This window comes from Miniopterus schreibersii (assembly GCF_964146895.1).
Source record: "Miniopterus schreibersii genome assembly, chromosome: 1".
Classification (NCBI taxonomy): domain Eukaryota; kingdom Metazoa; phylum Chordata; class Mammalia; order Chiroptera; family Miniopteridae; genus Miniopterus; species Miniopterus schreibersii.
In genome coordinates, this window is record NC_138101.1 from 168,349,038 (window position 1) to 168,493,216 (window position 144,179).

The 144,179-nt window shown below is 38.9% G+C and overlaps 3 protein-coding genes and 3 pseudogenes across 11 annotated transcripts; 3 read left to right on the top strand and 3 right to left on the bottom strand.

Annotated features, from left to right (window-relative positions):
- Nucleotides 1–298: 298 nt before the first annotated feature.
- On the bottom strand, nucleotides 299–56,454 carry WDHD1 (WD repeat and HMG-box DNA binding protein 1). 2 transcript variants are annotated; one of them, XM_081148345.1, is made up of 26 exons: nucleotides 56,367–56,454; nucleotides 56,059–56,147; nucleotides 46,554–46,665; nucleotides 43,133–43,284; nucleotides 42,329–42,440; nucleotides 42,107–42,157; nucleotides 40,232–40,327; nucleotides 37,391–37,483; nucleotides 36,495–36,601; nucleotides 35,763–35,904; nucleotides 31,308–31,515; nucleotides 28,768–28,955; nucleotides 27,245–27,429; nucleotides 24,803–25,044; nucleotides 22,329–22,466; nucleotides 20,998–21,154; nucleotides 15,366–15,480; nucleotides 14,611–14,742; nucleotides 11,735–11,955; nucleotides 11,520–11,638; nucleotides 10,358–10,414; nucleotides 8,369–8,412; nucleotides 7,808–7,975; nucleotides 5,569–5,699; nucleotides 2,856–2,994; nucleotides 299–1,082 (listed from the first exon to the last, which is right to left on the bottom strand). In XM_081148345.1, the coding sequence occupies exons 2-26, from the start codon at nucleotides 56,133–56,135 to the stop codon at nucleotides 882–884; spliced, it is 3,387 nt and encodes a 1,128-aa protein (XP_081004471.1). In that variant the 5' UTR covers nucleotides 56,136–56,147; nucleotides 56,367–56,454; the 3' UTR covers nucleotides 299–881. The 2 variants fall into 2 exon arrangements, with proteins under 2 accessions (XP_081004471.1, XP_081004472.1); XM_081148346.1 differs by having other exon boundaries at nucleotides 8,369–8,406; nucleotides 56,367–56,443.
- LOC308564595 (upstream-binding factor 1-like protein 1 pseudogene) lies at nucleotides 32,268–33,467 on the bottom strand (annotated as a pseudogene). Its single transcript has one exon. The product of its transcript is annotated as an upstream-binding factor 1-like protein 1 pseudogene (transcript).
- Nucleotides 56,455–56,513: 59 nt separating the features above from the next.
- SOCS4 (suppressor of cytokine signaling 4) lies at nucleotides 56,514–86,021 on the top strand. Of its 5 annotated transcripts, none has more exons than XR_013998387.1 (3): nucleotides 56,548–56,821; nucleotides 64,331–64,584; nucleotides 64,858–66,222. XR_013998387.1 is itself a non-coding variant. In XM_081131429.1 (3 exons), exon 3 carries the CDS (start codon nucleotides 78,470–78,472, stop codon nucleotides 79,790–79,792), a length of 1,323 nt encoding a protein of 440 aa, XP_080987555.1. In that variant the 5' UTR covers nucleotides 56,550–56,821; nucleotides 64,331–64,584; nucleotides 78,378–78,469; the 3' UTR covers nucleotides 79,793–86,021. The 5 variants fall into 5 exon arrangements, 2 of the variants coding, with proteins under 2 accessions (XP_080987555.1, XP_080987556.1); XR_013998388.1 differs by having other exon boundaries at nucleotides 65,157–66,222; XM_081131429.1 differs by lacking the exon at nucleotides 64,858–66,222 and adding an exon at nucleotides 78,378–86,021 and having other exon boundaries at nucleotides 56,550–56,821.
- LOC308554317 (ubiquitin-conjugating enzyme E2 L3 pseudogene) lies at nucleotides 72,606–73,217 on the bottom strand (annotated as a pseudogene). Its single transcript has one exon. The product of its transcript is annotated as a ubiquitin-conjugating enzyme E2 L3 pseudogene (transcript).
- A 1,189-nt stretch (nucleotides 86,022–87,210) lies between the features above and the next one.
- On the top strand, nucleotides 87,211–98,424 carry MAPK1IP1L (mitogen-activated protein kinase 1 interacting protein 1 like). The gene is made up of 4 exons (XM_081147052.1): nucleotides 87,211–87,401; nucleotides 94,580–94,601; nucleotides 95,264–95,971; nucleotides 97,116–98,424. Exons 2-4 carry the CDS (start codon nucleotides 94,584–94,586, stop codon nucleotides 97,125–97,127), a joined length of 738 nt encoding a protein of 245 aa, XP_081003178.1. The 5' UTR covers nucleotides 87,211–87,401; nucleotides 94,580–94,583; the 3' UTR covers nucleotides 97,128–98,424.
- A 17,195-nt stretch (nucleotides 98,425–115,619) lies between these two features.
- Nucleotides 115,620–127,862, top strand: LOC308552140 (large ribosomal subunit protein bL9m pseudogene; annotated as a pseudogene). The gene is made up of 3 exons: nucleotides 115,620–115,702; nucleotides 127,118–127,632; nucleotides 127,716–127,862. The product of its transcript is annotated as a large ribosomal subunit protein bL9m pseudogene (transcript).
- The last annotated feature ends 16,317 nt before the right edge of the window (nucleotides 127,863–144,179 follow it).

The window sequence follows — 144,179 nt, forward strand, 5'->3', positions numbered from 1 at the left end:
ATCTTGTTCCTCAAAATAAAAAAATTAAACATTTTCCCTAATTCTTTAACTACTCTCTTATCAAGGCTTCAAAGACTTGCTCAGAAAAGTACCACTGATGTTCATAACCAGGGTACCTTACCATGAACACATTATGCCAGGGGCAGACTATCAAAACACTGCCTTCAATTATTCTCTCCTGTGTGTATAATGTATAGCAGGATGGGAGTGGTGGAGGAAATTATGGTAATAAATATAAAATATATATTTTAAAAACATTTCGAACCCATGGAAATACAATGTTAAGGCCATATCAAGCTAAACATGAAAATGTGAGTTTTATTTTTTAAAAACTAGGCTATGCAGACAATTAAAAGCCACATAAGAAATTTCCAAAACAAACAAAAAGTCTCATCTACAAAATTATTTACATGTTTACGACCCATATTAAAAAAACATGGCCCCCTAGGTCCAGTATAAACAGAGAGTAGTCTACGGTAACACGCTTGGGAATCGAGCTACTGTGGTACTTCTGAGCACATGACATAAATCGAAAGAGGAAATCCCTACACAGTATTTCAATGCTGAGAGGTTTTAAGATCTTGGCTTTGGTGGTTTTGAAGAAACAAACTGGGACATGCTAGTGGCCTCAAGTCAGTGACCACAACCATAAGCTTCTGAATGGCCCTCCATTTGGAGAGAGAGCAATCTGCAGAAATAATAGTTTTTATACATTCCCTGCTACCTTCACCAGTATAATTACTAAGTTATCTTACAAAGACAAACAATTGTCTTTAACTTCTTTTAAAAACATAGCGTTTCCTAAAGATTTTTTTAAAAGTCCAGATTCATCAAAAATGAGTAAAAAAAATCCATCACTTTCCTAAGGCCACTTCCTTACTCTATTCCTGCTTAAATGCAAAAGCTGACAGTTTCTGATTCGTAGAAAGATCTAAAGGTTTTTGCTTTTTAGGCAAATTCAGATTCTCCTTTGCTTTTTCTTTCTGGTATTCAGTTTCTTCACTTTTGTCAGCCACATGTTTTCGCTTCTTTGCTTCAGCTCCATCACTTGCAGTTCCGCCTTTGGCCTTGGTAGTCCATGCCTTTGTAAAAATATAGGAGGAGAAAAGATTTTTACTCAGTAACAAAAAAAATAGGAAGAAAATAATTAAAAAAAAAATTTTCCAATTAACATTCTTGTATATAAAGTAGCATAATTAGCACTTGAATTGGCAAACTAATCATTAAGAATTCTCATTAAGAATTTCTTATTACTTAACTGCAGAGCACATTTAAAAAATTTACATTCTACCTCTATAATATTTCAATCTAAACTCTGCTTGCATTTAACCATATTAAGTGCAAAATACTTTTTAAAATGAAACTTTTCATTTTGAGATTGTAGATCTACATGAAGGAAGTAAGACAGAAAGATCCTGTGTACCCTTTACGCAGTTTCCCTAATGGTAAAAACTTGCAAAACTGCAGTGCTAGATATTAACATCGACAATCTCCTTTTACTTCTACCTGGATGTGTGTGTGTGTTTGATTCTATTGTAGGTTCATGTGTTTAAACCACATTCAAGATACAAAACGGTGTCGTCACCACAAGGATTCGTCATGTTGCCCCTACTCCTCAGCCAGGCCCCAACTCCTGGCAATCAGTACTGTTCTCATCCCTGACTCATTTCATCTGTCTCTTAAATCTCTTTCAATTTATAACAGTTCCTCCTCCTCCTACTCTATATTCTTCCCCACTCATTTATTGTAGAAAAGGGACCCTTTGAGCTGTAGAATTTCTCACATGAACAGACTGGATGTAAGTAAATGTTTAAGATTTATCTTTAAAATACTGACTACAATTCTAAGAATTCAAAAACAATTACAACTTTGCCAACTTGCTTTCAGAGGCCATTTTACCTAATTCATTAGAATTTTTATCCTTTTATAAATACTTGTAAAAGAGTGAGAAACACAAAATTGCTGACAAGATTATGAATGAGGTTAGAGTTGGTTAGACCAGTTTCTAGCTTCCTCATTTTGCAATACCTTTACTCATAAAGCCAGTTTATCAAGGCAAGAATCTATGTCACTAGGTGCAATCCCTGGGAAAGCGAAGTCTCAGGATTTACTTGATACACCACACACACTCCTTCCCACAGCAACAGAAAGCTGCTTCTAGCCTTCCATCACATAGCAGAAATTTACATGAGTAATAGGTACACGCCACCTGTTCTAATTTCCATCTGAAAGGCCAGAAAAGAACACCAGAAGTAGTATTCTCAGTTAGAATTCTAAGTAAATAGCATTGATAAAAATTCTGCTTACAAGACCCCAAAGTCTAGTCTAAAAATGTGAATTAACTTCATTTTTACTATTAATTTTATTTGCTTTTAACATATGACTAATGTACTTTTTCTTGGGATATTCCCCTAACTTATAATATGCAGCAACTTATAACTTATACAGATGTATAAACGATATACCTGCCCCCAAATTAACCATTAGCACTAAGTAATAACTACTATATATCCTTGTGTTCCGGGCTGACATTTCAGTTAATTTCCCCTCCACCCATAGTTCATTGAAATGTATTCAATTTTCAAAAACAGAAAAGGGTATTTTCTATATGAATCTTTAAAACTTGTGAATTCATGGGGAGAGATTAACCTAAGAACTTATATGCATATATGCATAACCCATGGACACAGACAATAATGTGGTGAAGGCTGGGGAGAGGGGTATAGGGTGGAGGGAATCAATGGGGGAAAAAGGAGGACATTTGTAATACTTTCAACAATAAAGATAAATTAAAAAAACAACAGAAAAAACATTGTGAATTCACTAAGATTCAATCTCAGCACAATTATCCTTACCTTCCTTTCTTCAGTTGATAATACTCTAAATCGAAGCATTCCTTCTTTTATTATGTCTGCTTCATCTGAAAAGTCAGGATTGTCAGACAAAATATTACTTCTGTTTTCTTCCAGCCACATCTGGAACCCAGTCTTTGGCCTAATATAGCAAAATCATGTGAGAAAATTTTATACTTGAGACACAGTTTAAAGTGCTTTATGATTTTTCAGGTTAGTAATCAACCATTACTCTTTACATAGCTATATAAAGTAAGAGAGATACAATTAAGTTACACTTGTTAATACTCATATTACATATTACTTAAAACTACCTGGAATAATGAACTAAAAAAAATTTTTTTTTAAATCCTCACCCAAGGGTATTTTTTCTCATTGATTTCAGAGACAATGGAAGAGCAGGAGGGAGGGAGACAGAGAAACACTGATTGGTTGTGTCCCGAATGCACCCTGACCTGGGCTGGGGAACAAACCTCCAACCCAGGTAATAAGCACTGACCAGGAATCTAACCTGAGGCCTTCTGGTGCATGGGATGATGCTCTAACTCACTGAGCCACACCAGCTGGGCAAACTAAAAATTTCTTTGTAAGGTCAATTCAAAGGGATTACTTACACCTTCCAATTACTTGTACCTTCCAATTGCAGCAACCATGAATTCTGCATTTTCTACTTTTTTTTTTAAATCCTCATCCGAGGATATTTTTCCATTGCTTTTTCAGAGAGAGTAGAGTGGAGAGAGAGAGAAACATTGATGTGAGAGAGACACATTGATTGGTTGCCTCCCGCACTCAGAGTCTGCAACCGAGGTACATGTCCTTGGCTGGAATCGAACCCGGGACTCTTCAATCCATGGGCCAATGCTCTAACCACTGGGCAAAACTGGATAGGGCTCAACTCTTTTTTATTATTACATTTTTTAAATATATCTTTATTGATTTCAAAGAGAAGAAGAGAGAGGGAGAGAGAGAAACAGAAACATCAATGATAAGACAGTCACTGATAGGTTGCCTCCTATATGCCCCCTGCTGGGGATCAAGCACAAAACCCGGGCATAAGCCCTGACCGGGAATCAAACCATGATTTTCTGGATCATAGGTTGATGTTCAGCTGCTGAGTCACGCCAGCCAAGCCCAACTCTTTTTTAATGTTGACAGGCTCAAGTGCTCTAATCTCACTTAGGTTTCTCTGGCCCAGAAAATTCTTCCATGTAGCCTTGGCAAGCTCTTTCTCCATTTCCCAAACCAGCTATTTAAAATCTTCAGGATTTCTAACAAGCTCCTTAGCCATCCTCTAACCCTGGCTCTCACAGCTGACTTGGGAGTGTGGGTCCTTTCTTGTACCATCATTATGTAAAACATGGACACAGCAACTTGTCAATTCACTTCTGACACAATTGTCTTTAGGTCACAAGTGAGGGTTTAATGCAAACATTTAATATTTACTGAGTACTTTTTTTCTGTATATCCAGTTATTAGTATAAAAAACTGAATCTTAAAATATTCACTATTTAATATCAAAATTGAATTCAGAACAAAATAGGAAAAATAAAAACCATAGCTACCCCCTCAAATTATACTGGTTAACATAAGGTGCTGGTTAAATGAAACACAATAGTAAAAATAAAACTATGACTTTTCAATTTAACTGATGCATTTCAAATAAATCTAGCATAATAGAGATGAAGAAATTTGGTAAAATGTTGCAATGGTGGACAAACAGGACGTGGACAAACAGGAACTCCCATATTGTTAGGGTGTATAAAATGATAACAACATCAGCACAGAATAATCTGGCAATATCTATCAGAATTACAAGTGCACATTAACTTGAACCATATAGGAATCCATAGCTATATGTTTATGTGAGAACATTCATATAAAGTTATTCACTGCAGTACTACTTGTACTAGCAAAAGATCTTTTTCTACCAGTAGAGAACTAAGTAAATTACAGTATATCTATTCAATGAGAATAAAAAGATGAAAGAAACTGTAGTAATCTGAAATGACCAGCAAAAGCTGCTAAGTGAAAAAGAGCAATGTACAAAACAATGTGTGTGCTACCATTTCTGTAAAATTAAAAAAAAAAAAAAATAGACCAATGTGAGTGTTTGTACATGAATAGATTAATTCTGGAAGGCTATATAAGAAACTTGTTGCAGAGAGGAACTGGGTAGATAGGAAAGAGATTTACTCTTCATCACACCTCTTTTGACTATGTTTATCTCATGTAACTATATCATCTATTAAAAAAAGAATAAATTTATAGTCTGTGGCCAGGTAGTTCACTGGGTTAGAGTGTGATCCCAATACACAAAGGTTGTGATTTCGATCCCCAGTCAGGGTACATACAGGAATCAACCAATGAATGCATAAATAAGTGGAACAAGTTAATGTCTGTCTGTCTCTCTCTTTCCCCTCCCTCCCTCTCTAAAAACAATAAAATTAAAAATTAAAAAAGAACTAATTATATAGTGTCCTAATAAAATGTATCTACAATTTAAAACACATCCAATTTATCAAAGCATACTTTAATAAGTAATGTACATCAGCATTTGTGACTTCCTTAACGTTATAAGTATTCAGAATGCCCACTACCAGTGTCAATGTGTGATTTATAATAATGAATAACAGCTGCATAATTTTGTATTGCTGCTTCTGTGTGCCTTTTACAGGAAAATTGCATCTGAAAATACTAAATTTCTCTATGTACTGACCTTTGGTTTTCAGTGTTTTGGGGACACATAGCTGGGGTTTCAGATGATGAATTTTTTGGATTTTCTTCTTTCACTTCCTCAGTCTTATCATCTTGGAAAGTTCTTTTCTGGAAATAGGATGCTGCAGATGCCTATAAAAACAAACATAATAATACTGCAACAAAATCTAGTATGGTTCTATATGTTACAAACAAGTTTTGGAAAATGTGGAAAAAGGTTTATAATTATTTAGAATTCTTATACCAACATGTTAAGTCCTGAAGTTCTCAGTTGAAAATAAGCATGCATACACACAAAACCCAAAAAAACTGTATTTCAAGTTCCATGTTTTCTAAATGAATAAAATTATATGAAATGCAAAAGATAAATAACAGATCTATTTTACTGATGACAAATATAGAAGGAAATCTGGGAGGCAAAATCAGAATACAGAACAAAGAAAGATTAGAGCAAGGTACTACACCAGTCGTCATTAAATAGAGATATGCATCAGAACCACCTGGGAAATTTTTTAAAAAAGTACACACAGATGCCTGAGTCCCCAGAGTCGGAGTATATGTTTTTAAAAAGCGACTCTGAAGCAAAACCGGAATTGAGAAATTTTGCCTTTACTAGACAATCAATTATAAACAACTGAGGAGAAATTTCCAGAAAAAGAACTAAATGAAATGGAGGGAAACTACCAGATACAGAGTTCAAAACAATGGATATAAAGATGTTCAAGAAACTTAGTGAGAACTTCAAAACCATGAAAAAGGACTTAGAAACCATAAAAAAAAGAAACAGCCAGAAATGAAGAATACACTAGCTGAAATGAAGAATAATTTACAGGGAATCAACAGTAGAGTAGATGAAGTTGAGAAACAAAGCAGCAATTTAGAATATAAATAAACAAAACCCACCCAATCAAAACAGAAAAAAAAAAAAGGAATAAAAAAAAGGTGAAGATAGTGTAAGGAGCCTTTGGGACAACTTCAAGTACACCAACATTTACATCATGGGGGTGCCAGAAGGAGAAGAAAGAGAGCAAGAAATTGAAAACCTATTTGAAAAAATAAATACAGAAAACTTACCTAACCTGGTGAAGAAAACAAGCATATAAGTCCAGGAAGTACAGAGTCCCAAACAAGATGAACCCAAAGAGACCCACCAAGACACATCATAATTAAAATGCAAAAGGTTAAAGACAAAGAGAGAATCTTAAAAGCAGCAAGAGAGACAGTTAGTTACCTACAAGGGAGCTCCCATAAGACGGTCAGCCGATTTCTCAACAGAAACTTTGCAGGCCAGAAGGGATTGGCAAGAAATATTCAAAGTGATGAAAAGCAAAAGCCTGTCTCACCGAGCATAGCTCAGCTATTAAGCATCAACCTAAGATCCAGGAAATCACAGTTGGATTCCTGGTCAGGGCACATGCCCAGGTTGCGGGCTCGATCCCCAGCTGGGGTTATGCAGGAGGCAGCCGATTAATGACAACTCTCTCATCATTGATGTTTCTAGCTCTCTCTCCCTCTCCCTTCCTCTCTCTAAATCAATAAAGATATATTAAAAAAGAAAGAAAGAAAAGCAAGAACCTACAACCAAAATTACTCTACCCAGCAAAGCTATCATTAAGAACTGAAGGACAGATAAAGAGCTTCCCAGACAAGAAAAAGCTAAAGGAGTTCATCACCACCAAACCAGTATTATATGAAATATTAAAGGGTCTTCTTTAAGAAGAAAAAAAGATAAAAAATATGAACAATAAAATGGCAATAAATACATATCTATCAACAATTGAATCTAAAAAAACAAACAAGCAGAACAGAAACAGACTCACAGATACAGAGGACATTTTGACAGCTACTAGATGACAGAGAGGCTGGGGGGATGGATGAAAAGGTAAAGGTATTAAGAAGCACAAACTGATAGTTGCAAAATAGTCATGGGGCTGTAAAGTACAGCATAGGGAATATAGTCAATGATATTCTAATAACAATGTGTGGTGTCAGATGGGTACAAGAATTATCGGGATGATCACTTAGTAAGTTATATAATGTCTAATCACTGGAATGTATACCTGAAACTAACATAATATTGTATGTCAACTTGGGTTGAAAAATAAAAAAATGATTAAATGGCAAAAAATGTATATATAAACAACTGGAGCCTCCTGTCCCACACCTGAAACAGTGAACAAAACTAAAGTAAGACAAACAGATCTCATGCTTTCTGCAGATGTGGGTAGTTGAAACAGTACCTGCTTAGACTTTGGCTTTGGAACTAGCGGCTTTATTACTGGAGACTTTTCATCATTTGCAGCTCGATTAAGTACAGATTTCTTATATGATTTGTTCATATTGTCTAAAATATTAGCAGAACGTGCTGAATTCACTGAAATGGTTGGCTCTTTAGAACTGGCTGATACCTAAAGAGTGAACTTGTATTAGCATTTTGTTTAAAGAAGAAAAAGAATCCCAATAAATTTATTTTTCCTTAAAATTTTTGTTAAGTTTGTATTGTAGTCTCATTTTTGGAACTGAGTACATTTGGTACAATCCAAATTAAGACTTATCCACATATTCCCAAATACCACATCCCCTAGAAAAATAGGGAGTATCTTTCAAAACCACAGGTACTTAGAAGTAAGAAATATAACTTATAGCCCAAGTGTGAACCTGTGCTGCTTTTATCTTTGTTTTCACAAATATCTGCTGCAGTCTTTAATGCCTTCAATCTGGGGAGGATCATCAGGTGGTTTGAAAATATTTCTCTGCATGGAAATGTATTTAAATAGAAAATATCACTGGAAAGAGTTTACCTTGAAGGGGTTTACACGTCCTTGGTTGCTAGAAGTAACTGCACCTTGCATAAGGAAAAAACCCTCACTTAATAGTGGTAAAGCACAGAAGACGTCTGACTTCTGTAATAATAGATGGAATATTTAAATCTGTAGTATATAAAAATAAATGTATTTTGAAACTTTAAAACTATTAACAACTATATATGACCTCCTTCCTATTTCCAAGACAAAATAAAAGCTTTTAGATGGGAACCACTGCACCTTGCCACTATAAAATACACCGACACAATACAGACAGGTCTACCCTTTTCTCCTCTTACCATGTAAGAATGATGTTTATTTGAGCTAAGGTTAGTAATTCTTCTCCTTGTGCTCTCCATCCCACCCCCTCCTGTTTTGTCGAGAAACCTGTCCTATCAATGGCTACACCACCTTTGACTTTTCCCTTTTTATTGGCTGTTCAAGTTTCCCAACTTAAACAAACAAAAAACAAACCCTCTCTACCCCACATCCCCTCCAGCCACCACTGTCTCTCACCTCCCCACATACAGCCAAACTTCTCAAGAGCTATCTACATGGCTATTCCTATTTCCTCACTGCTCATATGTTCCAACATCCAATATAATATGGCTTCCAACCCTACTGCCCACCCTACAGAATTTGCTCTTGCTAAGAACTCAATAAAACTCTAAATAGCCAAGTCTACTGGGTATTTTTCAGTCGTCATCTTATTTGCCCTCTCAATAGCATTCCACATAGCTGAGTGTTCCTTTCTTCTTGATGCGGTCTCCTTCCTTGACTTCTCAGATTACTGCATCACCTTGGCTTACCTCCTTCCTCTCTGGTCTTATTCTTTTTTGATGGTTCCCCTCCCTCCTTCTCCTTCCTCCTCCTCTACCTCATGTTTAAATGTTGGGAATTCCCTAGGCCTAAGCTCATTTTCCCCTCACTTTACATCCCCCCTAATGGCCCATGCCCATGGTTTAAACTGCTATACTTAGGTCAACGATTTTCACTTTATAGCTCCATCCCAGAAACGCTACCTTCCTGACCTCCTGACCAAATATCCAGTAGTAATTCATCACCTTCCTATACAAAACTGCATCTCCCTGGTGTATCCTGACTCAGTAAATGGCATCATCATCCACTCAAGTACTACTGAAGCCAAGAAACTGAGTCATTCTTCACACCTGCACTTCCACACTCTCTACATCATCTTCTGAACTACCTCTTCAATTCTTCCCTTCTTTCTACCATCCCCACTATCCCAGTCCAAGCTACTATTCAATGTCACTTGGACTGCATTCCTCCTCTGTAGTGTGCCATGCCATGCCCCTGCTTAAAACCTACAGCCTCCCAGCAACCTTAGAATAAAGATCAAAATCCTTACAATAGACCATGTGAATCTCCATGATTTGGCTCCTGCCCACTGCTCCAAAACCATTCAGCACTACTGTTTCTTTGCTCTCTGTGCTCTTCACACCACTCTTTTATAGTCTTCGCACATGTTCCTCAAGCCCACATATTTTGTCCCTGCTTCTACTCCCACCCACCTTTGTCTACCTTACTCTTATTGTTCAGTATCTATTTTCAACACTCCATTAAGCCTTCCTTGGAACCTCAACCCACTTCCTACTACTGAATAAATTACAGCCAGCTGTTATATGCTCTTTAAATACTCTGTATACATTTTTAAAGATACTTTGTTTACTCAAAGTAATATATGTACATAGTTTACAAAGCCAATTAGTACTATAAGCTTCATACAGGGATCAACCATGCACATTTGGCTGATTCTGTCTCCATCTAGTCAAATACCTGACACACAATAGGCATTTAATAAATATTTGTTAAATGACCATAATTTCACAAACATCTCCGATAAACAACAAAACCCAAATAAACAAAACAAAAACCAAGACCTAAAGGGTAAAGTGTATTTGAATACCACTTTAGAGACTACTTGCAACATTTTCTTGATATTACAAAACTACAAATATTTCTTACCTGACTTAACAGCTGGCACATCAGAGGAATCTGCACTTTTGGAAAATGGGTTCTGTCCTATGGAATAATTAAGGTAATACAACATAAATGGAAAGATAAAGCCATCCTCTGTAATCAACAGTTAGATGTCTTGAAAAAGTATGGGTACAGCAGTTTCCCCTTATCCATGAGGGATATGTTACAAGACCCCTCGCAGATGCCTAGAACCAAGAATAGTACTGAACCCTATACATACTATGTTTTTTCCTATACATACAGGGTAGGGCAAAAATAGGTTTACAGTTGTTTGTATGGAAAATAAGATAATAATTAACAAATAATAATGTACGAATAAACTGTATTTTGTGTACTCACAACTGTAAACCTACTTTGGCCCCATCCTGTCTATACCTATAATAAAATTTAATTTATAAACTTATAAATTAGGCACAGTATGAGATTAGCAACAAAAACAATAAAACATAACAATTATAACAATATACTATACTAAAAGTTATGTGGACGTGGTCACTCATTTCAGGCGATCCTTGCTGAAGTCTTCCACAGGCTCAGTGCTTTCTGGTACAACACGCTACCATCAACCAGAACACTTTCTGTTCATGTCTTCCACCACGTCTTAACAGCACTTACCACACACTGTGGCCATTAATTTTTGTAGTTTGAGGTGTCACAGCAAAACTAGCACAAATTTCTTTTTTGTTCTTACCATAGATCTTATTAGCAAGCTCAGCACACAATTTTTTCTTTCCTTATGAAGTTGAGAACTTTTACCTTTTCACTTAAAGGAAGAACTTTATAGCTTCTCTTTAGCATATATGAATTGCCAGCATCACTACTCTCATGTTTTGGGGCTATTAGTAAGTAAAATGAGAGTTATTTGAACAGGGATAATTCACATCCCAGTTGGGATGAATCAGACAGTGCAAGATTTCATCATGCTACGCAGAATGACACAATTTAAAATTTATGAACTGTATATTTATGGAATTTTCCATTTAATATTTGAGACTGCAGTTGATTGTAGGTAACTGAAACCACGAAAAGCAAAACAAACCATGGATAAGGGGGATCTACTGTATTCAATTTTCCTAGCTAAGTAAATTAGGGAAAGCCCCACACATGATATTTCTCATCTTTAAATTGCCTTAAAAATGTATCTTACCATGCCTAAGTACTTCTGATTTTTCTTCTGTATCATCAGCTTCTCCAATATCTTCTGTTTCTTCTTCAACTTGATTTCTGAGCCTTGGCTTGCTCCACTCTGTAGGAGTATTACAGTAACTAAAAGACAATATTATTCAATAAAGACCTATATGCAAAGACCACATTAATATTCAGAATGGTAAAGAAAAATTCAAACAACTGAATATTCCTTACCCAGCATTCAGCTTTTTTCTGAAATCTTCTTCCTCTTCCTCCTCTTCCACCTGTGTTGCTGCCAATTCTGCTGCCTTCTCTACAGCCAGTTCGCTAAGTTTTTGGGCCAATATTAATCTCCGAGAACGAGAAGCATACTTAATGGCTAAATTCACAGCATTTTGAGTCATGAGATCAGCAAGTTCCACACAACGAAATTCCCGCTCCAGTTTACAGGAAAGCTAGCCCAAAAAGGAAAGCAAAACAAAACCAAAAAAGAAAAAAAAGAAAAAAATCAGATCACATTAAGTTAAACTTTTAAAAAATAAATAAAACGAATAAAACTGAGAAAAAAGCTTTCTAGATAACATATCTCATTGATACTAAGATGCACATTTCTACACATTTTAACATCTCTGAAATTGGGAAGCATGTACTAGGTCAGTTTAATTGGCAATATTTTTTTTTCTGCCTCAATGGCTTAAATGAATAAAATAATAGTGCATTTTACAATCAACAGCCTAGATTCAATGAGCTATGACATATCATTTTAAGCTATTCATTGCAAGGCAAGTAAGAGATTCATTTAAAATTCAAATGTGGTTCTCCTAAATTTGTTTTTCCACCCTTGCCAAATAGGGTAGCAAATTCAAAGGAGGAATAAATTGTAAATTAATTCTTTGTTACTACTATTGCCCAGAAGTGGAGTACAAATGCTACTAAGTGAATCTGGGAGGGGGCAAGCAGATTTACCCAAAAGTTTTAAAGTGTGATTATGATCTCCAATTACCAGAAACAGTTATTCGACCTCCCAAATTAACAACTTCCTTTACCTTGCTTTATTTTTTATATTTAACAATATAAAACAAAGGACAGTCATTTAACATCTCTTAGAAAACACTGACTAGTTTTCTTTTGGTATAAATTTTGACAACTCAAAGTGAGACAACTCAAGTACAATGTGGGAAAAATTAATACTTCAAAGACTACTAAGAGTCTCATAATTCATAGGGTAGAAGGACTATTTTGTTACTTGGACATCCCATGTCTAACTCATCAGACAGAAACTTTAGATAGTCACCTGCAAGTCCTTCTCAAATTTTCTAGTATCACTTATCTATAAGCAGTACTTCTCAATCAGGGTGGTACTCTTGCCACAGCGGGCATTTAGAAATAAAAGGGAGTATAGTAAGTCCTCATTTAACATGGTTGATGGGCTCCTGGAAACTGTGACAGTAAGCTGAAGAATGTATAACAAACCAATTTTACCATATACTAACTGATATAAACAAGAGTTGAGTTCCTACCGTATTATTTCTGGGCACAAAACATCACCAAAACATCTTCTAAATAAAGCCCCAAAACAGTTCTAATATTAAACACTGAAATAAATGTGTGCTATATATATATGCAAGAAAGATTAATAAAAATGAGTGAGATAATTATTTGCTAACCCGCTATTCCAGTTCAGGGTCACGGGTGGCCAGAGCCTATCCCAGTAGCTCAGGGCACAAGGTGGGAACCCACTCTTGAAAGGATGCCCTTCCATCGCAGGATGCACTCACCCACACACCCACATTCACTCACTGTGGGACAATATAGACACACAATTCACCTCATGTGCATATCTCTGGGATGTGGGAGGAAACCAGAGTACCTGGAGAATACCCACCCAGACATGGGGAGAACATGCAAACTCCACAGACAGCAAGCAGCTCCTGTTGGGAGTTGACTTTTATTTTTTTCTCATCAGCTATAACTTACTGACATTGAATGAAATATTATTCAAGGACCTGCTATAGTAAGATTCTCTCAGTAACTAGGTTGAACAGGCATTTGCCAGGCGTTCAGGAATGCCAAAAACCTCAGGTATCCTCCTGAGAAATACTGTTCCAAAGGAAACACTCCTGTAAGACTAAATGGTAAACAAATTAAATGTTTCCTTGAATGTGTTATAGGAAGTAAAAAGGTTACTAGTACCTAGACCACAAATGACACTTGATAAAAAGAATAAAACTTACTCTACAATAAATGAATTAAATTTCTTTAGTACTACACTCAAGGCAGTGTCACAGAGAGGTGACAGCAGTGAATACACTTTTTAGAGACTGTAGTTACAATGAGCTCTGCGGTCTTAGATATCACTTTTCCCTCAGAAGTCTTTTCCCTCAACTTTCAAATGAAAAGTCTAGACCATTTACTCTTTCAAGAAATACTGAGGACTACTGTATATTAGATAACATTAGATGGCCACTGCCCTCAAGGGGCTTACAGCCCAGTGCAAGATGAGCGAAGAGGAAATGGTATTGTACTCCTCTCCATAAACCAATCTGTGGTGAGGACACTAGCATGAACCTTATGTTTCAAAAGTTCATTTATCTCCAAAAGTAAAAGTACTTAAACATCCCAGGAACCAAACATGGCCACTGGCTATAGATAAACTTTTACTATACACAGTTATCTAAGGATGACAAAAAATAGGCCTATCTAAAAACTTTATGAAAGTTCTTAAGACTGCCCACCCTTGGTTTAAAAGTCTAGGAACTTTGTTGCACAGGATAAGAGCAAGAGCTAGACTCCTGGTTCTCGTATTTTATTAAGCATCAAAATTGCCCAGGACCCGTTAAAATAGTGCAGTGGGTAAAAACAAAAAGGGAGGTTGAACTATAACAGTTTATTACTGCCTATGATCTTAGATACAAGGTAATGTTTTAACTATTTTAAATGTAATGTCAACTGGAAAACAGAACTTTTTTAAGGGGGAAAAAACACCACCAGATAAAACTTAAGAATTCTAGGCTGTGGAACTCAGGTATGTGGAATTCACATACCTTTAAGAGATTCAAACTTAGAAAAACATTTAACTTTAGTTTTTTTCAGTATATTTATTTACTTACTGCAAGCATTTTCAGTAAAAGTTCCTGTTGTTCTTTTATTGCTTGATTTTTAGTGCTCTCTTCATATTCGTAACCATTTTCAGCTAAATAATCAAGGTAGTTGTGAAACATAACTGAACGCCAAAACTGTTCCTATAAAAGTGGAAAAAATTGCTGAGAGTCAACTATTACTTAATAACAGGTATTAAATATTTATCTTAACATGCCCATTTCTGAATATTTTCTGAAATACTCATCTCTATAGCATCAAATTGTAATTAATGTGATACTACAACTTGACTTCATATCCTATCCTTAAAAGGGGGAGAGGGCAGGGAGAATATAGCATTTTAAACAGTTTCCTAGCTATTATAGTTAATGCTCAGCGAACTTGGGAAACTAGTTTTTAGAAGCCAATTTGCTTCTTGTTTCAAATGACTTTTGATGACACAGGGCTAGGACTAGGATGAATCAAGCCAGGTGCCTATAGCACAATTTATGGAGGCATGCCTTCTCAGGACTTGCCCGACCCTGGCGGTGAGTGCCTTACACGCGTGAGGCACTAAGGACACTACCCATTTACCTCACAAAGTCCCTGGCAGCAGTGATGGCAATCACGTGCCTGCTGATCATAGGTGTCTCCTTCTCTGCTACCTCCATCTATTTAATTATAAGGTAATGAATACTCAACACTGGTCATCAGGACATTTTTAAGCGGTTGTGTCACAGGCAGTGTGTTATCAAACTTAGAGTGCCAAGGCAAGACTTCCACATACCTCCATTTGTCCTTTCTCCGTTGCACTCTGACAGTAAGGAAGCTTAAAGGATAATATAGCCACAGCAGGGCGTGGGAGGGTGGGAGGAAACCGAGAGCCTTTACAAGGAATGCATCTGTCAGTAAAGAAGAAGTCTCACCGTAAAACTCTTATTTATAACATTAAGTTAAATATGCCTCTTTAATATAATGACATTCACTAACAAAATGAATCATCTTACTTGAATAAGCATAAGATGGAATAGTAAAAATCCTTATAGGTTCAAACTTAACCCTGTAAGATAAAAAATGTGAATTCTTTCATTCAAATTACTAAATAACTTGACTTCTGGGAATAACATTCAAGATATTCCTGAGAACAACCTATACCCTAAGAACTGCTAAAAACAGTTAACTAATATACTCCATTTGACACTAAAAATGTCCATAATGGAATATTTGGGGATTCTGAAAAGATACAGAAATATTACCCAGCAATTCCTCTACAACTCTCTACTAGGTCTGATTTTGCATTTTCTAAGAAGACCATGTTCTCTCAATCATCCCACTCTGCCACCCACTGCCTTCAAAAACACCCCTGACATTGTTTCATAATCTGCCAACACAACAGAATTCACTAGACATGAATTCCTGTCACCTTACAACTACCAAATGTATCTGCAACTGTCTATCTTCTTCCCTTTCACAACTGATAAAATGTCTTACCTTCCTATTTTAAACAGGTGGTCTAAGATCACTTTTTTTTTGAGGATTTCATTCCTTCGATTATCTCCTTTTCTTACATTGTCAATCTCACCCTCTTTACTGAATTTATTGCTGAAAGATTATAAAATTGGTATAGAATCACCCAAACTAAGTAATCCCTTCCTTAACAGCCTTCTTTCTTTCTTTCAATTATTTATTTATTAAATCCTCATCAGAGGACATTTTTTCATTGATTTCAAAGAGGATACAGAAACACTGATGTGAGAAACATCAACTAGTTGCCTTCCATAGGCATCCCAAACAGGGATCACACCTGCAACTCAGGTATGTGCCCCAACAGGGAATCAAACCCACCACCTTCTGGTGTATGAGACATTCCAACCAACTGGGCCACACTGGCCAGGGCTTAGCAGCCTTCTTTGGATTCCACCCCCATCTCTTCTTTGCACCTGAACTTCTTGAAAAGAGTTATCTATATATTATGCTTTTATTTCTTTACTTCCCATGCTCTCAGCTCACCCCAATCTGGAATTTAACATTTTATCATGTCATTAAAAGCACTTTTATAAGGGTCACCAATAACTTCCATGTATACAACTTAAAAAGTCTTCTTGAACTTCTATTCTTATTTGACTCAGGTTTTTGAATTACCTTTCATTTTTAAAAAAAATCCAACTTATTTAATTTTTGAATAAGAAATACATTTTACATGCACAAAGTGTAAAAAAAGAATACAGAGAAGTCTCCTACACTACCCACTGAGTTTCTTTCTACCAGGTAACTTGTTAAGTTTCCTCTTTACTCTTCCAGGAATTCTTTGGCATATAAAAACAAATACAATTATGTATTCTTATTCTCTCTCCCCGTTTATACAAATGATACTCATTTCACTTACCACATCTTACAGATCTTTCCACATTACATATAGCGTCCTTACACTTTTTTAAAATGTCTTTACTGATTTCAGAGAGAAGACGGGAGAGGGAGAGAGAGATAGAAACATCAATGATGAGAGTCATTGATTGGCTGCTTCCTGCACGGCCCCCACTGGGGATCGAGCCCACAACTCAGGCATGTGCCCTGACCAGGAATTGAACCTGTGACCACCTGGATCATAGGTCGATGCTCAACCGCTGAGCCACACTGGCCGGACCTTACCCTTTTTAAGTAATAGCTTTATTAAGATATTAGAAGCCCTGGATGGTGTGGCTCAGTGGTTAGGGCATCAGCCTGCGCACCAGTGTTGCATGTTCGATTCCCGGTCAAGGGTGTGTACCTGGGTTGCAGGTTTATTCTCCACCCTGGTCAGGGCATGTGGAGGAGGCAACCAATCGATGTGTCTCACATTGATGTCCCCTCTTCCTCCCTCTCCCTCTCTCTCTCCTCCCCCTCTCCCCCCCCTTTCCACTCTCTCTAAAAATCAATGGAAAAAATATCCTCAGGTGAGGATTAACAGCAACAAAAAAGATATAATTCGTATACCAAAGTTCACATAGAAAGTACCACAACCATAAGATATCAGTGTATAATTCAGTTTTTAGTATATTCAGAGGTGTGTATCTATCACCACTATCTAATTCCAAAACATTTTCATCACCCCAAAGAGAAACCTCACACCCATCAACAGTCAATCCCTATTCTCCACTGCTTTCTCCCCAAAAGCCCCTGGCAACCACTAATCTACTTTCTGTCTCTACAGATTTGCCTATTCTGAAGATTTTCATATAAATGGAATCATAATATGTGGCCTTTTGTGTCTGGCTTCATTCACGTAGCATGTTTTCAAGGTTCATCCATGTTGTAGCATGTATCAGTACTTTATCCCTTTTTATAGTCCAATAATAGTCCATTGTATGGACATATACCACATTTAACTTATTCACTCATCAGCTGGTGAACATTTGCATTGTTTCCACTTTTTAGATACTATGAATAACTCTATGATGAACATTCAAGTACAAATTTTTGTATGGATGTGTTTTCAATTCTCTTGGGTACATACCTAGGAGAGGAACAGCTGGTTCATATGATAACTCTGTGTTTAACCTTTTCAGGAACTGCCAAAATCTACCATCTTACATCCCGGCCCAGCAATGGCTGAGGGTTCCAATTTCTCTGCATCCTCACCAAGACTTGTTAGTGTCTGTTTTTTTGATTATAGCATCCTATTGTGTTTGAAGTGGTATCTCTTTGGTTTTGATTTGCATTTCCCTAATGACTAATGATGCTGAATATCTTTTCATATGCTTACTAGCCATCCACATATATGATTTGCTCCACCCTTTAAAAAAATTACATAGTACTCTAGTGTATAAATGTACAGAATTTATTTCTCTATTCTTCCAAAGGAAATTTAGGTTTCCAATCTTTTGCTAATATTAACAATCCTTCCATGTAGGATATCTTTTACGTTTTATTTCCCACATTTGCTAACAGCAGTATTTCTTAAACTTTAATGTGCACACAAATCACCTAAAGATCTTGTTAAAATGGAGGTTCTCATTCAGTAGGTCTGATGTAAGATTCAGCATTTCTAATAATCTCTCTAGTGATGCTGATGCTGTCCATGGATCATACGCTAAATAGCAAGTACTAGTATATCTGTAGGAGAAATCCTAAAAGCAGAATTATTGGGTCAAAGGGCATATGCATTACTAATTCTGGTAGCTCTTGACAATTTGCCTTCCATAGGGATTTTAACCAATGTGTACTCCCATCAGCAATATATAAACTTAATACTTCACTATAGCTTCACCAACACTATGAGTGTTATCAAATTTTTAGATTTTTCCAGTTTGATAGGTAAAAAGAGAATTCTCTTTTTGGCTTTGACTTGTATTTATCTTTTTAGTGACATCAATTTTCTTTTCATATATCTGAGGGCCATTTTTATTTCCCAGTCTCACTATTGCCTATTTCTTGAAATAGTCTCCACTGAGAGCATCTGTTACATGGCTCTCTTCAGATAACTTTTTCTTACTTCCTTAGTTAATGCTCTTTTCTTCTCATGCAAAAGTTCCTACTCTAATACCTAACCTCTAAATGTTGGAATTTCTTAGGGTTGGGTTCTGAGACCTTTCCCCCTCTCTCTTTAAGTCATCGAATTTATTACTATGACTTTAAATACCTTCTATATTCTGGTGACTCCCAAATTTATATCTCCAGCCAAAATTTTTCCTCTGAATTCGAATTATATATCCAATATCTTTTTTTTTTTTTTAAATAAATCTTTATTGATTACAGAGAGATGAAAGGAGAGGGAGAGAGAGATAGAAACATCAATGATGAGAGAGTCATTGATCAGCTGCCTCCTGCACACCCCCGACTGGGGATCGAGCCCGCAACCCGGGCATGTGCCCTGACCGGGAATCGAACCCTGATCGCCTGGATCCTAGGACGACGCTCAACCGCTGAGCCACACCCGGCTGGGCTCCAATACCTTTTGATTGCTCCTTTGGATACTTTGCATTTCAAACTTAACACACCCAAGAGAGAATTCACTTTCATCTCCCTTATCTATAAATGGTTCCACAATCCACCTAGTTGCTTTTAACTAGAAAGACGGATGTCATTATTGATTCTTCTCTTTCACTCCCAATTCCCAATCTAACAGCAAATTCTATCTTGCATCTGCTTTTCTTCATTTCCACTGCCTCCACACTAGTTCCAACTATTGTTTTAATTCAGTTATGACTACATTTTCCTCAGTGTTTCTCAATGAAGACACTGAAAGCATTTGGGATAATCTGTAGTTGAGAAAAACCATCCTACACACTATAAGATGTTTAACAACCCTGACCCCAGCTCTCTAAATGCCAGAGTAATCCCTATCATTGTAACAACTGAAAATAATACCCCACATTTACAAACATCCCCAGAAGGGATAAATCCCCCTGCTGAAAACTGGTCTTCCTACTTCTGGCCTTAGCCCTGCCAATCCATTTCCATCATACTTTTCTTTTTATGACATAAATCAGATTACACCATTTCCCTAGATAAAACTCTTGAATGGCTTCCTGATACACTTCAAATAAAATCCGAACTTCTCTATCAAGGACGATAATGTAACATGTGTCTAACTTTCTGATATCATCTTGGATTTAGGCCCCCCCCACCCCTTGATTCTTATATGCTAGCCACATTTAGATCCTTTCAATTCCTCAAATACATCATGTTCTTTCTGACCTCAGGGCCTTTGTACATGCTATTCACTCTACATGGACTGCTTTTCACCCCATTCTTTCATAACAGATTCCTTTGTCTCATTAAATGCTACCTCCATTAAAAGTCTTTTGTGATCACTACACCTAAAACATGCCCCTCTGTTATTCTTTATCATGGATCTGGCTGAGATTAATTAATGGCATTTATCCCAAGTAGTAATTAATATTTAGTTGTTTCTGTTATCTGTCTCCTCAGACTATAAGCTCCAGGAAAGCAGAGACCTCTTTGTTCACCAAGTACCTACATGTCATTGACAATCTCTTAGACCAAGAAGTTATCAGGTGTCAAAATAGAGGAAACTCTTCAACATGATGCTGAATGAAGACTATATGGGCTGAGAATTCTACACTTGTAGTAAACTATTAAATTACACAGCTCTGTTACAATAATTAGGCTAAAAATCTCAAAAAGCAGCTAAATTATATACATTCAATTCTAAATCATATGTAAAAATAAGAGGTTGTAATAAAAGATGAAATGCCATGTCTAACCTGAACTCCCCTCCCTATCAGGCTGAAGTGATGTTATAGTCACACTAATAAACTTAAGTCCTATTTTGTTCAATAAGCTCCAAGTCAAGCAATTGGTTGAAAACTTCACAGTGAATATAAACAAATTCTTAATTTAGTGAATATAGAAAGTAAGTAAATGAACTAAAGTGAAAGACAAAGATACACTTTAAAAAGCATTTTCTAATAGCCCACCTCAGTTGCTGGGGATTTTCATGGATACCAACCACCCAGTAGTGATCAGATTTTCCTTTGCAGTGTTCTTTTGTATTACATACAGGAGTCCATGTATTACCAAGCCCTCTGTTAAGCATTCGAACAATGCCTTCTGAATCCACAAAACAGGGGGTACCTATACATCAAGAGAAAAACAAACCACTTGGGAGATGTAGCTACGTATTTGTTAAATAAATACTATTTTAAATATACATACCAATGATTCAACTTTCAATTTGAAAGTAAACAGAGAAAACAAAAACAAAAGGCAAATAATCCAAGTTTATTTTCTCACAAAAGTTCATTAACCACATCAAGCAAGACCTCACAGAAAAAGGAAAAAAATGCCTAACATGACTGAAATTTACCCAAATAAAGAGAAAAAAGGAATAGTTTCAGTCGAAACTATGCCATCTACTGGAACACAGCAATATTTTCAAAAGCCAATTTCAGTAAAAAAATTAAACTTAAATCTGAAGCCTCCCTGGTTAAGAGAGAATTGGAAAAATACCAAAACCTGATATAAGCTAAAGATGCAGAGAATCTGTCTTCAGTACTCTTCTTTCTCCCTCTTTCCTTGCCTTATTACTGTTCTGTCCCCCAAATCCAAGGTAAGCATCCCTGTTTCCCACCTAGTCTGCATCCGTCTCAGGAAGTGCACCGTAAATTCCCTAATTACCCATTTTCTTTTCTTTAAATTTATCTTTATTGTTCAAAGTATTATAAATGTCCTCTTTTTCCCATTGATCCCCTCCACCCTGCACCCCACTGAACTATTGTCTGTGTCCACGGGTTATGCATATACACATATAAATTCTTAATCTCTCCCCACCCACCCACCCCTGCCTTCCCTCTGAGATTTGTCAGTCTGTTTCATGCTTCTATGTCTCTGGATCTACTTTGTGTAGTTTATTTTATTAGATTTCACATATAAGTAAGATCATGTGATACTTGTCTTTCTCTGACTGGCTTATTTTACTTAGCACAAAACTCTCTAGGTCCCACCATGCTGTCTCAAAGGGTAAAGGATCCTTCTTTTTTACAGCGGCATAGTGTTCCCTGGTGTAAATGTCCAAGAAGATGCTTGATATGATTTCAGTCTTCTTGAACTTGTAGAGACTTGTTTTGTGTCCTAACATGTGGTCTATCTTTGAGAATGTCCCATGAGCACTTAAGAAAGTATATTCTGCAGCTTTGGGGTGAAATGTTCTATAAATGTCAATTAAATCCATCTAATCTTGTGTGTCATTTAGAGTCACAACTTTCTTCTTGAAAAATGTCTTTAATATAAATAAATGAATTTGTCTTGCCTTCAGCTGAAAATCCAACCCATGCAAGGTAGGATTTCCTTGTAAGAGGGAGAGGATCACCGTGCAAAATCTGTTTTTTCTTTTTCCCCATCTCTAGCAGATGAACTCCAAGGCACTGATCCCCATCAAATCCTGTTCCTAGTGAAAAAATATAAATACAAATCAGATATCAAAGGTTATTTTCCTATAATGCAGTCTAAATTATATTCTGTGAATTGAAGTGATTTTCTTTCTTAGATTAACTAGCACTACTTTTTCGAATAACCCAACTAACTGAGGCACCATTCAGGTATTAGAGGCAGAATACTATGTTATATGGACTATTTATATAAAGTGGTTATAAGTGGTAAATCATTTACTCAAGAAATATTTACAGAGAGCTTATAATGTGCCAGGCACTGGGGCTACAATGGTAAACAAGACAAAGTCACTGTTCTCGTGAAATTCATACTTGGGTAGGAGAATACAAACAAATGAATTAAAAAACGAACAAACAAAAGAACAAAAAAATGCTAAGTGCTATCAAAGAGTTAAAGTAATAATGTGATACAGAGTGACAGACTGAGTGGTCAGTTTAGACTGGCTAGTCAGAGGTGGCCACTGAGAAAGTGAAATTTAAGCTGAGATATGAACTGAAAGTTGGAGCCAGCCCTCAAGTGTTAGGAAGAGGAGCTCTATAGTAGACCAAGGGGACACCTCATGAAAACATCCTAAGGTGGGAAAAAACTTGGTGAGTTTGAAGAACACAAAGAAGCCAGTATGGCCAGAATGAGTAACAACAGAAAAGGTGGCAGGAGATGAAATGGAAGAGGCAGGCAAAGGTCAGACCCTGTCAGCTGTGATAAGAAATTTGACTATTGCCCAGCCGGGCATGGCTCAGGGGTTGAGCGTCGACCTAGGATCCAGGCGATCAGGGTTCGATTCCCGGTCAGGGCACATGCCCGGGTTGTGGGCTCGATCAATGGATCTCTCATCATTGATGTTTCTGTCTCTCTCTCTCTCCCTCTCCTTTCCTCTGTCCGAAATCAATAAAGATATATATTTTTTAAAAAAGAAAAAAGAAATTTGACTATTATTCTAAAGCACAGGAAGTCATCAGAGGAATCTAAGCGAAGAGGTTACTGTTTTTAACAGATTACCCAAGCTGCTATATGGAGAATGAATTTTAGGATGCAAAAATTGAAGCTGAAAGACTGGTTAGAAGACTGTTGAAACAGCTGAAGAGATGACATCTGGGCTGGACTGGAATTTTAGTGGAGGAGATAAAGAGAGAGATTTTAAGTATGTTGTTCCAAAGAATTGACATGATGATATATTATTGACAGTTGACTTGGGGGTGAGGGAAAGAAAAAAATCAAGGATAACTCTTACATTCCTGGCTTGAGCAGCTGGATTGATCATATGCTGTTTACCGATATGCGGTAACTAAGTAAGAAGCAAGTTTGAAGGAAAAAAATATATCAAAGGTTTTATTATGACCAAGTTAAGTTTGACATGTGTATCAAACCTATATAGGGATTTCAAGTGGGCAAGTCTGAAAACACAAGAAGAGAGTAGGGCTGGTGATATTAATTTAGAAGTCATGGACACAAGGCTGTATTTAAAGACATGGGTCATAATAAGATTTCCTAGGATAGTTTCTCAAACTACATTTTTTGAGTTATGAATCATGAAATCAATTTAGAGTTGCGACCATCATTTAAAGAAACATAAAATCAAAGAGTAAATACTGTCCATGAGATTTTTATTTCAGTTACATTTGCAGGTATGTTCAGAGTAGCAATGTAGAATGTAGTTCTTATTAAGGCTAAGCAGTCAAAACACTGAAAGATTCTGTCCTAAAGAGTACTAAAGAAGAGGGGCTGTGACTAAGTCCTAGAGCATTTCAGGGGTCCACATAGAAGGAGGCACCAGCAAAAGAGCCAAAAGAGCTATCAGTGAGGAAAAAAAAAATCAGGAGAGGAATGTCACAGGAGTCAAGACAAGAAAGTATTTCTGACAGAATTATTCTTAAAAAATAAGCATAATGAAATCATTGGTAACCTTGATAAAACCTGTCTGAACATAGTGGTGGAGACTGAAGAGAGAATATGAGGAGAGGAAAAGAAAACAGTAACTTTAAAAAGTCACATTCAAAGCTGTTTTGGGCCTTCAGACCAGAGTTGGTTTCGTTTTTAGGGCATTTAAACTCTGAAAATTCCTTTAAGATATAGACATGGAAGCAATTAACCAAATTCTACTGTGAAATTCTTTCCCTAATATAGTTCTTCTATAAATAAAATGTTTTCATTTTCATTGCTATTAGTAAATACAATAAAATTCTATACATTTAAAAATTACACTGATTCCAAATGCTAAAAAAAAAATGCAAACGGAGGTAATAATCTAAAACAAAAAGAAAAGAAAAAAAAAGCTCAAGTTCTATTTACTTTAGATTATGGTAAAATTATAAAAGACTGAAAAAAAAAATCTACCTCTTTGATAAACAATGAAAAGCTGTTCTCCATGTCCTGCCATGGACACCACAGGCCCAGGAAGACTGAAGATCTCTTTCTGAACGCCTCCAATGGAAAACAATCGGAGGAGCAAGGCACTAGTAGCAGCAGCAGCCCATCCCTGACCAAGGCATATGGCTTCAATATCCTCATTCTGAGGCATGTCTACTATCCACTCTTTGCTTGAATCCCAAGAACTAAAGTGTAGGCAGTGAAGCTTGCTAAAAATGAAAAGAAGATAGAAACAAACTTTCATATTTGATATTGTATATAACTAATCATGATACCCAGTAACAAAACCAAATGCATGGTTTATTTTTCTGGTATATATAAATAGTACAGGAAATGTCTTTAAGAAAGTAATTATGAAATATACTTAAAATAAACTATATTAAAACAATTAACATCAAGTTATTGAAGAATATTTAAACATACAGAAAAATGCTCACATGTTAAATGAAGAAAAAAAAGACGGCTAAAATCTGCAGAGTATGATCCTAGGTGGTAAATGCATACAAAAATCACAACCAATTTTTAAAAAAGGAAGAAAGCTTCAAAATGTTAGGCAACATTTCTCTCACTGACAAAAATAATAATAATAATATGGGAGAACAAAAAGAGAAAAAGAAAGAAAAATCACATATTATCCCACTAGTGAGATTACCAAACATTGCCAATAATTTGTTTCGTTTTTTTTTTCTCCTTTGCATATATATATAAAGTTTACATGTATGTGTGTATGTGTGTGTGTGTGTGTGTGTGTGTGTGTGTGTGTATATATATATACATACATATGTATCTACACACACACACAGGTAAATTATTAAACTTGGGCTTCAGAATGCAATACCACAGTATTGGTAATCTGAGGCAGTACTGACTTTCTGAACCATAATTTAAAAATTCAATATTAAAATGAAAAGGTAATATTATACATGGCTATGAAATAATATACCTAGGAAAACAAAGAGAAGAGTATCTGAAATCAAAATTACACATGAAAATAAAAGTTCTAATTATGTAAGGTATTCTGAGTTAGAGGCACTAAGTCAACAGTGATTTATTATAATAAACTTATTTAATTCAATAATGAAGTGCTGAATTGATTTTACAATGTGTAAATTAGGAAACCAATTAAAATTTTTAAATGACCTAACATATACCTGAAACTAATATAATATTATATGTCAACTGTAATTGAACAAAATTTTTAATTATTTTAAGAAATGATCTAATATAGTGAGTGTCTCTCAGACTTTAATACATATTCAATCATCTGAGGATCTTGTTAAAATACAGATTCTGATTCAGGTCTGGAGTGGGGTCTGAGATTCTGTGTTTTCAACAAGCTCTCAGGTGGCCCATGTCCCTTAGTTTGTGGACCATACTTTGAGCAGCAAGGAGCTAATATATCTAATCAGAAGAATTTGAATTTCAAATCACTTGGGAGTTAGTAAAATCTATGATTAAGTATATAAAATATTATAATCAGCTGAAAAAGAGATCAGGAGAGAGCAAACTGGCTGAAATAAAAGGTTAGTAAAATACTTGTTCCTCTTTAAAAAAATATGGACTCTGTATCCACTGCTTTTCCATCATAACTTTTTGTCTGTCAATCTACCTACCTACCTATCAAAATATCTAAGAAGTCCAAAACATGTTAAATTAAAAAAAAAAAAAATCAAACAGATAAATAGTACTAATAATAGTTTTTGGTGTGATTTTCTTTTTTTAAGAAAAGTTTCAAATCTAATTTATATTGACAAAAACCAACAACAACAACAACAAAAATACCCAGATCAGTAACTTTCCAAGCTTGGGACTAGATTAGCTGCAAAGAAATATTAGGGAACATTTTGGGGTGATAAAAAATATTTTGATTGTGATAATGGTTATCCGAGTACATACACATTTGTCAAACTTATCAAACTATAAATAAAAAATGGGTGCATTTTATTGTATATAAATTATACCTCAATAAGTAAATTTAAAAGTGGGATTCATACAAAAAGAAATCTGGAAGGATACATATTATAGTGTTAACAGTAGTTATATCTAAGTAGAATTCTGGGGGAAACTTTCATTTTCTAAAAATTCTGTACTTAAGTTTGTTTACAATTAATATATATTATTCTTAAACTAATAAAAAACAACAACAAAGTAGTCCCACTTGTCTTGTATTATAATTCAGGTCATGTTATTTTGTCACATAGTTAGAGAATGTAACACAGGGACAACTAGGCAAAAACACACATGTTCTGGGGTATTATGGGTGCGCTGGTATTTATACTAAACTCTTTGTTCTGAAATTCCACACTATAAAAGGTATAGTTTTGTTTTATTAAGTTTTTGTATTGAATTTCAACAACTGTATCTAATAATTCAAAAGTGACAAATTCTTTCTAATAATGTCAAATTTACCTTGCTAGTTCATCAGTGCTTTCACATGCCAACAAAATAGCTTCATGGGAAAGATCTGCTACTGTATAATTCAAAGTGTTTGATAAATGTGTTGCATGGTGTATGGAGGTATCATGGAACTCCACATCTATGGCATTGTCTTGCTCATCATTATAGCAGCGAATAATTCCAACAGAGTTCCACACCTACAAACACGTAAGGTTAAATACAAGTCTGAGAAAAACCAAAGCTCTGAGAATCAGTAGGCCAAAGTGGTACAAAATAACAAATATTACAATTCAGTCTACATCAAAGTTTAAGCTATAGGTGCGACCACAGCTCATCTACCTCTAAACAGTTTCAGGAAACAGTAGTAACAGCAGAGCTACAATAACTAATTATGCCTATCTTCATGAGCAGAAAGTACATGTAACACAAATTTACTAGGAAATGGAATATTTCTCATTTAATTACATTACTATCATTTAAAAACCACTTTATAACTGGCTTTGAACAACCAAACAATTATATTCTTCAAAAAAATTTCCCCCCAAATTTAAAGTATGGTTATAAATGACAGCATATTTTTCTGTTCCAAATAACTGGTGTATATTATGGTAATAAGTATATACATTTTAAAGCAACACAAATTGATACTATTTAGGAAAATTTCTCTTCCACTGGTATACACTATAGGCTCACAAAAGGCCCTAGTGTTTCCTTTCCTCTACCACAAATATAACTTTATGTAAATAAAACAGTTGACAATAAAAAATTAAGATTTATTACTTGATGATTACTCACGCAAAGTTTTATTGAAATAAAACATCACTTTCACTATTTACGTATAAATTTCTGATAGGCCTATACCTTTCAAAACGGACAATAAGCAAAGTCCTCAGTGGAAAACCTCAAATAATGAACAAATCAAAATATTAAACTTTTTTAGTTTTCAAAGTTAAGACAAAAAGTTAGTATTCTTTCATCCATCCAGGAAATATATATTTAATGCCTATTGTGCCATGCACTGTTCTAAGTGCTATCAGTAAACAAAATAGAAAAAGCTTTATCTTTGGGGTGCTTACATTCCGGGGGGGGGGGGGGGGGCAGATAGTTCTTTTTCATAGATGTACCAGATAATATACTATAAGAGATGCCTTCCAAAACATATCTTCCACCTAGCATTTTTGGAGTCAGTATAATCTCCTATATAAAAACTAATACAATATGAGAAATAAGGTTTAGAAGTATAGCCAGATATATTACAAGATACAGTCACATTTACTTAGGTTCATTATATATCATTATGCAGAGCAAAATTTATTTAACACCATTTTCAATAATAAAGCTGAAATAAGACTAATAAGTCTTGTGAGTTAACCATAAAACAACCACAAAATTAAAATCAACCAAAGTGCTCCAGGCCAGTTTTTAAAAAATCATGTTTTTAAAAATTTTTTTACCAAACTAATTAGCTATAGTGAGATAAAACGCTTAAAAGTAGGTAAAACTATTTCAAAGTTATGTGTAGATCCAAGGCTTACCATGAATCTGTGAGTGAGATGCAAGGGCGTAGAACCTGGCTGAAACGGCTTTTGCCGGGGGGTTGGCACAGGCCCATCATACAATGGCCTGTGGGATGGTACGAGAGGCGGATTATAAATGCTGTCTGCTGGATCATCTTCCTCCTTCTCTTTGAGAAGACTAGAACCAGTTTTTAGCATTGTAATATCTAAAATACAAAGGATTATAATTAGAGAATCATAAATACCAATGACCTGGAAAAAGAAAAACATTATGAACTAACTCTAATAATCTTTTTACTCACACTTAGTAATATAACATGCTATTTGCCTCTTTCATTTTGTTAACATTTGCGGTGATGGTGCAAAAGCGATGGAGGGCAAAACTACTGGTGCTTTAGCATTAATCAAGGCACAGGCACCAATCTACTAGTGGCCAATGCATTAACCACCACTCAATTGCAGTAAGAATATAATTTTATTAAATCTTGATGCTTTCGCAGGTTTTTTTTTAATGTTCTCTGTGCTAAAATGGAAGTGTATATAAATAAGTATAATGGCTGGGGGGGAAAAAGCATTTGAGCAATTGAGTTGTAAGCTGAACTGATTTTTTTCATGAAACACCATTTTTACTTGAAAGAATGCCATATAAACTATGGGTATACCGATCTGGGTACCTGACAAACATTTTCTTGAAAATGAATAACTGACAGAATTTGTTGCCAATGATAAAATTTGAGCTTACAAACAAAAATCAGAATACTGAAAAACTTATATCTACCACCATGAGCTTGATTGCTTCCCAATATTTAAAAACTTCTGATGAGACTGGTGATGATACTAACAAATATATTTTGGATAATGCATCCATATTAGGAAGGTCCACAAACCTCAGTGAACCAGTATTTACCAAATTACCAATGCATACGGTACAAAATCAAAGATAGTAAAAGATCCATTCAATGTTCAAGTTAGACCAATGGATTTAATGTAACAGAGTTGAAAAGTTTTCAAGCCCTGGCCAGGTAGCTCAGTTGGTTAGAGTCATCATTCCAATACACCAAGGTTGTGGGTTCAATCCCTGGTAAGGGCACATACAAGAAGCAACCAACGAATGCGTAAATAAGTAGAACAACAAATCAATGTTTCTTTCTCTCTAAAATCAATAGATTTTTTAAAAAAAGAAAGAAAAGTTTTCATATTTCACATTGCAAGTAATATTTAAGAAGCTTTCATGTGCTGAGTTTTCTGGTACAGTATCAAAGAAGTATATCCACAATTATTTGAATAGGCTATTAAAATACTTCTTCCTTTTCAAACTACATTTTTGTGTGGGACTGATTTTTCTTCATATACTTCCAGCAAAAACAATATATAGCAGTACAACGAGCTCTTGAGACCAAATCATTTGAGGATTACTGTTCTATAAACCCAGTATGATTTAAATGCAGCACAATTTACCACTGTACATTGTTGAAGGTTTTTAATTACAATCTCAATCTCTTTAACAGATATAGTACTATTCAGGTTATTTTTTTTTTAAAAATATATCTTTACTGATTTCAGAGAGAGGAAAGGAGAGGGAGAGAGAGAGGTAGAAACATCAATGATGAGTCATTGATCGGGCCCACAACCCGGGCACGTGCCCTGACCGGGAATCGAACCCTTATCACCTGGATCCTAGGTCGACACTCAACTGCTGAGCCACACCTGGCCGGGCTCTATTTCTTCTTGAGTTAGCTTGGGAGCTTGTACCTTTCAAAGAATATGTCCACTTCATTTAAGCTGAATTTATGACTACAAAGTTGCTAATAATACAACATTATCCTTATGATATTAATAGTAGTGGTGTCTTACAGAAACATAATGCAAACTACATGTGTAATTTTCAATTTCTAGTATCCATATTTTAAAAAGTAAAAGCCGATAATTTTAATAATATATTGCATTTAAAATAGAATTTCAGCATGTACTCAATGGAAAAACTGACTAAGGTATTTTACGTTCTTTTTTTAGTACCATTTTTGAAATTTTGGTTGCATTATATACTTACCATCACTTCTTAATTTGAATTAGCCACATTTCTACTGCACAATAACCACATGTGGCTACCAGCTACCATACTGGATAGTGTAGGTCTATAGGATCTATGGTGATGACCCCTTTTTCATACTTATATCAGTAATATGTGTTTTTCTTTCTTGATCAATCAAGATAGAGGTTTATCAATTTTATTTACCTTTTCAAAGAGATTTTCATTTCAATGACTTTTTAAATAGTTTTATTACTGTCAATTTCATTGATCTGCTATTTATTATTTCCTTTCTTTTGCTTGCTTGGGGTTAATTTCCTCTTCTCTTTCTATTTTGCTAAAGCAAAAATTTAGCTCATTGATCTGAAACTTTTTCTAACATAAGTATATAATGCTATAAATTTCCCTCTACATACTGCTTTAGCTACATTCTACAAAAATCAATAATGACTTTAAATAATAGTTTTAATAAAAAATTGAAAAGATTAATCAACAGAATGGATCATCATATCCACAAGTCAATTCATACCAACTGAGTTTTCATCATCTTCTAGGAAGTGACTTCGCTGTCTAGGGCGACCTGAAGCCAGCATGACGTCATCATCCTCATCATCATTCATAATCCCTTTTGAAAAAGAGGGGGTTTCGACTGCATTGTCATTTAGAAAATCACCAGCATTACTCGTATCATCTCCATCAAAAAGATCATTATAATCCTTTTCCATTCTGCTAGATACCTTGAACAAATAGATTAGAAAGTATTAGTGAGCTATTTTGATAAACTCAATTACTCAAAAGGCAATCTTTTAATATGCATCTATAAACTCTATTAAGCAATGCTCTGATAAGAATTAATTAGTAAGTATATTTATGAGGATTATATTTATATAAGACTTAGTCTTTACTTTAAATGCCTTATAGTCTACGAATGGGGTAGGAGTATAGGATAGAGAAGTAAAGAAATACTGTACATACCCAAATACAAGGCAAGATTTTATGCCCTGAAAAGTCACTTCCCAGAAAAGAAGTCACCTACAAGTCCTTAATTATAAGATATTCTCTTATTTACTTTTATTTGAACAAAATACTACTTAGGTAAGACATATTTGCTTTCAATGATCTCAGTTAAAGCTAGTTTGTTTTTTGATGTTTATAGAAGCAAATAGAATAGAACCAATAGAAAAACAAAGGAGGCAAAGAAATTCAACAGAATTAATCATTGATTCAGTCAATCCAGTGTACGCTCCATAGCCAATCATCTCATTGTTTATTCCAAGAACCTTAACTGCATGGAGTTTCTCTGGGGGGTGGATTTGGTGTATAGAGGAGAGTCAGAAGGTCCTGTACAAGATCTCTTCTTTCCAACAAATCCTATTTTCTTTTGAGGAAGGAAGGAAAGAAGGAAGAAAATGAAAGAGGAAAGGGAGAAGAACCCTTTAATGTGATGGCAATGCCAAGGAGTTTTGCTGGAAAGTTCTCTGTCCACCATTTAACTGGAGTTTGAGGTGGAGGTGTCTCCTGAGGAAGATGAGTTGGAGCTGCTGCCCTCACATTCTTCATCTTCATCACCACTGCTGGAGTCTGAGGAGCTACTGCTCTCTGCCTTTCCCCATCTTCCTTATTTTTTTCTGTTCCCTGTGAGACATGAGAATGGCCCCCAATAGTCTCTGATGATTCTGTCTCTGGAGCCTGAAGCCCCTACTCCTGTCAAAGCCCTTCTTACAGAATCCTTGCTGATGGAGATTACAGATCTGTACTGACGATCTTGGGGTCTGGGCCTCCATTCATGTTCATGTTCTTATGCTTAGTATGGGTTCTCTCTCTGTAAGCAGTGTATTCTTCAGGAGACAGACTCTTGAGCCAGTGATCCAGGCTCACCATGTACAGTTTCTGTAGCTCCTCAGCCTGCTTCTTATACTGCTCCTTCTTGGCTCTGCAGGATGTGCTGCCAGCATCTGCCAATTTCCACCATGTACTCCCTCAGGGGGAGATCTTGCAGCCCCCTACTTGACCACAAATCCTGATAAAACTTCTGGTATGTATTCACTGGGGGGATTCTTGGGCCCTCCAGGAAATTTTAACTTCTTGGAAAAATAGTTTTCAGGGAAGACTTCACCTTCACATTTTCCTGAAACTTCTTTTGGGCTTTGGTTGGACTCTTTTTGGGGGACAACAGATTTCTTGGAATTCTGGACTAGATCAGGGTGGTCCTTCCTACACGGAGCCGGTTTCTCCTCAAACTCTTCTTTTTCCTTCTGGAAATCTTGAATACATTCAGTTTCACCTGCCCTGGGAGAGCTTTGTACTTTTCAGACAGGACCTTGGTCAGCTCCTGAGTTTTGGGTGCATACGGGAGTGCAGGAGCCACTTAGGCAAGCAGTCAGGGCTTCCTGGGTAAGTTGGAATGTTTCTTGGGTTTTTTGCTTTTGTAGGAATTTTTAACACGTTCTTTAGCTTCCAGGATTAATTATGTCAAAGTGAGAATCTTTCTCAAGTTATAAGAAATTTCTATTTGAGTTTGCACATTTCTCCAGAAAAAATCATTACAAGCTATTTTTCCCCAGTCCATCTGTGACTGGATTGTTTTGAACATGTGGTTGTCACTGGGTGGTAGGTTATTCTCCATGCATCTCTATAGCCTTACAATGTCTTCTTTACACCAATTGTCTTGGCTATTAGGCAATGCCATCTTTAGTCTTTGGACTACTTACATGGTCCTAGAAATATAGAGCCCTCAGCAGGATCTCAAACTACTTCACTCTCAACAATCACCTGGTGAATTATTTCTGGATGTCTTGCAGGGTGTATGATTCTAAGTTTCTGATGTTTGAAGAATGATGTTATTACAAATTTACTGAGAAAAGATGTAGGATTAATCAGATCTTTTAATGTGGCAATGTTTCCTTCACTCCATAAAAGTTTCCTTGGACCACTCTAGCTCTCTAAAAACTGTGTTGATCTTCCAACCACAAGGCTACAAAATTCACATGAATTTTTCTTCATCACCCCGTTTTGATCTCTAATTCTTTGAACAAAATTTATTTAATCCTCACAATAACTCTAGGTACTGACATTACTCTGATTCTCACTTTACAGATGTGGTATATTATGATCATATTTCCTTTCTTTTACAACTTTTTGTTTTTTCTGGAGTTAAGAATCTTCTCTCTCTTTAGGTCTTTTTTCTTGAACAAATTTCCCTAAGATGATTCTTCCAGTCTCCGGCCTGAAAAGCATAAGACTGGCTGACAAAGATCTGGGAGCCAAGTATAAAACGTGAACTGGGAATTTCAACATTTAAGCATATACACTTTTATTTAATTCTCTTCAGTAAAGTATTCCCCTTTCACCCAATGCCACTAAATTATTAAGTATGCCTGGATCAAAGACCATCTCTATTTTTTTAAAAATAAAGGCAGGCTTAGTAATCTTTTTTTAAAATTGATTTGAGAGAGCAAGAGGAAGGGAGGGAGACAAAGACAAACATTGATTTGTTGTTCCACCTACTTATGCATTCATTGGTTGATTCTTGTATGTACCTGACTGGGGACCAAACTGGCAACCTTGTTGTATTGGGACAATGCTTAACCAACTGTGCTATCCAGCCAGGGCAACTTTCTCTACTTTACCTTTACTAAAGAATAAATCTCCAGCATTCTAGCAGAATGTGTATGGTGGTGAGGGAGGGGAGTTACCCAGCTGTGCACACTGATGTTGAGACCAGAGGGATCTACTTGCTTATGTCTTCAGCTCTACTTTTAGAACTACCTAGTGCTATCAAATTCTCAGTCTTTGGGGAGTCATCCAAGCAAACTGAACTGCACCTCAGTTTTCCTCCAATGAGGTCTTAGGATTCAACTTTTTGAGAAAGTAAAAGTTTCTAATCATCTTTCTATTTTCCAGCTTCCAAAACTGTGTTACCATATTCACTTCAACTGTCTTCCTTAACCTTGTGGGATTGTGCATTAAAAAAAATTCCTTTAGTGCAGTTCTAATGAGGGTTTCAGGTAGCAGGTATCTGAGCAGAAATATAAAGTCTGCAATCTTTAACTGTAAGTCTAAACCAAGACATGAAATATGAATGGGTGTATCTGCCAGGCAGGGAGAATAATGAACAAAAACAAGGAGGTATAAACAAGAGAGACTATTTTGCTTTTCTTTTTTTGTCTCTTCTTTTTATAATTTGTCTTCAATGTGGACTGCTGAAAGCAAGCCTTCGGTAAGGCTGCTTGGCTAAGCATCACAGGTATATGGGGAGCTCTAAAAGTTAAGGCTAATTCAGAGCAGAAAAAGGTTACAGGCTAAAACTAAGTTATAACTATTAACTAATTTTTAAGTATAAAACATTTATGGGTATACCTCATTTTATTGTGCTTCACAGATAAATGCATTTTTTTAACAAACTGAAGGTAAAGACCCTCCATTAGCAAAAACATTACAACACACTGAAGGCTCAGGAGAAGATTAACATTTTTTAGCAATAAAGTATTTTTAAGTGAGGTATATAGGTTTTTTTAGACATAATGCTATTGTACACTTAATGGACTACAGTATAATGTGAACATAACCTTATACACACTGGGGAACCAAAAAATGTGTGAGACTCACTTTATGCAATATTTGCTTTATTGCAGTGATCTGGAACTGAACCCACAATATGTCCAAGGTATGCCTGTATTTAACTAACAATCCCCAGAACACCAGGAGAGGAAAACAGTATTTCACAAAGGTATTCCTTGGGAAGTCAAGGGATATAAATAGGTATTATATGGAGGAAAAAACAGTCTCTTAGGAAAATATATTTGGGAAACATTAGGTTAAACAAGTTTAAACAGTTTTGTTTACTATAGGATCATTACTGATCATCTAATATAATCATATGAATTGTAATTTTCCAAGAAAGTAATGTAGTTGGTGGTGCTTTCCAAACGCATATAACAACAGAAAGACTTTGAAGAAACTGTTCTACCATATTACTTATTACCTTACTGCTTGATAGCTTTCCACTGGGGTTACAAACATTCTCCAGGAGCCCTAGATTTCCTTCTGCATCAGTATAAGCTATTCGACCACAAGTAGGATGCCAGGCTAGGCCACAAACTGCATAACCTTTCTCATGTTTCACCCTAAAAATTAAAAAGTAAGTTCTTAAAACACTGTCAAGAAAAATATAAACTATATATTTCTTTAGGTAAATTTTAGTAAGAAAAAGTTAAGTGGTAATGACTATATATGATGCCAGATGGGTACTTAAGTTATCAAGGGAATCAGTTTGTAAATTATATAATTGTCTAACCACTATGCTATAAGCCTGAAACTAATAGAAAATAATATCGAATGTCAACTGTAATTAAAAAATATTAAAAAAAAATAAAATGGTCAAATAAAACAATCAATAAATATCTATTGATTTTGGAGAGAAACACCGATTTCTTGTTCCACTTATTTTTGCATTCATTGGTTGATTCTTGCATATGTCCTAACCAGAGATTGAACCCACAACCTTGGCTATCGGGATGATGCTCTAGCTGACTGAGCTACCTGGCCAGGGCCAAAACAATCAATAAATAAAATGGTTAAATGACTTTTGACACACTAATAGGTTTTTGTTTACATTTTGACAATTTAATAATTACAAATTTGAAATGTTTTATAAGACAAATAAAAGTCTAATTGAAATAAGCAAGAAAGAGACAAAAGATATACTGAATCATACCTTTCCACGCAATCTTTGGTTTCCACATTCCAAATGATAATTAAACCATTAATACTCCCTGCAGCTAAATATTGCCCACAAGGAGACCAGGTTACTATATTGAGGGTCTATAAAGAAAAATAATCAATAACAATTTTGTATAATTTGAAACTAAACACTCACCAAACTCTAATTTTTATAACACTTATTTCATGTATTCCATTAACTTCTAATTAGCGCTGATATATAAATGGTAAGACAAAGTTTGCTTATTTCTTTCTTTTTCAGTAATTTTCAACTACCACAAACAGTTTTAATTTATCATGTGAAAATTATACTGGCACAATTTTAAAAGCAAAATCTAGAAAATGTTATCCTGGGAAGAGAGATAACACAAGGTAGCCTTTGCAATCAAAATCAAGATAAAGAGAACTAGTAAGTGAAGTGAACTTTAGTAAGCCACTGCTCACCCACTGGGCCTCTGTTTCCTTAACTTCAAAATGGGTGTGTGTGAGAGTGAGAGAGAGAGAGAGAGAGAAAGAGAATATAGACCAACAACTCTTCCTGCTCTAAAAATCCAGAGTCTATGATCACAAGTTTCAGTAAAACTCATTAAAAAATAAAGGTCAATTACTGATAAGGTGAGAAAAACTTGTTCTAATACTATGCTAGGGTTAAATTTATTAGACTTCTTATAAATTAAATTTCACAAAGAAGAAAGGTCAGACAGGACCTAGCAAAGTCCTACCTACTTCCAGTTATTAGCTAAAAGAAGAAAGGCTGAGGGGCAGAAGGTGGACACATGCACAAGTCTAGAATTCTCCATTTCTAACAATATTTAACTGCAACTGTATTTAGGCAAAATATGCATTAAATACTCCCTTTAACCTACTCAAAGTGTCACTTACAAAACCTACCTGAGAGATGAAATTATCTGAAAGATCAAATTGATTACTCCATGTTTCTCTTCTATAGAGCTTAACAGATTTTTCCACAGGAACTGCTAGTAACTATTAGATAAGATAAACAGTTTAAACAAAAGTTTACATTAAATTGAAAAGAAAAAGGCAGAAAATTAATCCAAATAAACTTACAAAACATAAGAGCAAATTTATATTTTAACTGGCAACTCAGAAAATAACTTAAAATTTGATAAGCAAAGATTGAGTGATAGTCACTCTGCTGCCTGCATTGAAAAACAGAATATTTGTAGTTACTAGTATTTTTAATACGACTTCTTACGGTATCTAAGCCCCTTGAATCTAAAAATTCATCTCATTTACTAGAAGGAAAAAAATAGAGCCAGAATACTTTGAAAATCTTAAGAAAAAGAAATTTATCTTCCTATGTATTCTTCCAAAGAAACAGACTAGTAGAAAAATAAAAACAGTATATTCTTTCCATGTTTATAAAAAAAAAGTATTATTTACAAACAGGAAAACTTAATTTTATTATTTTTAAATTAATCTGATTAATGTTCTGTAAGCAAAGAAAAATACATTCAGGATTCCCCAACTATTTATTATTTTAATGCAAAATGTACACTTTTTAATGCAAAAAGTTCATATGACACAAAAGAGATTATATTGAAAAGCAAGTCTCCCTCCCATACCTAAATTCTGTTTCTACTTCCCGAAGGCAGATATAAGTATAGGCTATACAAGAATGTTTATGTATGTATAAACAAGTACACACACACACAATTAATAAACAGCAGCACTTTTCTGTATGTACTATTTTACAGCTTGATTTTTTTACTTAATGTCTCTGAAGACTATTCCATGTGAGGACATACAGGAATACCACAATTTATTTCACTAATTCCCTATTAATGAATATTTTGGATGTCTCCAATCTTTTCTTACTATAAGCAATGGTATAACATTTATACATATGGTAGTACATATGTATAAATATGCTTATAGGATATAAGCCTGAAAGCAGTACTGTTGGTCTTTAATTCTGATAAAAACCACCATACCCTCTTCCACAAAGCATATAATCAAACTTTTGACCTTTGACCATCTGATAAATAAAAAATAGACTACCACTATAGCTTCAATTTTCAGTATGAAAGGTTGCATATATTTTCAAGTTAAAAGCCATCTATATATCATTTTCTATACATTACCTGCTCATGTCCTTGTCCATCTCTCTTTCTTTTTTTAAGACCTAATTAGGTTTATTAAGTGATTCATACATCTCATGAATTGGGCAGCATCCTATTCAATAATTAGGAGGGTGTTCCTCCCATCTTTCTATTTGGATCCTATTGATTTGTAAGAACTCTTTATATATTAATGAAATTAGCTTTTTGTCATATTGTTTCAAACTTTTCCCCCCAGTTTGTCATTTGTCCTTTGACTCTGAAGTATTTTTTATCATCCAAACATATTTACTTATTATATTGTTAAATTTATTAATCTTTTCTGAAAAAATTCACACACAAAAAAGTTGAAAGAATAGAGCAGATTCACCAGGTGATAGGAAGTCTCCAAGATGGTCCTCAATGACTCTCACTTCCTGATATTTATGCCCTTTGCCAATGCAGTTATTAATCTCCTTTTCCCACCTTTACCATACACTAAATTCCCATATATACTGGATCCATTTCTCTGTTTAATAGGTATCTGTTTATTCATTCAGTAGCAAACTTTTAATTCCCATAGCATCATAATGTTATATTGACTGGGTTAGACTCCATCACTTTTCTGAGACTTTAGTTTTCTTTCTTTCTTTCTTTTTTTAAAATATATCTTTATTGATTTCAGAGAGAGGAAGGGAGAGGGGGAGAGAGAGATAGAAACATCAATGATGAGTCATTGATCAGCTGCCTCCTGCATGCCCCAAACTGGGGATTGAGCCCGCACCCCAGGCATGTGCCCTGACCAGGAATCGAACCTCGATCTCCTGGATCCTAGGTCAATGCTCAACCACTTAGCCACGCCTGCCGGGCAAGACTTTAGTTTTCAATATGGACTATATAATCAGCACTATCTGATTTTCCAAAACATCTTACTGATATTTTATATTTGAGTGTTGTCTAAACTACAGAATAATTTAGGGAAGAACTAACTCTTTATTTATATGAAAAATTTCCTTTCTAAGAATGGGATATATTTTTCTATTTAACAAGTCTTCTTTAACTCTTCTTGCTAAGCATGTTAAAGTTCTCCTTAATTTCTTATTAAGTTATCCCTAGTTATTTTATCTTTTTTGATATAAATTTTTTTTAAAAATAAGTGTTTTATTTTCTCCAACTGTATTTTCTAAATGGCTATTATTTGTATATAGATTGTTACTGGTCCTGAATATTAATTTTGCTTACAGCTACCTTACTCAATTTTCCCCCAGTTCACTTTGGAATTTCCTTATATACAAGCATTTCATTTGCAGATAAGCATTCTCCTTCCTCCATCCAAACCTCTCATATCTTTCTAGTGTCTAACTGTATCTGCTAGGATACCTCCAAAATCTTAAATACTGGTGGTAAGAGTGGGTATAACAAGACTGTTTCCAGAGTCATTCCATTAAACATGAATGTAAAGAAGAATATAAAATTCATTCATTCATGCAAAATGTACTCTTTAAAAAGCTTAAATGTTTCTTAAAACATTTCAATATTAATTAGTTGGCTGGGCTCAAAAATTTATAATCCAAATAAAATAGTTATGATTTTAAAACTATTCTCACTTTCAAATTTGATAAGAACTGAAACAAATAATTTTTTAAAAGGTGGAAAAATAAGAGTCACTTACCTTCCCACTCTTTGGCTGCCAAGCAAGTCTACAAATTGATTTTGCATTTATCACATCATTGACCTTTTGTAGCAGTGGCCAACTAATAGCACATGTCTGATTAAAAAGAAAAAAAAAATTACTTCCCTTTATAAAAATTCTCCCCAAAAGATATGCAGAACTGAACATATTTAATAGGTGGATTCTTCAAATTGATATATAGCTCAGAAAAAAGGCAATTTAATTCACTTTAATCTAATTATGACAATGTTTGACTTATCTAAATTATTTTAAGTCCTTCAGAGATATAAAGAGCACAAGTCTTAAATAATTAAATTAAAAAAAAAAATTCCTATGTAGAATAAGTAAACACTATACTCATTGAATAAACAAACATATACACACACACACAAAAACCATTATATTAAAATCTTTAAGTTTCTACAAAAATAAACTTTAGCCCTGGCTGGTACTATTCAGTGGTTAGTGTCGGCCTGTATACCAAAAAGGGGTTTGATTCCGGGTCAAGGCATGTACCTGGGTTGCAAGTTTGATCCCCAGCCCTGGTCAGATGCGTGCTGGAGGCAACCAATCGATGTGTCTCTCTCACACTGATGTTTCTCTATCTCTTTCCTCTCTCTCTCTCCCCCCCATTCTCTCCCTTCCTCCCTCTCTCCCTTCTACTATCTCTAAAAACTCAAAGGAAAAAATATCCTTGGGCAAGTATTAACAAAAAATAAAAATAAACTTTAGAGATCTACTATAAAATGTTATGGTGTCAAAGTCAATCCCTCTAATTTTTTTTTCAATCCTCACCCAAGAATATTTTTCCATTGCTTTTCAGAAAGGAGGGAAAGGGAAAGAGAAACATTGATGTAAGAGAGACACGTCCATTGGTTGCCTCCCACACACGCCCCAACAGGGCAGGCATGTGCCCTTAACCAAAATTGAGCTTGGGATCCTTCAGTCCATGGGCCAACACTAACCACTGAGCCAAACAGGCTGGGGCCAAAGTCAATCCTTTTAAATAGTTCAAGAATGAGGAGAAGGAAGTGTGGCCGTTGAGGCATATTTGTGGGAGATACTTTTTCATCAGCCACATCTCTACAAATGCCAAGGTCTCTATGATTGCCTGAGGAAGAATAAACTTTCCTCTGCCAATCCAGAGAGTACTTTCTTCATACCTCCTTTAAAACTTTTATCGAGAACAAACAAAAACACAAGCAAAAAATAAAAAAAACAAAAAGAAACAAAAACTTTTATCAGGCGGGTTAGAATAATTGTTATGTGACTCTCCAAATCAAGTGAGCCCATGCTTTATTTTATTTTTGTATCCCCAACATCTAGGGCCCAAAAGATGGCAGTTAGTTTATAAATATATAATGACTGAATTTCCCACATTGATTTATAAAACTTAAAAGTAAAATATAGCCTGGCCAGGCATGGATGAGTGGTTGAGCATCGACCTAGGATCCAGGAGATCATGGTTCGATTCCCGATCAGGGCATGTGCCCAGGGTGCGGGCTCAATCCCATGTCAGGAGCGTGCAGGAGGCAACCAATCAATGACAACTCTCTCATTATTGATGTTTCTATCTCTCTCTCCCCCTCTCCCTTCCTCTCTCTGAAATCAATAAAGATATATTTTAAAAGAAGTAAAATATAAATCTATCATTTCCCTGTGATTGAGTACAAAAGCAATCAGGCTTTTACATACTTACTTTTGCATTAAATTATTACGGAATTTGATCACAAAAACAGTTTCTAATGCTACTCAAAAGAAACAAACTATATTTTTAAAAAAAGAATTATTAATTTGACCAAATAATACAATATATAACACTCAGTATATTATAGAAATGGTCAAAAATTTTTAAATTCAAACTGATGAGTTTACCTGATCTGAAATTTGCCACACTCTGATAGACCCATCACAACTAGCTGATGCCTGCAGAAATAAAACAATAGATTTCTCTAGTTACAGCCATATACTATATGGAAACTCGTTCAATTAATAAATCAAACTGTCTTTTATCAACTGTGTGAAACTTTTTGGTAATTCTCTTACAATTTTAAACATAACCCAGAAAAATTCAAAAAGAGGGGGAAAAATTTTTACCAGAAAGACATCCTTAGGATCAAAGGAAAGACTTAAAACAGGGGCTTCATGTCCTCGAAATGTCTTCTGCTGGCTGCAATCCATCACATCTACAACTTTGACTAAAAAGTCACTATGAACAATAAGAGTAATGTACATAAATAAATGCCAACACAAAAGACTCTCCTAAAAGCTCTGACCCAAATATTTCAAAAATCACAAGAATGCCATAATTTCTTTAAAGCAACTTGTGAAATCTGACAGCTAAATTTAATGACTGACCTTTTAGTTTTGTTCTATAAAGATGCTACAAGTCAAGTCAAGATTTCCCATTATGTTAAAATACAAATACTTTCTAAGTGGCTTTCATAATTACAGTTTAGGTTTCTATTATCTGCTAATACAATTAGTCATAACCATTTTTAAAAGGACTATACCTTTTACTCCAGCTTGGCAACTCATCAATTACATAGTTTTCCTATGACAAATAAACACCAAGGGAAACCACAAAAATCCTGACTGTACAGGCCTGGTTCCACCTGAAATAATTTTTTAAATTTTGTATCAAACTATCATCTTTCCCCAGTCTTTTTCATCATTTAATAAATAGACTATCTGCAAAGCAATATACATATCTCAGTTCACAAGAAGCTCGTTTGTCCTCAAAAACCTTTACTAGTTAAAAAGACTTTACTATAAAAATTAAGTGAACAAAAAAAAAAAAAAAAAGAGAGTACTGAAAATGTGAAATCTGACAGCTGAAAGCAATGAATGAGACCATTCTGTTCTAACATTATTTCCTTTTCTGATATCAAAGAGCCTTACCCAGATCCAGCAGCGACTTTTGTACCATCACTATTAAAGACAACATGGTTTGCATTTGTGGTGAAGCGAGTCAATATACCATCTGGAACTCCTTCAGGAAATGTATGGACTTGAATAGTATTGTTAGATACTGCAGTGACCAATTTTCCACTCTAAAAGAAAAACAAAAATAGGAAATTCTGGCAAGACAAATCTAAATTGATTGGGAATCTCTCCATAGTTAAAAATCCTTAAAAAAACAAACAAAAACACGCTTTATATAGTTCATGTCAAGAAAAAAATTATCAATGTACAACTTTCCTGAAATGTTTATTAGCAAGCAAAACTTATTTGTTACCTTTGGAAAACTTATTTCCCCCTTCACCAGCCAAACATTTAGCCTCTGATTTGTATTTTACTTCTGGTTAAGAAAAGTACTTAATTAGTATTTTTATGGATTTCCAAGTATCATAAAAAAAAGGCATAGGAGAACTTTTCGGGAAAACATAGCTAGTCTCAGTGAGGAATGAGCACATTAGAAGACATGGCCACAATGGCCACACTACAGTTTCCACAATAAAATCATTATATTACATGTGTTTCTGGAATAGGAAAAAATCTAAATGCAGAATCCACAGCACCTTCTTAAAAACAGTAAAAAGCTCTGGCCAGTGTGCCTCAGTTGGTTGAGTGTTGTCCCATATACCAAAAGGTCACCAGTTCGATTCCTGGTCAGGGAACATACCCAGGTTGCAGGTTCGATCCCCAGTTGGGGCGCATGCAGGAGGCAGCTGATCAATGTTTCTCTCTCACATTTATGTTTCTCTCTCTCCCTCCCTTCCACTCTCTCTGAAAAGCAATGGAAAAAATATCCTCAGATGAGGATAAAACAATAAGAAGAGAATCAACAAAAAACTACAGTGGCACCTCGGTTTTCAAACATCTCCACTGACGAACATTTCAGTTTATGAATGCTGTAAACCCGGAAGTAAATGCTTTGGTTTTCGAACATACCTCAGAAGTGAAACATGCCACACGGCTTCCGCTGAGTGCAAGATCCTGAGGCCTACCTGTCAGCTGTAGATCCCTCGGTTTTCAAACGTTTCACAACTCGATCTTCCGGAACAGAGTACATTCGAAAACCGAGGTACCACTGTATAACCAATTCAAGGCAACACTGATGATGCTAAGTGTTCTTTGGCAAAACTACAGATACACCAACTATTCACATGTGCACATCTATAGGAATTTTGTAACCTGGCAGTGCTTTTCTTGCAGACAGATTTCTTAACAGAATACTGATTAAGCATCCTCAGCTCTAATAAAGAATATTGGTAATTCTTTAATAACATGTTAACTAGCCCTCTATTAATATTAAAGAATATAACTGTAGTCATTCACTGGAAGACCTGAATAAAGAATGGAAGTCATTTTCCAACAAATCTACTAGGAAACCAAATCACTATCAGTAATCTGTCAACTAGTAAAAGTTTGAAAAGAAAACCATTTAAAGGATCAGACCTCTGGTCAGGATCTGGTCAGACCACTGTTCTCCCAGGTGAGTTGGGACAAATGGAACTCAGCAGAGGATGACCCGAGCTTTAGCCCATTATGTTCCTTACTATGTCATTGGAACTTCCTCTGAGTTTTGGTTTTCCCAATTATAAAATGGAGATAATTCCACATACCTCTCCATATCTTGGTTAAAAGGCCCTGACAATGTAAAATACTATGCAAACATTAAGTATTACTATCCACAAACATGTTGATTCATCCAGTTTCACTATTTTGGAGGGTGATATTTTCTCCACTTTGTTCTCAAATAACTGCTCCCTGTTTCTGGAACAGAGCTAAAACCCTTGTAATTTTCTAAGTGATAACACTAGTAACATCTTTTGTTCTAATATTTGGTCTTTGACCGTAGTTCCTAACAGAGAGCTCCTAAATCCCTTGGAATTTCCTGGGTAAAAGGAGTGTCTTTTGTTCCACTGAGGGACACTTCCACGGCACCTGGACAGCTTCGAGATAAGGGGGGGACTGGTCACCAGAGATAAAGCCATGATTGGAAGCTTGGAAGCCCCACCTGCCACCCTAGGGGAAGGGGAAAGCAGGAAATGGAGTTAATAATCAGTCATGCCCATGTGATAAAGCCTCCATAAAAATCCCAATAGTACAGGGTTTGAGGACCTTCCAGGTTGGTGAGCACATCCATGTACTGGGGGGCTGGTGCAGCCCAACTCCAAGGGGACGAAAGCTCCTGCACTAGGGACCCTCCCAGTCAGTGCCCTATATACCTCTTTATCTGGCTACTCATCTGTATCTTTTATCATAACTTTATTGTATAATAAACTGATAAACATGTTTCCCTGAGTTCTGTGAACTGCTGTAGCAAATGACACCAAGGAGGTCATGGGAACCTGCAATTTATAGCCAAGTTGAACAGAAGTTGTGGGTAACCTGGAGGCTACTACTTGTGATTGGTATTTGAAGTGGGGGACAGCTGCAGTGACTGAGCCCTTAACCTGTGGGGTCTGCACTAACTCTGGTTCATGTTGGAGTTTAACTGAATTATAGGACACCCTGCTGGTGTTTCAGAGAATTGCTTGGTGTGCTAAAAAATCAACACATCTGGTATCAGAAACGTTGTGAGTCCACATGGTAGCAGTGAGAGTTTCAAAAACACACACACACGAGTGTTTTTCCTTTACTTTTCCAAGCCCTCACTATTACTGGGATTAGCAATATTTTTCATTTTGCCAATCTTATAGGGGGAAAAAAACCCAATTGTTTAATTTGCCCTTCTTTTCTTATTAGTGAGATTTAGCTTGAATTTAATGCATGCAGTCATATATACTTCGGGTCATTTTTTCTTCTGAGAATGTGTTTCCCATTTCCCTAACCACTTGAAAAGGAGTACCTAGCCCTGAGACCACCCCATCTGCCTGAATTAGCCTGCCCTTTAAAACCTGGTTCTGTGGAGAGATTTCATCCTCCCCATACCACTCGCCCAACTTAAGGTTATTCACAAGTAAAAAGCCTAGCGGTTTTTAGAGTCTTTTTTTGCAAAGTCCTTCTGAAAACACGTCCTCACTCTCCAAGTAACCTACATTTCAAAACTTCAAAATGCTACTGAGTTGTGTGACAAAGGAGAAAAAAGGAACACTTAAACTTCTTTTTAAAAAGGTACATTTTCTTGCATATACATCAATTGGTTCACCATTAATATCTATTAATCACCTTTAACAGGCCATTCAGATTTTACCTGTAAAAATTTGGGGCACGTTACAGCATTATTACACATTTTTAAATGCTACTTAATAAGAGAAATAAACAAAATGGAATATCTATATTCAAAACTTATAAAAAAATACTTTTCATTCAAGCATAAAAAGATCACATGGCAGTACAAATTTATATCAGTTGCTATAATTGTTTTTACTACCTTCAAAGCACATGAATATGCCTTTTCTCCAACATTAATGGACTTAGGATCATCATCATCTAAGTCTTCCCAAATCCTCACATCACCATCACTTCCACAAGTCACAATACAACTGTGAAGGAAACACACTCATTAAAAAGTCACCCTGTTTTCAGGCCTATTTTTTTTAGATTGCTACTTAGTTGTCGTTTTTTAATAAAATCAAGGTATTAGAGAATAAATTTTCTCACTTTACACTCATAAGCCTCAATAACAAAGACTGCTAATCTTCTATGCTATAAAATAAAAGGTAAGTTTAATGTTCTCTTCAGTTCCTCCTTGGCATAAAAGTCTTTATTTGTAAGGTAAGTATGTAATCTCTGTAACAGCAGGGACCAGGTCTCCCTTGCTCACCATTGTGTCTCTAGCACAAAGCAGTCTCTATTATATAGAAACTTTGATAAATGTTTGTTGAATGAATAAATGGATGCAAGATCTCAATTATCCAAAGCTGATTATGCAAATGGTACCTAAAGAGCTCAAATCTTATTTTACCTTGTCTTTCAAGTGTATATTCATTCAGTATATGTCCTATCTAGACACATACAAAAGCAAATGAAATATAAAAATAACATAAAAAATGGCAAAGACGAGACATAAAAAAACTGTGGATGTTCAGAAAAAAAAGATTAACCCCACTCAGAAAATCAGAAGGGTGGTATTTACACTGGGAAGTCAAAGGATAAGTAGGATACGCTGACATTGGTGAAAAGAGCAGCTTCAAACAGACAAAACACATGAGCCAAAATATGTAGTAAAGCTTGGGGGAGTTTACCTAGAGCAGACAGTCCAGGAAATCGAGAAAGAAAATGTAAATTATGATAACCTTAATGCCAGAGTGAGGAGCTAAGGCTCCCTTGTATAGGAAATAAAATAAGAACCTTCTTGTTTTATGCATCCAGCTAGTTTAGCATTTATCCTCGATTAGTATTAGTTGCATTAAAATTGGTCAGGGAGGGGCCTGGCTGGGTGTGACTTATCGGTTGAGCATCAACCTATGATCCAGGAGATACCAGTTTGATTCCCAGTCAGGGCACATGGCTAGGTTTCAGCCCGATCCTCAATGGGGGGCCTGCTGGAGGCAGCCAATCAATGACTCCCTTATCATTGATGTTTCCATCTCTCTCTCTCCCTTCCTCTCTCTGAAATCAATAAAAATATATATATATTTTTAAAAAATGGTTGGGGTGGGTTTGACAGACCTTTTCTTTGCACTTCCAGCTTCTGTCAGGATGTCGTTTAGTAGTGTAACCAGTGCAATGAATAGAGTTCTCACTTTAACACATAGGTAAATCAGAAAGACAACCAGTGATAATTCATCTTCCTTCTCCTTCCCCTTCCCCTTCCCTTTCCTTTCCTTTCTTGATATAAATTAGCACGGCCTTTCAAGAACAACAGGTGTTAACTGATAAAGACCAAAGCGAAGTCAAACATGAATTCTTAGGGAAAGTGATTTCTTTCAGTATTCAGTGGTGATGGGAGAAGTATTTAATACTGCTATCTCTACCAACTATTTGGTCTATCAGCCATGGGAGATATAAAGTTGCAGATGCCAGTTGGTGGGGCCAGTGGGAAATAATAGTGAAATACAGTGGCATTAATGAGACAGTGGGAAAGTGAAATATAGTGGAATTAAAGAGCCAGTGGAAAATAATAGTGAAATACATTGGCATTAATGAGAAATATATGCAGGAAATAGTTAAGTAGTCCCTTGAAGAGCTTTTAGAGTAGTCTGAATTTCTTCCTACAGTATTTTTGTCATTTATTGTAGGAATAAAACTATTAATTTTATTATTGGCTATGCTTTTTAAATTTTGCAAAAACAAAAAAAAATTTTCAGTAGCAATGAAATGGAGAAATATACATCAAGTACATGTTTAATTAAAAATTAAATACTAAATTTCTGCTTCGCAAGAACTTGATAATAAAACTGTAACTTGGACAAAATCTTAGTTGATATTTACCATGGGGCCTACAGTGACACCACCAACCACAGGAAAATCAGAAGACAACTGCTGAAGAAGCATCAGCATCTACTTCATAAGTTGTAATTATCTTGAGACTGTCTGAAAACCATGCTTGTCTAGCTACCCAGTGAGTCTGCATCTTGTCAATCATGACTTTGCTGTCCAACAGAACTTTCTGATGATGGAAATGCTCTACATCTGGCTACTGAGCCATTGAAATGTGGCTAGTGGGACTGAGAAACTGAATTTTTAACTTAATTTTAATTAACTTAAATCTAAATAGCTACAAGTGGCTAGTAACTACTGTATTAGGCAGTGCAACACTAAAACAAATGACAGTTGTTCTAAATTAATTTTGTTGATTTTTCATTCTAAGTTTTCTAGTGCAAGTATGAAAAGTGAAGTGAAAGCTGTTAATGTGTTGTTTCCATTAGTAAAAGAAATCTTCAAACAGTTAAATGATATTGGTTTTATATCAATGTCTTCAGAGGTTTGAAACAGAAAGTGAATCAGATTAATTCCAATAATGGTTTGGTTTTCCCTTCAGTTCATGGAAACAAAGTACAGCTTCTGTAAATTCATCCTGTTGAAAGTGAAACACCTGATATTGGGAATTGTATCTAACTTCATTTAAAAAGTTCAATGCTAAAGATAAAATTCTTAATTTTTACAGTAATAATATACATTCTCATAGAGCACAACACTTGTAAAAACAATGCGCTTACTAATCTATAAAACATATATGTACTTGGAACTGAAATTATAATTCATAATTGTGTCCAAATGAGCTGTGACAATATACCAATCAAAACTGAAGTCATACTTGTCAGATTTTTAGGTAATTTTACTTGAATAAACAAATATTTTGTAACAAACTGATATTAAATATACAAAAATACTTCAACATTGCATGTGCTTTCTCTGCCACCTATCATCAATTACATTTTTAAGCCCTGACTGGTGTGGCTCAGTTGGTTGAGCGTCCCATGCACTGAAAGGTCGCCGGTTCGATTTCAGGTTGGGGCACATACCCAGGTTGTGGGTTTGATCCCTGGACAGAGTGTTTGCTAGAGGCAACTGATCAATATTTCTCTGTCACTCCCCCTACCCTTCTCTCTCTAAAAAAAGAAGAAAATCAATCAATCAGTGAACATGTTCTCAGTGAGGGCTCAAACAAACAAAAATTTTCAAATTAGATCTTTAATATATCTGAGCCTTTGAAAAGTGACTTTATAAAACCTGTGCCATATAATGATGGTATTATTATTGGAAACAGTCCTTTAAATCTTAGTTGCATTTTGTTCAAAATCAGAAATCTTTCATCAAAGCACTCAACTTAAGCCTTTGAAGCTTTTAGTGCCATGCAATTAATGAAAACAAAGCTATGTACAGGAAGACACTGAAATTTATCCCTATAAAAGCAAATACAAACTGAACAAATTGTGCATTAAAAGCTGAAACAGTGAATGATTTAATTTTGAAATTCTGTAATTGCACTTTGGAATATGTTGACTTGTGAAAAGAATGTTCTGATGAACCCTTTTTAACAGTATAAATTTATGTTCTATGCCAGAATGAAGTGAAATTAAGTAGGCTTAACATCTGTGAAATATTCAAAGGAATCACAGAGACAACTTACTTGATGAGTTTTGTCTTTAAAAATATTGAAAACTTTATTATTGGAAAAGGGTGCTCTGAATGCAGGTAAAAAGAACCTAAACAAATACTGAAGTGAAAATATTTATACATTTCAATTAAAATAAAGTTTTAAAAATTGAGACTCTTGCCCAGCTGGGCGTGGATCAGCGGTTGAACACTGACCTAGGATCCAGGAGATCGGGGTTCGATTTCCGGTCAGGGCACATGCCCGGGTTATGGGCTGCAGCCAACCAATGACTCTCATCATTGATGTTTCTGTATCTCTCTTTCCATCTCCTTTCCTCTCTCTGAAATCAATAAAGATATATTTTAAAAAAATAAAAATAAAAAAATTTGAGACTCTTGCCCTGCCGGTGTGCTCAATTGGTTGGGTGTTGGCCCATCCACTGGAAGGTTCCCAGTTCGATTCCTGGTCAGGGCACATGCCTGGGTTGCAGGCTTGATCCCCAGTAGGGGGCGTGGAGGAAGCAGCTGATCAATGTTTCACTCTCACATCAATATTTCTCTCTCCCTTCCTCTTTAAAAAAAATAAAAAAATAAAAAAATTTGAGACTCTTCAATTTAGCAGAATTTGCTCTGAACTTCCTAGGTACATGAGAACCTAAACAGAGTATTTTCTTACTGAAAAATACTGTGATCTAAAGAAAAGAATTAACTGAAGGTCTCACTTCAAATTTATTAACCATATAATGCAACTCTGAAAATGACTGCAGCCAATTCTTTAAGAATAAAAGACCACATTGAAAAAAATTTTTTTTTCCAAAAAATATCAGCAACATGTTAGAGACAGACTGAAAAAATTGATTAAAGTACATGAATATGTATGAAGAATGACTATTCTACTTATGTTAGTGTTTAGATTATATGTTTAGTGTTGTGGGGGGTTTTTAAGGGTTTTTTAAAATTGAATTTTAGAGAGAGAGGAAGAGAGTGGGGGGAGAGAGAAAAGCATGGATGTGAGAGAGAAACATCGATCAGCTGCGCCCTGCACACTCGGGCATATGCCCTGGCCTGGATCCACTCAACCCACTGAGCCACACCGATCAGGGGTATGTTTAATGTTTAGATTATTAATGTAAAAAGATTTTTTAAATATTTAATGTCACAAATGTTTTTTAGAAAAAAATGTTGAAATAGTTTTTAAATAAAAATGTTATAGACCTACCAAAACTAGTTTTTGAATAGAAATGTTATAGACCTACCAAAACAGGATAATTTGCCAATCAATAAATAATTCAAAATATTATCATTTTAATTGTAATATTCTTGAAATCCTTCTCCCCATTCTCAAAGATGTCCTAATTTAAATGATAAATTAAGAAATCCCCTGTAAGTTTCTGAGCATCAGGACTAATTCTAATAATGCCTTTATCTTCTTTAGTACATAACTACAAAAAGCCAATGATTATGAAGGCATTTCTCACCATCTGGATTCTCTATCCTCACAGAGCAATGTTCTTCCCTCATGGAACCACCCCTTCCTAACCCTTCCACTGGGCCTCATGAGATTCATGGTCAGGCACCAGCAAAATTTCTATTTCAACTCTTTTTCTGAACATTCCTCTAAGGACCTTGCTTCCTCTTAAGCCCTCTTAAGTGGTGTGATTTCTTTTCTACATCCTTCTGGGACCTAGAGGTGGGCCTTCCTTGCATTTCATTCATTACCACTTGCATTCTATCGCCACACCTTCTCTTTAATAATTTAAAAAAAAAAAAAAAGCTTGAAACTGCCATCAGACCACCTATAGATTCTTAAAGAGAAATCCCCCTAGTTCCCTAACAAGTTTTAGCACAAGGCTCACTGTTATTTTCTAACACTATTTGTATCATAATTCTTAAGTGTTTTCAATATCCATATAGGTGAATATAAGTCTTCTGATACTCAATTTTGTCTTCTGCCCCCTCTCAGAGTCCCACAGTCATAGACTAGATTTTGTCTTTACCAATATAGCTACTGCTCCATAATCTCAATTTCAATCATCCTAATAACTTATGTTATCACCTGATACCCTTAATACCCTAGACATCTTTAATATCCTAACTCTAACAATTTTCTTAAAAATATGTCTTTACTGATTTCAGAGAGAGGAAGGGAGAGGGAGAGACAGAAACATCAATGATGAGAGAGTCACTGATTGGCGGCCTCCTGCACCTCCCCCCCACTGGGGATCGAGCCTGCAACCTGGGCATGTGCCCTGACAGGGAATCAAACCTTGACCTCCTGATCATACATAGGTCAATGTTCAACTGCTGAGCCACGCCGGCTGGGCCTAACTCTAACAATTTTTTAAATTCTATTAGGATCTACATTCTACTGAAACTACCTTTTCACCATCTCTCCCTTCAAGTTCTCACATCCCTCCTAAACTGGCTTAAATTCCACAGTCTGTTACTAATATCACTCCTCTGCATCACCCTCAAACCCCTTGGCTCTCTTTGACTTTGTAATACTTACCAGGCAAAATCCCAGCCCTGGTTAAATCCAACTCTCTGCCTATTATTAAATTTGCACTCACAGAACTAAATACGGCTGAAGAAAAACATATAACCAGGTTATATGTCTCACTTTAAATTTATGATTACTAACCTGAAGTAGGCCTTTAGTGATGCACAGCAATCCAACTAGATTCCCTGGATCATTCAGTTTTCCATCTCTTCTATCTATCTATCTATTCTTTTTTCAAACCTCCGCCTCCTCCCCACTTTCAACTAATGCTTTTACGTCCTATTCACTGAGAAAACAGAAACAATCTATAGAAACTGTCCACATGTTCTCCCCATCCCTTCTAGATGCTCCTTTGCTCCACATATGAATTTGACCATGCTCCTCCTACCTTTGGCCAATCTCCCTCTTATACACAATATACTAGCCCCTCATACCTAATCAGGACATCACTACAGCAATTCAACCCCCTTCCGCTACAAAATCAATTTATCCCTCTCTATTGGATCATCTCCAGTCATATATATGGTGTAACCTTGCTCCCCTTCAAATAAAACAAAAATCTTTCCTGATCCCACATTCCTATCCAACTACCCTCATTCTTTGAGTGTCATACTCACTAACTCCAATTTCTGCCTTCTCTTGAATCCACTGAAACAAGGTTTTCATCTTTAAAAAGTGATTTTAGAGAGAGGGGAGGAGGAATGGAGGAAGAGGGAAAAAAGGAGAGAGAGAGAAGGGGACAAGGGAGAGAGAGACAGACAGACATCGATTTTGTTGTTCCACTTACTTATGCATTCATTATTTGCTTCTGGTATGTACCCTGACAGGAGATCAAAGCCACAACCTTGGTATATCTGGACAACACTCTAACCAACTAAGCTATCCGCCTAGGGCAAGGTTTTCATTCTTACCTCTCCATTAAAAGGACTCAAAATCATCCATGTCCACCATCACTAAAGCTAATGGTGAATTCTCAGTCCTCAATTTGACCACCAGCAGTATTTGACACAGTTTATAAATGTCCTCCTCAAAATGCTTACTTCATTTGGCTTCTAGACCTCATTCTTATATCCTGGTTTTCTATTTTTCTAGCCACCCCCTTAGTTTGCTTAAATGGATCCTCCTCCTCTAATTTCATCTTTAAATATTTTGAATTGTTTCAGGGCATACCCCTTGAATCTTTTTTCTTAACTACATTCATTCCCTCCCTAGGTGATTTCATCCAAGTTCATAGCATTAAATATCATCTCGATATTGACAACTCCCACATTTAACTTTCTAGCCAAGACCTCAATCCTGAATTCCAGGAGGCATCAGCTAAAGATAGAGATTTCTATCTCTAGTTCACATTTCTTCTCTGAGCTTTACACCCATTTATTCAGTTGTCTACTTCTCTAGTCAAATAGCTCAAAGAAATCCTACACTAATCATGTCTAAAAGCAAACTCATAATCTCCACCCTCATTCTACCTCTGAATATGCTCCTCTCCAAGTGTTTTAAACATCTGTGAATGGCACTATCACTTCCCCAAATGTAACATCCAGAATTGCATAGTATCCTAGACACCTCCCTCTCCTTCATCCTTAGTATCTGATCCATCCTGTTGATTTTACCTGTTAAATGTTTCCCGAATGTATCCTTTTCTACATTCCCATGTCTACTCTAGTCCGAGCTTCCATCACATGAACCAGACTAATACAGATACCTTCTAATAGTCTCTCTGCATCCACTTCTGCTCCTTTTCCTCCATGCATCTTCTCAAAAACAAGAGTCTGATCATATCTCCTCTCAGCTTCAAATCTTTAATACCCTCCTACTACTTTTATTATAAAATTAAGATTCCTTAATAAAGCCCAAAGGCCTTGGATAGGACGTCCACTGTCTACCTTCACAAATTCACCTCATGTCAATCTCTGCAACACTGTCCACATTTTAGCATCACTAGGTTTCTTTCAGTCCCTTGAGTGTACCACAGTCTCTACTCCCACTGGGCCTTTGCACATGGTATTCCCTCTTTCTCGAATACCAACACCACCACCCCACTACCACCACTTATTTCTTTATACTTCTTAATGAGTATTCGATCTTCAGATCTCATCTCAAGAAATACTTCCTCATGGATCTGGCCAGATAGTTCAGCTGTGTAGAGCATCATCCTGATACACCAAGGATGCAGGTTTGATACCTGGTCAGGGCACATATAAGTATCAACCAATGAATGTATAAATAAGTGTAACAACAAATCTCTCTCTCAAAAATCAATTAAAATAAGTAAATAAAAAGAAACACTTCCTTGGAGAAGCCTTCCTTGCCTCTTAAAACTAGATCAACTTCCTCTCATTTAGGCTTATCACTGCACATATCGTTTAATATTTCCAAGTGCATTTCTAAGTGTAGATTTATTTTATGTGGTTTATTGTGCTCAATGTCAATCTAAAAAGACCTTAAAGTCAATGAAGGAACAGATTGTGCTTTGTTTACACTATTGTATTTTTAGCCTTCAGTGGAATAGACATGTAAATATTTTTTTCAACGAAAATATCAACACAGAAGTGACAGAGTTGGACAGTGCTGCATAGGAATGGGATTTAGGAACTTTTAATAAAAGGGACCAAAATAGTCCTGGCCAAGTGGCTCAATTTGTTGAAGTGTCCTCTTGTACACCGAAAGGTTTCAAGTTTGATTCCTGGTCAGGGCAGATACCTAGGTTGAGGGTTCAATCCCAGGTCAGGGCTCATATGGGAGGCCACTTATGGGAGGCAACCGATCAATGCTTCTCTCTCACATCAACATTCCTTTCTCTCTCCCCCCCTCTCTCCCCCTTACTCTCTCTCTCAAAATCAATGAAAACATATCGGGTGAGGATTTGGGGAAAAAAGGGGGGAGGGCTGGTGGGATCTGGTCCCCTGGGAAAAATATCATCATAGGACTCACACAAAGAAAATAAATTGGGGGTGGGGTGGGGTGGTAAAGCCATCAGAAAGTTAAAAACAACAAAAAAGGAAATAGCATCATGAAAGGTAAGGGCAGATAAAATACAAAAAAGAAAGGGCCACTGAATTTGACAAGTAGGCACCTAGCAATCTGACAAAAAAACTAATAATGTGAGATGTGGTAAGGAAGTGAACAAAGGTAAAATACAGAAGAAAGCTCACATCTTTCCAACTCCCTTGGAAGTAAGGTTATAGACTGGTTAACTATTTTGATATCCTTAAACTACCATGACGGTCCGTATAGAACAATAAATCTAAGGAAAATGTATGTGCCATTTTATATTTCAACCTTATTTCTATTTGTACGAGTTGTTTTGGGCCGACTGCTTATATAAACATGTAAAAATGAATGTTCTAATATTTACACCCGAAACGGCTTTTTGCTTCTCAAAGTACTTTACCTCCCAGAATCATCAAAACAGACATCTGTGTGTCCCTCCGTATGTCCGTATCTCATCGGCTTCTGTGTGGCAGGCATCTTTTCCTTCACCTACGTGAAAGACTTTTATAAAACCCGGTATTCTTTTAAAAGAGAAAAAGCCGGGGGCTGGAAAAGAAAGGTGGTTAGCCGCCCTACGGGCACGCTCTCGACAGCCCCTTTTCCCCCACCCGAGTGGCACAAAGAGAAAAAAACGGAGGGCCTGTCAGGCAAAACGCCGGGAAGAAAACACGTCTCTCTCCGGCACGAGAAGCGAGAGGAAAGACTCACCAAGGTGCCGGAGCCTCCGCGACTGAAGAACCGAGAGGCAACCACCGGCGCCGAGACTCTTCCCGCGCTCCGGCGCGCTCGCCACACTGCGCCTGCGCGGGCCCGCCCCGGCCCAGCGCTAATTCAGACCCAAGGTCGCGGGCTGGTGACGTCACTGCTCTTCGCTGCAAAGAATAAAAGCTGGCTGCTGGGGGAGTGAGAAAGAAAGGGAGGGAGCCGAACACGGAAGTGGTGGTAGCGCCGGGGGAGCAAGTGGAGGCGGCGACAGCGACGTCACAGACAGGAACCCAGCGCAGAGAGGTGGGAGCTTGCAGAAAGGCAGCCGCCTGGTAGGACCTACATGAGGTGCCGGAGCGGCTGGGCCTCCCTTCTCCACCTCAGCGAGCACCCAGACTGATGGCGGTGGTGATGGCGGCTGTTACTCGGCCGGCCCCAGTGAAACTGAGCTCGGAGAGGTGAGTGGGGGAAGGGTGGTTGCTGCCTGGCCTTGCTGATTGGGGTCCGCTCCTACCTTTCAGGCTCCTCACGTGCAACCATTTCCGGGACCCAGTACGGGTCCAGCCCCTCCTTGACGTCCGGTGGAGAATGTGATCTTTGGGCATCTTCTCTAGAAAAGGCGGCGAGACCCTTCTCAAGACTTTAATCTTGGCATCCTTCGCACCCTCACCTTGTCATTTTTATAAAGATAATATAGAGGGAAAACTTAATCACAATTTGTGGTCCTTGGAAGTTTGGCGAGTACATTAACGCGTAATCCTGGGGACTCTACATATATCCCTGAAAAAGAAAGTTGGGTTTCCCTGTTCAGACCCCACTTAAAGTTCGCTGAAGTGCGTATTTGGATCTAAAAGAGGAGCTAGAACTAAACTGTGTTGTTGGATACTTCTTTCGGTCTCTTATGCTTTGCTTGTGTCTTCACGTTCTTCATGTTAGTAGACCGGTCTCCGATGAAAACCTTCACAAAGATGTGTGTGTGTGTGTGTGTGTGTGTGTGTGAGTGACCCAACACTTAGCCTCAGTCATACATTGTTCATGACATAAGTGAGACGTTTTTCTGTTTTTCGATCTGGTTCCAGTTTGAAAGGTTGCAAACGCATAGTTAAGACAAGCCGTGGTATTGTTCTTACCGTGGTGGCATAGTGTCAGGGGTTGTTTTGAGTACCGGGGCTTCAAATAGGCTTGCTAGACACTGAGGTTTGGTATATGAATGAAGAGGAAGAGTGATTGGCTGAAAAAGAACTTGGGGATCTGTGGGAAAATAACCAACCTATTGTTGAATTCCCTCTAGAGAGAATTCATCTCTGAGTGACTTAATATTATTTATAGATCATTCGTTTTTTAGATATACTGATTTATAACATTTTTTATCCAAGTAAATATCACTGGATAGACAATAGGGTTCAAGCTGAACTCTGACATTGTTCATCTCTATATTGAATAAATCATGATGAGATTTCAGTGGTAGTGTTATTCAGAGCTCAGCATAAGAAGAATTTGCAAACTGAAACAAGAGTTATAGCTATAAAATGCCCTAACTATAGTATCTATGGTACCGTTTGACTTTAAAATTATGAGTACTGTGCACATTTCTGTCCATTTGCTTTGCTTAGCAGTCAAGCCATTTGACTCATAGGGTAAAGAAAATTTTCCTTTACAAATTTCACATATATGAAAAGAGCTTGGGCTTTAGAGTCAAACAGCCCTAGGTTTTACTTTTGACTTTGACAGTTACTCGTTGTGTGACGCTGAATATGCTCCTTTAGTTTTTCAGAATGTCAGGTTCCTCATCCCTAAAATGTAAATGATACCTACCTCTATCATGTTGCTAAAGTATATAGGAGATATTCGTGGATGTATAAAACTAATTATTATTAATGTGTCTTGTTAACAGGACACTTTGGGTGAGCATTTAGTGGTCTCACTTAAAATGGAGTCTGGCCTGGCCGGCGAGGCTCCGTGGTTGAACACCCACCTATGATCCAGGCTAATGAGGTTGGATTCCTGGTCAGGGCACATGCCCCGGTTGTGACTTCAATGCCCAGCTGGGGGCGTGCAGGAGGCAGTGGATCTATGACTATCTCATTGATGTTTTTCTCTCTCACCCTCTTCCTTCTTCTCTCTCTGAAATCAATAAAAATATATATTTTTTAAAAAGTAAAAGATGTAATCTTGTTTTTGCTAGTATATTTTTACAATTCTGTTTCAGTTTCAGTCAAATGCCTGCAAATTTTAATGTCTCCAATGAGTTCATGGTCTTTTTGAGGAAAACAGACATTCAAATAAAATGTACAAGATGATAGTGCAGTAATGAAATGTGTGACGTAAATGTTAGCAAAATTTCTGGTTAAGATCATATAGCTTTTTTTAGAAAAATAATTTTTTATTTTTTGTTTTTAAAGAGAGAGAAACAATGTGACAGAACATTGATCTGTGGTCTCCTGCATGCCCCCTACTAGAGATTGTACCCCAGACCTGGGCATGTATCCTGACTGGGAATCTAACCAGTGACCTCTTGGTGTATGGGACGATGCTCAATCCACTGAGCCACACCAACCTGGCAAGATCACATAGCTTTTTAAAAAGAAACCAATGTAGTTGTCTGTCACTGATATGGCTGTCAAAATTTTACAAATGGGTGTATTTATCATTAACAGTGCATGTCTTGCAGAAGTGGGTAGCTGAATGAACTCACTAAAAATGATGCCAAGGTCACAGACTCAACTGCAGTGAAGTTAGTTAGCTTTGCTCTGTTGTGACCACTCATAGTACCCTTAGGCTCACAAATATTGTTGGTCTCAGGGTAATGGGATGAGGAAACATGAATATATTACCATTCCACTGATGGTAATATCTACATAAATAATAATTATCACAATGTTACAATCAGTTTATCTAAGATGCATATCAGTATTTCCTTATGGAAGGAGTTTTAAATATACCTTTTCTATAAAATATGTACTTTATATAAAATCATTAATCCTGTGAAAGTGAGTGTAACGATAACAGGAAAACAGAGTATTGGAAAAATAACACTGAAGGGAGTAGAAATCCGAAGGTTTTTATCTCTGAAAGTATCCTAAAACTTGCCAGCCTTTTAAATTTATTTTTGGAGGAATTAATTCTTGCACATGTATAAACCTCCTAGGATATAAAAGGAAATACAGTAAAAGTCCTACTCCTAGCTAACTAGTTCTCCCTAAAAACAGCCAGTATTTGAGTCTTATGTTGTTACATTAACACTGGATCCTTAACTATAGCATGACAGATATAATCACTGTTTATCAATGAAAAAAACTGAGACTCAGAAAGTTTGCAATTGGTACAAGGTCACACTCCTACCGGATGTCAGAGCTACAAATAGAACCCAGGACTTTTACCTTCTAATCCAAGATAGTCTTAAACTACACTGCTTCTCCAAATCATACCTGTTGCCATAAAACTTAGACTTTAGTGAAACATACCAGAGTGTGAAAACAATTTTATTAAAGTCTAGAGTCACCTTACACTAGTTTGTAGGTAAAACTTGTTTCCTACAAAGCTTAAATGTAAGCATATGTAATTATTATAAAGCAAGGAAAAGAATAATCTATAATCAGTTAAAACATTTTTTTGCCTTCTGTTTCTGTTGAAATCTATTAAGTTAGCTTGCAAAAACTACAAAACTTATATAATTAAAGTTTGGTTGTATACACCCATAATATTTTTAAAGAATTTAAAATGTTAAGACTTTTTAAAAGTAGCATGTTTATACCCTGGCCAGTGTTGCTCAGTGGTTCAGTTGTTGGCCCTGCACTGAGTCTCAGGTTTGATTCCCAGTCAAGGGCTCATAACCTGGGTTGCAGGCTCGATCCCCGGCCCAGGTCAGGGCACATGCAGGAGGCAACCAATTGATGTGTTTCTTTCACATCGATGTTTCTTTCCCTCTCTCTCTCTCTCTCCTCCTCCCTCCCACTCTCTCAAAAAATCAATGGAAAAAATATCCTCAGATGAGGATTAACAATAAATAAATAAAATAGCATGTTTATTATCAGAAGTAATATAAAGTGCTTTATCGTATTTCAGAAATGCTGAAGCACCTTCATCCTCAGTTTTTTGATGTGCAGATTTTCTAGCCTTATATATAAGTATCCTTTGTTTCACCTCTTTCCTTTTTTAATCTTAATTTTGCTACTTTCCCACCTTTCATTTTTACAAATTAGCTTCTACATGAAAAGTTATGAGTAGTAATTGAAAGCAGTGAATATGTCTTTTCATTAATCTTGATGTATGCTGTTTTCATACATTTTAATCCTGGCAGTAAAAACACGAGGCAGCTGGCATTATTCAGACTTTACAGGGGGACATTGAAGCTAAATGAGGTTTTTTAAATTAGTTGACTAGTGAAAAAGTCTTAATTTTAGCCTGTGTTTGATGATTTTGCAGCTCATGCTATTTCATCTGTACCATGATCATTTTAAACATAGTATAGTAAAAACTGCAGATTTTGTATGAAGCTTTAAAACTTTAAAATTTTCTCTTAAACTGAATTGCTCTTATAGGGAAAATAGACTTCAAGGAAACAAGCCAAAATGTCTAAATTGACTGCCTAATTGAATTACAGTTGACCCTTGAACAACTCAGGAGTTAGGGGCCACAATCACCTGCCCCCACACTCAGTCAAAAATCTGAGTATGACTTTTGACTCCCCCAAAACTTAACTAATAGTCTACTGAAAGGTTAATGTCGGTGGTGCGCGGGCAGGCTAAATGGCCATCTCAGACAGCTGAATAAAGAAAAATTTATTTAAATAAAAGGGGGTGGGGATAACGTAAGGGAAGGGCTACACAGCATTAAGCCAAAGGGTATTGGGTCCATGATGGCAGCAAAAATATACTTGGGATAGTGAAACAAGGAAGAGCATAGAAGAGGTAACAGGAGAGCCTAGACTGGGCTGCTTTGGCTCACTGAGGAGTCAGAGAGAGAAGGGGGCCTTGGAGACAGGTTCAGGAGGTAAGCCCGGGATGAGCTGCCGCTGCCCATTGCTCCCCTGGTTGCAAGTCTCCTGGGGTCCCCTCGGAGGGAAAAAGGGGAATGGAGATGGTATTGGTATGCTCCCCTCATGGGGAGCTCACTCATGAATCTTTTGTCCTGAGTGTGTGTATCTTTCTTGCAGGTGGAAATCTTAAGGGAGGTCTCAGGGGAGTGTCTCAAAAGAATATTTATCAGCTTTCCAGGTGTGCTCTTTCAGGGTCATGGTCTCCACTGATTGGTGGGTGCCAGGGCAGGGAGGGGGTCATTAGTCAATGTGTCTGGTCCTGAGGCGGCCATTGGGGAGCCACTTGTCCGGTTTTGCCTGATTTTCTGGGCCTGGAGCTAAAATACAGCTGAGGCCTAGATGTTATCTTTAGGGAGGAAACACTAAGGGGGCCTAAACTGCATGACCAGGGATATGCTGGGGTAGGATAGGTTGCCCTGGGGACAAGGTTCTTGTTTTGCCCCTTACTAGGCATCTGGGGCTTCCTGCCCTGGTAAGCTTCTGTACCTGGGTTTCTATACCTGGCCCATCTAACACCTACTGTTGACCATAAGCCTATCTATTAACACATATTTCTTATTTTATATATACATATATGTTTTTACAATAAAGTAAGCTAGAGAAAAGAATATTGTTAAGAAAGTCATGAGGAAGAGAAATATATTTATAGTAGTGTATGTATTTATTGGGAAAAAAATCTACATATAACTGGACCCATGCAGTTCAAACATGTGTTCCTCAAGGGTCAACTGTATAGTATTTTTCCCTTTTTATTGATTGATTGATTGATTCTTTGAGAGAGTGAAAGAGAGGCCGATTTGTTGTTCCACCCATCTATGCATTCATTGGTTGATACTTGTATGTGCCCTGACTGGGGATCAAACCTGAAACCTTGCTTAGCCTGGCATGGCACAACGGTTGAGCATCGACTTAGGATCCAGGAGATTTTGGTTCGATTCCCGGTGAGGGCACATGTGTGGGTGCAGGCTCGATCCCCAGTCAGGGGCATGCAGGAGGCAGCCAATCAATGATACTCTCATCATTGATGTTTCTCTCGCTCCCTCTCTCTTCCTCTATCTGAAATCAGTAAAGATATATTTAAAAAAACAGAAAAACCCTGAAACCTTAGTGCTCTAACCAACTGAGCTACCTGGACAGGGTTGTTTTTCCTCTTTTTAAAACTTTTCTGAATGTTTCATTTATTTTATAATGAGCATGTATTGTTTTTATAGTTAAAAAATTATAAATTACAAGTAAAAATATATCTGTACAATCCGATTTATTCTCTAAAGTACTATAATAGTATATCTTAAATATTGTGGTTTCTAAGAGTCTGTTAAGGTTCTTCCACTTTTAGAAGTCCATGTACTGCCAGCTTTTAGTTTTCTGCTCTCTCTTAACTCTAGATCAATGATTTTCAACCTTTTTCATCTCGTGGCACACATAAACTAATTACTAAAATTCTGTGGCACACCAAAAAATATATTTTTGCCAATCTGACCAAAAATTAGGTATAATTTTTTTTATAGTTTGTTGATTTTTAGAAAGAGAGGAAGGGAGGGGGAGAGAGAGAGAAACATCAGTGAGAGAGTACAACACTGATCTGTTGCCTCCTGCACACCCCCTCCTGGGGATTGAGCCTGCAACCTGGGCATGTGCCCTTGACTGTAAGTGGAACCGGCAATCTCCTGGAGCATGGGATGAAACCCAACCAACTGAGCTAGGGTAGGTATAATTTTGATTCATTCACACGCATGGCTATTGTGTTGGCTGTTGTCATTTTTTTATTTGACATTCTAAGGAAAAAGAGGTCAGTGCCCCTAACAGCCAAGTATTGCATGTTTTAAATATTCTTGTGGTACACTGGTTGAAAATCACTGCTCTAGATTATCTTCCTTCAGTTACAGGTTACTAGACATTTCTCTTTAGCTAGCATGTTCAGGAAATGTACACTCATTTTAATATTAGCCCAAGTTAAGTGGTTCCCCAAAATTTATTCCCCCAAAAAAGTTTGTGGCAAGTTAAATATGGAAAACTATGACTTAAGCAGGTTTCTTAACCTAAGGACCTCTTGGAACCTTGCATAAGCAAACTATTATTAGGAAAGTAAGTGGAGAAGAGGAGAGTACAGTAGTACTAATCAATGATTCCCTTTTTTTTTTTTAAATACAGTTAAGCCCCACCCTGACCAGTTAGTTCAATTGGTTAGAACATCATCCTGATACACCAAAGTTGTGGATTTGATCCCTGGTCAGGGCACATACAGAAAGCAACCAGTTAATGCGTGGATGAGTGGAACAACAAATTAATAGTTCTCCCTTCCTCTCTCTCTAAAATCAATAATAAATAAGTTAAGACCCATGAGCCCTGGCTTAGTAGCATGAAAAAAAGGAGACACAGTTGACCCTTGAACAACACGAGTTTGAACTGCACAGGTCCACTTCTACGTGGATTTTTTTCAATAAATATATTGGAAAATTTTTGGAGATTTTTAATAATTTGGAAGAACTCACAGATGAACCACGTAGAAAAATGGAAAAATTAAGAAAAAGGGATGTCATAAATGCATAAAATGTATGTAGATACTAGTCTATTTTAACATTTACTACCATAAAATATACACACATCCACAATAAAAAGTTAAAACTAATTAAAACTTACACAAACATTTACAGACCATACATGATGCCGTTCATAGTGGAGAGAAATGTAAACAAACATAAAGATGTAGTATTAAGTCATAACTGCATAAAATTAACTGTGGTATGTACTGTAATAATTTCATAGCCACTTTCTGTTGCTATTGTGGTGAGCTCAGTTGTTGTGAATATCTGCTTAAAAGGCCGTGTGACACTAGTCATCTCATTGTGAACAGTTTGTCTCTCCAATAAATTGTGTATCATAGTTAAAAGTGATCTCATGGTTCTCACATATTTTTCATCATATTTAGCGCAATACCATAAACCTTGAATAACAACATGGGACCTATATGAAGCGCCACTAGTGATCCTGGAAATGCTCCCAACAAGTAGAGAAAAGTCATGACATTACAAGAAAAAGTTGAATTGCTTGATATGTATTTTAGACTGAGATCTACAGCTGTGGTTGCCCACCATTTCAAGATAGATGAATCCAGTGTACGGACCATTGTAAAAAGGAAGTAAAGGAAATTTGTGAAGCTATCGCCAGTGCTTACGCCAGCAGGTATGAAAACCTTGCATTTTTTGCGAGATACCTTTTTATCTCGTATTGAAAGTGCAGCTTTTATGGGGGTGCCTGATTGCTATAAGAAAGGCATACTTGCCTGGCTGGGAGTGTCTCAGCGGTTGAACATCGACCTAGGATCCAGGCGATCGGGGTTCGATTCCCGGTCAGGGCACATGCCCGGGTTGCAGGCTCGATCGATGACTCTCTCATCATTGATGTTTCTATCTCTCTCTCTCCCCCTCTCCCTTCCTCTCTCTGAAATCAATAAAGATGTATTGTAAAAAAAAAAAAAAAAATTTAAAAAATAAAGAAAGGCATACTTATATACTAATATGATTCGAGAAAAAGTAAGGTCATTATATGACAACTTAAAGCAAAAGGAAGGTGAAGGATCTAAAGCTAGAGAATTTCATGCCTGCAAAGGATGATTTGATAATTTTAGAAAGAGATTTGGCTTAATAAATGTCATGATAACAGGAGAGACAGCTTCTGCCAACCAAGAGACAGCAGACAAGTTTCCAGACGCCATTAAGAAAATCATTGAGGAGAAATACTATCTGCCTGAACAGGTTTTTAATGCAAAGCTAATAGACACCACACCAGAGAAATTAACAGAAGAGGACTTGATGGAGATGAGTGTTTCCAAACCAGAGCCAGATGATGAGGAAGACGACGTAAAAGAAACAGCACCAGAAAACAAATTGACATTAGACAATCTGGCAGAAGAGTTTCAGTTATTTAGGGTGGCTTTTGACTTCTTTTATGACATAGACCCTTCTATGATATGGGCACTGAAACTAAAGCAAATGGTGAAAAAAGGGTTGGTCCTTTATAGAAGTATTTTTAGAGAAATGAAAAAGCAAAACTGTCCGACAGAATTTACAGCGTATTTTCATAAACTTACACCGAATGTGCCTGTGTCATCTCCCCTTCTACCTCCTCTTCTGCCTCTACCACCCCTGAGATAGCAAGACCAACCCCTCCTCTTTTTCTGCCTCCTCAGCCTACTCAGCCTAAAAACAAGGACGGAGACCTTTATGATGTTCCATTTCCGCTTAATGAATAGTAAATAATCATGTTGTACAGTTAATACACTTATCTGTTGTGTATGCATGTGAAACTCTACTGTATGCCTAGAACTGTACTGTATGAGATGTTTTCGTGTCATCATCGTCTAAATATTCATCATGTAGAACATCGTGCAAAATTTGTATTGTAAAGTGGATAGCCTATCCTTACATAGGCATAGGTGAGTGATACTTAATATAAAATTAATAATGTGTTAGTTTTCTTACTGTTTTATAACTTTGCTTTCTAAGAATTACATTACTGCACATCATGACTCTCTCATAATTGGAGAAACTGCTTATCAGCCTATCATAAGTGATTTTAAATAAATATATAACAATGTTTCCGATACTGTATTATGAATATGACTGTAATACTGTGTGCCCATAAAAATTCTTTAACAATTCATTCATTAGTGTATAGGCTGAGGTACCATGAAGCAGTGGTATCATTTACAGAAGGCTACCCTGAAGTGATCCTATTGCTGCTGCTTCATTATCAGTGCATGAATCATTATACCTGTAAATAAATAAGAATTTCTTTTACACATTATCTTTTCATTATTGATGTCTGGTGTTAGTAATATATATATATATATATATATATATATATATATATATATATATATCATTGTTTTGTATTATATAACACAATATTGATGTAGGTACTGACAGATTATTCATTTTGTAAATGGATGATGTAAACTTAATGATATTCATAAATAAGCACAGTACTGTAAATGTATTTTCTCTTCCTTATGATTTTTTAAAAATTTCACTTATTGCTTTTAGAGAGAGAGGGATGGGGAAAGAGAGAGAGACAGAGAGACAGAGAGAGGGAGAGAAACATCGATTTGTTGTCCCACTGATGCATTCATTGGTTGCTTCTTGTATGTGTTCCTACCAGAAATTGAATCCACAACCTTGGCGTATCAGGACAACGCTCTAACCAACCAAGCTACCTGGCCAGGGATCCTCATGACTTCCTTAATTACATTTTCTTTCCTCTAGCTAACTTTATTGTAAGAATACAGTATATGATGCATATATGGTATACATAATACCATATCATATAATATATATGTTATGATACATATATAACATACAAAATATGTGTTAATTGACTGTGTTATCTATAAGGCTGCTGGTCAACAGTAGATTATTAGAAGTTAAGCTTTTGAGGAGCCAAAGGTTATACACAGATTTTCAACTGCATGGGGGGATCAATGCCCCTAACCCCCATATTGTTCAAGGGTGAACTAACTGTACTTTAAAATATATAGTGGAAAATGAATCTGTGTTGCTTTTGTAATGAAAAAAAAAATTTTTAATTCAGAGATTTTTCTCATGAACAAATCCATTTTTCATAATTGTTTTCTTTACCATTCCAAGGAATTCATTTGTTTTTTACTATTCAACATATTCCTAAGTGTTTCTATAAACTCCCAACACAAATGGAGCCTAAATGTTTCTATAGTCTCCAACACAAATATCAGACTATAATCAAATATCAACAACTGTGACCCACAGAATCTAATTCAAATTTCACTGACTGTGATCAGAATGCTTTCAAGGAGGCACGTAATGGTAGGTAAACTTTGGAATCGTGGATTTGGTAAGGAAGTTCCCAGGGTGCATTACTATTAGAATAATAATTTGTCCACGAATTCTTTATGTAATATAGTAAAGTGTTCTTTATAGGATGAAATATATTTTAATTTAGTATTAACATGAATTTTGTTCTTGGATGTACATTACCATTATATATCTAGTAGTTGTTCAATGAATAACTAATATATATGATAATGATCCCTTATCCAACATCATAGAGAATATAAATGAATTTTCCAGATAAATGAAGTTTAACCTTTTAATTATGGGATTTTTAACAGTTTCTATAGAAATCTTGAATTTAAATCACCTTCCAGGCCTCAGTAGAACTAACTAAATATTATTTAAATCTTTTATTAGTGTACAGTGGCCATGTCGGGTATTCATTCTATTATCACTGTCATTGCAGTTGGTGCCAGAACCAGGGACCAAATGACTACTGAATCTGAGAAAAAGTATTTGCTTTTTCGAAAAAGTATTTTCTATAAACTTGCTTTTTAGACATTTGCCTCTGGCTCATTAAGAAATAATATGTTTTAAAAAGATGTCATTGTGTACTCTGCAGAGAAATGTAACTTAGCTGCCTTCATAAAAAATTAATTATTGAATCAAGAGCCAAAGTAACCTTCTCCCAAGTGATTCTTTCACCCTCTTTTTTTTTTTAAAAAAAAGCTCTTTGCAGTTACCAACAAAGATCTGATTTGTCAGCATCTTTCAAAGTGTCTTTGAATTCTGTACTACATAAAAATGGCAGTAAAGCCATCTTCTTATCATTTTTTATGTTTTCTTCTCCCTCACACAAAGTTTATATAAAATTTCAAGAATACCTGAAACTAATACTGTTGTATGTCAGTTATACCTCAATTTAAGAAAAAAAAAGAATGAACATAGGCTGTTTTTGAAAGGACTCGTTCAGATTCGGGGTCCTACACTTTTTTTACATTAAGATTTTACATGTATAGGTAAGACACCAGTGCACTTTTTTTAAACTCATCTTTAGTCTTTAAAAGTGTGACAATAAAAATAGTTTTGTTCTTACTAAAAATTAATATTATTTTTATTTAGAACAGTGTGATTGGATTTTTTATTTTAAGAATTTTGGGGTCCTGGCTGAGTAGCTCATTTGGTTAGAACATTGTCCCGATATGCGAAGGGTTGCAGGGTTTGATCCCCAGTCAGGACACATACAAGAATTAACCAACGAATGCACAAATAAGTGGAACAACAAATTGGTGTTTCTCTCTCTCCCTCAATCAATAAAAAGAATTGTTTATTTTTTTTAAAAAAAAAAAGAATTTTGGTTTAATTAAACTTCTGGAAGAAATTAGAAAATTCTTTCTCCATGTATTTAAATGTAAAGATATGAGATTTATATACATGATGTTTATCCTCTTATAACAAAATTATGTAATAATAAATTCTGAATATATTTTTATCTAAAATGATCTCCATAGCAAAAGTTTTTGTGTGTGTTTTTTAATGTTTTGTTTGTTTATTTATTTATTTATTTATTTATTTTAGAGAGAGAGGAAAAGAGAGGGAGAGAGAGAAACATCAATGTGAGAGCACATCAATGGGCTGCCTCCTGCAGGCCCCCTATTAAGGATCGAGCCTGCAACCAGGGCATGTGCCCCTGATCTGGAATTGAACCAGCAGCCTCCTGGTGCATGGGGGATGCCCAACCGAGTCACACCGGCCGGTTACTATCTTAGTAATTGCTAAGATGTTTCCTATACCATAAAGTGATCAGTTTTGTCTCCCTCCCTCCCTTCCTTCTTTTTTTTGAAAAGCACTTGTGAGCACTTGAATTATCCTCAGTATGGTTTCAAGGTACTAGGACACAGCTTCCCCATCGCCTCACCCCCAACGCCTTTAGTCGTCTTCTCAGCTCTTCTGCTGAAAAATTTGGCCTTCACAATGACAGCCTGCTTTGGGAACTTCCTCTTCCCCAGAACTTTGTAGTAGCCCAGTCACACCACATCAACGATAGGAGCAGCTCCAGTCTTGTTTTAGGTAGCATTTACCCACGTTCTACTCACTGACCAAGGTCCACATTTTATCAAGGTAGACAGTTGGGGAGAAGCTCTGGTTCTTCTTTAAGTGCTAATGCCTCATACCAACTTTCCCACAGTAACCTGGATGATATTTGTCAAAGTTGATCCTGTGATGATGCATGCCACCAGCATTACCTTAGCCTCCTGGGTGCTTCCAATTCAGCCATGGCCATGGCTCACAGGGCCCAGAAGTTTCTAGGTTTTCCTGTCTGGATAACACATTGGTGGTCGAGACACAAGAGGAAGGCCTCTTCGAAGTTTTGCACTTGCCTTTCTTTCTTAATATATCTGCTAAGTCGCTTCTAAGAGCCACCTGTTATCCCAGTAAAGTTAATCAAATTTAGAACACTTGTCATTTTGTAAAAGAAAAATGCGTAACTTGTCTTAAAAGTTTAAAATGTATTCAAATATTTTGCTCTGAGATAATTAGCAAACCTTGTGTGTTATAAAATTTCCATGATCATGTCTATTTACACAGTATTGTAAAGATTCTCTTATTTAAGATGATATATTCCACAAATCTCTTTCAACAACATGCAAGCAGTTGTGATACACTGAAAGTGAATAAAGAAATGGAGATGGCACAATCAAGTCCTCAGCTTTTTGGAACTCCAACTCTTCCCTCAGGAACAGCACACCTTCAGACAAGTAACCCATCTAACAGTCAGTGATTGGAACATTGTCAACCACCTATTCAATATTTATAAATTTTAATTTTCTAACTTTTAGACAAATATAAATGGAAGAGAAATTTTACTCCTACTTGGGACACTACAACATTATGTGACATTTTGGCCCATATAGTGATATGCTGTGTTTTGTCAAATCACTTTTTGCCATAACAGTTTTAAAAAGTAGGACTTTTGAAGCATCAACTCAGTTTTCTAGCAAAGGAATAGCTATGTAAAATTTATATAAGGCTATAATTTGTAGATACAATTAGATAATCAGAAGATTTTCTGAGTATTAATTCTTTAAGTACAGGTAAATGTATAGAAAATTTATCTCAGGTAATGATATTTTTCACTTTATTTTATGGACACCTGTAGCAGTAGCACATGTAAGAACTGTTAACCTAAAATCCAGAGATACTTGATTGATTGGTACCTACTATATACAAGTTGATAAGCCTTGCCAGAGTAAACCTATTATGTTATCATGTAAACTTATATAGAGAAAGGCTGGATATTAGTTATCTGGGGGAAAATATCAGATTGTTCTGTAGCTTCACGATCTGTTGAGTTTCAGTATCTGGCATATTGATTCTTTTTGACTTTGAAGAATAAGTCATCCTTCCAAAAATGGTATTTGCTCATAAACTATGGTCTGTGTTGGGCTAGAGAGAGATATTTTGTGATTCCTTCATTATGAGCTATTTGTGTAAAACTGGCTTAGGTGCTTTAATATGTTAACATTTACTGAGTACATAATACATTTAGAATCTGAGCTGAGTACTTTACATACATTATTTCATTTAATCCGCAACAGCCCAATGAAATAGATAACATCAGTACCTCCTCTTTACAAAGAAACTGAGGTTTCAAGGTCATATGGCTAGTTTAAAATAAATTGTACCCAAGCCGAATGTTTAATGCCTGCTGTCACTGTTGTAGAACTGCATCCTTGTCATATACAGGTATAGAGATACTGAAAATGTTAAAAATTTTTACTGGGTGGTAGGATGATGGATAGTTTTTACATTTTTATTTTTCTTCTTTTTTTTTATCCTCACCCGGGAATATTTTTTCCATTGCTTTTCAGAGCGAGTAGAAAGGGGAGAGAAAGAAACATCAATGTGAGAGAGACCCATCAATTGGTTGCCTCCCACACTCACCCTGACTGGGGCTGCGGACTAGCCTGCAGCTGAGGTATGTACCCTCGGTTGGAATCGAACCCGGGACCATTCAGTCCGTGGGCTGACGCTCTAACCACTGAGCCAACCTGGCCAGGGGAGTTTTTACATTTTTCTTTACAACTTTGTCTACTTTGAATTTTTCACAGTATGAATTACTTTAAATTTATTCATCAAAATGATATATGCATCTAGGTTAAAAATTAAATTAAGCTGAAAAGCTTAGATAATCTAAGAAACACTACACTTCTCTCCTGCCCATCCCAAAGGCATCTACTTTCTAATTTTTTAACTGTTTTTGTGATAATTACCTTCATGTTTCTAAATAATATGTTTATACTTTGCTGTCTTGATTCATCAATTATTAGACATTATCAGTTGAGTTCTTATGATACATGAGGATTTACCTCTATTTTAGACTCCTCTTACCATTCTTTTCTAACAGTTATATCACAGTTCGGTTACTATGTAAATATCATTCACTGCCGAGCCATGTATTTCATACTATTTTCTTTCTTGTATAATGTTTTAATTTTTCTGTAATTCAATAATTACCCAATTCTTTTTCCATTGCTTTCTTATCTTCTCAATTGAATTTTCCAAAAATCAGTTGTATTTTTTCCTTTAAGATCGTCCTCCTTGGGTGGAGCTTTATGTCTTTGTGTGGTTGTATGAATGACTTGCTCTCCCGCAGCTCTGAATACCTTCCTCTCTCCTATGTTAAATGTCTTGTTTCCTGTGTTGCTTCCTTTGTTTTGGCTTTATACCCTAATTTTAGAAGAGCATATTATCCAATATGAGATAAAATTGTTGATACTTTGCACATCTGAAAATTTTTTTATTTTATCCTCATCTTTGATTGATTGGTTATCTCTTCAAGGTAAGAAACTAGCCTCTAGCTTCCAGTGGTACTGTTGAGAAGCTAAATGCCATTTTATTTAGCCCTTTGATTGTGACTTTTTTCCCTCATGAAGACTTATTGGGGGGAGAGGGGCTACTTTTATTTAGTTGTTTACTTATTTTATTTTATTGTGGTAAGAACACTTAACATGAGATTTATCCTCTTAACAGATGTGTAAGCAACAGTACAGTATTGTTGCCCATACGGTAGGAAGACTTATCTCCTTATCTCAAGAGTTCTAACACTTTAGAGTAATGTAACTTAATGAGTATTTTTCCCCAGCATTGCTGGGTGCTCAGTGGGCTTTTTCATTATAGAGGCTTATGTCCTTCAGTTCTGGAAAATTTTCTAACGTAGTTTCTTTGATAATTTTCCCCCTACATTTTATTTTCTGTGAAATGTCTGTATTGATCCTCTAATTTTCTTTCTTTTTTAGATTAAAGTAGTGATTTTTAAACAAAGAAAGCAGAACTAGAACATCTTAAATAAATTTTAATCCTTTCTTTACAGGTTACCTAGACCACTTTGGATTAAGAAAACTGTAGAAAGTTAATAACTGCCCCCAGCGAACGTCAGGCGGTGGCGCGTGTCCATTTTCCACAGAGTCCTGCTATGCCGGGTGTCTGAGTGCACTGCTCGGGGTCTCTGCTCACGCTCCCTGGAATCAATGGCAGCCGATTTTAGTCCGCAGGTCGCTTTTCTCCATATTTCTTTGTAAACTCTTCAGCATTCTTACAGAATTTTTTACGATCCTTAGAGTATTCTTCAGCTAGGTCAGCCCGAAGGGGGTGCTCGGTCTGGGGGTCGTTCACCAGTGCTATGAGGGACTGGATGACTTGGTCGGTTTTGGTTGCTGGCTTCCAGTTTTCAGCACTAATTACTGGCAGACAGACCTGCCCCTTTTCATCGATGTTGGGGTGATAGATCTTTGTCTTAAATGTTATCGTCGGTGGTTTGAAGGGGTACTCCGCTGGAAAGCTTATTTCGATTCTGAAGGCCCCCTTATCATATGGAGGGTTGTCAGGAACAATAAGCCCATGCCAAGTCAGTAAATTAGCTTCATCAACCTGGATGTTACGGAAGTTTTTCATTCCACATTTGCGGATTTCTTCAAGCTCCTTCATCAGCCGCCTGCTGGCCGCCATCTTGGGTCCGGCGCTGTTGCTTTCCCAGCGTGCATCGCGGGGGGCGGCAGCCCCTGCGCTTCCTCGGTCGTCTGAATTTCTTAGCTTTTGTCTAGTTAACCATTTTTTTCTTATTTTCCGCTATTTCCTCAACTCATTCTCTCACTTCCCTATTGAATATTTTATTTCTGCAAATGAACTTTCTTAGTCTCTGATTATCCCACACCTCCTTTTAGTCATTCTTAGGTGTAAAATCTTAATTTGGAATAAACCGATTTTATTTTATTCTCCGTTTATGGTTACCGTTTTCTACAGATTCCTCATGTTTTAGTCTCCGTTGTTTATGTTAGAGGCTTTCTTCAAAACAGCCCGCGAGCACCCCTGTCCTAGAGGGAACGAGGCAGGTCCGTGCCGCCGAGAGGCTGCGCGGGCGCGGGGCTCGCGCCGGGGCCGCCCTGCGGGCTCGGCAGGCGCATCCCGCCGAGCAACTGGGTCTTCTCTCCTTGGCCATTCTTTTTCTCCGGCGAAGTAGCTTTCAGTCTTTTGTTAGGAGGTATGGGTCCGGCTGCTCAGGGAGCAGGGAACTTTTCATTCTAAGTTGAGTCCGAAGCCTGCGCTCTGCCTTTGCTGCGTGTGGTGTCCACGGTGCGGGGAGGTGAGGACCAGCGGGACCTAGCTGCTCCTGCGGATTTTCAGCCTCCCTCCCCAGTTTCCACCCTGTTCTCTGCCCACACTTTCGGCAGCGCCTGGTGCCTCTGGGGCTTGGGCTTTCCCTGCTCTCCCTTGTTCCTCACTCATGTTGCCCTGTGCCTGGTATTCCCTGCCTCTCCTCTGCTGAGTCAGTTACTGCTCCTCCTTTCACTTAATATCCTCGTCTGTTGTGACTCAGGTTATAGATATCTTCCAGTTTGTTTGAAGATGAGATTTGTATTTTTATTTCTCATTTTTTCTTGTTTTGGGCTGACTTCTGAGAAAAGGATGGAGCTAAAAGATTTTTAAGCCATTTTCAAACCGGATAATTATTTCTTTTTTAATCAGAAGAAAACACACAGCTGTTTTCATTTCGAGGGGAAATCAAGTTACACTACTCATTAAGAAATTTAGTATTGGAAAGCAGCAGTTATAACTAAAGGAAGCATTAGAATCAGTAAAAGATTTTATAGGGGACTTTGTTGTGTTTGAAGGCAGAGAAAAATTGAAGTAGGCCCTGGTAAAGGTGGGAAATGTTATCAAGAATAAAGGTTAGCCCTGGCGAGTGTGGTTCAGTTGGTTGGAGCATCGACCTGTACATCAAAACGTGGAAGGTTCGATTCCCGGTTAGGGCACATATGCAGGTTGTGGGTTCGATCCCAGGTTGGGGGTGCATGCGGTAGGCAACCAGTTGGTGTTTCTCTTTCTTTGTCTCAAAAAAAAAGAAAGAATAGAGGTTAGAGGAGATTACCTGTGATGTCGAACTGACAATTTAGAGGTAGCAATGGAGACAAGATGGAGCTCAAACTCAGTGGAATAAAGGTGGTCATATATCTAATACACTATTATTTTGGTACTTTTTTAGTAAGTAAAAGCAGGCATTTCAAACCTTGATAGTATGTTTTTTACATTATCTTGCTGAGTAAAAAAGTTGAAATTACGTAATAACAAAACATATCTGCTTGGAACTCCTTTATTATTTTTTATCTTGAAAAATATATTAACCCTAGCCAATTTGGCTCAGTGGTTAGAGCATTTGCCTGTGGACTGAAGGATCCTGGGTTTGATTCCAGTCAGAGGCACATACCTCTGTTGCAGGCTTAAGCCCTGGCCCTGGCCCATGCAGGAGGCAACAATCGATGTGTCTCTCTCACATCGATATTTCGTCTCTCTCTCCCCCACTGTCTCTGAAAAGCAATAGAAAAAATATCCTCAGGTGAGGATTAAAAAAAAATAAAAAATAAAAAAATAAAAAGTAAATATTAAAGTATAAACTCTTAAACGGTAACAAGTAAGTGTGTCTTCTTATCAGTGACTTCATTTTCTTCAGCCTACTTTGAGGCTTCTGCTTATTTATTTTTGTTCAGTGGAATCTAGTCTGTGAATAACCAAAGCATACTGCTGAGTATAATTTTGGCGTACCAAGTAGGCATGTTTCTTTCAAAATTAGATTTTAAAATATCTTTCCCTGTGGACTTTAAATAATTATATATCTGTGAGCTCACTAAATCAAAATAATAAGTATAATCACTAGATGCTATTCAATGTTTAGAAATGGAGTACTTTATATGGCCAATCTGTATCATTAGTTCACACTTTTAAGCACATGACAATCATATTTGTCACTGCAGATGCTTGTTTCAAACCCTACTGCTTTAAAATGATTCAGGTGGCTCTAAATATTTACCTGACTGCTGGGATTGTTAATGTTCCTCTGACGTGCCCGGCCGGCGTGGCTCAGTGGTTGAGCATCGACCTATGATCCAGGAGATGGCGATTCATTCCTGGTCAGGGCGCATACCTGGGTTTCGGGCTGGATCCCCAGTCGGGTGTGCAGGAGGCAGCCTATCAGTGACTCTAGCCATTGATGTTTCTCTCTCTCTCTCTCCCCTCTCCCTTCCTCTCTCTGCAGTCAATAAAAAATATATTTAAAAAAAAGAAACTTGATCATAATCAGAATGTTGAGTGTGATAGATTTTCTTTTTTTTAATATATCTTTATTGATTTCAGAGAGAGGAAGGGAGAGAAAGAGTTGAAACATCAATCATGAGAGAGTTGTCATTGATCGGCTACCTCCTGCATGCCCCTAACTGGGGATCGAGCCCACAACCCAGGCATGTGCCCTGACCGGGAATCGAACCACGATCTCCTGGATCCTAGGTTGATGCTCAACCGCTGAGCCACACCCAGCCAAGCTGTGATTGATCTTCTTAGTCACAAAATTCAACTTTAATTTCAAAACATTTGAAATTTTAGAACCCTTCCCCCCAATTCTGGACTTAAGTCTTATTCCACCTAAGAATAGTTAATTCCATCTATGACCAATCATTAGTCTTAATAAAACTCAGTATTTTATATTGTAAATTTTAGAATAGCCAATTTCATAGGAAAGGCATTGCCCGATAGAAACTTATCTGCTTGTCAGAATTATCAAGAAGAATACAAGAATGTGTGTGTGTGCATATGAAATACCAAATTTTTGTCCAACTCTGTATTTTCCAAAAACTGCCTAGATTGATAGTGAAGTTGGCCAGTTATTGAAATCAGCTGACAAAACTGCACTGGGATTCTCTGAGTTTTGTCAGCTGTTAAAGTGTTAACTGGAACATGAAACATGAATCATATATCTAAATCATGAATGTATAGTACGTTGCCCATTTCCACATGTACCTTAGGAGTCATAAATTAAAGAATCGATGCTTTTTTTCACTAGGTGTCTTACAATACTTCGTGGTTTTTAACACATTATCAATCTATTTATACTGTGTGCTAACCTCTGTAGTGATATTGGAAAAAAGAGTGACATAGAGCCGAGTCCCTGGCTTCAAGCAGATTACAACCTTGTCAGGGTGATTAACTTCATTTTGCCTCAGGTTGGCCTGATGTCTCCTCCCCAGAAGCTTGTGGCACCAAAATGTGAGTAGACTCTGAAATTCAGCTGATGCCAAATATCACCACCCCAGCTCCAAAAAATTCATCATTGGCCGAGAACTTGTGGTTAGGAGCTTGCCTGAGCTAAAATATTTCTTCAGCACGTATTTAGTCCTTTCCCAACAAAAGGATAGATTAAGAAGCTCTACAGAAGGACATGGGCCTGCTCTACTTTGAGAAGGAAAGTAACTCTCCTACTCTGAGAAGATAGTCTCCTCTGACTAAAATTGGTGTTTCTCAAAACCAGTGCCGATGACTGAATCCCAAGGGAACTAGGAAGTCATAATGGGTCTCAGACTTCCTCCTTCTCTTCCCCTCCCTCCCGTAGCTTCTTTTTCTCTCCTATTTCTTTTCTTCCCTCCCTTTTCCCCTCCCTGTTGCCTTTCCTTCTTCAGTCCTTTTTTCTTTATCATACCCAAGGGTATTTTCCCATTGCTTTTCAGAGAGTGGAAGGCGGAGAGAGAGACATCAATTGGTTGCCTTTCACACACACCCAGACTGGGACCAGGGATCGAGCCTGCAACTGGGGTACATGCCCTTGACCTGAATCAAACCAAAACCCTTAAGTCTGCGGGCCAATGCTCTAACCACTGAGCATTTCAACATTTTAAAACTTCAGTGGATATTTTACATTTCCCTATGAGAAAAATAGCAAAAGAAAAATATTTTGAGGGTGCTGAAATTTGATAATGCTGATTATTTCAGAGTGATCTGAAACATATGATGGCTATTATTTGTGTCTTTTGTAAATAAAAATTAGCAATGTGCCTCCCCCCCAAAAAAAAACCTGCATTGGAAATGCTTGTGTGGCGTTTGTACTATTCAGTGGTGATTATTTATTTAATAAATTCTTTTTTTTTCTTTTTTTTAAATATATCTTTATTGATTTCAGAGAGAGGAAAGACGAGGGGGAGAGAGAGATAAATGATGAGAGAGTCATTGATCGGCTGCCTCCTGCATGTCCCCGACCTGGGATGGAGCCCGCAACCTGGGCATGTGCCCTGACCGGGAATCGAACCCTGATCGCCAGGATCCTAGGTCGATGCTCAGCCACTGAGCCACGCCCAGCTGGGCTTATTTAATAAATTCTTAATAGCTTTATAACTTAAAACTTCTTATTTTCAATGAATAGGAATAAAAACAAGGGAAGGGAAGTGAAAGAACTATATAGGATAGTGGACTTCAAATACTAGCTCATAGATTTCTCTCTGTCTCTTAAAACAAATTCACTGGTCTGCTATGAAATTAAAAAGGGGTAGGGGAAGAGAGTGGCATAAGATCTCAAGACTAGAAATTATTCACATTTTGAGCATATATTTTGGCTAATAGAGGCAGCTTGGCTTTTATCAATCCACACTGAAAATTAGCTATGAGAAAGTAACTCAAATTCTTGACTCTATGGCACTATGAGGTTGTTAGTATATGGTAAAGCTGTTTATTTAATTATCCCATCTTTTCCATGTACTATTTATGCTTTTTCATCTTGGTTCTAATTGGGGCTTAATATATAAACTGTACAGTGTGAATGACAAATTATTAATGATTTTTTTCTTCCCTTAGGTACATCCAGAAAGTGCCCAGAAGAAACTTCCTGCCAGAAAAACTGAAAAAGCTGTATTTGTAACACTGGAATCTTTGGATAATTTATTAAAATGGCAGAAAACAGTGAAAGTAATAGTAAAAATTTAGATGTCAGGCCCAAAACTAGTCGGAGTAGAAGTGCTGACAGAAAGGACGGTTATGTGTGGAGTGGAAAGAAGTTATCTTGGTCAAAAAAGAGTGAAAGTTGTTCAGATGCTGAAACAATAAATGCTATAGAGAAAACTGAAGTTCCTTTACGGAGCCAAGAAAGAAAGCACAGCTGTTCATCCATCGAGTTGGATTTGGATCATTCCTGTGGGCATAGATTTTTAGGCCGATCTCTTAAACAGAAACTGCAAGATGCTGTGGGGCAGTGTTTCCCAATAAAGAATTGTAGTCGGCACTCTTCAGGGCTTCCATCTAAAAGAAAAATTCATATCAGTGAACTCATGTTAGATAAGTGTCCTTTCCCACCTCGATCAGATTTAGCCTTTAGGTGGCATTTTATTAAACGACACACTGCTCCTATAAATCCGAAACCAGATGAATTGATAAGCACAGATTTGTCTCAGAGTGAATTGAGGGATGGTCAGCTAAAACAAAGAAGAAACATGGAAGAAGAGGTGAACTGTTTCTCACATCCCAATGTTCAGCCCTGTGTCATTACCACCAACAACGATTCATGTAGAGGTGGTCCTATGACTGGCTCTGTGATGAACCTGGTTTCAAATAACAGCATAGAAGACAGTGATATGGATTCAGATGATGAAATTATAACACTTTGCACAAGTTCCCGGAAAAGAAACAAACCCAAATGGGAAATGGATGAAGAATTCCTTCAGTTGGAAACAACTCCTAAGTACCACACCCAGATTGATTATGTCCACTGTCTTGTTCCAGACCTCCTCCAGATCAATAACAATCCTTGTTACTGGGGAGTTATGGATAAATATGCAGCTGAAGCTCTACTAGAAGGAAAACCAGAGGGTACCTTTTTACTCCGAGACTCAGCACAGGAAGACTATTTATTCTCAGTTAGTTTTAGACGCTATAGTCGTTCTCTTCATGCTAGAATTGAACAGTGGAATCACAACTTTAGCTTTGATGCACATGATCCTTGTGTCTTCCATTCTCCTGATATTACTGGGCTCCTAGAACATTATAAGGACCCAAGTGCCTGTATGTTCTTTGAACCACTTTTATCCACTCCTTTAATTCGGACTTTCCCCTTTTCCCTGCAGCATATATGCAGAACAGTTATTTGTAACTGTACAACTTATGATGGCATTGATGCCCTTCCAATTCCTTCTTCTATGAAATTATATCTGAAGGAATATCACTATAAATCGAAAGTTAGAGTACTCAGGATTGATGCACCAGAACAACAGTGCTAGGCAAAGGGTAGGAATATGGGAATTTAATATTTTATTCTTAATGCTACTTTGAATTATTCGACAAGGGCAGTTAGAGTCCAAAATAAACCTCTACCCTAAATTTTGCTTCCAGATCAGTTTTTTTCTTACGATGCACTAATTGTTTAAGGTTACACACCAAGGGTTAATGGATATTTTTGACCAAGTGTTTGGTTTTGTTTTAATCATATAGAGTGTATACTTATTTTTTTTCTTAATTTTACTTTGCATATGATCCAGGGATATTTGAAAATTTGTAGATGTTGTAAACACAGTTAATCTATTAGTTTTTTTAAAAATAATCCTATGTCCTTTCCTACACGTAAAATGCTTTGTTAACCTATGCCATTGTCATTCCTATACATAAAATATGGTTTCCCTGTGCCCCTTTTCAGAGGTGTTTTAAAATTCTTCAGTAAAGCTGAGTGTTTCACAATCCATACTAATGTAATTGACTTTTGTAATTTACTAATAGAGATGTTAAAGGTAACAAAATGGCTTAAAATCAAATGATGTGTGTTTACAGTATTTTAAATATTAACTCTAAAGCAGGATTACTAACTATGATTAAATCCATAAGAATCAAATGAGAACATAACATTTTTGGAGATGAATTTATTCTACAGTGTGGCATAGCCATTTGTTATTCCTTGACTAGGTCCCTCTTGAAACCTGGAAGAGTTAACCATCTTCAGAAGATAAATATTGTTTCTTTCTCACTGGGAGCTTTAAAAATAATAACACTATTAGTAATTTGTGGTTACTAAAGTACTAAACCAACTGTGGGTTTTTTCTGCATTTACTTATGAACTGTTGCTTCTACTTAGCTCTTTTATAGAAACTCAGCCTGTTATTTGGGGAGATGGCCACAGTTTCTAAACAGCCACAAATTTTCATTGGTCCCTAAGTAGTTTTTCATTAGTTTAAATTGAGCTTGAATAAAGATTCAAGAAGTGAACATAGAGCTTAGTATTCAGAAAGCATAATATTCTTTTTGATCTTCAGGTTTTAAGTAACTATTCTTATCTTCAGAATTAACATGTCTTTATTGTGGCTTCAAAAAAAGAAAAACATTTTGAGAGCTACATGGCTTATGCCATACTGAACAGTACTGGACAACAGGTGTAATATTTTAAATTTACTGTCCCAAGAACAGGAAAGCGTTTTTAGAAACACCATTATCCCTATATAAGATAAATGAAGCGACATCCCATCTAGCCCCTCTTTTTAAAAGAATGAATAATAAATTTCCTAGACATTTGTTTCTTCTGATGAGCTCTTTACCCCTTGGTAAATTGCCATTTTTAAAAAATATGTTTTTGTTGATTTCAGAAAGCGGAAGGGAGAGGGCGAGAGAGAGAGAAAGAACAGTGATGAGAGAGTTGTTGATCGGCTGCCTCCTGCACGCCCCCGACTGGGGCTGGAGCCCACAACCCAGGCATGTACCCTGACCGGGAATCAAACCTTCATCTCCTGGGTCCTAGGTTGATGCTCAACCTCTGGGCCACACTGGCTGGGCAAATTACCATTTTTAGTATCATAGTAATTAATTTCTTGATGCCAGTTTAGCTCTAGTAGGAAACTGCTTCTACCTGGGTTGAAAGAAATTTTACTAAAATTTCCAAGTTAGAACAGATGTTTCTTAAGTATCATTGCTTTTATGTTGAAGTGGCATTTCTCTTTCCTGCAGTTCTGTTGCCATTATAAAGAAGGCATTTTTCAATAATAGTGTTAAAATAAAATTTTAGCAATTACCACAAAATTAAACCAACAAAATCTGTTCCCATTATCTTCTATCATTTTTTTTTCTCGGTGATCTCAAGATTGTCTTGATTCCAGTGAAGGGTAGCTATTAGAATAGCACCTCTCTTAGCAGTGATGTGACTCAGGATCTCAACATCAATGTCAGGATAAATATCTCTTCTGAAGATGATATTTCCCTTTTACAAAAGAAAAGTCTCATACTACCTCATCTTTATTGTGGCACTTTTTTAGATCACTGAGAAGCTTATCTTATTTACCAATATTACACTTGCTAAATACTCATCTTTGGTGAAAGAAAATTAATAGTATGGTAAGACTCTACCCATGATTATAATTTTTTTATCAGAATTTGATGAGACTTTCTGTTTCTATGAAACAATTATTTTAAATATTTTTCTTTAAAAAAAACTTTTTATCAGTACAGAAAACCTAAGGGATGACAAATTAACAAATATTCTGTTAAAGGTAATTTTATAAAGAAAAATGAAGCATAATTATGTTGTCTTTTATAATGGTAAAAATTGGTGTTTATATAAAAATCAAAATCCAAGTAGCTTTTCATAGTCAAACTCGTTCTTTGTGATATATATTCTCTGGCTTTCTTATTTTCTCAAGGTATTAATAGCTGTTAACATTTTCAAAATACTGCCATATATATAGCCTTGAAATAGATGATCTAATAAATGAGAGCAGGGAAAAAACTCATTTACTCTGAAATGGTTTGTATTTTTCCTTTGGTATTTGCTACAGTAAAAAGAAACCTGGAAAGTAGAAATATAAAGACTTGAGAAGGAAGTTGTTTACCATGAAGGAAAATGAAAAAATTAATTTTTTTAAAGCAGTAAGAGATTAGAATTTAGAAAGGTTAACTCCTTTCTCAGTTACTTTGTGAGAACATATTTGTAAGAGCATCCAATATTCAGAAATGAACTCATTTTAAAATGTAATTATGCAATATATAAGTAAAATGAGTATGTTTTGAGAGAAACTGTGTGGGAAGATACCAATATATCTAAATGTAAATTTTGTAGCTCTAAGACATTGTGACGATTGGAAAAGTGAAATCTAGAGTTGAGAAAGCATTCGGCATGGTGGAAATGTATAGGGCTTATTGTTTAGAGAGAATGAGGCCAAAAGAAACAAGATAAAATATTAAACTTAAGAATTTAGGCATTACCTCAGGGAACAGCCTTGACAGTGAAAGGGAACTACTTAATCGCTAATAGCCAGTCTGGACCACACACTTAACTGCGCTTTGGGAATCACCCTGCACTAATCAGGAAATAAACTTGACTTTTCTATTTCTCTCTGAAGCTTTTTAGGACATTAACTCCCTTTTTTAAAGCTACAGCATCTTGATTCATACTATAATTCCTAAAATATGGTGATTGATTTTTTTAGGTTTCTTGAGCATTTTTGTATGCTCAAGAATCATGTGATGTTTCTGTAACCATACCATTCACTTAAATAATTCATAATAGGAATGGTTTAATTTAAAGGAAGACTTAATAGGAAGAAGATTAAAGGAAGCTTTTAGTCAGCCTGTGGCTAGATTTATTGATTTGGTGATCAGAGCTGTGTTCTTTCCTGAATTTCAGCTGATGGTAAACTGTGGTCAAAGAATGGCTTTCAGTTAAAGTTTTGACTTCTTACTATAAATAATAATACAAAAAATGTCTTACAAATTAGAAATCCTTTAAAAAGTAGAACAAATGTGGCAATTAGGACTCAGATCATTATACAAATTCCATTTCTTTTTATAAGAAAAACACAAACCATTATCATTTATTCATGAGCCAAAGCCATTAAGATAAATCAAGTTATCAGCTTCCTGTCTCTGAAGTTTGGGTCATTTTATAGATCCACATAATAGAGAGCTTCCTTTTTATGAAACAAAAACCTTGAGACCTAACTCATGAAAAATACGCTTAGTTTCCATTAAAAATATTTTTGTCACTTTTAGCTATAATTAGTCAAATCAGTTATGTATTGATTTTGGTAGAGCAAATTTCATAGGAAAGTAGACATAAGCGGAGACAACAGAAAAAAAATAATGCTGAAATTTAAAATAGCCTGTGTCTTAGGTAATTTAATGCCCAAATTAATAAAAGATTTTAAGTCAAGCAGATTGTTTCTATTTTAGGGGGGAAAATTTACAATTTTGGTTTTAATATAATCTGTTTTGCAATCATTTTTATTTCTAAAGAATGAACAGAAAGCACAAAGGGTTTACTTTTTTAATGGCCTACTATGAATGAGCAACACTACAAGCATCTGTCTATACTATTCTAACAAATTAAGATGTACACAAAATGGTAACTTTTTGAAATGCATTGGTTTCTAAGTAGAAATGTAGATGAATGGCTATAACCCAATGGAAAGGGATTTGGGGCACAAGAATCTTATTTCAAATAAAGCCAGAATCTTTTTTATTTTTAATAGGTTACTCAATCCTAAATCTGCCTTCATTTCCTACCATATAAAATGTAGATAATCCTTGTCACTTTTCTGAATGTTAATTCTTCAGTTAAGAAGTGACCCTTGGAGCATACTTGAAAATAATTTCTTTACAGCTGTTAAGTGCTGATGTGATAATAGATTTTCAAAGTGTCCCCTTAGTGGACCCTGCAGATTCACATTCACGTCTTTTAGTCTGTAATAGATTTTCTTGGCTTGCTATGATAATAGAGATAACAGTACAATTTGAATTTATGGTGTAGACTCTGCAATTAGATGAAGAGTTGCAATTTCCTCCTACTCTTAATAAGGTTTATGTAAAATTGATGTTTGCCTAAGTTATTTTAAAAGTTGATTACATTTGCAGGAAGTAAAGATACAGGCATACCTCATTTTATTGTGCTTCACTTTATTACACGTCACAGATACTGGGGCTTTTTAATTGAAAGTTCGTGGCAGCCCTGTGTCAAGCAAGTCTATTGGCACATTTTTTAAACAGTATTTGCTTCATGCCTCTGTGTCACATCTTGGTAATTCAATATTTCAAACTTTCATTATTACATTTGTTATGATCTGTCAGCAATGACCTTCGTCAAGTCTCAGCTGATAGTATTTTTAGTCATAGAGTATTTTTTAATTAAGGTGTATACTTTTTAGACCTAATGCTATTGCACACGTAATACAGTATAGTATTAAACCTAACTTTTATATGACTGGGAACCAAAAAAATTCATGTGACTGGCTTTATTTCAGTACTCACTTTATTGCAGTGGTCTGGAATTGAACCTGCAATCTCTCCAAGGTATGCCTGTAATCATTCTGCAGAGGTTATCAAACCTAAGCTTTCAGTCTTAAGAGAGTGTAAAACTCAAGGAAGGTTACTTACATTATGCTAACTTTGCTAGAATTGGATAAATTCTGTATAAACCAATTATGAACTTGATGTATACTTGAATATACAGGGTTTAAGTAGTAACTTCACGAAGCTATTAGTACCCTTGTCAATTAGGCTTGTGTGACCCACCCCTTACCCAAAAAGAAGACTGTTGCCATTTTTATTTCAAATCCTGAAGTTGGTTGTTTCTTCTTGGATGTGAGTTCAAATAAATTGATCTGAATAAATTTTCATTTCTTCTTAATTAAAACTTCATATATAAAATCCAAAGGCTTTGTATTTTGCTTTAAAAATGTATATTCTGCCGGGCCGGCGTGGCTCAACAGCTGAGCATCGACCTATGATCCAGGAGATCCCGGTGGGGGCGCATGCCTAGGCTGCAGGCTCAATCCCCAGTCAGGGGTGTGCAGGGGCAGCCAATCGATGACTCTCTCACTGATGTTTCTCTCTCTCTCTCTCTCCCTATGTTTCTATCTCTCTCTCCCTCTCCCTTCCTCTCTCTGAGATCAATAAAAATATATTTTAAAAAATTGTATGTCCTTATCTCACATTCAACTAAGAATCTGAAAAAGAAAATTTTAAATCTATATTTTTACACATTTTCTAATTTAATACACTCCTTTCAGTTTTTAGTGTGTCAGTTTGGGTCTTCCAAAAGCCGATGTCAAGATGTGATTAAATGTGCAAGAGATTTATTGGGGCAGGCAGGGGGGTTTCTATGAAGGATAAAAGTGAAGGGAGCAGGAGAAGGTGAAGTCTTCATACCATATTGCATGTCTGACATCTATGAAAGAAATAGAAGGATTGGATTGGGTGAGCTTCAGAGTTCAGTGCAGTTTTAAAAAATCTAGATGGCGCTTTAGTTCCCAAGCAAAGGTGTGTCGGAGCCCGCATGGGACAGGAATGACAGTGATAGAATTCCCACCCTGCTCAGTTATTGTCTGGGAGCTTGGGAGAAGCTGGAAGCTGTCAGTAACTGATAACCACGGTCAGGATTAGGGTGATGTGAGAGAGGCACTCAACTTGGACACAATTTATTTTGGCCAAAAAACTCAGTAATGGAAAGTAATATTTTGGTGCAACATTTTAAAATCAGAGTGCAAAAAAAAAAAAAAAAAAAAGCCTATGGTGAAGAAAACAAAATTGTAAGTAAAGATAACACTTTCACTGGCTGTATTACTGCCTCAGGCTTCCTTATGGCTCCACAAGACACTGCTGTTTCACTGCCTCCTATGAGGGTAGGTTAGGTTGTTCACACTAGTATCATTTTTCATAGACCACTGCCCCTATCCAAAAATCTGCTTTCCCAGATTTAGGTATTTGAAGTTCCTCTATAGTTCATTTTTTTTGGCATGAGAATTATGTGTGTTGAGCTGCATATCCGGAGATAAGTCTGCATTTAAGAAGTTTATAGTAGCCTTGGCCAGATAGCTCTGTTGGTTAGAGCATTGTCCAGATATGCCAAGGTTGCAGGTTGGATCCCAGGTCAGGTCACATACAAAAATCAATGCATAAATAAGGAACAACAAATCGATGTTTCTCTAAAATCAATAAAAAAAGTTCATAGTAAAATGTCCTTCGATTGACCCACTAACAGCTTACACAAAGACAAAATGCTATAAGAATATAGCATACTTTTATATATAAAATATGCGTGCGTATTATATGCGTGTATTTTGCACACCATATAATTATGGCACTATTCCTAGCTAGCAGGTTCCTTGATGTCTGGGGCCATGTGTCAGTCTTTCAGGTCTAACACACTCGTACTTAAAAGTGTTACTCAAAAGTGAACTTGGGGAGAAGAGGTATTGATCAGGAAAAACCTGCAGACAGTCGTTTCTTCAGTTAACCTCAACTTGCCAAGCCATTCGCAACGCCTTCCTATAGTTCCTTCCGCTCTCCGCAGTTTGGGCGGGAGGGCTCCAGGCCTCCAGCTGGGCCGCACGCGCAGCGCGCTTCCAGGCCTGCGCCGTAAAAACCGCGCGGCGTCGGGAATGCAGGCTCTGCCCTTGAGCCATTCCAGGAAACAATTTAGCAATTTCCGCCGGGCTGCTATAACGTCACTAGCCACAGGCGTTTCCTCCGAGCGCTCTGAATTCCGGAAAACTGGGGCGCTTTCCGGTCGCCCACGGGAGAAAACAGCCCCCCGCCCGGGAGCGAGCGCGAGCAGTGCGCCAGCCGGGCGGCCGGGCCGCAGCGCCGCCGAGGGCCTGCGCGGGGCGCGCGCGCGGGGCCGCCCGAGGGGAGGGCGGAGCGCTCGCAGGGGCGGTGCCACGGCTCCGCGCTGCTGCTTCCTGTTCCGGCGTCAGGAGGAGCCGCGCGCTGCTGGTGCTGCTGCTGGTGCTGCTCCCTCCGCTGTTGGGTGTCGTCGTCGCCGCCGCTGTCAGTCGGGCTGCGCTTGGTTCTTCAGATCTCGCTTTCCCCGGACCCATCGCCGCTCCTAGACCTTGCTGCGGGCTCGGATCTTGCCGGGTGAGGCTGCTTCGGCGCTAATAGGGGTCGTGGAGGGGGCCGAGGGAACGCGCTCGAGCGGGAGGCGGGCGCGGTAACGGAGGTGCCTTGAGTCGCTCTTCTGGGGATAAGCATTTTATCCCCGTCATCTTCCTTGGGGCTGCGGGCTGTCCCCAGACCTCTCCCTCGCCCCCGGGGGAAGACGTCGGAGACGGGTGAGGTCGCGCCCGACGGGTTTCTCCGCGCTTGACGTCAGGCCTGGCGGGGGGGCGGGGCGGGGAGCGGGCCCGGCCCTTCCCCCACCCCTTGCCGAGCGGGCATGACCCGCTCCGAGGCCGGTTCGCTCCGGTTGATCCGGGCTCCCTTTGTTCATTTGGCCCGAAAGGGCGGCCGGCCGCGCGCCCCTTGGCCCCAGCTTCCCCCATTCATTAATTTCTAATAAAAGGGAAGACCTAGGCCTGATAGATTCTTCGAGGAATCTTTGACCCTTGTTTAAGATTATCCGCAGTATGACAACGTTCCGGTCATTCCTTACTGGAGGAGTTGCTAGCAAATACATTGTATTAGATAAGCACCCACTAGGAACTATTGAGTTGTGTAATATTTTGTTTTTTAGGATTTAGGAGCACATATTATCCATGGTAGCTTGTAGACAGTTGAACCATTTTCCTCTTTGAAAACCAAGAGTAGTGCTTTTAATATATATAAAGATTCTAATGTTGAAGCATCAAACCATACTCACCAGAGCGAGAAAAATTTTTTATAGCATTACTACTAAAGAAATGCTCGTACACCTGGTGATTTTCGAGGTCCGTTTTGAAAACAAACCCTCATTACAGGCGAAGGTAGTCTTCAGAAATTTTGTCAGAAGTTCTTTGTTCAGTACTGTTCATTGCGCAGGAAAACCAGAAATTTTTCTTGCTGCTGGCGTCTCTGAACCTCCTATTCAAACCTAGTTTGTCTCAGGAACTTGAGTTGAGCTGCGAATATTGGCGTGTTCTTTTCCTCTCTCCAGGAGGAACAGAGATCCATATCTTAACCGAAATCCTGGGGCCCGGTGTGTTTTGAAATTCAGAAATCTTTGAATTTTATCTTTAGATTTTAGAAAGACGATAACGTGCACAGACATAACACCCCCAGCCAGCAGTGTTGGTTGGGGCCGTATCCCCTAATCCAACATTAATATTTGTGCAGCGATAGGTGTGAATTAATGGAAACTATAAATAGCCTCAGGTCAGGTTTTGCCACCAAATCAGTTTTATGCCAAACTTGAGAACCATTTCTTTCAGTTTCAGAGGTTTCTGAGTTGAGAACTGCATATAAAGGTTTATGGATCTATCATAGCGATTGTAAAAGCTAACATTTGTTGAGTTTTTGCTATATGCCAGGCAGTGCCCAAGAGATTTGTTTACAAATCTGTGAGGTGGATACTATTTCTGCCTTTTACCTCTGAGGTTTGGAGAGTTCAGCTTGTCCAGAGCCAGCCAGTGAAGAGCTGCATTTTATCTAGTCAGTCATACTTTTAGCATTCACTCTTTTAACCATTTGCGTATGCCCACATACAGAAGACAAAAGGATATATCTGTTGCCCACCCACTGTTTTCCTAGTACTATTATTATAGGCACTTGATTTATTAGTCCCATTTAGTCTCTCACGTTACTAGCCGGTTCTTTACAGTTAAAGGAACTGACATTCAGGTGAGCTGAGACATTCAAACCTTGGTCTAAGGGCTCTCTGCTAAGACTTTCATATCCCTCCCCTTTCTATATTCCAACCCATCTGACCTAACACTGCCCACAGATCCTTTTTTGCCTCCCTCAGCTTTTGCACAAACTGCACTCCTTTCCCTAAGGCCTGTCCCACCATCCCCTACTCATTGTTCTTTCAGATGGCGATGGCGGGAGGTAGCACTTCTCAGGATTCTTCCCCATCCTCCCTCCCTTAATTCCTTTAGAAGCTCTTTGAAATATTCCCATAGTGCCCTGTGCTTACCCCAAGTAATGTTTAAACACCAGACTGAATTCCTGAAGCATTTATTCTATACAATACTTTTCATTTCTTCAAAGCCCAACACAGTGCTTAGCACATATGTTCCAAGAAGTAGCTGAATAATTGTAGACAATATGGCTGACAAGAAGTTATTGGAAAAATGACTTTTTAAAATTATATTTCAAAGAAATTTAAAATGTTCAAATCCTCAATTTCTTGAGTTGCCCAAATGTAGGCTACATAAAAGCCAATACTAAAAACTGTCATATATTTTAACTCAAGTTTATATTTTCAATACAATATATTACCATCATCCCCCTTAACTAAACAAATCAAAGCAAAAATTCTGATTTCTCTTAATAAACATCTTACATGTCTGTAGTACCTTATAGATTATTAAATGTTATTTTTAATTGTGAAGTAGTAGGAATTATTATAACTGTTTGGCAGATAAAAACATAGTCTCTGGTTAAGCTTGCCTTGTCAAAAGACTCAGTTAAAAGGATTGATGTACAGCCCTGGCTAGTGTGGCTTGGTTGGTTGGAGCATCATCCCGTGCTCTGGAGGGTCATGGGTTCGATTATGGGTCAGGGCACATGCCTAGGTTGCGAGTTCGATCACAGTCTGGTTGCCCGCTGGAGGCAACCAATCAATGTTTCTCTCCCCCCCCTTCCTCCTTCTCTAAAATCAATAATTTTTAAAAAAGAAATTGATAAGCAACCTCTTTAAAAAATATAAATTAAAGCATTGATGTTCAGTTTTTATAACTGAGTAGTCGTAGACTGTTTCTCTCCACCACAGTTTGGTGGCCTTTTGAAATATTTCTTGTCCAGTAGTCAATAGTAATTTATGGAGTTCAACTTCCTTAAACCTTCCTGTGATTGAATTACCATTTTTTACTCTAAAGGCCATAGAAATTACAGAAATGTTTACTTTTCTATTGTATGTTAAAAGAAATTTTGTACTCTTTTAAAATTACTATTCTTGCTGCTCATAAAATTATTTTTCAGTTGATGCATAGATTATGCCATAAAGTGGTAGTGAAAGTTTTGGAAGGAATAGCTTTAGATTATTCCAAGAAGAGAAAAAAATGAAAATCTTTCTTGATTATAAACCTTTTTTTTTCCAGTTCAAGGTTACATTGGCCTCATCTTAATAATTAGCATAACCCAGGTGTTTTGGAATAGTTGTTTAGAAAAATCTAATTTTTTTAAACATTCTGCAACTCTTGTCATATTGAGACACTGGTGTCTTGCTTGATTTTTTCTTTTTTTCTTTTTTTTGGCCTTTTTATGATGAAAGTATTCCCCAAAATGTAAGTTGGAATGTTTCTATTTAACATGAACACTGTTCATTCTAGGCATCGAGGGCAGGTCACTTTCCTGTGCAGTGATGTAGAACAAGAAGTGACCTATTTCCAATTCTTTTGGTCAGGGCTTCATTATTTTAATGACAAGATTCTAGTGCTTCGTCTGACTTCCAGGATTTGATTTTGATTTTAAAATTTTGAAAGACAGAATTGTGAATCTGTTCAATACTATTAACTTAGGGAATAACTTATACTTTGATGTAATTCTATAACTAGTTAACTTTATATTATGTATATATGTTTTTCAAAAACTAAGAGGGAAAAGAATAATTGTGAAAATTTGAACAGCAAGACCAGATGAAATTGAATTGGTTGTTTTGTTAGTTCTTTGCTCTAGGATTAATGTGAACTTTGATACAGAACCATTTGTTTCAGCAAGGCTTACCCTGTTTGAAAAGCATGTTATGTGTACTTTAAACTTTTCATTCACTGATAAAAGTTTCTTCAGGTGTTAGCCCTAAGAATCTACTATTGTGCGATGACTTTTAGTATAAAACAAGCCTTAACTTGGAAATGAATGGATAATTATATTTGCTATACATTCAAGATGTGTTTTTTCACATTCTGAATAAAAAGCAAGGTTACTGCAGTTGTGAATTAGTAGGCCTCATGTTCTGTTTCTTCATCATTCCTTCTGATAACCAAATCATACTTAATAAAACTCTTTAAGAATGCAAGGATGGCTCAGTATTAAGCAATCTACGTGTATAAAATTAACTGTTGATAGGGTCAGAGGAGAAGAACTGAGATCAACTCATTAAATGCCAAAAGATCTTCTGAAGGAATGTAGTGTCGTCTTTATTTTTTAAATAACAAAATAAGAATAAATAAATATAGCAATATAGACATAAACAGAAACTTCTTTGATGTAATTTTTTAAGTCTCAAACTAAAAATGAGAATTAACTTAAACATTAGCAGCATTCTCAGGAAATTTGGGAACAAGACTTCTGTGCTTTCACTATTTAACATTTCTTTGTTGTTTAAGTCCTAGTTGATGCAAAAGAGAAAAGAGCTATAAATATGGAAAAGAGAAGGCAAAATTATTTTTTGCAAATGCCATAATTCTTTACCTGGAAATCCAGGGAATTAACTGAGAAACTTTTAAGAATAAAATAATTCAGTAATTCCCTGCTTACTAAAGTGGTACACTAAAATTTTAAAAAGCTTTTCCCATATGTGAACAACCAAGTAGAAAACACCGTGAAATAAAAGAGACAATTTTATAACCACAAGAAAAAGTTTACCAGCCCAGCCAGGCATGGCTCAGCGGTTGAGCATCAACCTAGGATCCAGGAGATCAAGGTTTGATTCCCAGTCAGGGCACATGCCAGGGTTGTGGGCTTGATTCCCCAGTAGGGGACATGCAGGAGGCAGCTGATCAATGACTCTCATCATTGATGTTTCTATCTCTCTCTCCCTCTCCCTTCCTCTCTCTGAAATCAATAAAGATGCATTTAAAAAAAGAAAAGAAAAAGTTTACCAGTTAGAAATCTAATTCACAAGAAATGTGTAGGAGACATGATTTTATAAAACTACTGAGTGATAATAAATGACAGTTATGGAAACTAGAAAGGCATATCTTGTTCTTTAATGAGAAGATTTGATATTTTAAATATATCACATGTCCCCTAAATTAATCTGTAAATTTAGTGCAATTCCAACCACTTTTTTAATCCTCAAAAGGATATTTTTTCCATTGCTTTTCAAAGAGAGTGGAAGGGGGAGAAAGAGGAACATCAATGTGAGAGAGACACATCAGTTGGTTACCTTCTGCATGCACCCCGACTGGGGCCAGGGATCAAGCCTACAACCAAAGTACATGCCCTTGACTGGAATCAAACCCAAGACCCTTCAGCCCGAGGCCTGACCCTCTAATCACTGAGCCAAATCAGCTAGAGTACACCCAACATATTTTTTAGATTTTTTTTTTTTTTTACAAAAGGATCTGGAAAAGGTAAACATGAAAATATTCAGGAAAATCTGAACAAAGAGCAGTAATAGTAGGGCAACTAACGTTAAAATTTATTAAAAGTTAAAGCTTCCATAATTAAGATAGAATTTTATGGTGCAGATTAGTAAAATAGAGTCCAAAATACCTGTGGGAAATGATGGAGGCCTGGTGGAAAAGAGGCTTGATTCTTGAATCAGACTCTACCTGGAATTGAACCCCTTCTCTATTGGTCACTATCTTTGTGACCTTAAGCAGTTAACTTGATAAGCCTCCTTCTCGTCAGCTGTAAACTGGGGGTGGTATAGAATTTGCATTTGTAGGGCTCTGAGGCTATTAAATGAGATTATGCACTTAGCATGGCACCTGTACCATGGATGTTCAATAAATATTAGTTGTTTTTATTGATTGATTGATTAGGGTGGGATATCAATTTGTTGTTTCACTTATTTATGCAATCATTGGTTGATTCTTGTGTGTGCCCTGACCAGGGATCGAACTCGCAGCCTTGGAATATCAGGATGATGCTCTAACCGACTGAGCTGCCTGACCAGGGCTAATATTAGTTGTAAATAACAGTAGAATGTGTTAAAGATAGTTTGTCAGATCAGCTGAGAAAAGATAGATTATTCTATAATTATTGTTTGGAAGAACAGAAAGAGTGTAAACAAGTTAAACCATAAAAATTCTGAAAGAAAGCATAGGCGACTTTTGGGGGGGGGGGGGTGAGGGATGTGAGAGAGTTGCTCCCCGTATGGCCCCTGACTGGGAACTGAACCCGCTACCTTTCAGTGCACAGGACAACTCTCCATCCAACTGAGCCACCTGGCCAGGACTGGTGAATATTTTTTTTAACTTGGATTAGGCAAGGCCTTTGTATGACAGAAGCCACATGTAGTTTGGAAAGATTGATAAGTTTGCACGAAATTAAAAATATTTGTAGTGCCTAAAAATACTATTTGGAGGATCTACAAATAAAAGGAATTCGGGATTTTTTTTTTTTTTGGTCTCATATATGACACAGAGAGCTAGCTAATTTCCTTACTATCTTATGAAGCATTTTTTCAGAAAGATGTGCACTACTAAGTAGTAACATTATCAAACGCAAATGACTGCATACTGTCTTGTTCTGTTTATATGAAGTCAAAGAGCAAGCAAAAGCTAAGTCGAGACATTGCTGGGTGGAAAGGGGAGTTGCTTGGAAAGGAGCCGTGAGTAAACCTCAAGTAAGGGAAATGTTCTGTATCTTGGACACATGCACTTGTCAGAGCTTGTTGACCAAACACTTAAGATCCTTGCATCTTATTAAGTGTTAATTTACTTCAGTTTTAAAAATTGATAAAAGTGGTCCAAGGACACGAGCAGATTTACAGAAAAAGAAGTATAAATGAAGTATTAAATTTAAAAGATGCTCTTCTTTCTACTTAAAGAAATCTAAGTTAAAACAAGATGTGGATTTTTTAAATCTACCATAATTGAAAACAGTTTATAAATTTAATAATATCCAGTGGTGAAGAGGAGTTAGAAGGAAAAGGTAGGCCATGCATATTGGCAAGGAACTTTAAAATTGGCGTAGACTTTTGAGATGGAATTTAGATAACTACCTGTTGGCTGGAAATTTTACTTCTAGTACTTTTTCCTGGTGATACACCTCACGAGTGAGCAAAGGCGTATTCAGGCATGTTCATTCTATCATTGTTTCAAACAACACAAAATGCAAACAAACCTAAACTGCCACCACAATGAGTGTGTAAATTGTGGATCACTTTTGTATGATTTTCAGCCAGTAAAAAGGGATGAAGTTAGAAGATACAAGAAATAGTAAACCCTGGTTTTGAAATGTTCCTTCTTCCTTTCTTTTTCTTCCTTTCTTTCTGTTTTTGTTTTTAGGAAAATGTCTGATGAATTTTCGGTAAGTTGATGCACTTATTCTTTCTAAGTTTTTTAGCTCTTAAGAAAGCAATGTAGTCCTAATAGTGGGCCATAAGTCTTTCAGTTTAAAAGAGATGCTTTCTGTGGTGCTTGTTTTCTGGTGGGGCAGGGGTGGGGGTGGTATGTGATTTTGATAGGTTATTTGCCTTAATTTACTTATATATAACATTTGAAAATATATTTTGAAGTATTTCTATATGAACCCTTAAGTAAACAATTTTAAGTATTACTTCTGTTCTCTTTTACCCTCATATTATTATTATTAATAGCCAGCGTTGGTTGGAAATTAAATGCCAGGCACTGTGTTAACTGCATGATATAAATTATCTCATTTAAAAATGCCTCAAGTTAACCCTACCTTTTTCGAGGAAGCTAATATTCAGAGAAAGTATGTAACTCGTTTGAGGTAAAGCAGGATTCAAATCCACAGTATGTTAATTAGTTGTGTTTGGAAAACTTGAGCTTCTTTGAGAAATTTGCCTTGTAAAGTTGATATTCAAGGTAACCCCTCAAGTTTTGTATTAAATGAATTTTTTAAACTGAACAGCTTGGTTTTTGAAGATGTTACAGAGGTTTATAATCATGTTTGGCATGACTTACTCCTAAATAAGATCAGTAAGACATGCCTTTTCTGTATTGCAGTTGGCAGATGCACTACCTGACCACTCCCCTGCCAAAACTTCTGCTGTGAGCAATACAAAACCTAGCCAACCTCCTCAAAGCTGGCCAGGTTCCAACCCTTGGAATAACCCAAGTGCTCCGCCTTCTGTGCCATCTGGACTCCCACCAAGTGCAACACCCTCCACTGTGCCTTTCGGACCAGCACCAGCAGGAATGTATCCCTCTGTGCCTCCCACTGGACCACCTCCAGGACCCCCAGGACCCTTTCCTCCTTCTGGACCATCATGCCCCCCACCTGGTGGTCCTTATCCAGCCCCAGCTGTGCCAGGTCCTGGCCCCACAGGGCCATATCCTACACCAAATATGCCCTTTCCAGAGCTTCCTCGACCATATGGTGCTCCCACTGATCCAGTTGCAGCTGGTCCTTTAGGTCCATGGGGATCCATGTCTTCTGGACCTTGGGCACCAGGAATGGGAGGGCAGTATCCTACACCTAATATGCCATACCCATCTCCAGGGCCATATCCCGCACCTCCTCCTCCCCAAGCACCAGGGGCAGCACCACCTGTTCCATGGGGCACTGTTCCCCCAGGCGCCTGGGGACCACCAGCACCATATCCTGCCCCTGCAGGATCATATCCCACACCAGGACTCTATCCCACTCCCAATAATCCTTTTCAAGTGCCTTCAGGACCTTCTGGTGCTCCACCAATGCCTGGTGGCCCCCATGTGAGTGTTTAATTTGTTATTTAACATGCACTAATAGTCACATAAGCACAACTAAAAGATTATTTGTCTCCAGTTTGGGTTGGAGGACTAGAAAGCTTTTAAAACTTTCTAAAAGAAGGTGGGTGTAGAATAAATTTCAGATTTCAGGTAAAGCATTTAAAAGAATGAAAACACAAGTCACCTATTCTCAGCACTAAAAATGAAAAGAAAATTTTTCCAAAGATCTCCAAAGACATTGTAATGTAGTAAATAATGTCCTTAATAGCATTTTTTGAGGTCAAGTCAGAGATGCATTACATTGGACTTTTTAAGAACATGTCTCAATGTTGTATAGTATCAAAGCAAAGCACAGTTCAATGAAAGCAATCCCTGCCTGTCTGGCTTGATATACAGGTAGATTTTTTTTCCTCCCAGTTACAGTTGACATTCAATACTATATTTCAGGTGTACTCACCTTTTAATAGTGTAATTAATTAACAAAAGCTTCAGAATGAGTCCAGCTTCACCTTTTTTTAGGAAGCTGTAGATGATGAATCAGTGGTGATGTACGGTTTCATTATATTTATTAATTTTTTATTGACTGATATTTTTTTAGAGAGAGAGGAAGTATTTTTTAGCCAAGGTTTTATTAGATTCTTAGCAGCATTCAGCTCAAGACTCTACCACTGTTCTAAATTGTCAGTTATGTATAATGCTTTGTGCTTTACTATCTGTCAGCCAAGCTGGAGTAGGGTTGTCATCTTAGTTGAGGAGTGTATCTTGGGCATATTACCAAACAGAAAAGCACCCCATTTCTCCCATGAAGTAAGCCAAGTGAGTATTCAAATGCAGTCAGGATTCTCCTTGAGGGACAAAATCTGTTTACTCTTAATGAAATAACTAATCAGATCTCCAACTAGATTAACTAAACATCCACCTCAGCTTGTGAAGGAAGACCTTAATTAGGGGTCTCCAAAGCTTCCTTTCATTATTGTAACTTTTTGCTATATATTCTCTTTAAAAATTATTTTTATAAACTGTATGCCAAAATAAGTAAGATGGCTTGCTGTTTGGATTTATTAAGTAATAAGTTTAAGCCACATCAAGGAGTTAATAAACTCCATGTACAAAATCTAGAAGTTTACTTTTTTTTTTTCTATTGCAGTCCTACCATTAAGTTAATGGATGAAGAGATGACGCTTTGCTTTTTGAAGTACATATATATGCACATGAATGCATATATAAAAATTGCTGGTTTCACTATTAGAGGGCATTCACGAAAACAACTCTTGCACCTCTCAGAAGATATCTGCCTCTTGTACTTGGATGTATAATATATCGGATGGATACAATCAGATAAAAATGTAAAAGTAAATCATTCAAATGTGATTTTTATTCAGTTTTTATGGAAAGTTAAAATAAGTATATTGAATAGCTCTTTGATATAATTTGTTTAAAACAAATTTTGGATTTGTTTAAATTATGAAACTACAGACTTAAAAATCTAAGATGATGTATGTATTATTGTTAGAATCTGCAACCTCATTGGCAAATTATTTCAAGTATTTTTCTATAATCACATTTTCCCTAAGTGAACACACTTTGAAATACTCATTGTCATAATTTAAACAAATGATGCCTCTCAACATCTTGAGCTGCTCTATCTATAGAATAAATAAAACTAGTCCTCTTGAGGTTATGTTTTGAATATACATTTTAAAACTGGCAGTAAGTATTGTCAGATGTTGAGTTTATTAGGCAGTGTTCGTTTTTATACTTGAGATTTTAGTAACAGCTTTCATTTTGAGTTCCACCTGATTTGTTTTACTTTTAGCCAAATGGGTCAGACAGCTCTAAAATCTGCCATTTATGGAAACTTTTCTTTTTAATGCAGGCCAACATGTATGTAAAGTATGCTCTTAAAGAATTAGTGATCTCTGTATTGCCGTAGAATAGATTGAAATGTCCATATTGCTTTGGGAAGAGCTCAAGGAAGGAAATAATTCTCTCCGTTGTCTTGAACCTCAAACTAGAGGAAACATTGGGAGTTGCTTCATAGTGAAAGTAATTTGCATTCTCACAAATCACTCTTCCCCCCAGACCCTTCCTTGTAGGCCCTTCTCCCTCAGTTCTTTAGGAGCACATCCCTTAATTCCTCCCTGATACGGAAAACTGGCACACTCTAGGGGTCTGTCATAAACACATATAGCAGTTGTTTAAAGAACCTTAGTCACACAGGCATGACTGTTCTCTTTGTAGAAGTGTGATCAAAATATGTATCTGTCTTTCAGAGTCTGGTTAAGCTATGTCATTGTCTATTGCATAGTTTCCTGGATCTGTTTGTAAAGTGCTTATGGCTAACAGTTCAGTTCTGTATTTGTTGACAGGTAAATAGGTAGAATTAAGTGCCATCCTTAAAAATTATCCTCTTACTTTGACACTGAAAATAATAAAGTATAGATCTCTGCAATTGAGTTTAAAGAAGTGTGACTGTATTACTTAAATGTGTTGTTTGTAACCACCAAAATAGTCTGAGTAGTTTTTTGGCACCTTATCTTTAAATCAGATTCTTAATTTTGGGATAGAACTGATCGTGTTATTTGTGAAATAACATTTTGAAACTTTTAATATATCCATTGGGTTACTAAAATGTATTGTGAATTTCTTCACCATTATAGGATAGATTGATTTATGCTAGAATTTTTGGTTTTGCTTAGAAATAAAGTATTTAGTAGTTTATTTTTCTTATAGTTAAAATGTCAAGAATGCCAAATACTGCCAATTTAATGGTCAGTAGCTACCTCCTTTTAAGAAAGCAAGATGGCCACCTTTGGGAGAAACATTCAGTGTTGAAACCTCCCTTTTAAGTAGGTGATAGATTCAGGCTTCCAGAATTGAAAGTAATTTGTTTAGATATTTTCAGACTGGTGAATGTTGTTACACAGTTCTTGCATAGTGGCACATGTGGTCTTTTTATCTTTCACTTCCTTGCAAGGCCAGGTGGCAGCCATTTACAACACTTTTTGGAACTCTGTTGTCAAAGTAGCCTCCAATTTACAAGGCAAGTAGCCTTAGGTGTTATATCTTAAATTATCAGTCATCATCATGTCAGCTAACTTTGGAGGCATAAGATGAGAGGAAAAGTGAGATGGCAGCGAAGATCTCTCCTTATGCTTATTTTGGTTGTCCTGCATTAGGATTAAGTTGACAACTCTGGCTTTAGATGTAATATTTAATGTAACACCAGAAAGGATAATGTTTGACTAAAAGATGGGGTAGCAAGTTTGGGAGTCTAATTGAGGAGCCTGTTTATTATTGGAGAAAATCTTTTGTTAAAGGATTTGAAGGACCTTGAACACAAGATTTGGAATTACTATTCCCAATAAGTATATTAACTTTGCTAGTGACCCATACTGCTCAGTGTGCCCTAGACAATACTGCTATTTTTAACCTTTGCTTTTCAAGGACTTTTTTTTTTTTTTTAATGGAAAAATGGAAATCAAAGGGAACAGAATTTGCTGTTATATTTGTAATTCTTTAGAGCATCATTTCTCAAATCGGGAGAGGTGTCTCAATTCTCAAGGGTACTCTAGGCAAAAAGTATTTTTAGGTTCAGGGTGGAGTTAAGAAAATCAGAAGTTTCAATGGGGGAAGCATCTAAGGAAGATTTCTTTTCTCTTTATAAGGGAATAATTTGCTTTAAAAAATAAGTCATGTGAGGCTGAGTTTATTGAAGACTACTTGTTACCAAGTATGTTTTAGTCTTAAGGGAATGTAAAGTATGAAATATGCTGGTATTTGAACTTCAAGAGCAAGAATTTCAAAATAAGTTTGGTGGAGATAGTTGAGATGTGTTGAAGAATATAGACTTTGAAATGTTGAACCTAAAAAATGACAATGAAAAATTAAAATACAGACCTTATATTCACACGTTCAGTTCTCAAGAATCAAGGCACCTTAAAGAAGTTTAATAACTTGGCTTGTCTTTATTGGACTCAGCCTGACACCTTTTCAAGCCTGAGATGGCTGTTTGCAGCTCTCACTCCACAGCCCTGTTTTGTGTAAAGCTATGTATTGATTATGCAGGAGCAGGCATGACTTTTTTTTTTAACATCTCTATTTGCAGCCATCACTGGGGCCATTTCTTGCTGCTTGCTTGTTTGCTGGCCTGCTCTTCCAGCAGCATGGCACGGCACAAGGTCTTGATGACATCTTGCAGGGCTGAGAAGTGCTTGGCTTGCTGGGCCAGGGCAGACTCTGCCTTGTTCACAAAGGTCTCCAGATCGTAGTCTGGCTTCTTGGTCATCTTTGAGAGCTCAAGCCAGCCTGGCCCTTGCTGTATAACCCTGAGCTCTTCCATGACCCTCCTCCAGCTCCCTGATCTGAGTCATGGCTTCATTAAAGGTGGACATCTGGAAAGACAGTTCCTCTTCCTTAGAAACATTGCCTGTGATCAGGGACCCATGAAAGCTGGCTTCTCTCTCTTCTGTTTCCATTTGAGTTGGCTGCTCCTCACTGGGCCTACTCTGGGGGCTCAGCTCCTTGACCCTGTCTGAGTATCTTAGTGTATTTAAAGTGCATTCACAGGAGCTCATGCCTGGTGAGAGCATGGCAATCCATGGCTTGGCGCCAGCTGGAAAGAGTAACAAGACATTTTTAATTACCCAAGGGCCTCCTCCCTTTGTCCATTTTACTGTTTATTGTTTTCAGTAGAGAATAGTAATAGGGCAGAGAAGAAGGGTGAATTTTTGGCCTTGGTTGGTCACACCACTACAATGGAATATTAGAATATTTTCTAGGAAAGAAGTCAGTTGTGCCCATATTTTACCTCATAAATAATTAGTGCTACCTATTGTACTCAGATGTACAGCTTTCGAAACTATGTGTAGATGAACATAGCTCTACTCAAAGTTTCAATAAAAATACTGTGCCTAGTTTTCCTATAAATCAATTGCCTACACTTTTAAATGATTAGTGCCATGTCTTCCTTCCTCACCCTGAATGATCTAGTGCTAGCTTTATTAAAATGCCACGGTTACAAACCCTGGGAGTTAAACCTGAGCACAGACCTTCCAGTGTTAACGTTTTTTGAAAAGCAGAAGGCTAAATTCAGATGAATCACACTGATACACTGCGCTATGCATAGAAAGTGGTGGGTGGCTTTCAGGGAAGACTATAATTTAATCCTAATAGAGCAATATTTAGTATGAAGACACTGTTCTGTTTATTTTCAGAATTCTGCCAAGTAAAACAAAAATTGCCAATAAAATAATCAGTATTAAAGAAATGCTATGCGAGCTTCTGGCTGTAGAATATTTCTGAGAACTACATTCATTCAACAGACACTTAAATGTCTGTGATCTAGGTGCTTTGCCAGATGCCAGAGATTAAAGAGAGTGCCTGACCTTTAGAGGTTCCCAGTCTAGAGGGGGCATTATAGAATTCATTAGTATACCCATTATTAGTTTAACCTGGAAAAACATATTTTGGTGTTCCTGCTGGTGGAAATTATAGACCAGCCTTTGGGCATTTTAAAGAGCAAAATATGCTATACCTTTTTTTTTTTAAGTAAGAAATTAATGTTTTCCAGGATTGTAGTCTTGTCATTATAACTTTTCAAACATGCAAAGTAATGGGATGTTTTCCTTTTTACTTTTCCCCTGGATAAAGGCACTTTCACTGCCTGTCATTGATTAGCAGATACTGATTTGTTGCCATTAAGTAAACTTGATTTCTTTGTGCTCTATAAAGGTTTTTTGTATTTTTTCTTGATATTGTTATTTTTTCATTGAGTTAATAATGACGAATTTAATGTATGTAATTGTCTATGCATTTTAAGTTAAACTGCCTAAAATGTGATTTGAGACATATACATTTGTTTGTATTATGAACTGTAAGCAATCTGTTTGAGACGTTAGGTTTTATCACCTGCTGCTGTATTTGTAAACAAAGATAAATGTTGCTTTAAGAAGTAATTATAATTAGGACTAGTCTGTGGATGTGATACTTGATATTTTTAAAGATAAACTTGTTTGCTTTTGTGTATTATACCTGAAAACTTTTTAAAAATGTATTTTCATGGCTTCACAGTTTTTCCATGTATTTTATTCTTAGGCCTAGTTCTGGGCTTCCCCAAACAAGTCCAGAGCCTAATTAACTACAAATTTGTTGACATAAAGACAAAGGGCTGGAGTCGCCCCTCTGTATGTGACCTGCTTTCAGTAAGGCATTTATATAGGCTCTCTGGGACAACCCTTCCTCCACAAACCCTCTTTCAGCAACATGGTGCCAATGTGAGGATTTCCTCTCCCTTCAAGGCCAAGCTATTCCTTGTAACCAGGTTTTCTGTATATACAGAGTTAGGGAACCGTCCCTATCTGCCACTGCTGCCACCACCGCTGCTTTCTTTTATGAAAGATAGTTTTGCTCTTGCTCTGTTCTGCCACTAGTGAGGATCACATTGTTAAACTTGGGGTAGTTTGCCACTTCCTTTCCATGGTGGGGTCACTAGCCTTTCTTCAACCCAGTGTGAAGGGGGCTGTGAATGAAGAAATAATTTATAGTATGTCCTACTTTGCAAAGGGAGTTCTGCTTTTTGCCTTATAATTGGACAAAATGCAACTGTAAGTTTTTAAATTGCAGTTGATGTCTTATTTCATAGCCCTAAAAGTACTCACCTAAAATGGAGCTGTGAGATAAGAGACCGTTCTAGAACGGGCAGTGTTTTTTCCTCCATTGCGAAATGGCAGTGCTCTGACAAACGTGCTTCCCTGGGTACCCGACCCAAGCAGGTTCTCTTTCTTTTAATCCTCACCCAAGGACATGCTTATTGATTTTAGAGAGAGACACCAATGTGAGAGGGAACATCAGTTGGTTGCCTTCGGTATGTACCCCTACCTGGGATCAAGTCCGCAGCCTTTCAGTGTACAGGTGACTGCAACCAGCTCAGCCACACCGGCCAGGGCCTAAGCAGGTTCTTTTTACCGCCATCCTAAAACTTAGCACCAATCCGTTTACAACAGATCTCTAAGGCAATGTAGAACCCTAACTATTAGCTCACTTATTTTAAACAAGTGCTATAGAATGTCAGCACCAAAGGAGAATTTGGCCACCTCAGAGATTTTGTTGGTGTAGCATTTGCACATTGTTCTTATTTGGGGAGGCTTTTATGTTTGTGCGTTAAACAGTTTATTTTCATACTGTGTTCCGTGGTGCTCTGGGGATCCTGCTGAGGAGGGGGCCAAGCAGGTGGAGCTTATTTCCTCACTGCTCCCTGCTTTCACTAGAGCAATTCCATTCTTCTACTTTTTTTAACTTTTAATTTATTAATTTTAGAGAAACATCGATTTGTTGTTCCACTTATTTATGCATTCATTGGTTGATTCTTACATGTGCCCTGACCGGAAATCGAACCCAAAACCTAGGCATATAAGGACAGTCCTCTAACCAGCTGAGCCACCCAGCCAGGTCCGTTCTTCCACTTTATTTTCCCTACTGTATTAGTAGGTAGTACAACTTGGGCAGCCATGACAAAATAACAGACTGGGTGGCTTAAACAAGATAAATTTTTCTCACAGTTCTGGAGGCTGGGAAGTCCGAGATCAAGGCACTGACCAGTCTGATTCCTCAGTGAGTGGGCTTCCTGACTTGCAGATTGCCACCTTCTCTCTGTGTCCTCACATGCTGGAAACAGGATTGAGATGGAGCTCTAGGAAGTCTCAGAAGGGCACTGATCCCATCATGGGGGCCCCACCCTCATGACTCTTTCTAATCTACCTATCTCCCAAAGGCCCCATCTTCTGGTACCTTTTCATTGTGGGTTAGTGCTTCAACATAAGAATTTGGTGGGGCACACAATTTGCTATATAGCACTTTAAAGATGGGGAGACAAAAAGGTTGGCTGCTTTTAAAATTTTAAAACTTAATAGATGACCATATCTCCTACTTGACACTTACTAAAATCATAATCACAGATTCACAATTATAATAGAATCTCAGGCCACTTGGAATTCTAAGAAAGTGTTAGTGTCGCATAAGAAATGAGGATATTAAACATTTTGTTAAGTTTTTGCTGTGGTCATGTTTTATGTTAGACATTTTTTTAAAAAGATATGTTTTTATTGATTTTAGAGAGAGGAAGGAAGAGGGAGATAGAAATATCAGTGATGAGAGAGATTGATTGGCTGTCTCCCGCACACCCCCTGCTGGGGATTGAGCCTGGAACCTGGACATGTTCGAACCATGATCTGGACCATAGGTCAATGCTCAGCTGAGCCATGCGGACTGGGCTAGGCTAGACATTTTTAAATAGTCATTTAGACTAGCCTCCCTAAAGCTTAGATTAAAAAGATAATCTCTTTTCCCTAAAAGAAAAAGGAAACTTTAAGAGGTTACGTAAATTCCCATGGTCCTACTACATAAATGATAGCACCAGCTTTTCAGTCATAAATATTTAGGGGTTTCCCACTAGATTATATTTTGTTCAAGTATCCAATACCCTCTTTATGCAGTTCCTTGATTACCAGTCTAGACCCTTGCCTTCTCTCATCCATAAGGACATCCTGTTGTACTTGTCCTCTTAAGACGCCACTGAGGAGCTTCCAAAGCTATGTGAAAACTTTCCTAACACTCAGCTAGTTAAATCCTTAAAGAGGCCAAGTTAAATTGAGCTTCATGTATTGTCCTTATTATTACACAGCTTCATTTCCTGACAGCTAATAATGAGAGCTTAATTACACCTTACATACTTAATTCAATTAACACTCCTGCCTTTGAGATGCAATCTCGGAGGACACAGAAGTAAGGCTAGTTGACACTACTTAACCCAAACAGTCTTGGTTAAGCCTCCCAACAAACTAAGACAAGGACAGTTCTTATCCCCATTTTACTGTTGATGAAACTAAGGCTAGGACATAGTAGAGACCACATAGGTCTTATGTTGTGGAACAGAATCCTAGGGGCGACTGGTATAAAAGCTTCTGCTGTGAACCACTTCAAAATGCTTTCTTAAGAACAGGTTCTCTGTATTATGTGTGCCTGCCATGGCTGCCTTAGTGCTGTAGTTCTTCCAAAATTGTACACCTGGAAGGTCACATCTATCTAACATTTATTGAACGTTTTGTAGCAGACATTTTCACACATTTTGTCACTGAATGAGTTTCATTGGATATTCACTTTAAAAAGCTAATGTTTATGTTTGAAATGCATGTCCTTATAGTTTAGTGAATTGGTACAGTCCTTAAACTAAGAACTTATATTTTCATAAGCAAAGGCAGATGTCAAAGGGGTAGCAGTTAAGAGTAGATTTAAGATATGGATGTGAGAATTGTAAAAGCTACTGAATGATCAGACCACTCGTTCCAGTCCTGTCAGTTATTGAAGACACTGGGTGTCCAGCTGCCCTGCAGTGGGAAAGGCTCAGACAAGGCTGTCAGAGTGCCGAGACAAGAAGTCTCTGTTAGCAGTGGATGAGCAGCCAAGATGTACAGGAACTGTACAGCGAGTGGGGGAGTCCCAAACGAGGTTCTGCCAAGTATGGCTTGACAGTTCTTTTTTAAACTTGCCAATACAGGACATGCTAAGTTAAAACATCTCAACTGTTGCTTAGTTACCCCAACACACAAAAATCCCAAGTACTATACTTAATGAATACTGGATCCCTTGAATGCTTAAAGAAATCTTTACCAAAAAAGACCAAACTACATGACTAATGCTCAGGACTCGTACTTGGACTTTTTGTAGAAGTGGCATGAAGAGGATTACAGTAATGCGAACTAGGAAGAACCTCTACAAACTTCACAAGATTTTTTTTTTTCCAATTGATTTTTGGAGAGAAGAGAGCGAGAGAGACATCGATGTGTTGTTCCACTTATTTATGCATTCACTAGTTGATTCTTATATGTGCCCTGACAAGAGATGGAACCCACAACCGTGGTGTATCAGGACGACACTCTAAGCAACTGAGCTACCCGGCCAGGGCCTTCAAGAGATTTATCTGAAGGGTGGTAACAAGTCTCCACCTTTGGTGAATCTGTAGTAGAAATCCAATCAAATTATAGAAGGCAAGCTTCATGGTTCAGTGAGCAACAGGATGGCTGGGGATTTAAGGGGCAGAGTTTTTAGCTTTGAGCTCATCTCTGCAGTGCTCGGGCACCATTGACTAGCTTCCTGTGCTCATTTACCTTATCTGTAAAACAGATAATATTGTTCAAAGAATCAAAGAGGGAAAAATGGAACATTCTTCCTTCTCTCTAGACAAAGGGATCTATTTGGTGTATTAGCATAACTAAAAGAATGCACATCAAATAATAGTGTCTATATGAACGTTCCTGTTTTTCAGATTGTCGAATTTGAAGGCTAAAAGTTACACTGTGATATGTGAACATTTATTGAACACCAGATTTGCACTGTAAGTGGTCAAATATTCCAGGTTGCCTGGAACAATTCTGGTTTGTGTTGTTCAGGCGTAATTATTAATAGCACACACCCCGTGCATTCTCAAAAGTATCCTGGTTTTAAGGATAAATTATATGGTTATTCTAACTATAACAAAAAAAGAATACGAGTGAAGATTTTCTGTATTTCCTGAGATAAGAAACTCATCCTAAAAATCATGTCCTCGCATCAAAGTTAACCTTTGGTTCACATATATTATTTATTTTTACTTACACTGCATCTTTTAAAGGTGAAGAAAAATATCCAAGTCACTTCATTGCAGCCACAGTGCCTTCAGCAAATCCCAAAAGCAAAAAGGGAGCACATTTCAGTCCTGGGACAGGAAGCCAGGCTTTTTTTTTTAGGATAGAGAAGCTCTATAGACAGAAAAGGAGAGATGGGAATAAGGCTTCCTACATTTCTGGGCATCTCTCCAACAGTTTCTGCCTCATGGCCTGTGTCTTTTTTTCCCCAATTCTGAAAGCAATTTCCCTTAAATGTTCCAAGTTTTTTCCCCCTAACTTAATCCTCTCATAAACTGAGTAGCAGTGAAATTATTTCCAGGTTTGGGGGGGGGGAGGGTCTTTTAACTGTTGCATACAAACATTACAAATCTATGGTAGAATTGCATTGCATTTCCTCCAGACCTGGGCTGACATGAGTTGCTAAATCACAGTAACGGTGGTGGGAAGGAGACAGTGAAGTTATTTCGTCGGGTACATTAGTGGCAGGAGTAAGTGATGAACACTTGTTAAACCAATTCAGAAATATCTATTGGCTGAAGTAATAGTTCTCAATTTTTTGGTGTTTGGGCACATTTTTTAATACTCGGACCTGTGGCTCTCCTCTAAGGATTAAATGCATCATGAGTTAGAACACTAGCACTCACCAGGCTGTCTGAGCAGAATGCCCACTACCACGACCAAGTTCCTTCACATAGTTACACAGCAAATGTCTTGCTTGTTGTAGGAAACACTCTTTGGTGCTGGCTTCATGGGCTGCTCCCTCTTCCCTCCTGCGGTTTGAATCCCGCTCTGCGCCATCTGTGGCACCCTCTCGGCTTGACATTCTGACAGCCATAGCCATAAAAGTACATGTCCCCAGCCGTGGCAAAAATTAATTTTGCACATTGACCACAATTTCGTAACACAGCTGTTCTCAACACACTATTATGCTGCAGTGATTGTGAAGTTAGAATCAGAAACAACTCACTGAAAACATCCGTTTGAATAGAAAGTGAAACCTCAAAATACCCAAAGTCTGAATATCCATTTGCTGTTAGCACCTTTCATAACAGAGAATCGCATCTGACTTGTTCATCAGAAAAATCACTCTCAAACAGCTCATACTTTTTTGTATAATGAAGCGCATATTAGCATTAACAGAGGAGGCTGGGGGAGGGATGCAGTTGGGGAGGGGGACCTGGGGGACTGGAGAGAGTCTGATAATACTCTGTCAAGGGGGGTGATGGCTATACATGAGTATTCATTGTATTTATTAAACTCCAAAAATATGTAATATTCTTCTGTATGTATAGTTTACATATTTTTAAAGCATACGGAATCTGAGCACCCAATATTGAAAGGAAGCCCGTTTCACCCAGACTGAGAAAGGGAGACAGGTCTAACTTCAGGGGTGACTGATCCCTGAGGCATGTAACAGTAAGGTGAGGTCGTGCCTAGAGTCAGGTATTTCCTTTATGCCCAAACAGCAGCTCTCGGCTGCTTTAGGAAACAAGCAGCTGTAAGCACGCAGGGTCTGCGCAGTGGGCCACTGAGTCTAGTGTGGAGCCTGACAATGGCACCAAGAGATTGCTCGTGAAAGGGCCTAATTGCAACATAAACCCAGCACTAGACAGATGCAGAGGCGACTGTAAAGCCTTCCATGGTGTAAGGTATTGTGTTGGGCCAGCACAAGGAGAATCACAGAATAAGGTGAGCCCCACAGACACAGGAAGAGACAATAGGAATGAGACGAGCCATGGTGATATCAGGTAAAAGGAGGAAAACATCATTGGAGTGAGGCTGAGGTGCGGTACAGTGGTGAACAACACAGGTTGAAGGGCCTGACCAGCTATTTTTAAATACTGGCTCCAGCCCACCTGGGCGTGGCTCTGCGGTGGAGCATAGACCTAGGATCCAGGAGATCGAAGTTGGATTCCCGGTCAGGGCACATGCCCGGGTTGCCGGCTCGATCCCCAGCGCGGGGCGTGCAGGAGGCAGCCGGTCAGTGACTCTCATCATTCATGTTTCAGCTCTCTCCCTCTTTCTTCCTCTCTCTGAAGTCAATAAAGATATATTTTTAAAAAAAAATAAAATAAATACTGGCTCCACCACTCACTAGGTACAGGGTGGGGCAAAAGTAGGTTTACAGCTGTGAGTACATGAAACAGTTTATTCTTGTGCTATTCATTATTGTATTATTTTCTGTATGAACAACTGGAAGCCTACTTTTACACAACCCTACATATCAATCACATTGGGTGAGGAACTTAACCTTTTCGTACCTTCATTTCTTCCTCTGTAAAATGGGGATAACAGTAATTCCTAACTTCACAGGGTTCTGAGAATTAAATGAAGTAATCCACGTAGAGCACTTAGTGCGCAACATTATTAGCACTCAACAGATGTGAGCGGATGGGACCTGGGAAGCATTTTTCTAGGTGTTGGGCCTATCAGGGTCTAGCAGAGGAAAGAGAGAAGTGAGCAGGCCATTTTTTAAATTTATTTAAATTTATTTATTTATTTATTTTACAGAGAGAGAAGGGAGAGAATGAGGGAGTGAGAGAAACATCCATTTGTTGTTCCACCCGCCCATGCATTCCTTGGTTGACTCCTGTATGTGTCCTGACGGGATTGAACCCTCAACCTTGGCATATGGGACGGCACTCTAACCAACTGAGCTGCCCAGCCAGGGCCATGAGCAGGTCATTTTCATCCAGTGTGATGTTGCTGATGCAGGAGGCACAGGTTACTTCGAGTATACCCAGGGAGCACCTACAGCTACCATGTTTTGCGCACTAACAATGTACCATAGTGTCCTAAAGGGTGTAATCACATTATCTCATTAGGTCCTCACAACTTCAAGCCAGGGGTGAAACAGCTGTCGAAGGCAGAGCCCGTTCTTTCTCCTTTATGGTGCAGGTAGGGCTCCATTAGTGCTTCAAAGTGTCTTGCACTAGAAGCCCTGTCTCCGAGAGTGTACAGGGGGAGACTGGCCGCATCTCCAGCTACCCTGACCGTAGCCATATTTTCCTAATCACATCCCTACCCTGTTGGAAAGCACTTCACCTTGGAGGTGGGCTAAGGAAATCTCAAGCCCCAGGCATAGGTATGTGAATGAATACTGGGGAGAGATGAGAGGCAGGCACGCTCTGGGAAGGAGCTGATCGTAGCAGTTGAGTGGAACTGTTCTATCTCTGAGCAGCTGTGTTCCCAGCATTCCAGAGAACGGCCCGCACACTGAGCAGCTCTCCACGCATTGTACCCAGTGACGTCAGCAGCATTCCCCCCAAACATAATTCTCTTCGTGGCTGCCCGCAGCTGCACCACTCATTCTCGCTGGGTTTTGGGAGTACACATGAGCTATTCATTACAGAGTCTCAGATCCACTATGAACTCTGAAAACCTCATTTTAAAAAATTATATTTATTGAGGTAACTTAGTAACATTATATAAATTTCAGGTGTACAACATCATAATTTGACATCTGTGTACTCTATTGCGTGCTCACTACCTGAAGTCTAGTTTCCTTCTGTTACCATGTATTTGACCCCGTTTACCCACTTTGCCCTCCACCAGCCCCTGAACAGCTCATATTTAAAAGGAGAGCGCTGCTTTCCCCAGGCTCCTTTGCTCCAGATTACATGAGAGACTAGCCTGTATACAGTGATGCAAATATTCTGATGAGAGGATACATAACAGGCATTTCTCGGAATGAATATGGGAGGGTCTGAACCTTGGACAAAGGGAATTGAGAAGATGTTAACCTAGGACAGAGGAAGACAGAAGAGCCCTAAATTAAATGAACAAAACTATATCAGCACCTAGATTTTTCAATCACTCAATGGATACTTATGGACCACTTACTCTGTGCCATGTGCCGGTAAGTAAGTAGTGAACTTTTCAAACTATTTCTACCCTCATGCAGCTCGCAAGCTAGTGGAAGAGACAATCATTAAATAATACTAATTACACTTACGATAAGTGGTGGGGGGAAAGGTGTAACCTAGTATGTAGGAGTCAGGTAAGGCTCATCAGACAGACAACCTTTGAGCTGCAGAATGAAGGATGAACAGGATTTAGGCAGGAGACAAATGGGGGAAGGGTGCCGGAAAGAGAGTGCAAGAGGAGCGAGAAAAAGGCACCCCTTGAGTGCAGGAAGGAATGGGCCAGGATCTGCGCCTACGTGTCCGTGGTGTGGAGACAGAAGATGTGAAAGGAATGCAATAGAGTAGGAAACCTATTGCAGCCACTGGAGTAAGTCAGCTGTTCTGCCATCAACAAATGCAGAAGGCTCCAGTTAACTCACTTGCAAGTCTTTAGAATCTCTTGGCTACCCTCCAGGGTAGCCATATCAGGGAGATTCTTTGCACAGAGATCTGGGTTCCTTGAGGTCTCTGTAGGCATATTTCCCCAGCCTGGTGAAAGAGGAAGTACCCTTTTTATAATCCTAATATCTTTCAAAGCACCTGATTATACAGCAACCTATAAGCCATTTGTGGGAAAATGTCAGCACTGTGCTGATTGGGGGATGGGGTATCACCCCTGGATTTACTCCAAAAGGGAAATTAGAGAAACCCTTGATTGAATAATTTGGTCAGCTCACACCTGAGTATCTTCAATTTCCCTGTCTGGCTTCTTGTCATAGTTTTCTTTCTAATCCAGAAAAGCAGAATGTTTATAGCTTAAAAAGTACACAAGGGGATTTCAGATCAACTGCTTAGTCTATGCCTGCGATAGTAGCATTAATTTCACAGAGCAACTCCCAAGACAGCATTTCCCAAGATGTATTCTGTAGAACACTAATTGCTAGAGATGCGTCTCAGATAAAGGTTTCCATGGGTCAGTAAGTTTGAGGAGACTGCATGTGATAATCTACTGGTGGAAAGATACCATTATATTAGTACATGAAGGCAGTAACAAGTCCTATTGTAAAGAAACCCAGTATTTCCCTTGTGTGTTTAACTACAAGAACTCTTTGTCTGAGTAACTACATTTCTACATTAAGACAACCTGAGGGTATTCCTGTTGTCGAAGATGTGGAACATCTGGACTCTTATACACTATTGGTGTGAGTGCAAAATAGTACAAACACTTGGATAACAAATTGGCAGAGCCTTAAAAATTTAAATTTTTTTTTTTTTTTTTGGTCAATCCTCACCCGAGGGTGTTTTTTCCATTGATTTTTTTAGAGAGAAAAAATATCTCTGACTGGGGCCAGGAATCGAGCCTGCAACCAAGGTATGTGCCCTTGACCGGAATTGAACCCAGGACCCTTCAGTCCGCAGTCTGACGCTCTAACCACTGCACATACCGGTTAGGGCAGTTTCTTAAAAATTTAAACAGATACGTACTTATGACCCACCCATGTACTCCCAGGAGAAATAAAAGTATATGTCTATACAAAGACTTGTACACATATCTTCATAGAAGTTTTATTTCTAATACCTCAAAACTGGAAACAACCCAAATGTCCATTAGTAGGTGAGTGGATAAACAATGTAGTGTGTCTACTGAGCAATTGATACACTCAGTAGCATGGATGAATCTCAAAATAATGCTGAGTGAAACAAACCAAAAAAGAGTGCATACTGTATGATTCCATTCATGTAATATTCTAGAAAGTGTAGAGACAGACAGTAAATAGTGGTTGCCTGAGGACAGGGAAAGGGTTTACAAAAGATATGAGGAAATCTGGGGGGGTTACAGATACGTCATTACCTTCATTATGGTGATGATCTCACAGCTATGTACAGGTCAAAACCTATGACAACACATACTTTAAACATGTACAATGTATGTTGAATATCAATTACCTCAATAAAACTGTTAAAAAGATCAGAAAATTGAGTTTTCCAAAATAAATGGAGTACTTATTTAAAAAATAATAGCTGCCCTGGCCGGTTTTGCTCAGTGGTTAGAGCATCGGCCCTCAGACTGAAGGATCCTGGGTTTGATTCTGGCCAAGGGCATGTACCTCGGTTGCAGGCTCGATCTCAGGCCCTGGTCCTGATGAGTGCAGGAGGCAACCAGTCAACATATCTCTCTCACAGCGATGTTTCTGTCTCTCTCTCCCTTCCACTCTCTGAAGAACAATGGAAAAAATATCCTCAGGTAAGGATTAAAAATAATAATAGCTAATATTGTTAGCAAATTGATATATTAATATTTTTATATGCCAAACTCTATGCTAGTTAAGAATTATTACTTTCACCCTGGCCAGGGAGCTCAGCTGGTTAGAAGCATTGTCCCGATACACCAAGGTTGCAGGTTTAATCCCCGGTCAGGGCTCAGGGCAACCAATGAATGTATAAATAAGTGGAACAATAAATCTCTCTCTCTCTCTCAAATTAAGCAGTCAAAATAAAATATTACTTCCTTTCATACCCTCAATAACCTTATGACAGAGATACTATTATTTCCATTAAGTGATCAAATCACACAAACCAGCGAGATGCTAAGCCAGAATGCAAACCCAGGATTTCCGCAGTTATAACCACTGTATAACAGGTTCCAGGAGGCCTTTGAGGAATTTGCAGTCCAGTGGGGAGTTAGACACCACCACCTCAACTTATAAGAGAGTCAGTGAAGGGGAGAGGAGGAGAAACTTTAATGAAGATGGAACTAATCTCCTGCTAGGTTCCAAACAGGACCATTGACCCAGTGGCAGTGGGCAGTGCTCTGGACACAGCCCTAGGGAAGGGTGGGAAGCCTGTGAGCAGACAGGACCATGCACACTTGGTTCTGGCAGCTCCACCAGTCAGGGCTTCTCCAGTTCTGCCCACATACGAGACAATCAGAAGCAACTAAGGAAGCATTGCCTTATTCCCTTTCAGGGGTTCTGAGAGAAATTTTAGATGGAAAACACTGAAGCTTTTGAATCACAAGTAAGTCCTTTCACTGCTTAGTGTTCCCACTTCCTTGTCTCCAAGTTGGAGAAGTTGATTAGGTGTGGCTGTGGTCCTTCCTCGGTCTCACGTGCTCTGTCCTGGCCTGTTTTTATGGTTTTCCATAAAAGGCTCTATGGGCATCACTGAAATGTCTAATAGGGTGACTTCACTGCTCTCGGCAGCTCTGCTGACTACGGGGAAACGTACCGAGATCACAAAGCAGCATCATTAAATCACCGAAAAAGAAAATCATTAAGTGTGGATGCCCTTTTATTAATAGTTACTTTTCTGATTATAAAAGTAATATAGGTTAGTTATGGGCATTTTAGAAAATACAGACTGTGAGGAAAGAGTTAACACGCAGGTCTGGTTGCTTACTCCTTGCACATGGCCAAGGGACCCACGATTAACCCTTGGCTAACTGCTGGGAATGCGGTCTCTCAAGTGGTCCTCAGATTAGTGATTGATGGGTTGGTTACATACACCTGGAGCAGTGGACATACCTGCTTGTCCACTTGCTTTGCACAAACATCAAGATCACCTGGATTCATTGTTAGGGTCCCGAGTTTTGTTTGCCATAGGTGGTTGCGTAGCAAAATATACCCACGTGACCAGATCCCCATAAAAACCTTGGACTCTGAGACTCAAACAGGCTTCCACAGGCAAATCCATTCCACACATGTCCCCATTGTTAAAGGTGAGAGAAAGATACCCTGTGTAGCCTCAGACAAGGAATGACATTAGAAGCCTGTGTTGAACCTCTCTGGACCTCACTAATACACCTTTTCCTACCGGTTTTGCTGTGTATCCTTTGCTGTAAAAAAGCTCAGTAAATGTATAACCTGCTGTTGACTCTTGTGGGTCCTTCTAGTGAATCACCTAGTGAAACACACAAATATAAAAACAAAGAAAATATAAATTAACCCAAATCCCCCCACCTAGGGATCATTGGCTAGCTTTAAAAACAGGTTTTGACCAACCAAATCATCTTGCAAAAGTCCTAAATTGTGAGAAGCAAACAAAACTTCTAATTAAATCAATAAGTTGCATTGGAGAAAAGATTAAATTTTACAGAGGCCCCACATTAAGTGTTAAAAGAATAATTTTACTGTTTTAAATGATTACCAAGATTTACTGAACTTGGCTTTTGTGCCATAATAATGGTTCCTTCTATGACTTAGTCCTTAATTTGGAATCTAACTTTTAATCTTGATTGGTTTCCTATGGGAAGAGACATCACACTTAACAAAACATTTTTATTTATTTTTTGTTACTCCTCACCTGAGGATATTTTTTCCATTGCTTTTCAGAGAGAGTGGAAAGGAGGGAAGGAAGGAAGGGTAGAGAGACAGAGGAGAGAGAGAGAAACATCGATGTGAGAGAGACACATCAATTGGTTGCCTTCCCCATGTGCCCCAACCAGGCCTGGAGGTTGACCCTGCAACCCAGGTACGTGCCCTTGACCAGGAATCAAACCCGAGACTTTTCGGTGCACGGGCTGACACTCTAACCACTGAGCCGCACTGGCCAGGGCAAGAAATTGTTTTATAATGTCCCCAGGAACAGGTGGTGAAGAGACTGCTGTACATGCAAGCTTTGGGAGACAAGGGGCGAGAGAGTGAACAAGACTAGCTGCCCTCCCCTGTACCCCTTCGCTCTTCCTTGACAGCTTCCCCCATTCACTTTCATAATAATAATAACTGCTAACATTTATCGAGTACTTACTCTGAGCCAGACACTATTCTAAGCTCATGTTTTCTTTTATTTCATCTTTATAACAACCTATTCAGTAAATATTACTATTTTATTCTTTATACAAATGAAGCCAAGGCTAAGTATGATTAAGTAGCTAGGTAGGACTAGGATTTAAACCTAAACTCAAAAGATCAATTGCTATACTTCATGTCTCTTTATGTTCAGTCAAAGGAGACATCACTGATATAAAATGGGTTTTGGAGTTAGGCTTTGTATTAGTCAGGGAACAGAACCAATAGAGTGTGTGTGTGTGTGTGTGTGTGTGTGTGTTAAGATTTATTTTAAGGAACTGGCTCCTGCAGTTGTGGATACTGACAAGTCTAGAATTTGCAGGTCAGGCTGGTGGGCTAGAAATTCAGGGAAGAGTCGATGTTGCAGTTTGAAGCAGAATTTCTTCTTCGGGAAACCTCAGTATTTGCTCTTAAGGATAAGGCTCACCCACATTATGGAAGGTAAAAAAAAAATGTACTGATTTAAATATTAATCACACATAAAAATTAACCATCACAGTTTTTTTCTTATTTTATTTTTTGATTAAGTTTGCATTCAGTACTATTTTGTATTAGTTTCAGGTGTACACACAGTGGATAGACAGTGATATAGGTTACAAAGTGTTCCCTCTGATATTTTAAGTGTCCGCCTGGCACCACAGATAGCTATTACAATATTGTTGACTATATTTCCTAGGCTTTACCTTGCATCCCCGTGCCTATTTTGTAACTACCAATTAGTACTTCTTAGTCCCATTATAACCATCACAGTTGTGGTTTTCTTTTTTGAAGAGGGTGGATCTTCAAAAGTACTTTCCCAAGATGAGCCTGCTCCCAAGTGAAAAACCAGTCCCAGGAGTTGGCGATCCTCTTGCTACAGCGGTGCAAGTGTGGCATTGGCCAGAAGAGGGCGCTGCCTTCTGTTTGTGTAACAATCCGCATGGGAACCAATGGAACGGAAGAGATTTTGACATTACTTTCAACTAATTCTTTTTTTACAGCCCTTGATTTCAACTTTGGTAGAATAAGTGCCTATGAACTTTTAGTTTCACTGTGAGGCCAAAGCACCTCATTGACAATACTCAAACTTTACCTTCAATACTGCAGACATGAAATGACTGTGTCCTTTGGTTTCCTGGTGTGTTATAACTGGTCTAGTCAGCACAGCCCAACCAGTTTTTCCAGATCTGGCCAACTCAGGCTGATGCAGGGGGAAGGAAGAAGCTGGGGCTGTTGGCGATTGAGAGAAAGAACTGGGAGGACCCCTGGGGCTCCCGGCAGTTGAGGAATCTTCTAGTGAGATACAGAGGGCAAGCTTGGGAGGTTACTGCTTCTGGGTTTGAGCAAATAATATTACAGGCCCCTTTGGCACTACAGCTCTGTCTAGCAGAGCAGTTTATCTAATCTCTGGATTCTTAATTTGAAATGGAAATTCACATAAGTATAGTTTTTCTTCAGTTCTCATTAATAATTAACACACACACACCCTTTGCTCTAATTTTAATGACAGCTTACACTTGAGCAGTTTCAGACTTTACAGAGGGCTTTCCCATCCCACAGCAAGTACTAGAGCAGGTACTAATTATTTCCAATTGACAGTTGGTTTGCTCTGGTGGCCCCTGTAATCCAAGCCTAGAGGCCTGGGGCTTGGTTTTAGCTCTGTGCTCTGTCACCTGTCAAAAACACATTCCTGACTTTCATTCACTGCTGTTTCCAATGTCCATTAAAGCTGAATGTATGCAAACCCTGTGACCCAGCAATTCCACTTGTAGGAACATCCACAACAGAAGTGTCTGCATGTGAGCACCAAGAGGTATGTGCAAAACTGTTTATAGCAGCATTATTTGAAATAGTAAAAAACAACCCCAAATTCCATTAGTATAGAGCTGATAAAGAAACTGTGGTATCTTTTTTTTTAAAATCCTCACTCAAGGATATGTTTATTGATTTTAGAGAGGGAGGAAAAGGAGGGGGAGAGAGAGAGAAACATCAGTGTGAGAGAGACATCAATCGGTTACCTCCTCTACACACCTGACCAGGGATCAAACCCACAATCTAGGTATGGGCCCCAACTGGGAATAGAACCTGAAACCTTTTTGGAGTTCCGGATGACACTCCAACCAACTGAGCCACCCTGGCTGGGCAACTGTATATTTCTATCATGGAATACCATATAGTAATGAGAATAAATAAATAAGAGTACACAAAACGTGAATAAATGTCACCAGTATATGTAAAGTTCAAGAACAAGCATAATTAGTGTACATCTCTAGGGTGATCGAAGTTGGGCTTTTGACTCTGAAACAGCTATAATTCAAGAAAGTTAAAACCCCAATGGAGGTAAAGAAACCTTCTTTGATGTCCAAGAAAGGGACTGTGACTATGAGTGCTTATGCTGCGCTTACTGTAGGAAAGATCTTGTTTATTGTCTTCTCCTGGGCTGGATAGTAGAGTATATTTTACTATAGTTTTGAAAAACATCTATAATGTTGCATAATAGATTGTCCATATTAATAACTAAATAAATAGTATATCAAATTGTAAAACAAAAAGAACAGGCATAATTAATATGAAGTGTTGAAAGGTTGTGGCTATACCTCAAAGCACTAGTAACCAGGAGGAGGTATGGGGTCCTCAGGAGCACCGTTAATGTTCTACTTCTTGACCTAGGTAGTAGTCACCTGGGTAATATAGGTGTGTTCACTTTGCACAGATTCACCAATCTGTACATTTTTGGTGTATGTACTTTTCTGTATGTATGTTCCACTTCAATTAAAAGTTTAAAAATCCCAATTTGTCCAGCTGAATTACTTTTCCATGAGCAAACGTTAGTTTTGCTTAAACTGCCCAAGCGTAGCTTAACCCTGATGAAAACAGATTTGTTTATTGTTCTGCTCTGACAGTGAGCACACCACCATTCCCTGAAAGTGCTTCTGAAGGGTTGAGAGAGCAGGTCGACATGTGCCTTTGCAATTGTGTGTGCAAGAATGCGTTCCAGAAGGGCTGCCACACAGGAAGCTCAGCCCCTGCCCCCCATACCACAAACACATGTTCCTTCTGCGTGTCCAGAGAGTAGGGAAGGGGGCGCACCCAAGGAGGACACGCCAAACACAGCAAACATCTCTCCAAATGACTGTCCCATTTTTAACAGCCAATGACACTAGCACTATTTTGCAGGAAAAACGAGAAACCTACCCCTGTATCCCAAAGGTACAGATGGCACCTCTAGAAGAGAGACCAAAAGCATGGGGCAGCAAACTGAAGCTGCTCAGAAGTCCATGGCAAGCCCTGGTGAAGTCATAAATGGAACCAGATTTCCTGTTTCCCAGATATAGCCTGCTTCTCGTTAGCCCTTATTGCTCCTTGCAGGACCTGGGTACTTGAAAATCTCAAAGGACAAAATGTACAATGACACATTAGATCAAAGGTTGGCTGTCTCCATCCATGGGCCAGGGCTAAACACACACACACACACACACACACACACACACACACACACCCTTTCTCCCTAGCTCCCTCTGCTGCTTTGGAGAGCTTCTACCATCACTTCAGCTCCTTGTTACCTTCTGTGTCAGCAATTCACCGCTGTTTCAGTCCCATACTCCATCCCAGGGGCAAAAGAGAATCTTGAAAACCACTTTGATAGACACCCACTCTCATGCTCTCTGCAGCTGAATTGCATTTGGAGGAGCTGACCCCACTTTCTTTCCTGCAAATGGTCAGAGGGACACTAGCTGTACTTTTTGTACCTTTCCATGTTACGGTAGGATCATCAGAACTGTGGAGGCTGGGCCATAAGGTATGTTGTGACCACCACCGCAGAACAATGGGATGAGAGCAGAGGCCAGGACTGAGCCAGGGTACATTCTTCCAGGGTTTACATGAGTCCTGAAAGAAGCAGAGATACTCTGGGGTATGCATAATTGGAACCCCACACCAGGAGTTTTCCCACAGTGGCAATACTCAAAGTCAGGTAGGTGGCACAGAGACATATACAAAGGAGTTCATTGTAGTGTTGTTGTTACACAGAAAAAAATGAGAAGCAACTGAAACATCCAGCAACAAAAGTATCAAATTATATGATATCTTCATATACCGTGGGTTATCATACAGCCATGAAAAGAATGAGGCAGCTCTATATTAACTAACACAAAGTGGTCTATGCTATAATATTAAGCGATAAAGGCAAGTTGGAGAAAACTATGTATCACATTTATGTGTTCTAAAATTCCTGTATGTGTGCACACGCAGTCTCACACACACTAGCACTGGTAAACAGACAGAAAAAGATCAAGGATACTCACTGTCAGATTACCCATGAAGAGGGGAAACGAAGTAGGGAGATGAGGAGGAACTTTTCAATTGCACCGTATTTGTTTCTACAGTATTTGTTCATGAAATCCCAATAGTTATTTTGCAATTTAAAAAGCATTTTTAAAACTGAGGCTATGGGGATGGAGTATGGAGGTGACACATTTGATGGGGAGTGGTCAGCACAGTCAGAAGCTTCTGTGAGTCAGGACCCAGGGCTGGGAAGTGGGCTCTCCCACATGAAGGGAGAGGCTCCAAGCTCTTGATGATGCATGACCGATCCTTTTTTTTTCTTGTTTGCACTCTCTGTGGTCATGTGCTCTTGGTTCTCTGTCTTTGGGGTCATGTGCTCTTGGTTCTCTGTCTTTGGGGTCATGGGCTCTTGGTTCTCTGTCTTTGGGGTCATGTTGGTTCTCTGGGTTACTTCCAATCCTAGCAGCCAGAGGGAAAGACCCCCACCCTTAGAAAGCCAAGGGAGGATGGCTTGGGCCAACTTGGCTCTAAGCTTTATGAAGAAACTTCTTAGTGCCCACCCTCTTGAGGTTCTTTTCCTTAGTGCCCACTTTTTGGGGGTTCTTTTCCTGGGCCTTTGCTATCAGAGCACAAGATCTCCAGAGGCTGAGAAAAAGGTACCACAGCACATGGCTAATTTTTAGTCCAGTTTACTGTTGTTCTCAACCCAGATCCCACCTTAGAATTGCTCGGGGAACTTTAAAAAACATAAGCCTCAAATATGCATTGAAATATAGAATAAATGTTTTGCTATGTTAGCAGATGACCAGTGTGGGTGAAATAGAAATTTTCATCCATTCTGGAATGCGCGTAAATTGGTTCATAGCTATTTGAAAAACAATTGGGCCAATAATAAAATTTCTCGGAATTTCTCCTAATGAAATACAAAACAGCTGCAATAAGGAAAATTTATGTAAAGATTGGCTCATCATGTCTCCTTTTATAATAGCTAAAAACTGAAAACAAACTAAATGTTCAACAAATGGCAGGTGAATGGGTAAATATGTGTACTTCATGGAACATTCCCCAACAATTAAAGTTGTAATGAAAATCTGTAACAATAAATAAAAATGTGCTAATGATAGACTTGTAACTTTTTTGGACAAAAGTACTTTTGTACTTATATTAAAGTTCATTTCAAGAGAAAGAATAAATATGTTCAGGTCTCATCCCACTCTAATTAAATCAGAAGCTTGGGGGGTGGGGCCTGGACATCAGAAAATTTTTAAGTTTCCCCAGATGATTCTAATTGAAGCCCAGGCTGAGAGAAAAACACTCGCCTTGGATTGGAATGAGACCTCCCCATTCAGCTGTGGCCCAGTCTAGCTCTTCTGGATGGAGTTCTACATGAGGAACTGAATTCCCCTGGCCTTGTCCCTGCATATGGGGACTAGTGGGTCAGGCGGTGCCCCCAGTAGGAATCTAATAATAAATTTGGGATCATGGCCAAATATCTTTACATCTAATCACAAACAGAGTCAGGTACACTCATTAGGAAGTAAATGGTTAAAATAATCTAGGTGAGAGTGAGGGCTTGAACTGGGTCGGGACAGCAGTGGGAGGCATAGCAGAAGCAGATCCTACACAGCTTGGCACCCGAGCAAATGAAGGTGCCTACAGAGTTGGAACCAAACCCTGGAATGTAGGTGGCCTGTCCAGGAGGGGATCCAGCCCTGCAGAGCCCCTGGGTGCCTGCCTGCAAGTGTCAACCTCCACAGTCTTGTTAGTAGGGATAAAGCAGAAAGCTGAGAAGGTTTGCAACCAGGAGATGCTTGCCTACAGGCCTCTTTACAAGAAGATGCTACAGCCTATTTGTTGTTGGGTCAAAGGAAACAGATAAAAACCTAATAGGAGAGAGAAAACTCATGAAAGGTGAACAGTCAAAGGGGTCTATCAGCAGAATATAATGATCCCCTTGTGACTCAATATTCTGAGGCCCTCAGGGGAAGAGTGACATAGTGATGTGGCATGATTGGCAGGCCACCAAAGAGCTCCCTGCTCATAAATGTTCTCCTTACCCAGGCTCCCTGTTGCCTAGAATTCCACTGTTAGGTAAATTTTGCTAGGATTACTAAGCAGTACACATTTATTGTTGAAAGGAGTAACACTTTGATTCAGCAACAATTTAGTGGAATTGGTTTATGATTTATTCAGCCAATTTAAGTGCCTACTTGGTACTTGGTGGTACTATGGGAACTAGGTAGGACACAATGGAAAGAAGACTTTGTCAAGGTGCTAAGACCTAATTCCATTCAGAAGTATCTACTGAACACCTGTCACCTCACAGGGAGCTGGTGCTGAGACAGGAGGAAACAGAAAAATGCACAACACTGTCACCTCCCTCAAGGAGCTTTTTGCCTTGTTGGAGGAATCCAAACACACAAAAGATGGATGGAAAAAGCCACTGCCTATTAAACTGCTAATATAATCAAGGGCCAACATGAAGAGTGGGACTAAATGCCTGCATGTCAAAGAGCCTTTTCAGATACTCTCACGATTGAACTACACTAACCCTTTTCATTAGGGAGCCTGGAAAATAAGTTATTATAACCCTACTGTTTTCTGAATATTAACATGGGTGTGACTTCCTGTTTCTGAGGCCTCACCTTAGTTTTTGATCTACACCATATAGCTCTGGCTAGGCTGAGCACTACTGAAAGGGACTTATTTATTAAGCATTTATGTGCATAAGGGCCCACCCACTTTTTTGCCTATGCTCCCAACTCTGGACACTTGCTACGTCTGAGTTCAGGTTTCACTTTGAATGAACACCCACAAGATATGTGGTTTTTGTTTATCATAGTCATGTGTACAAGATATCCTCATGAGAAAAGCCTCAGCAGCTGCTGGCTCCAGCTGTCACTAGGGAGGAAGGACTGAGATAGTCACCCAACTGGAGTAATAAAGCAAGATTTAGTAACAAAGGAACAGACATAGCTCAGAATCCAGGCATCATGCAGGGCCAGACAGGGTGATACTGCCAAATCTTGAGAAACTGTGCCTTTTTATGAAACTGTCATTGGTAAATTATATTATCCTGGAAACACATTCAAGGCCAGAGATCCTTCAGGGCCCAGGAGGAATGAGGAATGTGGACTAGTACATTCTTAGTACAAGAAACAGATCTACATCTAGCCTGGAGGAGGGGCAAGCTTGCTGGCACTGGGGCTGGGGAAAGACTGGGAGCCAAACTGGAAATCAAATCTGGGAAATCAAGGAAGAACAGACAAAACACAACCTAAGGTCAGACAGTGAGGGGGCACGAGTTTCAGAGGAAGAGCACAGAATGGGGCACAAGATGAAGATGGGAGTTCAAAACCAGGGGAGTTAATTGAGATTACAGACCAAGAAAAATATTCATTGCTTCTGGAGGTAGGGGGGCTGACTGGGAAGATAGAGAGGAAACTGTCTGAGAAGATACAGAGATTGTAACAGTGGGGAACTATAATCCACCCCACCATTCTTTTGACATTGTTTCTATAAATACTATATGTAGCTTGTAGATAAATAGCATGTTTATATAAGAATCCTAGGAACTAACCAGAAGATACAGATTCTGATCTTTAGTCATCCCAGTTCTGGGAGATTTGCTGACCTTCAACCCTAGAACCAGGATGCCATGGAACAAAGACCAGGATGACACACACCAGATCATCATTTGACCAGCTTTGAGGTCCTTAATGGAATGGACTGTGCTGGTCCGCATGTAGAGAACTTTTCAACTGTCTTTCCTTGATATCTTTGTTCTGCTTTGCCTCTCCCTCCTTATAAAAACCTCTGCCTGCACTGAGATGGGGAGATGGGCTTTGGACAAGAGTCCCCCATCTTCTCAGGTGGCTGACATTTGAATAAACCCCTTTCCTTCTTCACCAGCACCTGTCTCATGAGTTTGGCATTTGTGGCTGCAGGCAGCTGAACCTGGGTTTTGGTTACAAGATGAGTATCCATATCTTGAAAGAAGTGTGTATTACACAGGTATATCCATTTGTCAAAAGTCATTTAATTGTATACTTAGGCTTTGTGCATCTTAATGTTTGTAAATTTTACCTTAAAAATTGTAAACATATTGAACTCTCATTAGGTTTACACACACACATACACACATACATATATATATATGTGTGTGTGTGTGTATATATATAATATGTCTTTATTGATTTCAGAGAGAGGAAGGGAAAGGGAGAGAGAGAAACATCAATGATGAGAGGGCCATTGATCGGCTGCCTCTTGCACACCCCCCACTGAGGATCGAGCCCTCAACCCAGGCATGTGCCCTGACCGGGAATCCAACTGAGATCTCCTGGATCATAGGTAGATGCTCAAGTGCTGAGTCATGCTGGCCAGGCTCATTAGGTTTATGTTTAGCAATGCTATGGATTAGCAGTTCTGAAACTACAATCAGTGTATTACTGAGCTTGAGACTAATGGAATCTGGATTCTTTGCTGTTGGGAAAAGAAGTTACAAATGAAATGCAGAAGGGGTGGGTGGGTGTTTTTGCATTGGAGTTGGAGTTATCAGTATAACTATGTATCTATGTCTAACCTTAATTTCTCTCCAAATACACATATATATACTTCTGATATATATCTCTACATTTATCTACTTCTCTGTGTGTTTATGTAATATTACTTAATTGTGTCTACTAAGAGCACCTAGAAGCAATAACACACCAGTAGGAATGAGCACAGTTAGCACTCAGATCTTGGATTCTAAATACCATTCCCCTCTAAAGGAGCCAGGGATCCTTGAGAAATGATTTATCCTAGGGTCAGGTCAGGGAAAGTAGAGGATGAGCCTGGAACATCTTGTTTTATGCCAAAAAAATAAGGAAGTGTTCAAAGAATCTTGGGAATATATTGGAAGAACTCTGAAGCCAGCTTGAAGAGGCTCCCAGTGGCTAAATTGAAGACAATTTGAGTATCAGAATAAATAATATTTGTAATTTGAATAAATTGAGAATCCATCTTAATATAAACAAACAAACAGAGGTGAAGGAAAACCTCTCATTACAGTAGAAAGTCATCATCAATGGATGCTAAAACTGATGGGTAAAGTTTGATAAGAAATAGATAATTACAGCATTACAATGTATGCTCCCACAAATTACTTATTAATTACAAAGGAAAAAATAACTTCACAGTGGCAGACACCACTTAATCAACTCATCAAACCTAACATCACTGTATTGGTATAAACCAATATTGAATATCATGTGCCTTCGATTAGGATACTTGAAGAAGGACACACCTTCAATTCTGTGATATTCCTACCAAAAATGCATAATCTGAATCTAATCATGATGAAACATGAGGCAAACCCAAATTAAAAGATATTTTACAAAACAGCTATACTCTTTTAAAATGTCAGGGTCGAGAAATGCAAAGACTGAAGAAATGTTCCAGAATAAAGGAAAATAAATAGACCTGACAACTAAATGCTGTGCATGATCAGGAGAAGGGAAAAAAAAAAGTAAGGACACTTTGGGGCAATTAAGGAAATACAGGGTGGGGCAAAAGTAGGTTTACAGTTGTTCAAATGGTAAATAATACAATAATAAATAATAATATAAGAATAAACTCTGTTTTGCTCACTTATAACTGTAAACCTACTTTCGCCCCAGCCTGTAGGTAGTAGTGTTATAGTGACACTTCATTTCCTGATTATGTTAACTGTATGGTGGTTATGTAAGGGTACAGTAACCACCCTGGCTAGGTGGCTCAGTTTGTTGGGCATCATCCCAAGCACCAAAAGGTGGCTGGTTCGATTCCTGGTCAGGGCACGTGTCTTGGTTTTGGCTGGACCCCCGGGAGGGGGAGTGCAGGAGGCAGCCAATTGATGTTCTGTTCTCACATTGATGTTTCTCTTTCTCTTTCATGCCCTCCCTGTCTAAAAACCAATAAAAATATTAATTTAAAAGAAGAGTACAGTCACCTCCCTGAAGGAGCTTTTGGAAAATGCTCACTGGAGTATTTAGAGGGGTAAAGGGGCACGGCATCAATTTGCTGTAAAATGGGAGAGACAAAGAGAGAGAATAAGACAGAAGTGCAAACAAATGGATCAGAGTTTGCACTATTCTTGTCATTTTTCTGTACAATGGAAATGATATCAAAATAAAAAGAACCTTCCTAAAACAAAACAAAGCAAATAAACCTTTGTCTGTGGTCAGGAGCCAGGCAACAAACATGACGATCACTGCAGCCGGGAGGCCTATGCTTCCTGTTGGGGCCAGAGCCAGCCTGAAGTGTGGTCATTCCGGAGCCCAAAGCCCCCCGGGGGGGGATGGGTAATCACCCGTGGGATAGGCTAAGCTGGCTGAAACATGTATGATGAAAATCCCGTCTGTGAATAGACCACAAGCTGGCGTGCAGCTCCTGACAGAGCCTACCACATCCTTACAGCAGAGAGGCCTTGTATGTAGCAGTTTTGCATCAGATGATTCATGGGTAACACACAGCAAACAGAGATGAATCATTTGTAAACGTGTGAATGGTGCTCAGATTTCATCTCTTTTAATAAATTGTGTAAGTCTTCTGCTTTTGTTACAGCCCATCAAGAAATAGAAATGTGTTTGCATTTTTGTAAGGAGGGCTAATATTTTAATCTAGTAAAAGAGTTTAGGGTTCAAAGAGTATAAGGTAAAATCAAAGTTTTCCCATTTAGTAAGAGTACAATTAAAAATACAATTTCCCTAGGCCCTGGCCAGCTAGCTCAGTTGGTTAGAGCATTGTCCCGATAGGCCGAGGTTGGGGGTTCCATCCCTGGTCAGGGCGTACACAAGAATCAACCAATGATTGCATAAATAAGTGGAACAACAAATCTCTTTCTCTCTCTCTCTCTCTCTCTCTCTCTCTCTCTCTCTATCTTTCTCTCTCCCCCTTTCTGTCTCTAAAATCAACAAATAAAAATGTAAATATACATACACACACACACACACACACACACACACACACACACACACACACATATATATATATATATATCGTGTCCCTAAGCAATTATTTCCCAAAGAGAAGCATACAGTTTACAAGCAAACATAATTCATTACTGTCTCTCTGTGGTTAATACCCAATGCCCGGCCTTTTGCCACAGCTCTAGTGCCATCTTTTGATGTGGCCATACATTCAGCAAACTAAATCCCCACAAATCTAAGACCAAATTAATTGAAAGTAAAACAGAGTCCTTCAAGCAACCCTAGTAACTTTTTCTCAAAGTAAGAGGAAATCACTGTCAGATCCCCTCAAATCAGCCCCACTGTGTAAGTTGCTCCTGACATTTAGCTTACATTAGGGCTGGGCCTGGGAAGGACTGAGTGATTGCACTGTTAGGGAGTGGGACAACCCAGAACTCACCTTGCCTTTTCTTCTGCTTGCCTGTGAGGAGTGTTTTTAACTCCCATTCTGGCTCTAGCAGGGCAGTGCCCTGCCCTGGGCAGCACCTGGACACCATTAAAGGAGGCGCTGCCCCAGGAAGGCCTGGAAAACACAACTTATTAAAGCTAAGCTGAGTCACTGGGGTGTGGAGGCTACTGAGTCACATTCTTGCAACATATCAAGCAAACAGAGAACAGGGAGAGATTCTGTAAAACTTTTTCAAGGCCAGGCTCACCCTCACTCTCCAGCTGCCAGGGCAAGGTCATCGGTCATCCTGGAGCACTGGGGGAAGGTGCCACTGGTCAGGGAGGGCCAGAAGCCACACCTGCACCGGCGACACTGCGTCTACAAGCTGGTGGGGGACAGGGAACACTGGCCAAGGACAACCTGGAGCACATCCTCATGCAGTCGGTAGAGGAGCTTGGAGTCTGGGGTGACCTGGTTTCAGTGAAGAAACCTGCAGGCTGTATCAACTCCTTGCTCAAGGACTGGCTGTATATTCATCCCCTGAAAACACAAGAAGCTGTTTGAAGAGGAGAAACTGCTTAGACGAGAGGGAAAATTAAGAAAGATCCAGACCAAGGCAGGTGAGGAGACAGTGAAATTTCTGAGAAGCTGTCACCTGGAGGTGGGGTGAAAAACAATGCCAAATGGGAACTCAACCCTGAAATAGTTCTTTGCCACTTTCTCAAACATCTGTAATAGAGTCAACAGGAAAAAAATTAATAATAATAATAAAATTAAAAATAAAAATTTTTTTAAAAGGTTGAAAAAAAAATCTCGGTGTTGTGGTAGGACCACATGCATTAAAGCTACCAGAAGAGCCCATCACACAGTGGAGTGTTGGTGTGAGGTGATGGTAAACGGGCTTGACACTGTCAGGGTACCTATGACTGAGGTGAACTTTGAGAGCTGCAAGACTAAATAATATAATTGCTGCTTAGCCCAGCGAGCTGCCGAAGGAGTACCCTCACCAGCTCCCAGACGATCTGAACCTGCTCTCCCTCAGAAGCCGTGAAGCAGAATCCAAAGCACAGTGGAGCCAAGATGAACCAGCTCTGACCAAATATGGAATTTTAGAGAGCATACGTGGACATTGGGCTAAACTGCATATACATGTTGAATTCTTCATGCTTGCCCTCCCCATCTTTGACTGTTGTCACATCTAGACTTCCTGGGGTAGTCCTGCTCAAGAAGTACCATGCTGTCAATTTGATCAGCTGAATAGTAATAGACCAAACAGTCTAGATCCTATTTTCTCTTCTTCCATTGGAATTCACTGGAACAAGTGGAAGAGCCATTGTCTTTAGTACTTGGCTCATTGTCATCATCCAAACTGAACATTTATGTCTCAAGAAGAAATTAAGAGGTTGTGTTCTAAACACACACACACACAAACCCGTTTTCAAGGCCACTTCACAAAAGCATTCACCAGCTCTGCAAAAATGAAATAAAAGGTGAGCAGAGCCACAGCTCCCAACTTGGGCCAGTCCGAACCAAACAAGGTCAGGTTAGCCCATGGCTGATCCAAGAGAGTACACGAAGAGACTTCTTGAAAAGCAAATCCTTTCTGGGGTCTGAAGGCTGCGGCAGAGAAAGGGCATGAAATCCTAGTCATGAAAAAGGCTTAAGGTTGGGAAATGCCCTCTCACTGGGCATCTCAGCAAGTCTCTTACCAGACTCTGGTCTCCAGCTGGACAGAATTTACCCAAACAGAATATGTGGCCCTTCAGATCCCGAGGACCCAGGGAGAGAGGAGTGCTTTGAAACTGAGATCTGTTTCCAGGGCATAATTGGTTCAGATCTCTGAAACCAGAAGACGAAAACCTAGCTTATTAGGGGATCAATAGCATCTGAGAGGCAAGTTTGCTGGAATCTAAAGTTTCACTGGACAAGCAGAGGCAGGCCTGACTTGTTTTCCTCAAAGCTCAACACCATTTCTTTTAGGCAATGATCTGAAGTGGGACACCTGGCCCTGAGACCCAAACTAAATGTTCATCCTTATGAGTAAATGTTTCTGATAGATCACATGGTGGGAACCCACAAGAAACAAAGAATGTCGAGACTAACACACTGGTGTGATGGCCACACCTGTCCCCAACAAGACATCTCAACCTTGGCTTTTTGTTTTGTTTTGTTTTTAATCCTCAACTGAGGATATTTTTCCATTGCTTTTCAGAGGCTTTTTGTTTTGTTTTTAATCCTCAACTGAGGATATTTTTCCACTGCTTTTCAGAGGGGGGGGGGAGGGAGGGAGGGAAGGAGGGAGGGAGGGAGGGAGGGAGGGAGGGAGGGAAGGAGGGAGGGAAGGAGGGAGGGAGGGAGGGAGAGAGAGAGAGAGAAACATCGATGTGAGAGAGACACATCAATTAGTTGCCTCCTGCACGAGCCCCAACCGGGGCTGGGGATTGAGCCTGCAACAGAGGTAGATGCCCTTGGCTGGAATTGAACCCAGGGCCTTTCAGAACTCAGGCTGGCGCTCTAAGCACTGAGCCAAACCAACTAGGGCAAATTGTCCATGATTTTTCAAAGATGGCCAGGAGTGATTGTGAGGTCACTAGTGATTTGAATTTCATCTTTTAAACATATTTGATTTGAATTTTATATTTCAAATATACTTGGATTTCTTTTAAATATATATTTAAAACTGTTTTTTCAAACTATAATTAAAAATACAAACATGCAGTTGTTAGCTACCAAATTATAACACAGTGAAACCAATGGCACATAAACTTGTGCTGACAGATTATTGAGCCAATCTTGAGATAAAGCCCTCCCTCCTTTCCTTCTCTCTCTCTCTCCTAACAGAACTTTTCTTTTTAATTTATTGATTTGAGAGAGAGAGAAGAAGGGAGAAAGAGAGAGATTTGCTGTTCCACTTATTTATGCATTCATTGATTGCCTCTTGTACGTGCCCTGACCGAGGATCAAACCCTCAACCTTGCCATATTGGGATGACACTCTAACCAACTGAGCTGCCCAGCCAGGACTCCTAACAGAATTTTAAGTACAACTTACCTATGGTAAAATGCACATGAATATTCAAGTGTATAGCACATGAATATTCACACATACAGTATACTACACTCCATATAACCACCACCTATATCAACATATCCCCAATGTCCAGCACTCCAGAAAGTTCCCTTGTGCCCGTTCAAGTTACTAGCACCCCTCCCCCTTCACTAGTCTGACTTTAGAACCATAGACTAGTTAATCATATACCATTGATTAGGGAGGTTGTGCCTCTGCACTCCCAAGAATGCAGCACTTAGTCAACTGCCACATAAAGCTTAGAAGCATGCATTTGGTTCATGCTCTTCTCAGGCCTTGGTGAGCTTTCACAAACCCATATGTAAGCTGCCACATGGTCTACCGCTTATAAAAAGTGTTGTGTATTTCATGTCTGGACTTTTGTATCTAGGACAAGAAATTCAATAGTCCTCATAATAATTTGATTTGGAAATTTTAAAATGTTCTGGTGTCAGGTGGGTACTAGACTTATTGGGGTGATCACTTCATAAGCTAATAAATGTCTAACCATTATGTTGTACACCTGAAGCTAATATAATATTGCATGTCAACTGTAACTGAAAAATAAAATTAAAAAATGCAACATCTGTGAAAAATGCAATAAAATGTGGTGTGCCTATAAAAAATGACAAGGCAAGCTTTAAAAAAATATTTGTTTACTCTTTGCAACTAAAATAATAAAGGTAAATTAAATGCTGAACTTGATATAAGGTTGCAATGGTTATACCTATATTAATTATTTCAAATTTTGGTACTCATCAAAATAGTAATTTTTTCTCATAGATTAAATTTATAAGAAGTGTATGCTAAATAAAATGTAACTTAAAATGCATACAAGCAAATTATTTTTTAAATATTTTAAAATTAGGGTTGATATAACACTTGCCTGAAAAAGTTATACTAAAAAAGTTTGCAACCCACATCCTAGGACATAATTTGTTTGGGCAAAGAAGCTTGATGACCCTTCAAGTAGCTGCGTTTTTCTGTTCTTGACATGCAATTGCTCTCAGACTTAGATCCTTCTGGACCACCCTTGTTCTTTTCCTGGCCAGTCTGAGGCACTTTCTCTATTTGTGAACAAAACAGAAGCAAAGTAGTCAACACTCTGCCGCCTTCACTAGGAGACAGCAACCTTTTGGTGCACAGGACGATGCCCAACCAACTAGCCACACTGGCCAGGGTTTACTATTCTTTAAAAAAAAAGAGAGACCATTCTCAAAAGTTATAAAGTGGGGAGGAAGGCATGGGCCTGAGGGCCGTGAGTCATCACAAGGCAGCTTGGAGAGGGCACAGAGCTCCAGGCATATGAGCTGGGGAAGCCTCACTTAATTTCCACAGGACTCAGGTCAATGAGCTGAGCTGGACATGGGACCCTTCTGACATGAGGACTGGAGGGGGCGGCTGTTCAGGATGGTGGTCAGTGAGGGCCGTGGGAGGTACAGGCAGACGGCACAGGTCCTAGGATGTCGGCTGGGGCCGCTCAGCTGCTGGAAAATGGAAGTTCAGAAAGTTGCTTGGACTGTGTGAAGTTGGACTTAGGACAGAACCAACCTAACACTTGGTTAGGTAACACACACCACAGGTACACTGAACAGGGCTCTGAACCGCACCATGGAAACAGGCAGGATTTCCAAGGTGGGAAGCGGGAGAGGAGCGCCGGAGCAGAAGGGGCAACTCAGTGCAGGAGCCTGAGGCCGCGAGAGAAGTCACGGGGCTCCCAGCCTAGATTAGACTCACTCAAGCAACTGCGGAGCAGAAGGACTGAGAAGCAACCAAGAGGCTCTAATCGGGATGAAAACTGAGGAAGAGGTTCTGAAAGAGGCTCACAGCTCACAGGCAAGGAGGGCAACCCAGTTCCTCCCACCACCCGTGGAAATATTGGAGAGCATGACTGTTGCAGTCAACCACACAGTAGGTGTGTGGGAGGGGGATTTTCTAGATAAAACCTAAGAAGGAATTAGGGAAGCGGGGCCACCAGATGCCTGGTCCCACTTGTGACTTACTCTGAGTTTTGCTGTGGTTAACTGCCCCCCCCACACACACACTCTTGCTACCTTTTAATCTTCTATTTCTTAGTAGTTATGAATACACAGCAGTGATTATGGTGGTCAAGAAATCAGACTCCCTGGTTTCATGTTCTAACTTTACCACTTACTAACTCTGTGAACTTGGCCAACTTGTTAAATGTCCCTCAGTTTCTTTCTTTTTTTACTCTGTGAAGTTGGAATAATAATAGGACCAGCTCATGGGATAAATATGATTAAATGAGACCATGTATGTAAGAGCTCATGGCACAGGGTAAAGGTTCAATGGGCATTTGCCTATGGCGATGGTGAGGATAGAAACACTAGTAGCAGTAGAAGTAAAGATGACAAACCAGACAATGGTCATGTACTTGTCTCAGAGATGGGAGAGCGGAAGGGGAGCTGGGAAATGGTGCCCTATTGACTTGGGGCCCAGAAGAATCTGAGAAGGAGAGCCTCCTACTGTGATTAATCTCTGGGCACCTCATCATTCCGGTCTGGTCCCCACAAGCCTGCCCATAGCTCTCACCTTCCTTCCTTCCTTCAGATCTCTACATTGAAACCATCTCAGTACATTCTTTTTCCTGCTGGGAACCCGACTGACCCACTACCTGATGGTGTCGTGTGTCTTTCCATCAGTGCTCTGTGCTAGTCCTCAAACCAGCCTCTCCTCCCAGCTTACCTTCTTTTGTTTTTGTTTTTCGGTTTTTTTTTAATCCTCACCTGAAGATATTTTTTCCATTGCTTTTTCAGAGAGAGTGGAAGGGTGGGAGAGAGAGAAACATCGATGTGAGAGAGACATATTGACTAGTTGCTTCCCGCACATGCCCTGACCAGGGCCAGGGATCGAGCCTGCAACCAAGGTATGTGCCCTCGGCCAAATTCGAACACAGGACCCTTTGATCCACAGGTCGACGCTCTAACCATTGAGAAAACTGGCTAGGGATCAACTCCCCTTCTTGGCTGTGGGTACCAGCATTCTCCCAAGCACCTGAGTGTGACTTTTAGTCATCCCTGTGTGGTTCTTCCCTTTCCCTGAGCCCCCCAATCCAACAAGTCCTCGCATCCTGAGACTCTTACCCCATGGAGTCCCTCATGTCCTTCCCCCTCCCACGGTGTCTCCTTCCCATTCAGATCCCTTTTATTGCCCACTTGAGCTGTGACAAGAGCATCCTAGACTTTCAGCCTTCAGGTTCCTCCTCTGCATTCCTAATTCAGCCTATGATTTGTCACCAGATTAATTTTCCTAACGCTGGGGCTTTCAAACATTTTTGGCTATGACTCACAACAAGAAATAAATCTTGCTTCCCACCCCTGTACATACATACAGAACTCACAAAGCAATACTGTACTTTGATATTGTTTTTATTCATGATCCATGAAATTGACTTTGTAATCCACTAATGGATCATATCCCACAATTTGAAAACACTGCCCCAGCTTAGCTCTAATTATGTCTCTACCCTAGTGAAAGCTTTTGATAGGCCCCACCACTGACTGAATTTACTACAAGTTGTTTAACCTAGCATTAAAGGCTTGTAGGGTGACTCCAATTTGTCTGTCTAACCATTTCGGTCCCTACCCCCATTCATGTCATTTAACCTCTTTGGGCCTTAGCCGTCAAATGGGAAAAATATTGCCCCAGCCTGAAGGCCAGACCTGATGATCCACTTTGTTTCTTCTATAACAGCTATGATTCTGGGGTTACAAATGCTCAACATCCAATAACCAAGCATATCTCTTCTCTGGTCTCCAGACACTCCCATATCTATGATTTTGTTCATGTTGCTCCCTTTAGCCACCTTTCTCCATTTCCCTCTAACTTTCTCCATTGAAAGCCCATAAAACTCCAGCAAGACAGGACATATCAAGATGGCGGCGCAGGTAACAGCTGCACCCGCCGCCTCCCGCAACCACATCAAAATCACAGCTAAAATACAGAACCACCAGCACTCAGAGCCTCCTGAGATCCGGCTGCACAGAAGCCCTGCAACCAGGGAACTGAGAAACATCGAGACCGTAGGAGGGGCGGAGACGCGGGCGGATCAGGGCTGAATCGGAGAGGAGGCCGCAGGCCCACACCCAGTGCCGCGGTTAAACCCAGGAGGATATTTTCCTGGTGGAGGTTTCCTGGAGGAGGGAGGAGGGAGGGGTCCCAGCCCCACAGCAGGCCCCCAGCCCAGGGCTCCAGGCCGAGAAGAGACGTCCCCACAACTTTGGGCTGTGAAACCAGCGGGGACTGTCCCTGAGGGTCGCGGAGGCTGCGGGAGCCCCAGCAGCTCCTCCTAAAGGGCCCGCGCACAGACTCACTCGGACGCTCCCTCTGAGCCCAGCGCCGGGCAGCGGCCTGAAAGGACCTGGGACACTCGTGGAGGAACTAACCTGCCTGGAATCCGGGCGAGAGGCGGAGGGGCGGCTTCCTCCCAGGCAGAAGGGCTGGCGGAGGCCATGGCTCCTTAGACGAGTCCTCCCCGCACACAGCCGGCAGGCAGGCGCCATATTTGAATCGCCAGCACCTGACTCTCACCGTTGGCCCAGCCCCGTGATTCCCGGAGGCCCCGCCCCTCCCCACCTGCAGCTCATCCAGGCCATTTCCAGGGGCTTTTCTGTGCAAGTGGCCTCTCGAGCCTCATGCTTAGGACTTTCCTAAAATCTCTCAAACAAGCAGCAACGTGCCCCATCTGGCTTGATAAGTGGCCCCAGGCCTGGCACTAACAGCAGCCTGCACTGGCTCATAGCTTGGCCTCTCCTGGACACCTCCAAGCCCAGCACAAGTAGCAGCCAACTATGCTTTGCTGTGTAGCTCATGCTGGGTGGCCCTGGGCAAGGCACTGGCACAGGCTGACTTTGTACCTCCCAGGAGGCCGAGAGACAGTACACCTGGTGGTCAGACTCGACCACGCTGGATTACAACCCTACCACATCCACAAGTGACACACTCAAGGGGTACACTTGGTGAACACCAAAGCTCCACTGAAGTAAATCCTCCTCCATAGGGGTGTCTCCATCACAGCAGCTCTCTGGCTGTAGTCGCAGCTGGTCCTCACAGCTGATTGGCCTGGGGGTCAGTTCGTCCCAGTGATGCCAACAGCAACCAAGGCTCAGCTACAACAGGACAGAGCACACAGCCCACACAGGGAAGCACCTAGAAGGCCCAGCTCAGGTGACTTGGGAGGCTGAGCCACTGGACCCTACAGGACACCTACTACACAAAGCCACTCTACAAATTCCAGGAGACATAGCAGATCTACCTAATACATAAAAACAAACACCTGGAAGCAGCCAAAATGCAGAGGCAAAGAAACATGTCACAAAGGAAAGAATAGAAGAAATCTCTAGAAGAGGAACTAAATGAAATAGATCCAAGCAAGCTAACAGATAGAGAGTTCAGAAATTTGTTTATAAGGATGTTTAAGCAGACTGTTACGAAAACAACTGAGAAAATCAATAACATAATAAAGTACCAATTTGAAATGAAGGCTACAGGAACTGAAATGAAGAATAATCTACAGGGAATCAACAGTAGAGGACACTGAGAATCAAATCAGCAATTTGGAACATGAGGAAACAAAAACATCCAACCAGAAGAGCAAAAAGAAAAAAGAATCCAGAAATATGAAGATAGTATAAGGAGCCTCTGAGACAACTTCAAGAGGCCCAACATTCATATTATTGGGGTGCCAAAGAGGGGGAAGAAAGAGAGCAAGGAATTGAAAACCTATTTGAAAAAATAATTACAGAAAACTTCCCCTACCTGGGGAAAGCAATAGACTTACAAGTCCAGGAAGCACAGAGGGCCCCAAACAAGAGGAACCCAAAGAGGCCCACAGCAAGACACATCATAATTAAAATGCCAAAGTTAAAGACAAAGAGAGAATCTTAAAAGCAGCAAGAGAGCCCAGACGGGCATGGCTCAGAGGTTGAGCATCGACCTAGGATCCAGGAAATCAGGGTTCGATTCCTGGTCAGGGCACATGTCCAGACTTCGGGCTCGATCCCCAGCAGGGGGGTGTGCAGGATGCAGCCAATCAATGACTCTCATCATTGATGTTTCTATCTCTCTCTCCCTCTCCTTTCCTCTCTCTGAAATTAATAAAGACATTAAAAAAAAAAAAAAAGCAGCAAGAGAAAAGCAGTTAGTTACCTACAAAGGAGCACCGAAAACTTGCAGGCCAGAAGGGAGTGGCAAGAAATATTCAAAGTGATGAAAAACATGGAACTACAACCAAGATTACTCTACCCAGCAAAGCTATCATTTAGAATTGACGGTCAGACAAAGAGCTTCACAGATAAGAAAAAGCTAAAGGAGTTCATTAACCTCAGACCAGCACTACAGGAAATGTTGAAGGGTCTTCCTTAAGAAGAAGCTAATGAACAAAAGAACCTGATGAACTAAATAGATCCAGAGACACTGACACATGCAACAGATGATCATATTTCAGAGGGAAGAGGGAAGGGGGGTGGAGGGTGGAGGGTGGGAAGAGATTAACCAAAGAAGTTATATGCATATGTGCATAACCCATGGACACAGTCAATAACGGGGTGAAGGCCTGGGGAGAGGGTGGGAGCGAAGTGGAGGGGGTCAACTGGGTGGGGAAAATGAAACACCAGTAATACTTTCAACAATAAAGATAAATTTTACAATATAAATAAATAAATAAATAAATAAATAAATAGTCCTGGGGAAAAAAATCCAGCAAGAGCAAAGAACACAGGAAGAAAAGGTCAAGACATACTCAAGGAATGCAATTAGTCCACTAAGAGTGGAGCCACTAAGGCTGGTATTTTCACACAGGTGGGAAGTAAGATGAAACCAAAGAAGTGGGCTAAGCTAGTTTATGTCAAACTTAGACCCTCAGACCGAGCTTTCATCTTCATTTAGAGGTCATGGGGAGTCATTAATAGTTTCTGAGCAGGTGTGACACGATCAAAAAGTTGAGGTTTAAGAAAACATCAAAGGTTATTTCAATGGTAAAATTGACATAGCCTGGATGCAGTTGGTATTGGGACAGGCCAGGCCAGGGATGGGTGCTAGAAACCCAGGCAGATGACATCAAGGAGGTTCAGTTTTGGCCACAGATAAGCATCCTGGAGAGCAGAGGGAACACGGTGTCGAGATACAAGGGACAGACGTAAGCAGAGGGCCAAGAAGATGCCTGGCTTCTGCCAGCTCTGGCAACACAGCACAGGGACACAACAGGAGTTGGGACTCGGAGCAGGAGGCCACTCCTTGAGAGGACTGCTGAGAGCAGAGCTTCTGGCAGAAAAGAAAAGGAACCGCCCTTTCCTCAGGCCCTTTACAAGACAGCTTCTCTACCAAGCACTTTCACACACTGGTCTGACTCACAGCCTGATGTCTGAATGACATCAAGCTGCCTCCAACGTATCTGAGGACCAGAGCAAACTCGGTCTTCTCCTGGGACCCAGCGCACTGCTCATTCAGAGTAAGCCTAGATACGTGTTTGTTGGATTGAACTGAAAGGGATTATGAGCTCTATCTCCCCACGGATATCACTGCTCGTTTGTCTGTTTTCACTGGTGATTCTTGGTGTCCTGTGCCTTACACTGTTTACCTGAAAAAGCCTGAATACTAAAGCTCTCTGGTGGATTATGTTGATACACTGAATTCATTAACCTGAGTGTATTTCTAGATAAAAGGCTTGAGGGGCAGCCTCGACGACGATGGTGTGTGAACAGCTAAGGAAGAAATGAGAGTTACTGTCATCATGAGATTTGTTTCCGCCTCATGCAGAAAGAGAAGCCAGCACTATTCCTATTTTTCTTTTCATGTGCTGTCTTCCAGTTGTATCATAAACATCTTGGTCTCCCACCACCCAAGGTGCTCAGTGGGTGGGTGGAGCCCTTCAAGGAGTAGTGGGTGCTGGGAGGAAGCTGAGTCTTGTGCTGGAGCTGCTGGAGTCTGTGTGGGTCCCGCCATAGTCCTGGCAGCCCTGCCATGGGTGGGAGAAGCTGGCTGTGGTCCCTTTGGGGTAGCACACTGCTGGGAGTGGACAGAGGGCAGCCGACTGCCAGGAAAAGGGCACAGAACTCTTGATAAACTCTCTATAAGCATGCATTAGTCGGAATCCATGGCTCCTACTTATTCATTCAACACTTACCGGTCCCTCTGCCAGCAGGTAAACAGCGGGAAGGCAGGTCAATTCCACTTTTGAGGTTCCTAGGATATTTTTTTTAAATGTACAAATGGCTAAACAAGGTTTAAAAATTATAGTATATTTAATTAATTTATTTTTAATATGTTTTTATTGATTTTAGAGAGAGAGGAAAGTAGGAGGGGAGAGAAACATCAATGTGAGAGAGAAACATGAATCAGTTGCCTCCCTTGTACACCCCAACCAGGGACTGAACCTGAAACCTGGGCATGTGCCCTGACCAGGAATCGAACTGGCAACCTTTCAGTGCACAGGACAGTGCTCAACCACCTGGGCCACACACACTAGGGCTAAAAATCATAGTATATTTTATGTTTGTGTTTTTAAAATGAAAATTGTATGATGAATATTGTTTTCTTTCCCTCCTATAAGTACAACTGGTGTCTGAATACATCATTTCATTTGCAGAAAACACAAAAGTCCAAATTTGAAACTCTTTATGAATATGGGGCCTGAATCTCGTGCCACTCCACACTCCCATCCCCCATCCCACCCAGGGCTCCCCTCCCAGGCCCTGAATCTCAGACGATGGAACTCTCTCTTGTTATGGCTTTGATTAATGCCAGACTGTTCACTGCTTTCATTCAACCACAGAGGCTCCCTTTGACTTCAAATCGAGCCTGGAGCTTTGATCTGCCCCAAGGGCCTACACCCAGATGGAAGACTGTCCTTGTCTGAAGCAAGTCTCCTGGGCCATGAGAGCTTTTACTGCCACCTCAGCCAATAAACCATGCTGCTTGGCTTGAGTTCTCTGTGATTTCTCCACAAGCACTAAAAATGTGAGAACGCCCTATTTTTAAATCCTTAGACATGCTCATCTATAGCAACAGGAAAAGAAAGGATTCCCCAGAGAGACTCTTCGGCTTGGGCATGTGACGGCTGCTTCTAAACCCACTGAGCCAGTAGCAGTAGGAGGTGCCCCGATGTCCAAACACAGAAGCACATGATTTGATTTCCATCCTGATAATATGAGGAACTGCCAGCACCCTCTTTTAAAGAAACAGCCAAAAGGACCTAACCCAAAACATTAACATATTTATTTACTCTACAAGATTTTGACTTTAGGGAGCAATGGCCAGAAGGACCCATTTCTTTGGAATCCTTCTTTTCCGGCTTTGAGGGGACCCAAGCTGGGGGATCCTACAAGGCCAACTGACCTCTGAGTCAAAACCTTGTTGGGTTTTCCTGACTCAGACTTTTCCTCTAAGAACTTCAAGGCAGTTTTGAGAGAATTAAGGAGTTAGCCCTCAACCCTTACCATCTCCGTGAAGTAGAGGGGGTCTGTCCCTTCTAGAAGTGGGAACTCTGAAACCCTGAGGCCTGTTCTGTGGCCTTGGGCGGGGGACCTGATTCCTGCCTGAGTTCACTGACAGCTGAAAATATAAAGAGGTGGTAAGGACCAAGGAGTCACGCAGTGAGAGAGAGGTGTCTAAAGACCTCGGTAACCAGGAAACTGTTGACGTGGAAAAGTGCCTACTCTTCAGGAAAGGCAGATCATCAGATACGAAAGAGCGGAAGGAGTAATATAGAATCTATGCTATCATTAAAGGAATAAAAATATGTTTTCATATCAATCTCATCTTAATTATAAAGAAGTACAAATATGATGATGTAGCTGCCACTGTGGTGGTTTTTGATAAACAGCTATGTAATTTTGTTTCCTCATAAGCTGTAGCAAAGGGAAAACATTAAAAAAAAAAAAATTTAATCCCAAGGGGGAAAAGATACAAGTGGAAGAATCAGGTTTTTCCCCACACCTGATCACACTTACATTTGAACAAGTAGGGCACCTTTAAAAGTATTTATTTTAGAAAGTTTCTGCCCACTAGAGAAATGCTAGAAAATAGAGCTAAGTTTGTCCTCGTGTAAGTTCTTGAAAGAAGAGAAAATTATAAACTACCACATCCATCATTAATTACTGAGCTTTGGAAATCCTTAGCCACGTGACTTTTAGTATGTATTTCTAAAGGAAATAATGACTGTTGCCTTCCCTGTCTTTACCTCTAAAAACACCAGTTCTGGTATAGATTTTATATGAGTTCTGGTAAACTTGATCACAAGCTCTCCATCTCCTACCAGCAAGAACATTGGCCCCAGTGACTCTACTTCATGTCTGAGAAAAGAAGATACTGTTCAGCCATTTACCCACTTTATTCAGCATGTATTCATCTAGTGTCTGGTGTTTTACTGGACACTGGGGATAAAATAGAGACCCAAAGAATTAGAGCCTTGTGAACAGTATGGAGATTCCTCAAAAAATTAAAAATACCACTACCATATGACCCAGCAAATCCACCTCTGGATATTTATCAAAAACAAAAACACTAATTCTAAAAGCTTATGCATTCCTATGTTCATTACATCATTATTTACAATAGTCAAGATATAGAAGCAACCTAGGTGTCCATCAACAGGTGAATGGATAGTGAAGATGTGATACACATAATGGAATATTACTCAGCAATTAAAAAAGAATGAAATATTGCCATTTGTGACAACATGGATGGACCTAAAGGGTATTATACTAAGTGAAATAAGACAGACAGAGCCCGACCGGGCGTGGCTCAGCAGTTGAGTGTCGACCTAGGATCCAGGCGATTGGGGTTTGATTCCCAGTCAGGGCACATGCCGGGGTTGCGGGCTCGATCCCCAGCCGGGGGCATGCAGGAGGCAGCGATGAATGACTCTCTCATCATTGATGTTTCTATCTCTCTCTCTCTCTCTCTCTCCTTTCCTCTCTCTGAAATCAATAAAGATATATTAAAATAAACAAATAAGACAGACAAAGACACATTCCCATGTGATTTCACTTATCTCTAGAATCTAAAAGCAAACAAACTAAACAAATGAGTAAGTAAAACAGAAGCAGACCCACAGACATAGAGAACAAGCTGCTTGTTCTCTATATCTACGGGGAAGGATGTGAGGGTTTGGATGGAAAAAGAGAGAGAGAGAGAGAGAGAGAGAGAGAGAGCTTTGAACTGGCAATAAGAACCACATCGATAGAAGTAAAATTCTAAAAGCTATGAACACTCAATGATAAGTGCTTTTTTCCCGAAGAAGAAATCCTCCTCATTCCTCATGTACCCCTTCTTGCCTCTTCGTGTCCCAGCCGCTCCCCCTCTCCAACTGCAAGCTCCCCCTGTCTACTTGATGCTCCCCCCTGTCAGCAGCGTGCTCTGGTTTCCCCTCACTCTACCTCCACACATCTTGAAACAATCATTTTCAGTTCTTCACCTTCTTTTCAGCCACAAAACCATGTAAGTTGGTTCCCACCCACACCACACTACTGCAAATGCTCCCTCAGAATTGGCAGCAAGGATCTCCCCATTCCTGAAGCCTCCCTGCAGCCCCCGTTGCTGCTCTCGACCTCTCCACAGCACCGAACACCCCCGCCCCCTCCACCTGCTCATCCCTTTCCTTAGCGCCTTTTCTTGCCCCTTCCACCTCCGCCGAGAGTGGGGCTCCCAGGGGTCCACCCTCAGCCTTCTCTGTCTTCCAGCCATCCTGGGAGGTGGCATTCACTTTACCAGCTTCAGCGACACTCTGTAATCACAGCCCCAGTTGGAGTCTCTCCTGAGCTCTGATCCGTATTTCCATCTCAACCTCAACTCCTGGATGCCCTGTTGGATTTCAGATCTGAAGAGAGACAAAACTAAACTCCTGGGTTTTCCTCCCACTCCCTCTCTGCTCTCTGTCACAATCAATAACATCACTTTCCACTCAGGCATCCAAGTTCAGAAGTTTCCCAGTGGGCTGTGACCACACTTTCCCCCCTCTTTCGGGCATTCTGTCTGCCATTGAGTCCTGTTAGAGTCACCCCTAAAATGTCCGTATCTCAACAAAGGATAGCAGGTAGGTTTCATCTAATGTACTGGCTCTGACCGATGGGTAGTGGCTGCCTGGAGCGCCGTGTTGAGAAGGAATCTGAGGCAGCGTCTGACCTCCCCAAAAAGAGTATTGTTCTGCTTTGGGTGGTGGTACACATGCCAACTAGCTGCCGTCCAGCTCTAAGCCTTCCCCACTGAACAAATGGAGCTCGCCCCCTCCATTCCCATTGCCGTTGCTCAGGATGCTTAGAGCACACAGTAACCTCTTAAGGGTGGTCTCCTTTAGGGCTCCCCTCCAATTCATCATTCATCCGGCCCCTGCTTTGTCCTGTAAAGCAAAGACCTATCTAATCATGTCTGTTCCGAAAAGCTCCCTCACGCTAAGATAAGGCATATGGCATTAAAGGCCACTCCGAATCTGAGTGCAGGGCACCGAGCCCTGTGCCCTAGGCCCCGGGCGCTCCTGGATCGGGTGGTGCGGCGTCGTTGTTCACAGCATGGGCCCGCGCCCTCCCTGTCGCCTTTCAAATTCCAGTTCTGCCACTTACTGCTTGGGTGTCCCAAATCAAGCTACTTGAGTCTCCGTGCCTCAGCTTCTTCATCAGCAAAATGAGAATAATCATACTGGCTCATAGGGCTGTTGTGAGGATTACATGAACTAAAGGATACATTCCTTAAAAGCCTAGAAGGGGTCCTGGCGTGCAATAAACCCAACGTAAATGCTGGCTCCTAATTGCCGTCCCTGGACACTCACCCCCCACTGACCTGAGTCAGGCTGTTTCTGCTGCCCCGCGGGCGGCTCCCGCTCCCAGGAAGACCGCGTGGCTCTCTCTCTGCCCTCCCACAGCGCGGGCCTGCCCCTCTGCTCCAGCGCTGTCACCCGGCGCTGCAGTTCGTGGCTTACCTCCGTGTCTGACCCAGCAGCCGGGCCCCTGGAGGGCAGGAACGTGCCCTACTTACCTTTATACCCTCCACTTCTGCCGCGGGGGAGGTAACAAATTCTAAATAATCGTCCATCTCCTGGGTACTACCCGAGTAGCAGGCCGGTTTCTCTTGGTCTTTTACCAGCACATCCCCAGGAATCAGCTGCCCGGCTCTGACTTTCCTTTGCCCCCAGGAAGGGCTTTCATTAACTTGAATGTGATAATGCTCATTCTCATCTCTCGAAATGTGCACTGTGCTTGTCCCAGCCTAATTCCAATCCACCAATTCTATGCTAGATTTAGGACAAAAAAACAGAAGCTTACTGTTTGATTGTAAGACCCTTGACCTTTGGTCCTGATGAGACCATGGGCATGAGTCTGAGGGTCCTGTGATGCAGAATTACCCTTGTGACTAATCACAATAACCAGGGACTTGGAGAGCTTTGACTTACAAGTTGGAAGAGAAGGAAAAAGTCCTCTTCTGAAAAATTCCTGCCACACGGCTGCCTCATGCCCTGGGTGTGAATTAGAATGTGCTTTTGTAGGCAATAGACTTCGCAGTGTGTAGAAAAGAGCCAGGCATAACAACATGCCTCTCAGCTTCTCTGCAAGGTTTATGACCTTGGCTCTGCCCTTGTAGATTCAGAGCACACAGCCTGGCCTTCAAAAGCGCCGAGAGGGGGAAACCTCCCTCCGTGTTCTCCTATTTCCTGCACAAACCAGATCCCCCAGACATTTATAGTTGCTAAGTGCCAGGTGCACTGAAAACATGCACAGCACTTTGCCTATGTACAGACCTGGAGGGTGTCGGGGCAGGAACCTGTCAGTCCTGTTCTGCCCACGCTCTGGATGCTCATTGCTCTGTTTGCATTGAGAACACTGGGACTCCACCAAGGCGGAGGCGAGAGGTGCTTATCAACAGCTCGTGGCAGACGGGCTTTCCAGCTGACCTCCTCCTCTCTGCTTTTCCTAACCTAACAGACTGGCAGGTTGGAGAAGACCTACCCAGAGAATATTTTTGACTGTTCCAGTTTTAGTAAAACGCTGGGGGAAAATCATATAAAGTAAGCCTGTGTGTTTGGGGAATGGAGAATATGATTTTAGGGGAGAGAAAAGAAGATGTAATCTGCTGAGGGATAGGTATAAGCAGAATGATAGTCCAGGGCAATGCAGCAAAGTGGAGGCCAGACTCAGGAGGGTTCGTTAGGGGCGAAGGCCAGGAAACCGCGGATCTGAGCCAACAGCGCACAGGCAGAGAGAGC

Coding starts and splice junctions, on each gene's coding strand:
- WDHD1 (XM_081148345.1), bottom strand. CDS start 56,135: ATGCCTGCCACACAGAAGCCGATGAGATACGGACATACGGAGGGACAC. Junction 28,956..31,307: donor AGATGATGAAAACTCAGTTG/GTATGAATTGAC, acceptor TTTGTATTTTAG/ATATTACAATGCTAAAAACT. Junction 15,481..20,997: donor GAAAATCCCCAGCAACTGAG/GTGGGCTATTAG, acceptor CTTTACTGACAG/ATGCATTCCTTGTAAAGGCT.
- SOCS4 (XM_081131429.1), top strand. CDS start 78,470: ATGGCAGAAAACAGTGAAAGTAATAGTAAAAATTTAGATGTCAGGCCC.